The sequence below is a fragment of the Dendropsophus ebraccatus genome, chromosome 4 (assembly GCF_027789765.1).
Source record: "Dendropsophus ebraccatus isolate aDenEbr1 chromosome 4, aDenEbr1.pat, whole genome shotgun sequence".
NCBI lineage: Eukaryota > Metazoa > Chordata > Amphibia > Anura > Hylidae > Dendropsophus > Dendropsophus ebraccatus.
The window spans coordinates 99,107,412-99,231,540 of record NC_091457.1 but is presented as its reverse complement, the minus strand read 5'-3'; the positions used below and the strand labels follow the sequence as shown (position 1 = coordinate 99,231,540).

At 45.0% G+C, this 124,129-nt stretch overlaps 4 protein-coding genes and 1 long non-coding RNA gene across 10 annotated transcripts; 1 reads left to right on the top strand and 4 right to left on the bottom strand.

The window, feature by feature from the left end:
* Positions 1 to 5,298: 5,298 nt before the first annotated feature.
* Positions 5,299 to 26,617, bottom strand: RFWD3 (ring finger and WD repeat domain 3). 2 transcript variants are annotated; one of them, XR_011362609.1, is made up of 14 exons: positions 26,465 to 26,617; positions 23,824 to 24,181; positions 23,519 to 23,739; positions 21,584 to 21,699; positions 21,180 to 21,374; positions 20,656 to 20,747; positions 19,604 to 19,718; positions 18,995 to 19,223; positions 17,584 to 17,734; positions 17,322 to 17,498; positions 16,765 to 17,194; positions 15,292 to 15,452; positions 5,606 to 5,786; positions 5,299 to 5,347 (listed from the first exon to the last, which is right to left on the bottom strand). XR_011362609.1 is itself a non-coding variant. In XM_069966350.1 (12 exons), the coding sequence occupies exons 2-12, from the start codon at positions 24,171 to 24,173 to the stop codon at positions 15,309 to 15,311; spliced, it is 2,220 nt and encodes a 739-aa protein (XP_069822451.1). In that variant the 5' UTR covers positions 24,174 to 24,181; positions 26,465 to 26,617; the 3' UTR covers positions 15,003 to 15,308. The 2 variants fall into 2 exon arrangements, 1 of the variants encoding a protein (XP_069822451.1); XM_069966350.1 differs by lacking the exons at positions 5,299 to 5,347; positions 5,606 to 5,786 and having other exon boundaries at positions 15,003 to 15,452.
* A 123-nt stretch (positions 26,618 to 26,740) lies between these two features.
* On the top strand, positions 26,741 to 58,867 carry LOC138788472 (uncharacterized). The gene is made up of 3 exons (XR_011362610.1): positions 26,741 to 26,834; positions 39,277 to 39,457; positions 57,860 to 58,867. It is a non-coding gene; the product is annotated as an uncharacterized lncRNA (long non-coding RNA).
* LOC138788471 (mixed lineage kinase domain-like protein) lies at positions 37,858 to 70,332 on the bottom strand. Of its 2 annotated transcripts, XM_069966351.1 has the most exons (11): positions 70,228 to 70,332; positions 63,483 to 63,947; positions 62,042 to 62,098; positions 57,792 to 57,975; positions 56,984 to 57,081; positions 56,491 to 56,626; positions 56,292 to 56,376; positions 48,026 to 48,171; positions 46,503 to 46,552; positions 39,343 to 39,489; positions 37,858 to 38,209 (listed from the first exon to the last, which is right to left on the bottom strand). In XM_069966351.1, exons 2-11 carry the CDS (start codon positions 63,931 to 63,933, stop codon positions 38,148 to 38,150), a joined length of 1,416 nt encoding a protein of 471 aa, XP_069822452.1. In that variant the 5' UTR covers positions 63,934 to 63,947; positions 70,228 to 70,332; the 3' UTR covers positions 37,858 to 38,147. The 2 variants fall into 2 exon arrangements, with proteins under 2 accessions (XP_069822452.1, XP_069822453.1); XM_069966352.1 differs by lacking the exon at positions 37,858 to 38,209 and having other exon boundaries at positions 39,373 to 39,489; positions 46,503 to 46,547.
* An 8,641-nt stretch (positions 70,333 to 78,973) lies between these two features.
* MLKL (mixed lineage kinase domain like pseudokinase) lies at positions 78,974 to 95,519 on the bottom strand. Of its 2 annotated transcripts, XM_069968628.1 has the most exons (11): positions 95,506 to 95,519; positions 92,322 to 92,787; positions 90,862 to 90,930; positions 88,697 to 88,856; positions 88,194 to 88,291; positions 87,735 to 87,870; positions 87,463 to 87,547; positions 87,155 to 87,303; positions 86,698 to 86,747; positions 86,480 to 86,605; positions 78,974 to 79,277 (listed from the first exon to the last, which is right to left on the bottom strand). In XM_069968628.1, the coding sequence occupies exons 2-11, from the start codon at positions 92,782 to 92,784 to the stop codon at positions 79,231 to 79,233; spliced, it is 1,383 nt and encodes a 460-aa protein (XP_069824729.1). In that variant the 5' UTR covers positions 92,785 to 92,787; positions 95,506 to 95,519; the 3' UTR covers positions 78,974 to 79,230. The 2 variants fall into 2 exon arrangements, with proteins under 2 accessions (XP_069824729.1, XP_069824730.1); XM_069968629.1 differs by lacking the exon at positions 95,506 to 95,519 and having other exon boundaries at positions 92,334 to 92,971.
* Positions 95,520 to 102,502: 6,983 nt separating this feature from the next.
* On the bottom strand, positions 102,503 to 121,477 carry LOC138788469 (carboxylesterase 1D-like). 3 transcript variants are annotated; one of them, XM_069966345.1, is made up of 13 exons: positions 121,173 to 121,477; positions 120,686 to 120,887; positions 113,230 to 113,374; positions 112,934 to 113,067; positions 111,940 to 112,093; positions 111,197 to 111,310; positions 111,020 to 111,115; positions 108,435 to 108,575; positions 107,201 to 107,278; positions 106,974 to 107,121; positions 106,648 to 106,800; positions 105,284 to 105,356; positions 102,503 to 103,750 (listed from the first exon to the last, which is right to left on the bottom strand). In XM_069966345.1, exons 1-13 carry the CDS (start codon positions 121,222 to 121,224, stop codon positions 103,558 to 103,560), a joined length of 1,683 nt encoding a protein of 560 aa, XP_069822446.1. In that variant the 5' UTR covers positions 121,225 to 121,477; the 3' UTR covers positions 102,503 to 103,557. The 3 variants fall into 3 exon arrangements, with proteins under 3 accessions (XP_069822446.1, XP_069822449.1, XP_069822450.1); XM_069966348.1 differs by lacking the exon at positions 113,230 to 113,374 and having other exon boundaries at positions 120,823 to 120,887; XM_069966349.1 differs by lacking the exon at positions 121,173 to 121,477 and having other exon boundaries at positions 120,823 to 120,891.
* Between the last annotated feature and the right edge of the window lie 2,652 nt (positions 121,478 to 124,129).

Genomic DNA, 124,129 nt, shown 5'->3' with positions numbered 1-124,129 from the left:
TCAGTTACCATAAACTACATACTTGCTGCGGTCTAAACGACCGCAGCGAGTATGTAATTATACCGCGCTTAACCCCTTCTACTCCCGCCGGCTCCCCCGCTGTAAGCAGCATACATTACCTGTCCTTGCTGCACGGGTCCGGCGTCCTGCTCTCCCGCCCGGCCAATCAGTGGCTGGGGCTGGGCAACACACTAATTGGCCGGACGGGAGAGCAGGACGCCGGACCCGTGCAGCAAGGACAGGTAATGTATGCTGCTTACAGCGGGGGAGCCGGCGGGAGTAGAAGGGGTTAAGCGCGGTATAATTACATACTCGCTGCGGTCGTTTAGACCGCAGCAAGTATGTAGTTTATGGTAACTGACAGGACCTGCCGGGCTCGCAGCAAGAATCTCGCTGCGAGCCCGCCCGTGTGAATATACCCTAAAAGTAGGAAAAACTGCTAGCATTTATTTCTATGGTGTTTTATATGAATGTATCGAAGTAAAAAGTCACAAATATTGCGTAAGCATATTCACCTGATACTGACCAGACGTAGGCCTGCACCTGTTTGTGGGACTTTTTAAAAAGTAGCAAATGATAAATTGGGCGCTAATCCCGGAATTTCTGAACTTTTGGGTGAATACTCAGAACAGGCAGATTAAAAAAAGTCGCATCTAAAAAATATTAGACCAAAAAGGAGTAAAAAATCCAATTATTCAACAAAAAATAGGCGCAAAGCCCTTGATAAATTTCCCCCTAGGTGTTTTAAAGAAAAAAAAGCCAAAATTGGCAAATGAAATTTTTTGAGGAGGTCAGAAACGCGAAGGCTTAATAAAATGCTGGTAATTTCTGGTCGTATTTTGGGACGTTTTTTCAGCTGAAAAGATAACATGCAAACTTTTTGTTTGGTGGAAGCCTCACAGGTGAGATTTTCTGCTACATTTCTAATCTATCATTAGATACTATTGAGGCTAGGTTCACACATATTAATGTAACAGCCGAGTAAAAAAAAACTACTACGCATAAACAGAAAAAATGGCCATATTTTGCAAATGCAGGTTGTAAATAACAAACATGTTCATTATTTGGACAGTTGTAATCTATTACAGCCGTTACTCTATATGGTGTGTGCACTGCCGACCAAATTCCCAATGCCTTCAATAGAGCGAATTATTTTAAAAATACGTCTGTATTTTAACCTCAAATTTGCTGCTGTATTTTTTTTTTCTTTTTTTACAGCCTAAGGCTATGCTCCCACACAGTATTTTTGCTCAGCGTGTTGCAACCAAAACCAGGAGTGGATTAAAAACACAGAAAGGCTACGTTCACACACTGTTAAGATTGAGTGGATGGTCGTCATTTAATGGCAAATAATTACCGTTATTTTAACCCCTTGACGACCCATGACGTATCTGATACGTCATGGTGCCGCGGGGGGTGTTCAGAGAGGGGTCCCGACGGGACCCCGCTCTGAACGGCGCTGATCCCGGCTGATATGTGCAGCCGGGCAGTGCCTCTATTAGCCGGCACGGGTCCCGTTGCCACGCTGGCTAATTAAAGGGAAGCAATCACGCCGAAAATCCATCTTAAGATAAGGAAACGTGCTGGCACATCACCCAGCACGTTTCCTAAACATCCCCCTGTAACCTCCGTGCCCCCCTCCATCAGTCAGTAATCTTACTTTGAAGAAGTCCCGCACTGTATGTAAATTTCTGGCAAGTTGTCACGGTGGGCGTATTTAGTCAAGGTGGGCAGGATCAGTCACAGGTCCTGGGCGTCTGTAATGGCTGTAATCACGGCCAGAGGGGCGTGCTTGAGGTCTGCCTTCCATCCACGTAACCTGGGGGCTTGCGTTTCACGTCGGCGGCGCGCTGACATCATCCGCACGCAGCGCCGTCATCTTCCGGAGTCCGTGCATGCGCAGTACATCGACGGCGTCTCCCGCCGTGCTGCGCATGCGCGGACTACAAAAGACGTCTGCGCTGCGTGCGGATGATGGCAGCGCGCCGCCGACGTGAAACGCAAGCCGCCGGGTCACGTGGATGGAAGGCAGACCTCAAGCACGCCCCTCTGGCCGTGATTACAGCCATTACAGACGCCCAGGACCTGTGACTGATCCTGCCCACCTTGACTAAATCCGCCCACCGTGACTACTTGCCAGAAATTTACATACAGCGCGGGACTTCTTCAAAGTAAGATTACTGACTGATGGAGGGGGGCACGGAGGTTACAGGGGGATGTTTAGGAAACGTGCTGGGTGATGTGCCAGCACGTTTCCTTATCTTAAGATGGATTTTCGGCATGATTGGTTCCTTTTAAGCCTCTAAATGCAGCTGTCAAACCTGACAGCTGCATTTAGAGGCTTTACGCCGCAAGTCCCTGGTGTCTAGTGGGACGGATCTCCCCGTTGGCCGGAGCATACTTAACCTGCTCCATGCTTTGAAGATTCCCAGCTGGATGTCCCGCTCAGCCGATCAGTGCGCTACCCCAGCGCACTGATTGGCTGAGTGGGACGTCCAGATGCCAGGAGCCCCGAAGCCAAGCAGAGCGTGGAGCAGGTACAGCATGCTTTGGGCGAACTTACATACTCGCAGCGGGATGTTAATCCCGCTGCGAGTATGTCATCTCATAGAAACTACAGACAATGGATCCGCAGTGGATTTCGCTGCAAATGTGTGTTTGTACCCTTAAGGATAGACTGGAGAAGGGAAGGCCGATTTTAGTAAAATTTGGTAATTGGCATACAGATGGTGCTGAAAGCTAAACTTGCTGATAGTTTGTTTAATGGAGAAAGTGTAGGCTAAGGCTGCATTCCCACGTTCCGTGATCCGACGTGGAATGCATGTACCGGAGTCCCCCCGCGCCCGGACAGCATCTGTAATTAGATGCTGGGAGCGGGGGAGACTGTATTCATAAGCGCTGCGCTGTAGTAACAGCACCACGCGGCTGATTCATTACAGCGCGGCGCTTATGAATACAGTCTCCCCCGCTCCCAGCATCTAATTACAGATGCTGTCCGGGCGCGGGGGGACTCCGGTACATGCATTCCACGTCGGATCACGGAACGTGGGAATGCAGCCTAAGAAAAGTAGAGAACCCAGGACTGATCTCTGAGGAACTCCAATTAAAGACAACGAGGTGGAGCCAGCAAATGATACTCTAAAGCAGTGCTTCTCAAACTGTGAGGCGCCCCCTAGTTGTTGGTGAGGCCCAGCTGAGGAGCCAGTTTTCACAAAAGTGTCTATGATCTGCACAGTCCTTTTGCAGTTTCCAAAAATATCCATTTTAGCAACATTAATAACTTATTTTGTGCTTGCTTTATTAGTATATAGAGCTTGGGAGATGGGTGAAAGCTAGCCCTAGCATTATTTTTAGCTTTTTAATGGACTTTCACCACAGATAGTGAGGCCCAGGCACTCTCTTGGTCAGTCTGGTGAGGCCCAGGCATTGCCTTGGTCTGTTGGGTGAGGCTCCAGTAGAAAAAGTTTGAGAAGCACTGCTCTAGAGGACCTGTCAGAGAGGTAGGAGAAAAGCAGGAAAGAGTAGAGTCCTTGAGGTCCATAGAGGGGTGCATATTGAGGAGGAGCTGGTGGTTAGAGATGGACGAACTTTTCAAAAGTTTGTTCAGACCGGACTTCCGGATCGACTGAATTTTAGATTTCTTCGGATTTCATAGTTTAACCCCTTAGCGTCCCGTGACGTACCTGGTACGTCATGGTGACGCTAGGGGAGTTCAGAGAGGGGTCCCCCCGGGACCCCGCTCTGAACGGCACCGCTCCCGGCTGCAATCTGCAGCCGGGCAGTGCCCCTATTAGCCGTCGCGGGTCCAGTTGCCGTGCCGGCTAATTAAGCACTTCAATGCAGCTATCAAACATGTGCTTTACACTTCACATCCCTCGTGTCTAGTGGCTCGGATGCGATCGCGAGAGGGGGGGGGGGGGGGAGATCCGACCCACTAGACACAAGGGATGTAAAGTGTAAAGCACTGTGCACAAGTGCTTAATTAGCCGGCACGGCAACGGGACCCGCAACCGGTAATAGAGGCACTGCCCGGCTGAGCGGTGCCGTTCAGAGCGGGGTCCCGGAGGGACCCCTCTCTGAACTCCCCCAGCGTCAACATGACGTACCAGGTACGTCACGGGACGCTAAGGGGTTAAACTGTGAAATCTGAAGAAATCCAAAATTCAGTCGAACCGAACTTTCCGAAAAAATCTGCAAGTCCGGTCTGAACAAACTTTTGAAAAGTTCGCTCATCTCTAACCACCAGCTCCTCCTCAATATGCACCCCTCTATGGACCTCAAGGACTCTACTCTTTCCTGCTTTTCTCCTACCTCTCGGACAGGTCCTCTAGTGCAGTGCTTCTCAAACTTTTTCTACTGGAGCCTCACCCAACAGACCAAGGCAATGCCTGGGCCTCACCAGACTGACCAAGAGAGTACCTGTGCCTCACTATCTGTGGTGAAAGTCCACTTAAAAGCTAAAAATAATGCTAGGGCTACCTTACACCCGTCTCCCAAGCTCTATATACTAATAAAGCAAGCACAAAATAAGTTAATAATGTTGCTAAAATGGATATTTTTGGAAACTGCAAAAGGACTGTGCAGATCATAGTCACTTTTGTAAAAACTGGCTCCTCAGCTGGGCCTCACCAACAACTAGGGGGCGCCTCACAGTTTGAGAAGCACTGCTTTAGAGTATCATTTGCTGGCTCCACCTCGTTGTCTTTAAAGTTCCTCAGAGATCAGTCCTGGGTTCTCTACTTTTCTTAGCCTACACTTTCTCCATTAAACAAACTATCAGCAAGTTTAGCTTTCAGCACCATCTGTATGCTAATTAACAAATTTTACTAAAATCGGCCTTCCCTTCTCCAGTCTATCCTTAAGGGTACAAACACACATTTGCAGCTAAATCCACTGCGGATCCATTGTCTGTAGTTTCTATGAGATGACATACTCGCAGCGGGATTAACATCCTACTGCGAGTATGTAAGTTCGCCCCAAGCATGCTGTACCTGCTCCACGCTCTGCTTGGCTTCGGTTGGCTGATCGGCTGAGCGGGACATCCAGCTGGGAATCTCCAGAGCATGGAGCAGGTTAAGTATGCTCCGGCCAGCAGGGGGTTAACAGGGCGGCCTCCTTACATAACCGCAGCAGGATGTTAATGCCGCTGGGAGTATGTCTCATAGAAACTACAGGCAATGGATCTGCAGTGCCCTGTGTGTTTGTACCCTAAAGAGGTTTGTAAACTGCTTATCTATGATACTGCCGGGGCTGCTAGGCAGATCTGTATACTTACCCTCCCTGTTCGGCTGCAGCTGCCAATTCCCTGGCCACCTGCTGTTCGCCAATGTCCTCTTCTTCACAACTTCTATAATGCAATATCAAAAATGAGTTTACCCTGGACAGCCCTCTTAATGCAGCAGCCAGGCTTATTTCCCTGTCCAGCAATACTACACCAAATGCCTCCCCCTCCAGTGCCAGTCACTACACTGGCTCCCCATTGCGCACATATACCAAATGCCTCCCCCTCCAGTGCCAGTCACTACACTGGCTCCCCATTGCGCACATATATTTCTCCCTCACATCTATCACCCTACCTAAGCTTTATGCTCCACTAATTACTTACCATACATCCATGGGGAGAATCGAGATCTAGGGGACTACAGGTTAAGCATTTTGTCAGGAGGTTGACCTCTGCCCCACAGCTCCATCACCTTTTGCCAACATTTTAGAAGCTCTGCTGTCATTTGAAGGTGTAGATATAGCCTCTTGATACTCCAGCACTTAATGCTACACGTAATACAGTTCTGCAGAGGAAGGGGCAAGGTCATATGATTTACACAGGGAGCTGAACAACTTTACCATAAAGAAGCCAACTCCTTTAACTTAAAGCGTAACTGTCATTTCAGGGTCATTTTTCTGAAAACATTAAATAACAACAGTACAAGCGATTTTAACCCCTTAAGGACAGAGCCAATTTCGATTTTTGCGTTTTGTTTTTTCCTCCTTGTGCTTAAAAGGCCATAGCACTTGCATTTTTCCACCTAGAAACCCACCTGAACCCTTATTTTTGCGTCACTAATTGTACTTTGCAATGACAGGCTGAATTTTTGTATAAAGTACACTGCGAAACCAGAAAAAAATTCAAAGTGTGGTGAAACTGAAAAAAAAAAACGCATTTTGTTTATTTGGGGGAAATGTGTTTTTACGCCATTCGCCCTGGGGTAAAACTGACTTGTTATGCATGTTCAAGTCGTTACGATTAAAACGATATGTAACATGTATAACTTATATTGTATCTGATGGCCTGTAAAAAATTCAAACCATTGTCAACAAATATACGTCACTTAAAATCGCTCCATTCCCAGGCTTATAGCGCTTTTATCCTTTGGTCTATGGGGCTGTGTCAGGTGTCATTTTTTGCGCCATGATGTGTTCTTTCTATTGGTACCTTGATTGCGCATATACGACTTTTTGATCGCTTCTTATTACAATTTTTCTGGATTTGATGCGACCAAAAATGCGCAATTTTGCACTTTGGGATTTTTTTTGCGCTGACGCCGTTTACCGTGCGAGATCAGGAATGTGATTAATTAATAGTTCAGGCGATTACGCACGCGGCGATAGCAAACATGTTTATTTATTTATTTATTTGTTTACTTTTATTAATAACCTGGGAAAAGGGGGGTGATTCAGACTTTTATTAGGGGAGGGGGCTTTTTACTATTAACAACACTTTTTTTTTTACTTTTACACTTATACTAGAAGTCCCCTAGGGGGGCTTCTAGTATAATTGCTTTGATCTCTCATAGAGATCTCTGCAGCATAGATATGCTGCAGAGATCCATGAGATAGGCACTCGTTTACTTCCGGCTGCTGCAGCCGGAAGTAAACGAGTGCCGAGCCGGGGACGGCGCCATCTTGGAGCAGTCCCCGGCGGGCTTCAGTAACGGAGATCGCTCCTCTGGGATAACATCCCGGAGGAGCGATCTCCCCACTAGACACCAGGGATGACGCTGCGTTCGGTAATCGGATGCAGCTGTCAACTTTGACAGCTGCATCTGATTACTGTATTAGCGGGCATGGCGATCGGACCGTGCCCGCTAATACCTGCGGTCCCGGGCTACAAGCGGCCCCGCTCTGATCGTCCCTAACTGCATCAGGGCGTAAATATACGCCCTAAGTCGTTAAGGGGTTAAGAAACTCTGCAATAGGTTTTATGTACTAAAAGAGTTTCCTTCTGGACTGAAAAAGCAATCTCCCAGCCTCCCCTCTCCCTTCAAAAGAAGCAGGATTTCTGTCTCCATTATGTGGCTATGGAGAGGGGAGGGGCTGTTAGGAGTGACTGAGCGCGGAGCAGTCCTGCAAAGCACAACACCCTGCAATCTTCTCTCAGTAAATTCATAGATAAGCACTGACCTTTCTGACACCTGAATTTAGTGTTTTAGGTGCCCAGAGAGTCTACAAACAGCTGACCTTCATGTCACCTCTTCCTGCTCCCTCAGCCCCTCCCCCCTTCATAGGCTTACAATGGAGAGAGCAGAACCCGTCTTCACTGGCTTCTCTGTAATGAAGACATGTTTGCCTGATAATGCACAGATAAGAAGTCAGGGGGGGAGGCTGGGAGATTGCTTCTTGAGTACAGAAAGAGGCTTTTTTTGCTGATGAAACCTATTACAGAGTTTCTTAAAATCGCTTATACTACTGATTTCTGCAATAAAAAAAACATGACAGTTACACTTTAACCCCTTAAGGACAGAGCCAATTTCGATTTTTGCGTTTTGGTTTTTTCCTTAAAAGGCCATAGCACTTGCATTTTTCCACCTAGAAACCCGCATGAGCCCTTATTTTTTGCGTCACTAATTGTACTTTGCAATGACAGGCTGAATTTTTGCATAAAGTACACTACGAAACCAGAAAAAAAAATCAAAAGTGTGGTGAAATTGAAAAAAAACAACGCAGTTTGTTTATTTGGGGGAAATGTGTTTTTACGCCATTCACCCTGGGGTAAAACTGACTTGTTATGCATGTTCCTCAAGTCGTTACGATTAAAACGATATGTAACATGTATAACTTATATTGTATCTGATGGCCTGTAAAAAATTCAAACCATTGTCAACAAATATACGTCACTTAAAATTGCTCCATTCCCAGGATTATAGCGCTTTTATCCTTTGGTCTATGGGGCTGTGTAAGGTGTCATTTTTTGCGCCATGATGTGTTCTTTCTATCGGTACCTTGATTGCGCATATACGACTTTTTGATCGCTTATTAAATTTTTTCTGGATTTGATGCGACCAAAAATGCGCAATTTTGCACTTTGGTATTTTTTTGCGCTCACGCCGTTTACCGTGCGAGATCAGGAATATGATTAACCCCTTAACGACATCGGGCGTAAACTTACGCCCTGGTACTTAGCGCATCAGGGCGTAAATTTACGCCCGATGTTTCCCCGATCGCTGCGTGTTCACACACAGCGGTCGGGGAAGATGGCCTGCTATAAATCATAGCAGGCCATCATAGCTTCTCGGCACGTTCACGGCGATCGGGCCGGTGGCACGGCGATCAGAGTCCCACAAAATAGTAAATACCTGCCCTGGACCCCTCAGCTAGGTAGCCGAGGGGTCCAGAGCAGGTATTTGTACATTACTCACCTGTCCCGGGCTCCTGATCGGCGGCTTCCGGGTTCGCGGCGTCCTCCGTCATTCCGTTCGGTCTTCGGGTCTTTCCGGCGGTCCTCGTCGTCTTCTTTCGGCTATTTTCGGCTCCAGCCTCGTCATTTTCCGGATTTTGCGCTCTGCTGCCCCCTAGCGGCTGATATGTGTAATACACTTATCAGCAGCTACAGGGATATTCAGAATATAGAAAAAGTGTTTTTTTTTTTCCCCAATTTTTTTTTTTCTATTTTCCGCACCCTATCGCCGCTGAGTGTTGATTAGCATCGCACGAAAGTGCGCTGCTAATCAGCAACTCCTCCTTTTTGGCGTAGGGTGTTTTTTTTCTATATTCTACTGCCACGGTCTGCTTATAAGTGCCGCACATAAGTGCGGCATTTATCAGCAACTCCTTTGTTGGCGTAGATTTTTTTTTATACTTACTGTAAAAAAAACACGTAAAAAACACTACATTACACCACACTACATTGAATAAAGTTTGACACTACACCACTACATACCCCATATACTAGTCCCCATATAAAGATGGCCCCCAGGGTGTTTTCGGTGTCAGAGGGATACGTTATTATTGCCTCCGACACCGAAACAGCCAGTGAGGATGAATGGGGGGGATCGTTCTTTCCTCCATTCATCCTCATCATCCAGTGACGTGTCTGGGGGTAGCGTAGCGTACGCTGCCCCCCAGACACGTCTTTTCCGCCAGTACCGTCCCAATAAGAGATGACGGTATGGTGTGAAATTCTACAAACTCTGTGAGAGTACCTCAGGGTACACTTACAGATTTAGGGTACATGCACACTGCGGAATGGCGAAGGATAACCCTTTGTGCATTCCGCAGCTGGCACCCGCCGGCGGACTGATGGAGGCGCGCGTCTCCATCCGTGTCATAGACTCCATGTTATGCACGGGCGGATTCCGTCGTCCATCCAAAGAATGAACACGTTGGACGGAGAGCGGAATCCGCCCGTGCATAGAATGGAGTCTATGACACGGACGGAGACGTGCGCCTGCATCAGTCCGCCGGCGGGTGCCAACTGCGGAATGCACGAAGGGTTATCTGTCGCGATTCCGCAGTGTGCATGTACCCTTAGAGTGTATGTAGGAAGGAACACCCGAATCCAGCCCCAGATGCCCCCTCCCCCCCCATCCTCGGAACAAGTGGGAAGATCGTCCGGGAACTGATCTTCCCACTGCTGGATAAAGGTTACCACCACCTGTACGGGGATAACATTTATACCAGCACCCCCTCTTCCGGTCCCTCGCTGCCCGAGCTACTGTAGCTTGCGGCACGATCCGAACATATCAGAAGTAGTAATAGAGCCCTAATATTTAGCAGCCATGGAGCGGACCCAGCGCTTCTGGATATGAGGGACCCCGTATCGCACCAGGACAACATTTTCCAGGTGACGTCCCCCACACTGGAGAAAGGGAGACCCCAGAAGAAGTGCAGAGTGTGGCGTAACAGGGGGATCAGGAAGGACACCATTTCCAGTGTGACGCCTGTCCTGATCCCCCGGCCTCTGCATACTGGATCGCTCCAAGGCGCACCACACGTCACTGGGGTTCTACATTATCTAAATTCTGTCCCTTATTCCTATTTCAGGGGTCACGTTGGTCCGGGGATTATTCTGATCGCCATTATGGAGTCGGGAAGAAATTTTTCCCATTGATGAGGCTACTGTCGTCTGCCTCACGAGGGTTTTTTGCCTTCATCTGGATCAACACAGGTTGAATTTGATGGACACCTGTCATTTCCAACCTTATAAACTAATAATTGGCCTAATACCCCCAAATAAATTAGAATTGTCCCTTTTTCCCAGCTAAATAGGTATGGCCGCCATTCCCATTAGAGGATGCCATGATGCAATTACAAAGCCTCTGTGCGGCCAGGACAGTAGAAACCCCCCACAAGTGACCCCATTCTGGAAACTACACCCGATAAGGAATCTAACAAGGGGGGCAGCGGGAATATAGCCCCCAAGTGACGGCCACATTTGGGACGTGAAAATGAAAAAATGGTATTTTTTATTTTCTCGGCACATGTTCTACGTAAGTGCCTGTCACCAGTGGGGTCCATATGCTCACTGCACCCCTTGTTAGATTCCTTATGGGGTGTAGTTTCCAGAATGGGGTCACTTGTCGGGGGTATCTACTGACCTGGCAGCACAGGAGCTTTGTAATTGCGACATGGCCTCCATCCTCCATTCCAGCCTCTAAATGGCGCTCTGTCCCTTTGGTGGCTTGCCCTGTGCCCATATGGCACATTATGCCCACATATGGGGTATTTTCGTAATCAGGGGAAACTACCCTACACGTTTTGTGTTAATTTTCTTTTTTAACCCCTTGTGGAAATGGAAAAAATCAAGGCTAGACCAACATTTAGTGTAATTTTTGTAAAATTTTTACTCTAAATCATTAATCTTGTCATGATTTTTTCATTTTCACAAGGGGCTAAAAGATAAAAAAAACCACTAAATGTGTAGAGCAATTTCCCCTGAGTACGGAAATACCCCACTTGTGTACATAAAGCGCCATTCGGGTGCAGGGTAAGCCTCCGAAGGGAAGGAGCGCCATTTCGTTTTTGAAGGCTGGATTTGGATGGAATGGATTTTAAGGGGCCATGTTGCATTCAAAAGGCCTCTGTGTTGCCAAGACAGTTGAACCCCCCCACAAGTGACCCCATTATGGAAACTACACCCCTCAAGGAATGTAACAAGGGGTGTAGTGAGCATATGGACCCCACTGGTGACGGGCACAAATGTGGAACAATGTGGCGTGAAATGAAATATTACATTTTTTACACTATAATGTTGGTTTAGCCTTGAATTTATCATTTTCACAAGGGGTTAAAAGAGAAAAAAAACACACAATATGTGTAGAGCAATTTCCCCCGAGTCCGTAAATACCCCACATGTGGACATAAAGCACCATGTGGGCGCAGGGCAAGCCTCCAAAGGGAAGGAGCGCCATTTGGATTTTGGAGGTTGGATTTGGCTAGAATGGATGATGAACGCCATGTCGCATTTACAGAGCCCTCGTGCTGCCAAAACACTGGAAACCCCCCACAAGTGACCCCATTCTGGAAACTGCACCCCTTAAGGAATCTAACAAGGGGTGCAGTGAGGATATGGACCCCTTGATGACGGGCACATTTGTGCCATGAAAGTGAAAAAATGAAATTTTTTACTTTTACGTCACATTGTTCCACATTTGTGCCCGTCACCAGTGGGGTCCATATGCTCACTGTGCCCCTTGTTAGATTCCTTGAGGGGTGTAGTTTCCAGAATGGGGTCACTTGTGGGGGGTTTCCAGTGTCTTGGCAGCACGAGGGCTCTGTAAATGCGACATGGCCCTTGAAATCCTTTCCAGTGAAATTCAGCTTCCAAAAGCCAATTGGCGCTCCTTCCCTTTGGAGGCTCGTCCTGCGCCCCCTTGGCACTTTATCGCCACATGTGGGGTATTTCCGTACTCGGGAGAAACTGCGCTACACATTTTGTGTCTTTTTTTTCCTCTTATCCCTTTAAGAAAATGAAAAATTGAAGGCTAGAACAACGTTTTAGTGTAAAAAATAAATTTTTCTTTTTTCACGCCATATTGTTCGGAAAATCTGTGAAGCACCTGTGTGGTCCAAATGCTCACCGCACCCCTTGTTACATTCCTTGAGGGGTGTAGTTTTCTAAATGGTGTCCCTTTAGGGGTGTTTTTTAGGTTTTGGCACCCCAGAGCCTCTGCCAACCTGAAGTGGTACAGTCAGAAATGACCAAATATAACGGAGGCGTTGAAATTCACTAGGCGCTCCTTTGTATCTGAGGCTTGTGGTTGCGTCAAATAGCGCAATAGGGCCACATATGGGGTATTTCTATAAACTGCAGAAACGGGGCAATAATTATTTGGGTGCATTTCTCTGGTAATAGGTTTATAATTATGAAAAATATTGGATTACAATAAAATCTCTGCACAGAAAATTAAAATTTTCAAATTTCTTACACACTTAGCTTTTATTTCTGTGACTCCCCTAAAGGGTTAAAAGACTTTCTGGATATGCTTTTGCAGAGTGTGGGGGGTGCAGTTTCTGAAATGGGGTGCTTTGTGGGGCTTTCTAACATACAGGCCCCTCAAATACACTTTAAACCTGAACAGGTCCCTAAAAATATCTGATTTTGAAATTTTACTGAAAATTTGGAAATTTGCTGCTAATGTTTTAAGCTTCCTATTGTCTAAAAAAAATTAAAGATCGTTTAATAAATGCCGCCAACATAAAGTAGACATGTTGCTAATGCTATTTAATATATAATTTGTGGTATAACCACTTTCTGTATACGCAAAAAAGTTTCAAAGTTGGAAAAATGCAGTTTTTCACATTTTTTCACATTATTTGGGTTTTTTTCATAAAGATTTGTTTTGATTATCGACTCCAATTTACCAGAAATGTAAAGTACAATATGTCACGAGAAAACAATCTCAGAATCAGCCGGATAGGTAAAAGCATCCCAAAGTTATTAATGACTAAAGTGACACTGGTCATATTCATAAAATTTGTCTCTGTCATTAAGGCCATTTCAGGCTCTGTCCTTAAGGGGTTAATAGTTCAGGCGATTACGCACGCGGCGATAGCAAACATGTTTATTTATTTGTTTACTTTTATTAATAACCTGGGAAAAGGGGGGTGATTCAGACTTTTATTAGGGGAGGGGGCTTTTTACTATTAACAACACTTTTTTTTTTACTTTTACACTTATACTAGAAGCCCCCCCTAGGGGACTTCTAGTATAAGTGCTTTGATCTCTCATAGAGATCTCTGCAGCATAGATATGCTGCAGAGATCCATGAGATAGGCACTCGTTTACTTCCGGCTGCTGCAGCCAGAAGCAAACGAGTGCCGAGCCGGGGACGGCGCCATCTTGGAGCAGTCCTCGGCCGGCTTCAGTAACTGAGATCGCTCCTCCGGGATAACATCCCGGAGGAGCGATCTCCCCACTAGACACCAGGGATGACGCTGCGTCCGGTAATCGGATGCAGCTGTCAACTTTGACAGCTGCATCTGATTACTGTATTAGCGGGCAAGGCGATCGGACCGTGCCCGCTAATACCTGCGGTCCCGGGCTACAATCGGCACCCGGGACCGACGCGGCCCCGCTCTGAACGTCCCTAAAGGCATCAGGGCGTAAATATACGCCCTATGTCGTTAAGGGGTTAAAGCATGCCTGTCATTTCACAATATTTTTAAAAACCTGATTGTGTTAGATTATTCCTTAGGAGTGGGAACAAAGTGATATTCATGTCCTCATTGCTGTTATTGGGCTCCTCAGAGTCCCCTTCCATGGTACACAGCTTTTTCTCATTCTCTCCATTTCAGGGTGCAGGCCAAAGCTGTGCTGTTTGCTTGTAGTACTCACACAGGAACCTCCTTTCCTTTGTCTTGCCCATCCCTACACAGCACTTACTCCTATGCCATGACCGTGCTGGTAAAAGTGCACTGGACTGCACAGGCTGGCACTGTGCTGGGGGATGATTTAACAGTACACTACTATAGATGGCAAGGGGAGGGGAAAACGGGTTACTGATACACTGGTTTTGCAAGGTACTATGATGAGCAGAAGTGAAAGAAATAGCAGCAGCACAGCAAGAAAGGGGTCGCATTATCTACTGCTAAAACATACATATATATTTATTTTTTTTTACTGCAGTGTGGGGAAACAAGTCCCGCATTCCCACAGGAATAGTCTGAAATCAAATCCTGTAGATTTCTGGTATAAGTTATGATACATGTCATGCCCCAATGATACATTTGTCCTTTAGTGTTACAATTCCTTACAATTTTCAAGAACAGTTAACAGGATCTCTGCTTGTTACCAGTTCACTGCAAGAAAGCAGTTATGCAGGGAAGGATGGTGTTTAGTGGTTAACAGCACTGGGGTCCTGGGTTCAAATCCCACCAAGGACAACATCTGCAAAGATTTGCATATTCTCTTTGTATTCACGTGGGTTTCCTTCCAAACCCAAAACATACAGATAGGTGAATATAGATTGTGAGCCCTAATGGGGACAGGGACCATAATTGACAAACTATGCAAAGTGCTGCAGAATTAGTTGAAGTGCTGCTGATAATGATGACAAAAGGAAGGGAGGAGAGATTACATTCAGATGGCAGAGCATAAAATATTACTAACTGATATTTACACAAGGAAGACCTAAACCTAAATCAACTGTAAATTTGATATAAAGCAAGTTTTCAACTTACATTAATTTTTTTTAATTTTTTTTTTTATTTATCATGGAAAAAGCGGCACGGTGTTCTGACTTTTTACTCAAAGAACAGTGTTTCACAGGTCATTTGACCGCTAACAGAGAAGGCATTCATTTGATTTATGAACGCATTGGCACTCTGTACACGTCAGACTTCATGTGTTTAGTCTCTTATTTTCAACCAGCACAAGACTTCAGGAGAACGAACCTGGATTTATGGTAAGTCTAGCTTTTTTTTTTTTACAGTATGAACATTCATCAAACCATTAAAACAACCCTTTATTCTAAGAGGAAATGAAAAGATACAAGAGAAATCTGTACAGTAACAAAAAATATGTACAAGAACTTGACAATGTACATGAATAACAACACAGACAACGGTTCCGCTCACATGGTGGCATCAGTGGTTCACTCCCATTTGTAGATTTTCACCATCTTCTCTGTCAATGTGGCCAACAGGCTGCTCTGATTCACCTCCATTGGGCAGATGTCCAGTACAGCCTGGTCAGCCTGGAGTTTCTGGATGAGGGAGCCACTGCCCGAGTGCCAGAGCTGTGACAGGAGGAAAGCAAAATAAGAATGAGCTTATCCACAATAGTCACTGCTAATGCCATAAAAGAGGAACAATATACTGTACATACTCCATGCTGATTATTTCTTTATATACACTATCATACCTTACTGTACCAATATATAAGTATCTGCCAAACTGAAATTTGACTCTGGTTTACTGAAAGACCTGACACTAAATTGCATACTCTGAAAAAAATGTATGTCTTCGCTTTTAATGCCACAATCAAGTCAGAAAAACAACAAAAGCAGATGTGATCAGGTAAATTAAAGGGGTACACCAGAGACTGTTGAATTTTATTTACTTTGCCAGCATATTGATTAAATAAAGTTTTATATTACATAGTAATATAAAACTTTATTTAAATGAAAAAAAACTATAATTTTTTTTAATGTTCTTCCGGTGCCTGACAGCAGTAAGGGGCGACACAGCCCCTCTGCTGCCACCACCGTTTGTGTAGGGAGGTGTTGAGGCCTAAGCAGGACAGTTCCTGATCTCCATCTTTGTTCTAGTGCTGACGAGCAGCTCTATGCAGAGCAGGATGCCACCCGCCCCATGTACTGTATATTCTTAACAGAGGGGCCATGTTGCCCTATACTAATGGCAGGTACCAGAAGAACATATATAAATTAAAAAAAAAAAATGACTTTTTTTTTAAATTAAGTTATATTACAAAGTAATGTAACTTTATCAAAACAATGTGTTAACAAAACAAAAAAATATTTGTAAACAGTCTCGGGAGTACCTATTTAACAGTTACACAGTAAGCTCTTGGTCCAACCACCTAAATACCATGCTATAGAGGTGAATATGATAAATGCTAGACATGCACAGTAGCAATGGAGTAAATCAGATGAACTCCACAGAGCGCATCAGAGATTTGTTCAGCAGATTGACTCATTAGGTTTCTCCCAATAAAAAATGTGCTACCTCTTGTATTAGGGCCTTATTACACCAACAGATTATTTGACAGATTTTTTTTTTTTAGGCAAAGCCAGGAATGAATTTGAAAAGAGGAGAACTCTCAGTCTTTCCTTTATTACATGTTCTCTGTTTATAATCCATTCCTGGCTTTGGCTCAAGAAACCTGTCAGATGATCTGTTGGTGTAATAGGGTCCTTACACGCAGGAGCCAGAGGGCCAAAAAACTCTTGACACAAGAGGAAGGCTGGAATACCACATTATAGGGTAATTGTAGCAGATCTTTGCAGGGCACTAATCTTATGAGGACTTTTGCAGAAGTGTTTGCAGATGGTAAGATTTCCCTAGTATTTTGAAGGCACCAGACCTTACCATAGCAGAGTTGGATGACTCGTCTCCTGCACACACAAGGATGCTGCCATCTCGATCTGGGCTCTGGAATATGGCATTTTTGGTCAGCAGTTTACAAGTGGGCCCAGCGTTGAAGGTCTGGACTGGACAGCAGGAACAGGTGTATTCATCTTCTGGGTCAGTCAGACGTGAGCTGGTAAGCTCCATCATCACACAGCGCAGGTAATTGTGAGTCTTACCAGGGCGGTAAGTCACCAGGCAGTGTCGTGTACTGCTCTCTGTTTGGATGTCTGTGCAGCCTCCAGGCTCTAAGGGTAGAAGGTGAGGCTTATATTGCGCATCACTCATCTGCCAAAAGCATGCACCCTCCAAGGTGCCAGCCAGCACGCCTCCACAAGGGAAGACCTCAGAAGCAGCTCGGGGGACATAAGAGAGGGACACCACTGGACATCTGAAATACAGTAACAGCAGACTGATATTCATTATGTAGCCCTTTATTGCTTCCAGTCCCATTCCTGATACATTCCACAGACAAGTTTTTATTCTGCACCCACAACATGCACTGATATAACACGTACCGAGCGCCTAGTGGCACCAGCTCCTTCACATACTGGCTGGTATCTCTCAGGTCATAGACAAGCACAGATCCATTGATAAGACCAGCGTACACATAGTTGTTATCATCAGAACACCAGCAGCAGCTCCACACTGGACGGCCAGTGTTATAGGTTTGCACCACAGTGTTGGTCAGCAGGCTGGAGAGAGAAGAGTCACGTAGATTTAAGTAAAATCCAACATACAGGACCTAAGCATTTCTTGATGTACAGGCAGAAGTCTCACCTGGTCAGTTTTACCGTATTATCGAGGGCAGCAGAGAGCAGCAGCCCATCCGTGCGGTTACTGAAGGCCAGGCCCCTGATTTGCTTGGAATGAATGGGAACATACTGGCTGCTTTTCATATTGGCTGCACTCAGTTTCTTGATCCCACAACCTGCAAAGAGAAACAGTGAGATTCTGAGCTCTCCAACTCCAAGTTCTATTTGGCCAGAAAGCAAAGGAAACTTAAATTCTCAATATATACACCATCACTATCCAAAAACTTATAAGTGAATCTGTCAGCTGCAGTTCAGGTTCCAGACTGCTGACACTGTTACATAGCTGTTAGGGCAATGCTTTTATTCTTTGGTACAATGTGTCAAAGTGGCTTTGACACAATTGCTTCAAACTGGAATGTCTCCTCCCTCCCATCCCTGATCCTGCTCAGCTTCCAGATGATAGTGTGGGAGGAGAAGCGAGGAGGCATTTCAGCTTGCAGCAATTCCGGAGCTTGGAAAAGCCTGTGACATTCTGCAAAAGAGAATAAAAGCATTTTAATACATTATGGTAGCACAGTTGGATGTATGAAAGGTGCCATGTGTCTCCTTGACCTAACAGCTATCCAACAGTGTCAGCAGTTTGGAACATGACATGCAACTGACAGATTCACTCTACCTATTATAATATAAGCCGCCAGAAGATTAAAGGGGTAGTTCACCCAAAAACTTTTTCTTTCAAATCAACTGCCGCCATGAAGTGCCAGAGATTTGTAATTTACTTCTATTAAAAAATCTCAAGCCTTCCAGTACTTATCAGCTGCTGTATGCCCAGCAGGAAGTTGTATTATTTCCAGTTTGGAGAGCAGGAGAGGTTTTCTATAGGGATTTGCTGCTGCTCTGGACAGTTCCTGACATGGACAGAGGTGGAAGCAGAGAGAACTATGTCAGACAGGAAAGAAAACACCACTTCCTGCTGGACACACAGCAGCTGATAAGTACTGGAAGACTTAAGATTTTTTAATAGAAGTAAATTACAAATCTCTGACACTTTATGGCACCAGTTTATTTGAAAGAAATTTATTTTTGGTGCACTACCCCTTTAATAACTGATATTGTCATAGTGACCAGATACTTGTTCTACCTTTTTGCATTTCAAACCTTACATACAGCTGTGGACCTGCCATACACTTCAGTAACCCATTTGCATCCTGGTATTTACCTCTTAATTACCGCTAAAATGCAATTTTACGGCAATCATTAAGATTATAGGATTACGGTTATAAAGTTGAAAAAAAAATTAATGAAAAAGTCATATGTATTTCAAAACAGGACAAATAAAAAGTAAATGTCAGGCAAAGCAGAAGGTGGGGATTGCAGTGATCAGATGCTGCCATGACTATTTGTCCATGTCTGAAAGTGACTTAGAAATGCCTTACCTGGAACAAGTGTGGTATGAGATGAAGGCTGAGATACCACAAGACAGCTGAGCCGCTCGCAGTATGCCATCACACGGCAGTTCCCTCCTTGGTTGATCAGGATGGCTTTTTCAAAATTGTATTTGTGCTGTCCTTGACTGGAAGACAAGGAACTGGATGTGCCAGCCCGAGAGCTGGATGATGGCTGGGAAGAGCTAGTTCCATACTGGGTGATCAGCGTCTTTAACTCCTGCCACAGAGAAAGATGATTAGGAGTCAGAGACTTTATTGTTATTGCCCTCCTCTGGGCAAACTACAACCCCAAACATTCCCTAGATGATAAAGACATGTTGGGGACTGTAGTCCTCTTGGAAACTAGAAGCTGCTCATCAATGAGTCAGAAGACCAAGCTGAAGACCACTGCATCAGTAAGATATTGGGTAAGAGTCTACGATCGGCAGCTGTGGTTCACTTACAGTGGATAGGGTTCCAAAAGCCTAATAGTAACTAGCTGTGTTGTTCACAATAATAGTACATCTGAATGATGGAGGTAAAGTGTCCAAAACCCACACCACCAATAAATGTGAATACAGCCACACAGCAAACAACTTGTTACACCACTATTCTCACCTGAACTTGCTTGCGAAGCTTCCCGCACTCATCTGTTAAAACCTGGACCTGAAGCCGGCACTGCGCAGACTCCAGCTCTGCTTTTCTGCGCAGCGACTGCTCCATCTCTAGAGAGCTGCAAGGGAAATTTAAAGTATAAAAATCAAGTTGTTCCGGAGTGCTGATGCCAATAGTAATTTCTAATATTCAACACCCTGTAAAAATGACATGATTTGGGTCATAAAAACACTAACAACCCTGTTGTAACAGATCAATCAGCGTGATTTTACCATGTAAACTAAGCACATTATAAAAGAGCTCCTCATCCTGAATCTGTAGATACTGTCCTTATGTAAATTGGCCCCTCCTGGCAGCCTCATTTGCCCTTCTGTGACTGTGCTACTTTGAGTGTGCTTCTCTTTGCTCCAAAGATTGATCTGAAAACCCAAACCCCAAATGCTTGACAAAGACCCTAAGGGTACGATTACACGGAACAATGATCGATTCGGCCGATTATCGCTATGTGTAATAAATACAACGATCAGCCAATAACAACGATCATTGATATACGTTTGAACCTATAATTGTCGGGCACGCGTGCTGCAGCTTCAGAGCGGCCTGTCTCAGCTGACAGGCCGCTCTAAAGCTGGAGCGCGCGGGACCCTGGAAGAAGACCGCAAGAGAAGCCCTGCAGCATGGACAGGTAATGTATAAAGTTAGGCAAGGGCTGCAAGGACCAGCAGATCGGTGCTCGTTTACAGTTATTATCAGGCCTTCATTGCCCTGTGTAATAGTACCTTAAGTGGTTGAAACATTGCATATATGTACTTGGTCACCAATTAGGATTTAAACTTTTATACAACAGGTGTAGCAAGGTTTTTTTTTTTTAAGTTATTTTTTTTTTACCCAGGCAAAGTTTTGCATTGAATTGCATTGAAGGTAAACCAGTGTGAGCGCAGCTTTTGATGTGACAGAACTAAAAGACATAATATACCCCATTGTTTATGTAGAATACATACAACAGGCATTTGCCATCAGAGGACAATATTTACATATTGAACTGTGGTTTTTACCTTTTCATGCGTTCCTGCTCACTGGTGTCTAAAGCCTTCAGTGTGCGAGCATAAAGCACGACGATGTCAGAACGTTTTGCCTTTTTGTTGCACTAGGGGTTAGAAAACAGAAACAATCCATACATTTCTTTGCATATTGTCAGAGCTCATTCCAAGATACATGCACCGCAAAACCACAAGGAATTTCAAGTGAAAACACCAATAGTGAACAGGCATCCATGATGGATAACATCTAGTCCTTCTTGTCACAGGCAGTGCCAATCCAGAGATCTGCCCTTAATTGGTTGTCTCCTTACAGGCCCTTTTGATTTAGGGCTGCATAGAAACAGAAAGCTGCTGTAAAGACGACTTCTTCCTGGAGGACCTAGCATTTATACATATCCCCAGCTGATGTCAGTGAAAATCATATAATGTTTCCGGGACAGTCAAGGTTTCATGCTCAGGCAATATCAGTAATGTTCAGAAGTGCCAACAGAAGGACCCCCATGATGGAAGCTGATGACCCGGAACATACAAGCACTGACCTGTGGGCACTTTGCTGCTCCTCCTTTCAGCCAACGATCAATACAAGTAAAACCAAACAAATGTCCACAGCGCAAAGCCGAGAGACGGTGCTGACCAGCATTGGTCCAAGACTCAAAGCAGATGGCACAGGTGTCACCTTCATCTTCTTCTGCTGTAGGAGGGGTTGTGGATGTCACAGGCTTTACTGGGGATGGCTGTGAGGAAAGATGACATGATTATTAAGGGTTTTCTTAGTTTGCAGTGGTGCTAATGCAGGACAAAAGCTCTGGATGTGCTAGACAATGGTAAAAGTAGATTACTGCCGGTCTGGATGTGAGTGGCATACATGTAAACAAAGCATTTTCTAAGCACCTTGTTTTTTTCTGAGAATTAAAGAAGTCTGGCCGCTGCTACAGTTACTGACCTGTTTGCTCGGCTGTGCAGTCTCAGATGATGTAGTCTGATTTTCAGCAGTAGGGTCAGATCTCTCTGGGGTGTCTGATGTGGCCGCAACAAGGTTTATATGAAGTTCTTCAGGGGCTAAAGGAAACAAAATAAAAAAAATGATCCTCTAGAAGTGTGCATAGTATAGTTTGCTAAGCCTACATGCAAGATACCAGGACTTTGTGCTGCTGATCGCCAATGATTTTTTAACTTGTCAGAACTGAGCAGTCTGCTGTGGAGTAATTGTTAGCTCATTTGGCCAGCCATCTCTGCGGGGGTCCCAATCGGTAAGTGACAGGAGCTGCTTCTGTCACTTACACTTAAAAGCCGCGGTCGCGCCACGATCGCAGCGTTTAAAGCAACTCTGTACCCACAATTTGTCCCCCCTAAACCACTTGTGCCTTCGGATAGCTGCTTTTAATCCAAGATCTGTCCTCTGGTCCATTTGGCAGGTGATGCAGTTATTGTCCTAAAAAAATACTTTTAAATTTGAAGCCTGTGCCAAACTGGAGTATCTGTGCCCTAACTTTTTACCACCCCTCCGTCCCTCCTCCCCACCCTTTTCATCATTAGGAATGTCACTGGAACATTTTCTACATGCTGAACACTGCACAGGTCCTAAAAGGGGTTGGCCACTTTATAGTAAAATAGGTCAGTACAAAGTATTAGTAAGTGTACTCACTGTATATACACTGACAGCAGCTCCCTATTTACCTCATAAAGCTAAAATCACACTCCCCTTCGCCAGGCTGGGCTGCCCTGCTCTGTTTTGTTTCAGTCCATAAAATGGGCGACATGGAGAAGCATGTGACCATGCCCTGTCCACTGTGTCCTCCATAGACATATACAGGCTCAGTAGTGGACACTGGGGGGCGGGGCATGGTCACATGCTCCTCCATGTAGGCAATCCTATGGACCAAAACACCACAGTGCAGAGCAGCACAGCCTGGAGCAGGGGAGATTGATATTAGCTCTGTGAGGTACACAGGGAGCTGCTGTCAGTATATACAGTAAGTACACTTACTAATAATGTACACTGAGCAATTTTACTATAATGTGGCCAACCCCTTTAACGATCCAGCCCATGTGCCGGGCTGCCACAGGTGGGGAATAGGAGGCAATCTGCCTGGAGCATTCCTAATGATGAAGAGGGTGGGGAGAAGGGACGGAGGGGTGGTGCAAAGTTAGGGCACACATACTCCCGTTTGGCATGGGCTGCAAGTTTAAAAGTTTTTTTTTAGGACAATAACTGCATCACCTGCCAAACGGACCGCAGGACAGATCTTGGATTAAAAGCAGCTATCTGAAGGTACAAGTGGTTTTGGGGGGGGGTCAGCTTGTGGGTACAGAGTCGCTTTAAGGGGTTAATGACAGGCTGCAGCCTATCATTAACAGTGAGGCAGCCGGCCCCCACCCGCTATGAAGCTTGCTCCGCTCCGAAGCACGCTTCATTGCACCTTACCGACCCAGGACGTAAATGTCCGTCCTGGGTCGTCTGGTAACAGGTTTCCAGGACGTACATTTGTGTCCAGGGTCGTCTAGGGGTTAAATTTTAAAAGCAAAACAAGAAGAGTGAGCGTCTGAGTATTGAGACAGGAAACGATCATAAGAAAGAGCCGGGAAAAGTCCACACGCGGCACATTCACTCTTTGTGTCAGGTGACCTAAATGGACTTTCAATGTACGTTTATGGGGTCCTTCAAGGTCATGGGCACAGAAAGGGGAGAACACAGCGGCATGGTCATCTTCCCGCTCATTCTACTTATTGGTCAGAGTGTGATATGTGAAAAGTTTTGGGTTTTTTGTCAGACAGGTACTCTTTAAAAGACACATTTTCAAAAGTCTGCTGCATTCAGCTTTTTGTCTGGTAGCCCTTTGTACTCCATTGAAGAATGGGTGACACTGCTAGTAAGCACCTGGCTCAGCTGGCTGGGCTGCCCTTGTGCGATTTGCTCCCTCTTCTACTTCTGTAGAGCTGCCACCATCATCATCGTCACTCAGTTCCACAGTGTCATCAGAGCTGTCACCCTCATCCAATGGAGGTGCTGGCTGCCAAACCTCATTTCTTTCTTGTACAGGCATAGACGCTCTTATGTTTCCATTCAGTTGAAAGAGGTTCTCAAATGCTTGGTTTCGCCTGAAGACATAAAACAGCAGTAAGGGCCACATGGCTGATGAATAGAAACATGAACCACAGACAGCCAGCAGTACAGTGACCTACCGCATACCACTAGCACGCTGCGATGAGCCCCGCTGGCGGCTCCTGGCATTCACCCTGCGGCTCCGAATCTGCTGTGAGGATGATCGATGCTCTGCTGCCTGGCGGAGCTGATCCAACGCTCCCTGGAGCATGTGCAGTGCACTGGAGGTGTGAGACTGCACTGGAGAGTATATGGGGATAAAGCGTCCTGCTCCACTCTCTTGACTACTTGCCTCATTGCTTGGATTTGATGTTCTTTCTAATGGAATGTTGCCGAAAACTAGAGAAGGATTAAGGGCAATACGAGAAAACATCGGATGCTCTGGAAGGATGTTTGCACTAAGGTCCACATCCATTTCCTCCTGTGCCATTTTTAGGTCTAAAATAAAAATAGGAGTATAAAAACAAGATGAAAACAGACACGTAGCAGCAGTATAACTGATATATTCTGGGTAGGGGTCATAATGTTACTGCATCACATAGCTGTGCCACATTGCAATGGCACCTGTTAAGGGGTGCTGAGAAACTTTAACAAATTGTGATGTCTGGACAACTGGGTAAGGAGATTACTAACATTACAAAACTACAGGTCTTGTGGTTGTCCCTGGCTTGCAGCAGCCAATACCCCGCAGACTCTGAAGGACAACCTGAAAGTATCCGCAGCTCAAAACTAATAAAAAAAAAATATATGGTGCTCTGAGATGAGGCAGCAATGGCCTGAAGCTGCCACACACATCAATTTATTGGAGCCAGCACCTAAAATTGCCACTTTAGGAGAGATGACACATATACTGGTGATACACATCCCATAGGAGACATGACACATATACTGGTGATACACATCCCATAGGAGAGATGACACATATACTGGTGATACACATCCCATAGGAGAGATGACACATATACTGGTGATACACATCCCATAGGAGAGATGACACATATACTGGTGATACACATCCCATAGGAGAGATGACACATATACTGGTGATACACATCCCATAGGAGAGATGACACATATACTGGTGATACACATCCCATAGGAGAGATGACACATATACTGGTGATACACATCCCATAGGAGAGGTGACACATATACTGGTGATACACATCCCATAGGAGAGGTGACACATATACTGGTGATACACATCCCATAGGAGAGGTGACACATATACTGGTGATACACATCCCATAGGAGAGGTGACACATATACTGGTGATACACATCCCATAGGAGAGGTGACACATATACTGGTGATACACATCCCATAGGAGAGGTGACACATATACTGGTGATACACATCCCATAGGAGAGGTGACACATATACTGGTGATACACATCCCATAGGAGAGGTGACACATATACTGGTGATACACATCCCATAGGAGAGGTGACACATATACTGGTGATACACATCCCATAGGAGAGATGACACATATACTGGTGATACACATCCCATAGGAGAGATGACACATATACTGGTGATACACATCCCATAGGAGAGATGACACATATACTGGTGATACACATCCCATAGGAGAGGTGACACATATACTGGTGATACACATCCCATAGGAGAGGTGACACATATACTGGTGATACACATCCCATAGGAGAGGTGACACATATACTGGTGATACACATCCCATAGGAGAGGTGACACATATACTGGTGATACACATCCCATAGGAGAGATGACACATATACTGGTGATACACATCCCATAGGAGAGATGACACATATACTGGTGATACACATCCCATAGGAGAAATGACACATATACTGGTGATACACATCCCATAGGAGAGATGACACATATACTGGTGATACACATCCCATAGGAGAGATGACACACATACTGGTGATACACATCCCATAGGAGAGATGACACACATACTGGTGATACACATCCCATAGGAGAGATGACACATATACTGGTGATACACATCCCATAGGAGAGGTGACACATATACTGGTGATACACATCCCATAGGAGAGGTGACACATATACTGGTGATACACATCCCATAGGAGAGATGACATATACTGGTGATACACATCCCATAGGAGAGGTGACACATATACTGGTGATACACATCCCATAGGAGAGATGACATATATACTGGTGATACACATCCCATAGGAGAGATGACATATACTGGTAATATACACATCCCATAGGAGAGATGACATATACTGGTAATATACACATCCCATAGGAGAGATGACATATACTGGTAATATACACATCCTATAGGAGAGATGACATATACTGGTGATACATGACATAGGAGAGATGACATGCCGCCAGTAATACTCCATCAAGGTCTGGTATGGCTGGGACACGAGTGCTGCCACTACATAGGGGCATTTAGGAATTGGTCACGTGACATAACCTACTTATGTAAACCGGGATCTTCCCCTCTTCTCCTGCTGCTATGGTACAGTCCACACTTTTTTGCTTATTAATGGGAAACGAACATTATATACTACCACTCCCCCTCAGTAAAAAATGGAACACGCCGAATCAAAAGCTATAATCCAGGGGAGAGCCATACCACTGCGGCATTGGGGGGGGGGGGGGGGGGGGGGGTGTCAGTGGTTGATACCATTTCAAATGACTCGCTACTCATTGCAGCGGTCCATACCATCATCGGTAACCTACCGGAGGCCTGACTACAATGGAACCTAGGCCGGTAAGCCGTCCACTAAATCTCCCGATTCCTCAGATCATTCTCCCCGCCAACCGCCAGTGCTCCGCCTGCTCCTCCCGGTACAAAGCTATTGGAGAATCTCTCCACCACTCCTCGCTAGGAGGGCCTGTTACCATGACACCAGCAGGAAATGAGCTTTCAGCTTAGTAATTGGCTGGAAGATGCTGTCAATCAAACTGTAAAAGCGAATAGTAGCGCCTATCATGTGATTGCAGTCCATCCATTTGGGTGGCAGATGCCGTCAGGTGGCGGCGTTGTTGTCAGGGAGGCTGAGGGCTCCGGGTTCTTGTGCGGTGTAGACCGCTGCTTCACGCTTTGTAGGTAGGCTGCCATTGTATGACAGAGAACGCCTGCTGACCACACATGATAATAGAGTCTGGTGACACTCGGGAAATATTCTGCAGTAGTTCTCTTAGAGGGGTACTCCTATGGCCATATGGTTGTCATCACATCCTTATTGACAAGATTTTCTTTCATAGAGAAAATGATATTATATTTTAAAGGAGAACTCCAGTGAAAACAAATTCAGTGCAGGCAGGGGTGAGCAGAGAAAAAAGTGCAGAGAAAAAAAATCTATACTTACCTGTCCCTGCGGCCCCACCTTGCTGCATCATCTCTCCTGCACCCCTGCTGACCTCCTCAGCCTCCTGTTCCTGCAAGGTCATGACCTGGCTCAGGAATGCCCAATCAGCCAGTCACTTACTGTCTTGTCATGACGATACCAGAACCCGGGAACAAGACCCCCAAAACAAATGGGTGTTATGTGGTTTCAAAACTGTGGCAGCCGGGTAATGCTCGGTGCCATTTAAAGGAGAAGTCCGGTGAAAATTTTTATTAAAGTATTGCCCCCTAAAAGTTATACAAATCCCCAATATACACTTATAACGGGAAATGCCTATAAAGTGCTTTTTTCCCTGCACTTACTATTGCATCAAGGCTTCACTTCCTGGATAACATGGTGATGTCACGACCCGACTCCCAGAGCTGTGAGGGCTGTGGCTGCTGGAGAGAATGATGGCAGGGGGACACTGAGGGACACAGGGCACTGGAGGGGCACTGAGCATCCCTCTGCCATCATCCTCTCCAGCAGCCACAGCCCGCACAGCTCTGGGAGTCAGGTTGTGACATCACCATTTTATCCAGGAAGTAAAGCCTTGATGCAGTAGTAAGTGCAGGGAAAAAAGCACTTTATAAGCTTTTTCCATAATAAGTGTATATTGGTGATTTGTATAACTTTTGGGGGGCAATACAATAATAAAATTTTTTACTGGACTTCTCCTTTAATGGGGTCTGCTAGAGTATAGGGATCTCCAACCCCCTCTCCGAGTACATGTATAAAGTTATAAAACATCCAATAGACATTTCCCAGTTGGTTCCCAAGTAATAAAATATCTGGCAGACAAGTAAGATAAACTTTAGACCAAGGAGGGAGATAACAATGAAGAAACTTGGAGGATGTCCAGAAACTAACAAAGCGGCACAGTAAGAGCAAAGTTAACCCTTCCGTATACACTCCATCTATAGTTACTGTCTCGGATAAAACCATAGGATTTTATTCTACATCTACTACCTTCAGCTTCAGCGCTGTTTTTATCAAATCTTCATTCTTATGAAGATTTGCCTCCTCATGAATATTGAGGTGAAGCTTTGCAGTGGGTGGGGACAGATTGGTGCACTGAGGGCTGTAACATGACCCCCCCAGTGCACCAAGCCACCTAATTTACATATTAATAAAAATGAAGATTTAATGAATACAGCGCTGAGGATAAAGGTAAGAAAATTACCTTCACTCAGCTCCCCTGGTGTTATGGTGACATAGAGGGCGAGATTTATGAAACTGGCGTTCTGGGCCTATGCCAGGGATATGACTCAAATTTGCCCTTTCTCCCTTGCAAACTCCAGCCGTATCCCCTGCTCTCCCGATGGCCTCCTCCCGCGCCTGATTTACCATTTACGTTTGGCAGAAATCTAAACCTGCTCAGATTTCTGCGTGCAAATGGGGCGGGGCTTTATTTAAGACAGGTGTATGAGTACGTCGGTCTTCATAAATTTCCCCTAGTCTTTTTACCTGCTGTTTCCATTTAAAAACCTACTTGGTTTTGTTAGATTAAAGTGACTGTACCACCAGGCCCAGGCTGAAGCACTGGAGGCAGGCCGACCCACCCTTAGTAGGAGGAAACCCCAGCCCCTCTATTACATGACTCCATTAGAATTAATGGAAACCTATCATAGAGGGGCTAGGGTTTTCTCCCACTAAGGGTGGGTCAGCCCGCCTCCAGTGCTTCAGCCTGGGCCTGGTGGTACAGTCACTTTAAGGGTACAAACACACACGGCATATACGCTGCGTATTTACTGCTGCGATACGCAGCAGATACGCAGCAGATTAGATCTAAATAACTGAACACAGCATCAAATCTACTGCGTATCTGCTGCGTATCTGCTGCGTATACGCTGTGTGTGTTTGTACCCTTACTCTCCACAGTTCAGAAACAATGTGATTTTATTGCTGTCACTGCTGTCATTAAAGGGGTAGTGCGGCGTTTTTCTTTTTCTTAATTAACACACATTAGGGTCCGTTTACACAGAAAGATTATCTGACAGATTATCTGCCAAAATTTGAAGCCTAAAGGAAGCCTAAAGGAAAGCCTGAGATTTCTACTCTTTTCAAATCCATTCCTGGCTTTGGCTTCAAATATTAGGGCGCCGCACTACCTCTTTAAGCTTCTGTTTACAACAGGCATAATATTTGTAATTGCACAATTATAGGGGAACTCCAGGTAGAGGTAAAAAAAAAAAAAACCGGGGGGGGGCGGAGCGGGCAGGCAATGTGAGAAGGCGTGAAGGTTGGGAGCTCCGTCCACACAGCGGCTAAATAGGCCAGAATAGCACCCTCTTTGCCCGATAATTCTATGGGGAAGAAGTCCCGAGGTGGCCCCCACCCGCCCGAACCTCTCACCCGCTCCAGAAGTGTCACCCGGACTCTGGACCGGTACTTACAGCCGAGGTCTGGTGAGCCCTGCCACGCGGCGCAGCATAGTCGGCGGTCCGATCCTTCCCGTTCCTCCAGCCTCCCACCGGTCCTCAGCCTCTGGTCGGCACCCTCTCTGCCTGGTCTGCCGGTTCGGTGTCCGCCAGCTGCCGGTGAGGAGACAGGAGCCGCAACTTCCGGTCCAGCCGCATGGAACTGCGGCCGCCATCTTGCCCCGGCACGCCACCACTCCAGCTCACTTGTTAACAGGACCCCTCGCTGACCGGAGGGGCCCAAGCACTGATCAAGGTACTTACACCCCCTTGGGGGCGCCCTCACTGCCACCTGGCAAGCCCTCCGGTAGCTCCATCAGGTTCAGGCACAGAGCTGCCGACCGCCTCTGTGCTGTGCACAGCACCCAGCCAGGACTTCCCTGATACGCAGGACTCCCTGCCTCTAGAGCCTAAGACACCTGCTCTGGAGATGTCAGCAGCCCCTAAACCCCCCAGAGGGGACAAAGTAAAATCCTCCAAAGGGTCGGATACCCCCCATAAAAATAAGAACAAAAAAGCCCCTGATAATGCATCGGCTTCTCAGCTTGATTTGTGGGTACAGCAAGGGGAATCTGACTCAGACGCTTCCCTCCCAGATGCTCAAACCAAAGGTGGTTTTCAAAAGCTGCTCTCCCAACTTCCCACTAATAGCGACTTCAACTCTCTTGTTGCTAAAGTACAAAATGCTTGCAGAGTTGACATTGCGGCTGTACGGAAAGACTTGCAACACATAGCAGCGAGGGTGGATGAGCTAGAGGAAGATCATGATCATACTCGTTCTTACATCTCCCAGCTCCATGCTACCTCAGTCTCTCAATCCTCTGCTATGAATGACATGCAGCGTCATTTGGAAGACCTGGATAATCGGGGGAGACGCAATAACATAAGGCTTAGAGGGCTCCCTGAGGCTACACAGGAGGAGGACCTAATGGCTACCTTGGAAGCTATCTTTAACTCTATCCTGGACGAGCCTGCGTCTCATAAAATTAAGCTGGACAGAGCGCACCGGGCCTTGAAGCCCAAACCTGCAACAGGATCCTCCCGGGATGTTATTTGCTATGTTCATGACTTTGCCCTGAAAGAACGCATCATGGCCAGAGCTCGTGTCCTTAAGGACTTTGAATTTGATGGGGCCCCTCTCCAGCTATTCGCTGACCTGTCCTGGATCACTTTACAAAAACGGCGCTCCCTACGCCCCTTGCTCGCTATTCTCCGGGACCACCAGGCTACTTATCGCTGGAACATTCCATTCGCTCTAACAGCCCGTCGGAAAGGCCGGCCTTCCACCCTTAAAGATCCAGAGGACCTGGCTGCATTCTGCGACGCCCTAGGTGTCCCTACCCCGAGGCTTTCGGATTGGACTGTCGCCCCACCACCTCCTCCACCTCCAGCGGTCTGGACGACTGTCTCCCAGAAGCGACAACGTCCACGGTCCCATACTTCTTTACCTCCATCTCGAAGCTCCCCGGGTCGTGACTTTTGAATTATCCAAGGGAACTGGGGCCTTTGACTCTCTTCTCCTCCTTTTTTAGGGCATTTCACTGCAACACATGCTGGCCTTTAGTCATTTGTTGTATTGCATTTTTGCTGTGTGGACTTGTTCCATAGTTTTTGTTTACTATATGACCTTGTCTCCTGTCTGTCTCTTCCTTTCCCTCTGGGGCTATTTCTGCTTGGCACTTGGACTAGATTATCCTACACTGTACCCTATCTTCGAGTGCTGCCCCTGCCCGTTCACTTGGACCACGGGATTCCGGCCTAGTGCCATGTTCTATTGGGTTTTGAATGTTTTGCTAACTTTTTCACTGTGTATATGTTCGTCCTGTCTATGTCCTCTTGTCCACCCTACTCCCTTTCCTCTCCCTGCCCAGGCATTCCTACCTCCACCCCCGAAGCTTTTGTCTCCAGTGCCGAATGATACATCGAAGCTTCCTGATACCCTGGTTTACCTTCCTTCTCCTGGACCTGGTGAGTCACCTTATGCACAGAGGACCATGACTATAGCTCCCCATGGCTAGACTATTTTCCTTAAATGTCAAGGGCCTTAACTCTAACACAAAACGACGCCTGCTACTGCAGGAGCTGCGATCCTCCCATGCAAATATAGCATTTATACAAGAGACCCATTTTGACTCTACAGCTAGTTTTAATTTTGCCAGACACTCATACCCGACAGTTTACTCAGCTTCCTCTGGATGTAAAAAAGCCGGAATGGCAATCCTGATCTCTCGCCACTGCCCCTTATAGGTAACTACGCACTACTCGGACCCGGGGGGGAGATTTGTGATCATAGAGGGCTCCCTACAGGGTAAGACAGTTATGCTTTGCAACTTGTATGCCTTCAACAAACGCCAGATCCCTTTCCTCCGTGGGGTGCTCACTCGCCTGGCTAAATATCCTCCTGCCCCCCTGATTGTGGGTGGTGACTTTAATCTCCCCTTCTCAGAAAAAGCGGATAGACACTCGGTAATGGGACACCCTCCCTCGCCAGAACTGTCACGACTTTCGCGAGAATTTCGCAAACTAATTCGTTTGCATAATTTATATGACTTATGGCGCATTGGGCACCCTACCGAGGCCTCTTTCTCTTTCTTCTCTCACCCTCACACTACACACACCAGAATAGATTACTTCTTCAGAAATATCCCCACAGTGCGACTACTTCGCGATGCAGACATTGGACCTATTTTGTGGTCTGACCATGGCCCACTGCTGATGACCCTACTCTCTCCTACTGCCCCTACCCGTGCATGCCACTGGAGACTCAATGACTCCCTCCTAAAACATCAAATATTTAGGGACTCCATCAAAACCGCCCTCACCAATTACTACCGGGAAAATGAGGGCTCTGTCACTTCTCAAACTATTTTTTGGGAACCTCATAAAGCGGTCATCCGAGGCCACTGCATAGCCCTGGGGACCCGCCTGAAAAAAGATTGCCAAGCTCATATCTTAGAAACCCGGGGTAAAATTGGGGAATTGGAAAAAACCTTATTGACTCGCCCATCGGTTTCTATCCTGCGTCGATTGGTTGCAGCTCGTGCCCAGCTCAAAGACTTACTGATGTATAAAGTTGAACATCTGCTCCTATACTCACGGCAACGTTTCTATGAAAAGGGCAATAAGGCACACACTTTGTTGGCCCGTATGCTCTCAGAAAGGTCGGCTGCCCAATCACCGCAGGCCCTAAGAGACGAACAGGGTTCCATCCAATATCATCCCTCCAAAATTTCCTCCCTTCTAACTAAGTACTTTTCCGCCCTTTATTCTCTCCCCTCAGCCCTCCCATCAGACCCTGAGGCTCGCTCACGCAAATTAGGCGAATTCCTCTCCTCTTGTGACTTGCCTACCCTACCCGCGGACGCGCTGGCTGAACTTAACGCTCCTATCACTACCGAAGAGGTGGAGGAGGCACTCAAAAACCTTCCCCCTGGCAAATCACCTGGGCCAGATGGCTTCACCTATTTGTATTTTAAAACCTTCTCTGCTGAACTTGTCCCACGGTTGGTCCCACTCTTTAACGCATTCCTGGAAGGTACCACCATACCCCCCACTATGCTCCATTCTCTTATTACACTGATCCCCAAACCAGGCAAAGACCCTCTGGACTGTGGCAGCTATAGACCCATAGCCCTCTTGAACTCGGACCTAAAATTATTCACCAAGATATTGGCTAACCCCCTGGGCTGTTGGCTACCTTCCCTGGTGAATGCAGATCAGGTAGGCTTTGTATACAATAGGCAAGGTGCGGACAATACGCGGAGGGTAGTGGACCTGATAGACGCGTTCAACCTACAGATGAAGCAGGCTATGGTTCTAAGTCTGGATGCTGAAAAGGCGTTCGATCGCCTAGGCTGGCCCTTTTTATTTGAAACACTGAAACACTTTGGTTTCCAGGGTTCCTTTCTGACAGCCATCCATGGTCTATACTCTGGGCCGACCGCCTCTATCAAATCTACTTATGGCCAACCTGACACGTTTACTCTTTCCAATGGCACGCGTCAGGGGTGCCCCCTATTCCCATTGTTATTTGTTCTTTGCATTGAACCCCTGGCAGCGGCCATTAGAAATAATTCGGATATCCGGGGTGTGTCTATTAGAGGGAAGGAGTTCAAAATCATGCTGTTTGCAGATGATGTACTGCTGACTTTGACAAACTTGCCTACCACCCTGCCAATACTGCATGCTCTTTTGAACTCCTTCGGAACCCTATCCGGATACAAAATCAACACGTCTAAGACCGAAGCATTGCCCCTAAACCTCCCGAATGCCACCCTCCAACAGCTCACTGCTAACTTCAAGTATTAATGGTCCTCCACTTCTATACGTTATCTGGGCATTCGCTTAACCCCTACTTACAATTCTTTGTATTCTGCAAACTATGTTCCGTTATTAAGAGACGTTAGAGCCCTGCCAGAGAAGTGGAAAGATCACTATATCTCCCTCCTGGGCCGAGTGGCTGCTATAAAAATGTCTATCCTGCCGAAGCTACTTTACCATTTCGAAACCCTCCCGGTGAACGTCCCTAGATCAGCTCTCAAATCACTCCAGACGGCCCTATTTCGGTTCATCTGGAATTGGAAGAGACATAGAATTCCTAAAGCGGTCATGATGTCTGGCAAAACCCAGGGCGGGCTAGCTGCCCCAAATATTCTATACTACTACTGGGCTACCCACCTAAGGCATATAGCTTCCTGGTCTCAATATCATGCTTATAATAAGTGGACGGAGATAGAAAAACTAAGGTTGGCTCCGACGCACCCTAACTCTTTGCTGTGGCACCGATCCCCGCCTCTACCTCCTGCTGGGCCTCCCTCTCGCCTAGACCTGGTGACACGGATTAAAGAATTAAGATCGCTAGAATACCTCACTGCCTCGATAAACAACAAAGTAGAGAGGTTTGAGAAGGTTTGGGATCCTTGGGATGCATACTCTTCTTCGTAGACTAGTGTGGTTTAGGTGCCTGGGAATCTACCCCCCCTCCATTCCCCTCTGTTGTCCTGTTAAGTGTGTGTCTCGGTTTCGTGGTTTTGTCTGGTTTGTTATAGAACTCTTATGTAGCTGATATAGTCCCCGTTTGGGACTTTTACATTTTAAAGAGGAAATTGCCTCTTCTCTTATAGCCTCATTTCTGGCTGCTACTCCATCGCGAAGCTAGGATATTTCCCACACATCTAACCGTTTGATTTTACTTCAGAGTGTCTTATAATGGAAATGTTTCTAACTCCTCTTCTGAGATATGTAGCAAACCTGATTGTCTTGTCACTGTTCTGTTAAAAATGTATTTTGAAAAAAATAAAATAAAAATGACATTTAAAAAAAAATAAATAAAAAAAAATAAACCAGCTGCAGAAGCATATATTATTGCTTACTAACCCAGTTTTGAAACTACCAAAAATCCTTTTTTTTGGGGGAGTCTTCGTTCTAAATTTTGTGGCTGTTGTACACAGTACTACAGGGTCCAGAATGCTTTCCCTCAGCTGTTCATCACAGTCCCCAAACTGTTTCAGACCATCTAGGCTGTGTTCACACATTGCTATTTCATTGTGTTACTGAATTAATTGCAGTACTTTATCATTTCACTGTGGTCCCACCCACACAACACACTGTATTCTCTACCTGTAACACCTCACAGCTCTGTATTCTCTAGCTGTAACACCACACAGCACGCTGTATTCTCTACCTGTAACACTACACAGCACGCTGTATTCTCTACGTGTAACACCACACAGCACGCTGTATCCTCTACCTGTAACACCACACAACACACTGTATTCTCTACCTGTAACACCACACAGCACGCTGTGTTTTCTACCTGTAACACCACACAGCACTGTATTCTCAACCTGTAACACCACACAGCACACTGTATTCTCTACCTGTAACACCAAACAGCATGCTGTATTCTCTACCTGTAACACCACACAGCACTGTATTCTCTACCTGTAACACCACACAGCACGCTGTATTCTCTACCTGTAACAGCACACTGTATTCTCTACCTGTAACACAGCACAGCACTGTATTCTCTACCTGTAACACCACACAGCACGCTGTATTCTCTACCTGTAACAGCACACTGTATTCTCTACCTGTAACACAGCACAGCACGCTGTATCCCCTACCTCTAACATTACACAGCACGCTGTATTCTCTACCTGTAACACCACACAGCACGCTGTACTCTCTACCTATAACACCACACAGCACACTGTATTCTCTACCTGTAACACCACACAGCACACTGTATTCTCTACCTGTAACACCACACAGCACGCTGTATTCTCTACTTGTAACACCACACAGCAAGCTGTATTCTCTACCTGTAACACCACACAGCACGCTGTATTCTCTACCTGTAACACCAGACAGAACACTGTATTCTCTACCTGTAACACCGCACAGCACACTGTATTCTCTACTTGTAACACCACACAGCACACTGTATTCTCTACCTGTAACATCACACACAACACTGTATTCTCTGTCTGTAACACCACACAGCATGCTGTATTCTCTGACTGTAACACCACACAGCACGCTGTATTCTCTACCTGTAACACCATACAGCACCCTGTATTCTCTACCTGTAACACCACACAGCACGCTGTATTCTCTACCTGTAACACCACACAGCACGCTGTATTCTCTACCTTTAACACCACACAGCACGCTGTATTCTCTACCTGTAACACCACACAGCACACTCTTACTACTTGTAACGCTGATATTGGAATAAAGTAAAGAACTTTTAAAATTGAATGTAATTTATTTGTTCTCATCTTCACGCAGTATCATGATCAAGCATCTTTTATCTTTGAAGTTGAGCCCCACAAAAAGGACTCTGATATTATTTTACATGGGATATACTGTTTATGCCTTGTTTTTTCTCCAGGTGGGATTGGAAGTGCCGGCTCTGATCCTCTGAGCAGTTTAACATCATTTACTTGCGTTACTGCATCATTTTTGTGAAGACTCCATGAAACTCCAACACGTGTGAACAAAGCTCTAATTTCACAGCAGAGTTTTCCACAATCAGTGAAGTTGCAGCAGCTGCTTCTGTCACTCCTTGCCTGCTCAGATGCTGGCTAGAGGGGCTGGTCAGGGATGGTGAATCACTTAGGGGGGTGGGAGACAAGATCCAGCCAAGCCTCCTGTGGCATCACACCCTGCCACCTGTCTTCATCATCAGCCTGTGCTCAGCAAACACACACAATGTGAGACAGAGGCATGGACATCTATATAACTTTTAATGTATTTTTATTAGAAAAAAAATATCTGGAGTTCCCCTTTAAAGGGAACCAATCATGCTAAAAACACTGTTACAGCTCTAAATATAAGAAGGGTATAGGAAGGGAAGGATATATGGGTTTCCGGACATATAACTAAATGCTGTGAACGTTACTTATATGTCCTAAAAAAAACTCTTTTGTAAAACTCACCCATCTAGTCATGTGGGCTTTCTGGAGCCCCTAAGTAGTCATGATAGCTGAGATGAGTCCGATGGCCTTAGAATATCACTGCTCGAGTGATTCCCTATGGCCATCAGACTCATCTCAGCTCATCTGAATGTTGAGCGCGCAGATGAGCCGATGACCATATCTCCATGGCGGGACCAGGAGCAGGAGCGCAGGAGCTGGTAGGTATGCCGGGCCCTGTCCAGGGGTCGGGTGAGTTCGGGGGGGCTTACCCAGCTGACAGGTTCCCTTTAAGATTGACCTTTAATATGCTAGTCTAAATACAGTATGTCTGTTAGAGTAATTTTTTTTTATATTCTTACATTTCTTTTCTTATCTGTACATTTACTTGTAAAGGGCTTTTTGACATCGGCCAAGCTATGGGCGTTGCTAGTAATGGGGTAAGGTGAAGGGAGGTGTAGCAGGCCTAGGTCATAGGTTTGCATATGAGCTGTATACACAAAACAACAGATAATTTTTACTCAAGGCTATAGGAAAATTTTATTGAGTTTTAAGCTGGGTTCACACTATGTATATTTCAGGCTGTATTTGGTCCTCATGTCAGGTCCTCATAGCAACCAAAACCAGGAGTGGATTGAAAACCCAGAAAGGATCTGTTCACACAATGTTAAAATTGAGTGGATGGCCGTCATATAACGGTAAATAACTTCCATTATTTCAATATAACAGCCGTTGTTTTAAAATAACAGCAAATATTTGCCATTAAATGACGGCCATCCACTCAATTACAACATTATGTGAACATAGCCTTTCTGTGTTTTTAATCCACTCCTGGTTTTGGTTGCTATACAGCCTCAAACATACAGCCTCAAATATACGTAGTGTGAACGCAGCCTAAGTAAAGTGGACATTTTTTATACTGAAAGAATACAGCATTGGATGCAGATTCCCACTTTTACATGAAATCTTAGCTTATTCTAGATCACCTTCCTGTTAATGCACAGCTCACATTATAATTAATACAAATTGGGGTACACAGCAGCAGGACAGATGTCACATGATGCTCTTATATATCATGAAGGATCCTGGTGTCCCTGGAATAAGCAATGTTACCGCTGCAGGCTCAGCTCTGGGACACTGTCAGATCTGTGTGTTCTTCTGAGAGGTTTGAATATATTCACAGCACCCTGAGGCCTCAGACAGAAGCTTCTACTAGGTTTTCATCTAGCTCGAATGCGATCAACAAATCTGCAATCTCTACAAACAGAACAATTTATACAGTCAGTATAGTGTTACTAAGGCTATGTTTTCACATGGATACAAATGCCCACATTTGAAACCATGTCCCCTTTGCATTCTCCAATGGCCATGCGAGGTTGCCAGGACCTTCGGCAATGCTGCACAGCCATTGGAGAAAGTAAGGAGACATGGTTTCAGAAGCAAGAGTGGCCTCAGGCTAGGTTGATACAGCAATAAATCAGTGTCTGGTAGGTGCCATCTAACACAAGTGGCAGGTAGGACTTTTTAACTGTTTAATTTTGGCCTCTATTTGGGAGGTATATGTTGGGGTTTGCCAGAGGGAATATTGCTTATAACTGAAATATTCCATCTGCCTGGATCTTATCAAAAACATACACTGTGTTGTATATGTGTCTCTTTAACATAGTTCCCTATGTATAATAGATACCATTATAGACATATAGGGCTCAGTTGCCCCTAGCAGATTCCACCTTTCATTCCTCACAGACTCTTTGGAAAATGAAAGGTGGAATCTGATTGGTTGCTAGGGGCAACTGAGCCAGTTTCACTTTACACCATGTCTGATAAATCTCCCCCATACTAACCATTTACAGACATTTAAGTTGGGGACTCCACCTGATGTATATGTCTAACAGACACTGTTAAAGCAATGTGAATGTAGCCTAAGAGTTTTCAGAGTAAAGGCCATATATAATCTGGATACTTTGTGGCAGGTTGAGAAAATATCTGTTTACCCCCAAAGATCAGAGATCTTTTAGCACAGCCACAAGGCTATGTAGGTCAGCACTTCCATTACTTACTGAAGGCAATGAACTGTTATGCATTGAGTTTTATGTTCAATATTACTAGTGTGAATTTTATGTTCAATATTACTAGTAAAGCTAATGTTTTTTTTTTTGTTGTTGTTTTTATAGCCAGAATAAAATTGATGGACATGAACTTTTTGGGTAAATGTACTGCATTATCCTCTGTAACATTTTAGCGTAGACACAATGTAAACATTGAAAATTTGTAACAAATTGTATAAGGTCCATAGTGCCTAATGTCTGGTTTATTTATTACAGATACTATAGAGTGTTAGCATCCACATGAAGTTATAGGGAAATTTTCCTGTCAGCCATCATACAGACCTCCAGCTGAAGGACGAAGTGTTGGATCTTTTACTAGACACCTTTTGATGACATCATGAAGAACAGGAGGACATGAAGCAGAGAGGGCGACATCAACCTTTGCAGATAGGTTCAGGTACATGTCTTCAGGATTGTCTGCCGAAAAACCTAGAGGAGGATGAATGAAATGGAAATAATACTGAATACTGAACACTTTATAACACTGAGCATATACTTCACTGCACAGCTGCTCAATGGCCCCTAGTTTTGTAGTTCACTTTATTATATACACACTACACACTTTGTGGTTGGCTGATATCAGAGATTGTTGTTAATGGTGTATCTTCTGAGCAGAGACTGGTTACAAGTGGTAGCCACAAGGATTTGTTCTGGGTCCTATTCTTTTTAATATGTCTATAAGTGACATAGGAGGTGGTTTGGTGTAAGGTTTGTCTGTTTGCTGATGACACAAAAGTGTGCAACAGGGTTGATATTTCTGGAGGTGTCAGTAATATGGAAAAGGATTTAGCTATGCTAGATGGTGGTTCAAACAATGAAAACTGCAGTTCAGTGTTTCCAAATGTAAAATAATGCACTTGGAGAGGATGAATCCTCTGTCTAAGTATCATATCGGCAGTTCTGTTTTAGCAAAGACTTCAGAACAGAAGGATTTAGGGGTAGTGATTTCTGACAGCCTTAAAATGAGTCAACAATGCAGGACTTTCGGTTCCGGCGTGGCCATGTGAAGACGAGCGGCAGCGGAGCTCCCGGTCTGAAGCGGCACCGTACCTTACAAAACCGCCACAGACGGCGACAGACCAGCCCGGAGGGACGGAGCAGCAGGTGGCCATCAGGGGGACGTCCAGATGCAGCGATATCTGCTCCTCAGCACCCAGAAGCAGCCGCAGATGTCAGGCCTCATGGCAGCAGCGGGACCTAACATGGTGCCGGAGGAGGAGTGCACCGTACCACACAGCTTCCAGCAAGCAACCGTGCAAGGGTCGGACACAGATTCAGGGCAGCTGCACCTTGCCCAGGAGTAGCCCGTGGGACCGGAACATCCCCCCAACGGTACATGGGGAGAGAGCTGCCTGGAAGCCAGCCAGGAGCCACCGCAATTGGGCGCCAGCACGGCAGCAACAGACGCCAGAACTGGTAACCAACATCATGATCCCCCTGTGGGAGTTACACAGACTGTTCCGGTAACACTGGGGGTCCCATGCCAGCAGCAAGTCCCCACAGACAGGTCTGAATACCTACCCCAGACCCCAATACAGGGCAACATGATACAAAAAGGACTCCAGTGGCAGTTACTAGACCATGCTGGGGGAACAGGCAGAGATATAAGCACTGCTGTTTGCACATACTCACAGGGAAGTCAGTCTCCTGCAATTGACTATAAACTCTTGGCAGCTGCAGTTACACAGCATATAATCCCAGATATGCAAAGAATAATTGAGGAAGCTTTTAAGACCTCTCTATCTCAGATACGCAAAGAGGTTACTGACCATGCTACTAGACTAGAAGCGATAGAACATCGAGTTTCTGCCCTAGAAGATAAAAATTATTTTCTCCGCTCTCGCATATGCCAATTATACGACGAAACAGGTCATGGAGGATAAAATACACGATTTAGAAAATCGTTCCAGGAGGAACAACCTCCGCATAATAGGGATCTCTGAAAAAGTGGGCACAGCTGATCTACAACCGTTCTGCGAGCGTGACATACCAAGGGCTCTCCATCTACCGTGAGAATGTGCGGGCTCCGGTGAATGCAAGACCGCGTCCAGTTATCTTTCACCTGTTAGACTTTAATGATAAAACCGCCATCCTGAGAGCTTACAGGAAGAGAGCACAGCCTTTGGAGATAAAGGGTATGCGCCTTATGATTTTTGAGGACTTCTCTGCAGAAGTCACGAAACGACGCAGGGCTTTCAGCAATGTGTGCACAGCATTATTCAAGGCAAAAAAGAAGTTCAAGCTGCAATATCCGGACACCCTTCGCATTTTTTATACTGATGGCTCAGTGTCAACTTACAAATCACCCAAGTCAGCGGAGGAAGCCATCAGGAGAAATGAGCCTTCTTTCGGGTCACAGCCACCCGGTCAAGGGCCACAGGGCCAGATCACCCAGGCGCCTGCACTTCACCCGGAACAGTCCTCCCCCAAGGAACAGCGCAGACGTCCAAGACGTACCAGACGCAGCAGAAGCTGCTCCAGGTCCCCTTCTCCTGACTGAGCTCGCTGTGGGAGGGGTCAGGCCCCCGCCGTTTGAGGGACATTAGCAAGTAACCCCGCATGAATCTAGTCAGATTGTTTTTGTTATAATTCTACACTGTTTCTCCTCACATAGCTATGGAACTGCCGATGTGTTGACCCTTAGGGCATTAATTTTTCCCCATGTGATGGTGCCCCCACGGGAGTCCGTGACATGGCTGAAAAAAGAGAAGTCTCACACTCGGAGATGAAGGGACAGCCCCTAAACATCAGGCTCCCTTAAGAGTTGACAAAACAGTTTTTTGTTGTGATGTGTTATTGTTTTTATGTGTTTCTAGTTCTGCTCACAAGAGTTATGGTATATGATACTAGGGTCACATGCTCCTTTCATCTGCTTTTGGGGGGTGGGGGAGAGGGAAGGGGGGAAACCAGCTATAAGCAGAGTCAAATCTATGTACTCCATGTAAACGGTGACAGACTTATGGCCCTATTCCACGGAACGATTATCGTTCATAAACTCGCTCAAACGACCGCTCGTTAACGATCAATAAACGTCTATTTTTTGCGAACGATTACACATTCAATCTAGTGGTAATGTGAACGATAACGATTATTTTGCGGTCGTTACATGATCGTTAAAACGTTCGCCGGGATGATAATGTAGGCGGGGAATAGAAGTTGGAGGTGTGAGAGAGGTGTGACAAAACCTTAAAAAAACCTTGAGAATTTGATACTGTCCAGAACGATTTAACGATTTCTAATTCAACAAAACGATTAGCGAATTATCGTTGGAAGACAAACGATTTTTTTTCGACATGTTGAAAAACTTTTGAGAACGATTCAACGACCATTTTGCTCGAGTCGTTCGATCGTTTTCATCAATTCAACGGAACGATTATCGTTAACGAGCGGTCGTTTGAGCGAGTTTATGAACGATAATCGTTCCGTGGAATAGGGCCATAACTCTCTCTGTGGCTGTCTTCTTACTACAATTTATCTTTGCATTCTATCTCTGTCCTGGCCCATTATGGTAAGATGCGTGACATGGAATGTCAAGGGGTTGAGATCGCCTAATAAGCGTGTGCAGCTACTTTGCTTTCTAAAAAGATACCGCCCCGATATCGTAATGATGCAGGAAACCCACCTCTCGGCAGAAGACATTGGTAGAATGCAACGATTTGGGGTTGGTTATGTAAACGGTTCTCCATTGGCGGACGGTAAAGCGGGAGTCATCACGTTAATCCACAAATCTTTCCAATTTCAATTGATATCTCACACCCATGATGCTGAGGGCAGGGTCTCACACTTAATCATAGACCACCAGGGGGACCAATTTCGTGTCTTTAACATTTATGCCCCTAATGGGGAAAACAAGAGTTTCTTTGCGGGCCTGGCTGATAGGATTAATGCAGATGCCACCCAAAGGAAAATAGTGGGAGAGGACTTTAATACAGTCCTCCATCCAAGAGAGGATAGGAAGGGGCCCTCAGTAAAAACTATGCAACCACGCTCCAGGGACAAAGTGCTACCGGGTTTCCTGGAACAAACGGGTCTGGAGGACACTTGGCGCCTCACACATCCAGCCGAGAAGGACTACACTCATTTCTCCCACCCCCCCAATCCTGGTCCAGAATAGACTACATACTAACTAGCCCAATACTCAGTCGGAGGGTAGAATCGATAATGCACGGGGATCTTGTTATTACTGACCACTCACCAGTTATACTGAACCTATTTCCATCCTGCCCGGTAGGAACCGATTATATCTGGAAGTTTCCCTCCTTCATTATAGAGGACGAAGCGTTCATGGAGCTCCTGAGAGGGGGGTGGACAGAATTCGACTACTATAATGCAGAACATAAGTCCACTCCACAATTATTCTGGGAAAAGGATAAAGTCGTCCTTAGAGGCAAGCTGATAGTCCATATTACCTCAATGAAAAAAAAGACCGCCTCCCAGTACCAAAAAGGCGAGTGATAACCTCAGATGTGCCTCTACAGCCTTTCTGGGGGACCCGTCAGACTCCTCTAGGGAGGCCTGGCAAACAGCTAAGGACGATTATGAACTTTAGCTGGAAAGACGGGATAGGATGTACCGCTCCCAAGGCGAGGTAGAGTTTTTCCGCCACGGAAATAAAGCGGGCAGACTTTTGGCTAGATTAGCCAAGGGTAGATCCTGGCAGATTTATCACTCCCCTACCTCCCTGAGGAGCAGCAGGAGGTACTAAATTCTGAAATCACAGAGGACGAAGTTTGTAGAGCTATAAAGGCCTCCTCCAATGGCAAGGCTCCCGGAGCCTCCCAGGGGAATTTTTTAAAACGCTAATAGATCACATCGCCCCTAGCCTCACCAACCATTTTAATTCTATGTTCTCTACTGGCAATATCCCGGCTAGAGCGAAAATGGCATACATAAAAGTCCTCCCCAAGTCGGGTAAAGACCCCACGGACCCTGGGTCATACCGCCTGATATCACTGATAAACCATGATATCAAACTGCTGACAAAAATACTAGAGGATCGGCTAGCCAACTACATGCCTGACCTGGTAGGGGAGGCGCAGGTGGGTTTCATTAGGAACAGGTCGGCAGTTTCTAATATCAGAAAAGTACTAGTGGTTTTGGACAGGATCCGACACTGCCCGCAGCCAGACGACAACCCTGCTTTATTATCCCTAGATGCGGAGAAAGCATTTGATAATGTTCGTTGGGACTGGCTGTGAGCGGTGTTGGAAAAATTCTCCATTGGGGGGCGCTTTCGGACATTCTTAGGGCGCCTATACACTGATCCGGTGGCGAGGGTACATACCCTGTGGCTCCTCTCAGCTCCAATCCTGCTGGGAAGGGGCACCCGGCAGGCCTGCCCGCTTTCCCCACTATTATTTGACTTGACCATCGAACCTCTAACCAAATACCTAGAAACCTCAGACATATTTGAGGGCATTGTAGTGGGTAATAGATCAGTCAAAACGACAAAAAAAACAGTCAACAATCCCCAAGATAGCCTACCTACTCTATTTTCTTTCCTGACTGAATATGGTAAGCTTTCGGGTTACAAAATAAATTTCACGAAGAGTGAGCTCCTCTCTCCTCTCTTAAATTACCACTTAATGCCCTTTATGGATTCAATATACTTCCCTCTCCACAATTCCCTGACAGAATTACGGCCTGGTCGAAATGCGACTTACCCCTAACCAACTTATGGCACGGGGTATGGGTCTGCACACATACCCAAACTTACTGGAGGGCCATATCTAATTATATCCATACGCACTGGAAGATAGAGATAACAAACTCCCTGCAGGCCTTACTCTTCCATCAACTAAGACCCCCGGAGGAAGAGGCAGTAGTGAAGGTCCCAGGCATAGTCCACATAGTCATACATGTAGCATTAAGATGTCTCTTCCAGGAGTGGCTTTCGAGTAAGGTCCCGGATGTTCCTATGGTGGTCTCTCAGTTGAAAAGGCATAGACAGAGTATATGCTGAGCGACACAAACACACAGGGGTCAAGAAGTTTCTCCACCGATGGCGATCCTTCTTGGAAACCCACTACGGTGCTCAGGAAATACATGACATAATGTACCCATTTAGATATACTGAATGGTATTGTCAACATGATTTGGCAGGCACCCTGGGACGCTTACGTGTTTTACCGTCGACCATGGTAGCTCTTGACCGTAATGTAACTCCTTAAAGACCTCACGTCCCTGAGAATGATGGGAGGGTGGCAGGGGAGACAATGGGGGGGATTCCTTTTTTTATTTAGCTGTTGTCATACCAAGGTGGGAAATGGTTATGTACAAAAACTCTGATTTTTTCTTTTTCTTGCCTCAGCGTGCTGGCTCATAACCTGTTGGATGTATCTACGCTAATTGTTTCCAATTGTTTATTGTGTATGGTTTTCTATTTTATGTGGTTATTCCTTTTTCTTATAGAAGTTTGTATGAAAAACTGAATAAAATTTATAAAAAAAAAAAAAAAAATGAGTCACCAATGCAACCAGGCGGTAGGGAAAGCTAATAGTATGCTGGGCTGTGTAGCTAGAGGTTAACCAGTAGAAAGAGGAAGATTGTGATCCCGCTGTATAGAGCTCTGAGACCTCACCTAAAAAAGAATATTGATTAAATAGAACAGGTTGAAAGATGGGCTGCAAAAATGGTGGAGGGTGTGAGGCATAAACCATATCAGGAAAGACTTAAGGATTTGAAGCTGTATAGTCTGGAGGAAAGAAGAGAAAGGGGGACATGATCGAAAACCTTGTTAAAGGACTAAATAAGGTTCAGAAGGGAAGTGTGTTTAGTAAAAACTGAACTCAAGAACAAGAGGACACAGTGAGAGGTTAGTTGGGGGAAAGATGAGAAGCAACGTGAGAAAATATTACTTTAGTGAAAGAGTAGTAGATGCTTGGAACAAACTTCCAGCAGATGTGGTTGGTAAATCTACAATAACAGAATTTAAACATGCCTGGGATAAACATATATATATATATATATATATATATATATATATATATATATATATATATCCTAAGATAATAAGAAAATGCTAATAGGGCAAACTAGATGGACCCGGGGGGGGGGGGGGGGGGTTCTTTTTCTGCCCACAGTCTTCTATGTTTCTAAAGAAAATTTCTCACTTCTTCCACATTAGGTCGATCTATTCACCAGTTCCAGGTCCTTTAGTAGGTAACAGATAATGAGGGACAGCCACTGGTGACACATTATACAGAGGTTGTCATTTAGATTTTTAGAATAAAAAAACAAGATGAGCCTATGATGTAGAATAAACTCTATAATTTACCATCAGACATTGCTGCTTCTATGACTGTTGCCTATAAGAGCCCTGAGAATAGATATGTATAATAGAGTCCTTATAGTGGCTGCATTCATTGCAGTAATGGCATATCCACTTTCTGTAATGGGAGGGTGATGATACTGACCAGTGTTCTGCAGAGTTGAGCACTCACCCTGTAATGGGAATCCACCAACAGCAATCTCCAAAATGACTACTCCTAAACTGCAAAAGAAGGTACACTTAATCATAGATAATGCAGAAACAAACATCCTATGTTAAAGGGGTATTCTGGGCAGAAATTATTCATTTCCTTTAGAAAACCTGGTACCAGCTGTTCAGGAGAGCAGTGGTGAACCACACTACATAAAGGGGGGCAGAAGCCATGCACCTATCATTCTGTAGTGGTGGCACTGGGTTTACTGCAGCTCATCTTCCATTCACTTTATTGGGAGGTAAGCTGCAGTAACCATGTGCCACCACTACACTGAATGATGCCCAGTATTCAGTCCCATTAATGGTAAAGTGCAGTTGTCATGGCCCTCCTAAAAAGCTGAGCGTGGGGGTTGCCACCCTGTGCCACCCCTGTGATCGAAATAAAAAGATGGTTTAAAGTTAAAGTTAACCAATTAACACAAAAATCTATACGAAGCTTGAAAACATTGCTGATACTGCTAATCATACACTGCACAAACATCTAGCCATTCCTTGTATCCCTGCCCCCTGTGCCCTTCAATCCTACCTTTATTAACTCCCATGCTGTATGCAAATCGGTCTGAACTAGGAATCGGGACAGTCCTGAGGCCTAACTAGTCACGATCCTGGGGCTCTCCAGTGCTGTAATCACACCTCTCTCAATTTATGTGCTGATTGGTTCCCTTTAAATTATCTTTGGGATTTACCCTTAAATCTTGGATAGACTGATTCGTGACTCAGGATTCAGGATGCAGTACATGCTTAAAGGGGTATTCCCATCTGGGCATTTATGGCATGTCCATAGAATATGCCATAAATGTCTAATAGAGAACCCCCTGTTCCCTTATGACTTGCCTGCAGCTATTGTAGGTGATTGGAAAGCCATAAACAGCTGATTTATCCAGTTTATGGCTGATTTATCCAGTTTATGTAACACATTTTAAAGTCAATGGGTGTTATGTAAACTCCATAAAACAGCTGCCACTACTGTTTTCGGTTTCCAGATCACCTCTGTCAACCACATGGAGGCCTGAGGATGCCAGAGGGCCTTTGATCTTTAGATAAGTGCAAAAGCCATCAGCTGGACATGGTATATCTTGTGAATATGTTTTAGATGTCTAAACAGGAATAAATCATTAAAGGAGAACTCTGGTGAAATGTAAAATTTCAGGGCCGGGTGGGGATGGGGGTTGCAAACATAATGAAAAAGCTATATTTACCCGTCCCTGTGCCCCAGCAGTGCAGTCCTACTCCTCATGGACCCTCAGTGGCCTCCTGTAGTTCCTAGTCCTGCAAAGTCATGGCCAGTGTAGAAATGCCCACTCAACCGATAAGTAACTGAGGCAGGATATCTTTGCAGTCACTGACTGGCTGAGTGACTGGTTTCTACTGGGTCATGATGAAACGGGAACTGGGAGAAAACTCTAGACCTGGATTTTTACATTTTGCTAAGAACCCCTTTAATCCCCACTCTTGCTGTTGTCTGCCCTGCATGGCTCTTACCTGTAAATCTCACTGCGTTTGTTATAGGCATTGATGTCCTGCCAGGTCTCAGGTGCGACATATATCAGTTCACTGATCTCGCCACTACTTTTCACTGGATTCCTTCTCATAGACGATTCAGTCTTGGAGAGCTCAAACCCTGATAACTAAAAAATAAATAAAATTATGTCCCCTGTTATTTGGCCTGCACTTTGTGATATGGTACACAATTTCTCTTCTGTGTTCTGACAGGCAGCACCACAACTATTTAATTCCCCCAAAATAATAATCACCTAAAGGGGACTAGAATTATGACATATATTAACTCTTATAAGTGTTACTCCGAACCGAGAAAAATAGAAAAAAAGGCAATGTATGACCTAGATTTTTCTAAGCCAGGCGCTGAAACTTGTCTTTTTTTCTTATGCTTTTATTTTCTGATGGTAATGTATTTTTGTGCATTACTACGGAGTCGGCCATATTGCCTAAGCTTTTGCTCTGCTCTGCTCTGTTAAAGGGGTTATCCAGTGCTACAAAAACATGGCCACTTTTGCCCCACTCTTGTCTCCAGTTCTAGTGTGGTTTGCAATTAAGCTCCATTTACTTCAGTGGAGCTGAGTTTTAAACCCCACCCAAACTGGAGACAAGAGTGGTGCAAAAGTGGCCATGTTTTGTAGCACTAGGTAACCCCTGTCAGGAACTCACCTGACCTGGCTCCTGCGGCGTCTTCCCCGGCCTCTGCTCCGGCGGCCGGCTCGAGAACGCGCCGGAGCTCCGCCCGCCGGAGCAGAGTGACGTCACGGAGACCCGACGGCGTCCCTAGTAACCGGGGACGCCGCGGTCTCACGTGACAGTCAGTCAGCTGACTAGCCTTGCAGCTGATGCGGCTCGTGCGGGCTGAGTGGCAGATCGCTCTGCCACTTGGTCTGCAGCACCGCAGCTGCAGTAATTGCTGGATCAGGAGACCGGACCAATCAGTGTCTGGTCCGGGCTCCTGGTTCAGTATAAAGTAATGTGAAAGCCAGCTGGTAATTGCTGGCTATTAGTTCTTCTAGTCCCAGCTCCCCTGCTCCGTCCCAGCGTTCCCTGCCCTATATCCCATTCTGCTTGACTTCTCGTGTTCCTGACCCTCCGCCTGACCCGTGACTATTCTTTGCTTGCCGATTGTGTACTGCGTTGCCCGTGTGGTTTGACCTGGCTTGTCGACTTCTCTTTATTGTGTTTTGTCCGTCTGTCGTGTTTTGTGTTCCACGTGTTCAGTGCAGGGAACGTCTTCGTGGTTGTCCGCGACCGCCTAGGGTCGACTGAGGCAATTAGGCAGGGACAGTGGGTGGGATCAGATCAGGGCCCACTGTCTGGTTGTGTTGCCGTTGCTGACAGAATAGCCAGCCCGATTTTACCGCCATGGACAATCGGACGGCCATGTCTAATATCGTGGACCAAATGCAGCGGCTCAACACTATGGTTCAGGAGCTTGCTGTAAGGGTCCAAAACCAAGAGACGACACCCCGACAACTCACGGTGACTTCCCCAGCATCTCCTGAGCCACCCGTTCAGCTCCCAGATAAGTTCTCGGGGGACAGGAGCAGGTTCCGTGCATTCAGGGAGGGGTGTAAGTTATTTTTTAGATTGCGCCCCCGCTCTTCAGGAGACGAGTCTCAGAAGGTCGGGATCATCATATCCCTCCTTCAAGGGCCGCCGCTAGAGTGGGCAATCTCCCTGCCCCCTGACTCCCCTGACCTGCAGACTCCTGACCAATTTTTTTCGGCCTTGGGGTTACTTTATGATGACCCAGACAGTGCAGCCAATGCTGAGCGTCAGTTGACTGGGTTGAGACAGGGTCGACGTCCAGTGGAGGAGTACTGCTCAGAATTCAGGCAGTGGAGTGGTCTCTCCATGTGGAATGACTCGGCCCTCCGGTTTCAGTTTCGGGCAGGCCTTAGTGACCGACTGAAAGATATGTTGGTGGCATACCCCCCTCCTGACTCCTTAGAAGAGAGCATGACTTTAGCTATCAGAGTGGACCGGCGACTTAGGGACCGACAGAGAGAGAGAGGTACCCCCGACCGACCAAAAAACCCTGAGTCACTGTTTCCTAACCCCAAGCCTTCCCTTCCTGTCTTGTCCGCACCTGAAGAACCCATGCAGGTAGATACTACTGAGGCTAAAACTCGAAGAGCCCATCGCATACAGAATAATCTGTGTTTCTACTGCGGGAAGACTGGACACCAGATCCGACAATGTCCTTCTAGGCTGAGGTCACCGCCGGAAAACTCCAGCGCCTGAGAGATTATCGAGGGGGTCTCTCAGGCGCACAGGTACCCTCCAAAAATAAGCTACTGTTACCTATTTCTCTATCTGTGGGAGGTAAAAGTATCAATGGGTACGCCCAGATTGATTCTGGATCCTCCGCAAATTTTATTAATCCTGTGTTCTTTTCTGGTGTAGAGGTATGTCCCCTGCTGCTCCAGCGTCCTGTTAATGTCACTGGAGCAGACTCTGCTCCCTTTGCCCAGGGGGACGTACGATATGTGACCCCGTGCCTGGAAGTTAAGGTGGGGTCGGTCCATGTTGAAAGTCTTGATTTTCTTCTTATGCATAATTTGTCATCAGATGTAATTCTGGGGTTATCATGGTTGGAGACACATAATCCAGTGTTTGATTGGTCAAGCAGGGAACTGGTCCGGTGGGGGCCTGGATGTGATTCTCATTGTATTGCTGTGTCTCTCTCAGGATGTGCTCCTGAGGAAGGAGAAATTCCAGAATTCTTGTCAGACTATGCTGATGTCTTTGATGAGAAAGCGGTAGAGGTGTTGCCACCCCACAGACCATATGACTGCGCCATAGATTTAGTTCCTGGTGTCAAATACCCGCGAGGTCGCATTTTTAACTTGTCATGCCCTGAGAGGGAAGCTATGCGGGAATACGTTAAAGATAGTCTACGTAAGGGTCATATCCGTCCCTCCTCTTCCCCCATGGGGGCAGGGTTCTTTTTTGTGGGTAAAAAAGATGGGGGTCTCCGACCCTGTATTGACTATCGGGAACTAAATAAAATCACTGTTAAAAATCAACATCCGTTGCCTCTAATCCCCGATTTGTTCAATCAGATTGTGGGTGCTAAATGGTTTTCGAAGATCGACCTGAGGGGAGCGTATAATTTAATTCGTATCAGGGAAGGTGATGAATGGAAGACCGCATTTAACACCCCAGAGGGTCACTTCGAATATCTCGTCATGCCCTTTGGGTTGTGTAATGCCCCAGCGGTCTTCCAACACTTTGTTAACGACATTTTTCGGGAACACCTTGGTCGTTTCCTTGTTGTATATCTTGATGATATTCTGATTTTTTCCTCAGACTGGTCGACTCATTTGCAGCATGTTCGTATGGTAATGGAGCTTCTGAGACATAATAATCTCTGTGCCAAGTTGTCGAAGTGCCAGTTCGGTATTCAAAAGGTCTCGTTTCTGGGTTATAATATTACCCCCGATTCGTTTAGTATGGATCCCATCAAAGTAGCAGCCATTGAGAATTGGGAGCGACCTTGCAACCTGAAGGCCTTACAAAGGTTTTTAGGTTTTGCTAACTATTATAGAAAATTCATCAAGGGTTTTTCTATCATAGCCAAACCTCTCACTGATTTGACCAAAAAGGGGGCGGATCTGGCACAGTGGTCCACAGAGGCTATCAAGGCCTTCGACACACTTCGTCACTGTTTCTCAGAGGCTCCAGTGTTAATTCAGCCAGATTTTGAGCGCCCATTCATTGTTGAAGTGGACGCATCCGAGGTAGGGGTAGGAGCAGTTTTGTCGCAGGGATCGAACACCCTTACCAACCTCAGGCCAGTTGCGTACTTCTCGAGGAAATTCTCGCAAGCAGAACGCAACTACGATATTGGTAATCGGGAGTTACTAGCCATTAAGATGGCATTTGATGAGTGGAGGCACTTCTTAGAAGGTGCCAAGCATAAGGTTACTGTATTAACTGACCACAAAAACTTAGTATATCTCGATACTGCCAAACGTCTTTCTCCACGTCAGGCCCGGTGGGCCTTATTCTTTGCTAGATTCAACTTTGAGATCACCTATCGACCTGGTTCTCGCAACATCAAGGCTGACGCCCTCTCCCGCAGTTTTGATCCCGAAGACAGTTCCGAAAATCAGGTCGATACGATTTTACGGCCTGGGGTGGTGGTGTCTGTCCTGCAGCCAGACCTGGTGACACTAATCGCGCAGTCACAAGACCTTGCCCCCCATAACACACCTGAATCTCTCCTCTTTGTGCCGCCGAATCTTCGTCTCCGAGTGTTGGAGGAGATCCATAGTTCTGTGTTGGCAGGACATCCGGGGGTGGCAGGTACCAAGTACTTACTCTCGCGTCACCTTTGGTGGCCAACCTGGGCTCGTGATGTTAAATCTTTTGTTGAAGCCTGTGAAATCTGTGCTAGGTCCAAGGTTCCCCGTAGACCACCGGAGGGTCTATTACATCCCCTGCCGGTTCCTACGAGACCCTGGACGCATTTATCCATGGATTTCATTACAGATTTGCCGGTGTCTAGGGGTAAGACAGTCATTTGGGTGGTGGTGGACCGTTTCTCTAAAATGTGCCACCTCATCCCACTACGTAAACTCCCTAGTGCTCGTTTACTAGCCACGCTGTTTGTCAATCATGTTCTGCGCTTGCATGGGGTACCGGAGAACATTGTTTCCGACAGAGGGGTCCAGTTTGTTGCTAGGTTTTGGAGAGAGTTTTGTGGTAAATTGGGTACCTCGTTGTCCTTCTCTTCTGCCTTTCATCCCCAGACCAATGGACAGACTGAGAGGGTTAACCAGTCACTAGAACAATTTCTAAGGTGTTTTGTGTCAGATACTCAAGACAAATGGCGTGATTTCATTTCCCTCGCCGAATTTGCTATCAATAACCATGAGCAACATTCTATCAAAATGTCGCCATTTTTTTGTAATTATGGTTTTAACCCCAGATACTCATCCGTTCACTCTGCTGAGTCTGTAAACCCCTCTGCTGAGGCTATTTTTTCGAAACTGTGCACAGTTTGGGCCCAAGCTCATCAGAGCTTGGTTAAAGCCCAAGAATCTTACCGAAAGTATGCTAACAAAAGACGCATATCTGGCCACCAATATGTAGTGGGTGATAAAGTCTGGCTCTCTACCAAGAATCTTAAACTAAGAGTACAGTCCGGGAAACTAGCACCCAAATACATCGGGCCATATACCATTCTGGAAATCATTAATCCTGTTACTTTTAGACTTAAACTGCCTACATCTTTAAGAATTCATTCGGTTTTTCATAAAGCCTTGCTGAAAAAATATGTACCGCCAGTGTTTCCGTCACCTCCTCCTGCTCCGCTAGTCGTCCAGGGTGAACTGGAGTATGAGGTAGAGAGAATTCTAAACTCTCGGTGGGTGCAGGGTTCATTACAATACCTAGTCCACTGGAAGGGTTTTGGACCTGAGGAGCGTACATGGGTGGCAGTTAGAGATATACACGCTCCTCAGTTAATCCGACGATTTCATACCCAGAATCCGTCTAAACCCGGTCCAGTGGATAAGGGTCCTGAGGCCCCTCATAAGAGGGGGGGTAATGTCAGGAACTCACCTGACCTGGCTCCTGCGGCGTCTTCCCCGGCCTCTGCTCCGGCGGCCGGCTCGAGAACGCGCCGGAGCTCCGCCCGCCGGAGCAGAGTGACGTCACGGAGACCCGACGGCGTCCCTAGTAACCGGGGACGCCGCGGTCTCACGTGACAGTCAGTCAGCTGACTAGCCTTGCAGCTGATGCGGCTCGTGCGGGCTGAGTGGCAGATCGCTCTGCCACTTGGTCTGCAGCACCGCAGCTGCAGTAATTGCTGGATCAGGAGACCGGACCAATCAGTGTCTGGTCCGGGCTCCTGGTTCAGTATAAAGTAATGTGAAAGCCAGCTGGTAATTGCTGGCTATTAGTTCTTCTAGTCCCAGCTCCCCTGCTCCGTCCCAGCGTTCCCTGCCCTATATCCCATTCTGCTTGACTTCTCGTGTTCCTGACCCTCCGCCTGACCCGTGACTATTCTTTGCTTGCCGATTGTGTACTGCGTTGCCCGTGTGGTTTGACCTGGCTTGTCGACTTCTCTTTATTGTGTTTTGTCCGTCTGTCGTGTTTTGTGTTCCACGTGTTCAGTGCAGGGAACGTCTTCGTGGTTGTCCGCGACCGCCTAGGGTCGACTGAGGCAATTAGGCAGGGACAGTGGGTGGGATCAGATCAGGGCCCACTGTCTGGTTGTGTTGCCGTTGCTGACAACCCCCTTAACAACAAGTACAGATATGCTTAAACGCAGCTCCAAGGACAATAAACAGTAGACTGGAGCTGACTGTGCAGGGAGGGGGCATAGGGAAGGTGTGACCATCACCTACTGTGAATGGTCCAATCCCTTCTTGTCTATATGCTAGTGTCATCAGTCATTGTAATCCTGCCTGTGGTGATAAGAAGACTATTGATAGATCTTCTCTATAGAACACGAAGTGACAGTTTAGTGGACAGATTGAAAACAGCATATTTTAAAAAATACTGATAGGAAAATCGAAAATTAGAAAAAAAAAATCACTAAAATTAATAAAAAGAAATGTTTAACATAAAAATTTAATTTATACAATAGGTTATTTTCTGATGACACATTAACTTTAAGGTGGTCCACAGGTCATTTTAAGGGAACCACAGTTCATTATCCCTGGGATGCAGCAATAATAATAATACCATGTGAGTCAGGAAAAGCTCCATGTGTCTGGAGGAAAGTAACATGCATGGCTTGCATCAGCAACCTGCACAAGTGTCAAGGGCCTCCTGCTCCTGGGGGCCCACATGACAATTAGGTGGTTTACTCAGGCCCACTTGGAGTCTCAGGTGTCCCTCTGGGAATCTTTGACATCTTTAAGACACACACGGCTAAAAGAGAAATGTAACAAGGCAGACAGCACTTCTAGTACATGCGGTGTCTCTATACCATGCTGCCTGCACTGGATGCTTAGAGAGAAGAGGACATGTGGAGGAACAGAGTGTTGTGACAGGTCAGTGTCTTTTTTTTCTTTTTTCAAGGGGTTACAGAGGGTCCTAATAATACATGGGGGCATAGAGGGTCCCAGGCTTAATGCTACATGAGGCACAGAGGGGGCCAGTCTTAATACTATGTGGGGGACAGAGAGGGGCCTAATACTACATGGGGACATAGAGGTGCTCAGGTCTAATATTAAATGGGACACAGAGGGGCCCAATCCTAATACTATATGGGAGCACAGAGAGGCCAATCTACTTTAAGGGGGCACAGAGAGGCCTAACTACTATATATGGAAGCACAGATGGGCCTAACTACTGTATGAAGGCTTAGTGTGTGCTATTACTGTGTGGGGCAATACAGATGGGGAGATAGTACATAGAAGAGATAAAACTGGAGCAAGGAGCCTAAAATGTTAGGTTTTTTTTTTTTGGCAGATTCTACAGAGAGAGTTGTGGCCAGGAGAAGTCTTCACGATAGCCTGGATATAAGTGCAGTGTCATCATTTGTAAAATCTGTAGAGCCTGTGCCTAGTGTCTACCGCTATATGGTCACTGTATGGGGGTATAGTGGATTTTATCCAGTAACAGTATGGTAGTGGTCATGGTGTGATGGAATATTTGTCCGGTGTATTATTATTATTGGTTATATTATTATTGGTAATACTGGTCTTGGTATACTGGATTTACCAGCAACCAACCTTCAGCAATCTACAGTAGCAGGATGGGGGGCTTTCAACAAATCTCCTTCACATGCTGCGTCCAAGTGTTAACAATTAACGATCTCAAACAACTGCTATTGCGAAAGACCTGAAAACGTTCACTCATTTCCATGGAACGATAATCGTTACTTATGATCATATTTGGGATCGTTTTTTCTTCACTATTTCTTCGCTATTGCTTTCGTATCTACTGTAAACGACTGAATGACGTCTTATTCAATGCAAACAATTTGCGAACATTTTGCAAATGAGCAACGATAAAAATAGGTCCAGGTCTTATAAAGCAATCAACGATTTCTTGTTCGGTCGTTAATCGTTAACTGCATTTCAACTGAACGATTATCGTTTAGATTTGAACGATTTAACGATAATCTGAACGATAATTGTCCGGTGGAATAGGGCCCTAAGGCTCGGTTGCCCAAGGGCCCACATAAACCCAGAGCCAGAAACATGCTCAGTCTTTGTACTGGAATTACACTTTGTACAAGTTGTATGGCAGTGTTAAAATAATCACTGCAAGATAAATTTACCTTGACACTGTACATCCCATCCACCAAGAACTTAGAGCTGCTCAAACTCCCATGTAGAATGGCCTTCATCTCTGTCTGATGTAACCTTTAAGTAGAAGATTAAAATAACTAGCAAGATTGGAATTATTATGTCCAAAAGATATGCAGATAATCTCCTAGAACATCAGGGTAGGAGCCTCCGCATTATGAGATACAGCACCGGTATAAAGCTCTGGCCACATCTAGGGACATTTGGATGCGACGCTCCCATGATAAGTCTGGCTCCCGTCTCAGCAGCTCTCTCAGTGTCCCTTTCTCACAGTATTCCATCACAAGGGAGTAACGGGGGTCTCTACCTGGACCAGAGGAGATGAAACATTGAGCTCCAAAAACAGGAAAAGTTAGAAAGAGAGAAAAGGGAGCTCAGTTGATAGAGAAGATATAGTCGACCTACAAAGGAGTTACCGTTTTCAAATTGGTATAAAAAGACAGTTCAGCAGTGTCTAATGGTATGACAAATTTGTCAAACAGACTGTAGCTGTTTATTTAAAAAAAACTGCCTACAGGCAGGGGCCTCTGCATAAAAGAAAACTCTAAAGCAACCCTTAAAGTGTTAGATAACAATGATAAACATGAGCCAATGACCTGAAATAGAGGAGACAGAGCAGAAGGATAAGTGGATCACCATGTAGCATTAGAGTAGTTTTTCTTACTTGAGTTATCGATGCAGATGCCGTAAAGGCGTAAGATATTCTGGCTCTCATATTTCTTCATGGTCTCACTCTCAGACTGGAAGGTCTTCTTTATATAGCTGGAAATAGAAGATCAGCATGTGTGTAAAATCACCCTTAATGATTTGCGGATATAAGGCTGAATTCACATATTGTTGTAACAGTACAGGAACAGTACCGTGCAAAGGTTTTATACAGGTGTGGAGATAATGCTGCCATGTAAGACACCTCTGATTGGCTCCAAATTATCATCAGGGTGAGGAATAACAATGAGTCCTGGAAATAATGATATGGCCCCTCTATGGGTCCACCTCTACCTGACGAAGGACTACAACGGTAATTACCCCCAGAGAGGCATGATTACAGAGGAACGCTGCCCCTGGCCAATGACTGGTAGAGAAAACCACCCCCATGCCTAGCTGCAGAGAATTAGCATACCATATGGGAATTATTAAAAGTAAGTTTGTACCCGATAGCCTTCCCAGTCAAAGGGGACAAATATATGTTAGAAAGTTCTATTAGCAACAATTTTTAGCTTCATATGCATTTATTAAATGATTGATTCCCTTTAACATACATTTTTCAAAGCATTTGTAGCATTTTTCCCACCTGCCTAAAACATTTGCAAAGTGATGTATATGTTGCAAACCTGTCAAAAAGGTATGCTGACGTATATATACTGATGAGTTGGATGGGTCAAACATAGTCTACCAGTGACTATGTTGGGTCCATTTCCTACATCTATATGTTTATTATGTGGTGCTGAAAAGTATCCCTGCCCAGGACTTACTCATCGTTTCTGTTTAGCTCTCCTTTTAAGACTTTGATCAGAACTCTGCTCTTATGATATTCTCCTAGGTATAGGCGGTGGCTCTCGTTGATCATCACACCAGGGATGTCTATCAAGTCTCCAATCCTAAGATCTGTAGCACGAATCTCCTTTATATCCCATGGTCGGACTATTTCAGCTCGTACTGAAGAAAGCACCAAATATATTGTGATTAAAATCAATCAGGTATATCACTGTATATCTCTTAGAGAACTTTTACACTGGCTGGGTATGCTGTGCATTTGCTTCTGGAAAACCAGGAGCCTGTTACAGTACCAGAAATGTGAATCAGATTTTAAGAAATCTTTTATATAGCGCAATAACAATCTGTGCTAAAGTTGACATGTGATGTGGATTTCAAATCCATGGAGTGTTATGGATCCCCTATGGTTTTTTTATGGATTTTCCCCATTACCTACACAATCTACACTAAATCAGCAGTATAGTAGATTTTGCTTAGTTTGTGTATATTTGCTGTTGCAGATATACATGATGTGTTAAAGAGGCTGTACCTTCTCCCATTTTTAGATCGGCCCCACTGCTTCCTGCTCTTGCTTCCTGGTTTACTACAGTGGGAGCGAGGACGAATGAGTCTGGCACTGCTGTGTCTCCATCTGAAATTATATGTATTCCCAAGGACAATCTAAATCCTCGAGACATGTGGGATGTTAGAGGGAGTAAAAGTAAAAACATACTTACCAGCTCCAGACCACCCAAGTCCTGTCACTGCCTTGTCACCACTCTCAGCTAAAAAGCGGTGGTCGGGATCTTAGGCAAATGCTGTCAATGCTTACAGCCAGAGAAAGCGGACAAACTTCAAAACAAAGCAATTTTGCTTTGCAAAATTGCTTTTTTTTTTTCATTTCCCCTACCAAAAGTTTAAGTAACTAGAATACCCCTTTAAGGAACCCATGTCACTGATCACTGTCTGGTTCCAAACCTTCTGGTCTTTTTCTGGTTTAAGCAAGGGCCACAAGCTTTGCCTGCATGGCAGATAAGAAAGTTGCTTGTTAGACACCTATGCTTTAGAGCTGTACTGTTCTAAACTATTGGGGTATTTATGAAGCCAGTACTTCTGGTTTCATGCACCAAAAAACCCTGGTTAGTATGAAAATGGGTGACTTTTCTAACTGAATGCTGCTCTCTCCAAGCAGGTGAGCTTAGTTTAAAGTGTGCAGAAAGGGGTGTGGCTTCCAACGTGTGCCACATTGGCTAAAATTTACACTAGAAAGCTAGCATAAATCATACCTAAAATATATGTTTGTTCAGAGCGGGTGTACATCTCAAAACCATAGTGCAAAGGCATCCGCTGTGCTGCCTGATTTATTAGGAGGTATGCTTTAATATATCAAATGAACCAGAAGGCAGAGGGATTTTACTTAGGCTATTTTCACACAACGTGAGAGATTGGTCGTTTCGTGACCCGGACGGGTCAAGGAACGTCCGGTCTCTGAAAAAATCATCCCGGCTGGCACTGCAGTACCGGCCGGATGATCTTTGCACCGCAGAGTTCTGATGCGGGCACATCCGTGTGCGCCTGCGTCAGAACTCCCTCCTGCACACTATGGAGCAAGCGTCCGGAGCCGCCTGCTCCATAGTGTGCACTAACAAGAGTTTTCTGCGGACACTATTCAGTGAATCGTATAAAACACGGCCGTTGTTGCAGTCGGAAAACATAGATAGTGTGAACATAGCCCTTAAAGCGTAACTGTCATTTCAGGGTCATTTTTCTGAAAACATTAAATATCAACAGTACAAGCGATTTTAAGAAGCTCTGTAATAGGTTTTATGTACTAAAAGAGTTTCCTTCTGTACTGAAAAAGCAATCTCCCAGCCTCCCCCCTCACATCAAATGAAGCAGGATCTCTGTGTCCATTATGTGGCTATGGAGAGGGGAGGGGCTGTTAGGAGTGACTGAGCACGGAGCAGTCCTGCAAAGCACAACACCCTGCAATCTTCTCTCAGTAAGTACATAGATAAGCACTGACCTTTCTGACACCTGAATTTAGCGTTTTAGGTGCCCAGAGAGTCTACAAACAGCTGACCTTGATGTCACCTCTTCCTGCTCCCTCATCTCCCTCAGCCCCTCCCCCCTTCATAGGCTTACAATGGAGAGAGCAGAACCCGTCTTCACTGGCTTCTCTGTAATGAAGACGTGTTTGCCTGATAATGCACAGATAAGAAGTCAGGGGGGGGGGGGGAGGCTGGGAGATTGCTTCTTGAGTACAGAAGGAGGCTTTTTTGGCTGATGAAACCTATTACAGAGTTTTTTTTAAATCGCTTATACTACTGATTTCTGCAATAAAAAAAAAACATGACAGTTACTCTTTAAGTGTACCTGTCATTATAACTTTCAAAATCTAAATCAACAGTGGATGTGATATAAAGCAAGTTTGCAATATTCATTCATTATTTTTTTGTTGTTATCATGCTGTAAAACAAAGCTGAACTTACCAGAAATCCAGGTCCAGTCTCCTGAAGGCAGATTGAGTCATGGCTCAATGTGTCCATCAATCACATGACTGCCTTCTCTCTGTGAGTGCTCAAACGGCCTGGTATACACACAGGGCCGGCCTTAGGGGTGTGTGACCTGTGCAACCGGGCGCATCACCCCATCAATCAAAGGTGGCGCCGTTGGGTTCACCCTTTTAATATCGGACAGACCCACTGGAGGTTCGTAAGAGCCCCCAGTGGGCGCCGATAGCTCCTGGGACATCCCAGGAATCCAGGACACCTGTCCCGGATTCCCAGGTGAGCGCCGCATTGAGACGTGGACTTCAGGTACAGGCAGCATCTCCGACATGCTGTCTGTATCGGAGGAGAGGAGAAGAGAGAAGAGGAGCGTCGGCTGTCGGCAGAGGTGCTGCTGTGGTGGAGCCTTCCCTAGGTGAGCTCATTTGTTTGTTTGTTTTTGTTTGTTTCTGATGTTCTGTGAGGGGGATTACAATGGAGAGAACAGGGGGGGATATTACTATGGGGAGCACATGGGGGCATATTACTATGGGGAGCACAGGGGGAATATTACTATGGGGAGCACAGGGGGGATATTACTATGGGGAGCACAGGGGGGATATTACTATGGGGAGCACAGGGGAGCTATATACTATGGGGGAGCACAGGGGGGATATTACTATGAGGAACACAGGGGGGTTATTACTATGAGAGGATATTACTATGGAGAGCACGGGGGGGGGGGGTTACAATGGGGAGCACAGGGGGGATTACTATGGGGGAGCACAGGGGGGATATTACTATGGGGAGCACAGGGGGGGATTACTATGGAGGAGCACAGGGTGGATTACTATGGGGAACACAGGGGGATTACTACTATGGGGAGCACAGGGGGGTTATTATGGAGAAGCACAAGGGGATTACTATGGGGGAGCACAGGGGGGATTATTACTATGGAGCAGCTCAGGGGGGATTACTATGGGGGAGCACAGGAGGGGATTACTATGGAGGAGCACAGGGGTGATTACTATGGGAGAGCACGGGGGATTACTATGGGGAGGAGGCATTACTATTAGGAGAGCACATGGGGGATTACTATGGGGACAGCACAGGAGGCATTACTATGGGAAGAGCACAGGGGAGGGGGCATTACTATGGGGAGGAGCACAGGGGGGAATTACTATGGGGACAGCACAGGGGGGCATTACCATGGGGAGGGGGGCATTAATATAAGGGGAGCACAGGTGGCCATTACGATAGGGGATTGCACAGAGGGGGCCACTAACTATAGTGGCTGGGGGGGCATTACTATAGGGGATGGCACAGAAGGGGGCCACCGACTATATAAGGGCTTCACAGATGGGTCAGACTACTATATAGGGGCACAGGGGATCTAACTACTGTATGTGCTGGAGCAAGTAGCCTAAAATGTTTCTCTGGCAAATTCCGCACAGGGCGCCATCTACCCTGAGGCTGGCCCTGGATACACAGAACTTTTCTGTTTTCTGAAAAAAAATCAAAAACTGGAAGTGCCATTTTCTCAAAAATAATGAATGTAAATTTCTAAATTGCTTTATATCACATCTACTGTTGATATAGGTTTTGAAAGTATATATAACGACAGACACACTTTAAGATGGGCATGTAAAACACTGATATTCATAATTTTCCACCATATGCATGCTTGTGTGGGATTCCTACTCATAGTAAACTCTGCACCCACTCCAATAACAGCATCTATAGAAAGTAGTAATACTTACACTGTCGAATCTTTTCATCCATTGAATCGACCTTGTCACTTAGAGGTTTCATTTCTCCTGTATAAAATAAATGTTCAGCATTCAGACATAAAGATCTCACTGGATATCTATCCTATATTATGTTGAGGTTGTAGCTAAAGACTCATGGGCCCTGTGTGGCAATGTTTTATTTACAGCTACATGCATGGCCTGCCCATAATTTTCAGATGCATATAATGCAGATAGTGTTGTTTTCAAGCCTTTGTAACCAGTGAGGAACTTGAGCACGGTTTTCTCTAAGTAGGGCAATACAGAAGAGCATTAAATATATGTTAACATACAGCATGTTAATAATAAGGTATAAAGCAGCCAAATGTATAGGGGTACATAGCACACTTCTATATGCATAATGCATAATGAGAGTTGTAACTTTGCAACACTTGGGAGAGCCACAGGATAAGGACCACACAACCCTAAATAACCTGTCCCCTGCTATTCCTCACCTGTCCTGTCTCCTGTGCTGCTTTGTCAGGTCAGGATGCTGTGTATTGCTAATCCCAATGCCTACATGACACAGAAAGTGCTGAGTGGCAAAGTAGGGAGCTGAGTATTCTCCTGCACCAGTGCTCGGCCAATCAGTGACTGAGGCAGAACATGACTCTGCAATGTCACAGCCCCAAGGGAGGCATAGGGAGGTGAATGTACTTTATTATTTTTAAGCACCCCCTCCCCAGGCATATATCACAAAATTCTCTTGCATAGACATCCCTTTTAAAGGGTATGCTCTGGCATTGGGAAATTTTTAATATAGTGCTGCAGGTATATAAAAAAATAATAAAGATGTTAAGCTTATCTCTCCATGAGCTTCTCTGCAGCAGTGATAGCGGCTGCGGTCAGCAGGAGGCCCAAAAACATGGCAAGAGTACACCAGGGGAGTACAGAGAGGTAAGCATAACATCCTTTATATTTCCTGTATAGCTGCAGAAGTATATGAAAACTTTCCCAACACAGAAGTAGCCCCTTAAATAAGAAACTATTCTTTTAATAAAAAATGGGTATTAAAGTAGAAACGCAAGAGTAAGATATAAACAAAATACTTTGGTCCACTGATCCCACACTGACAACAAAGGAAAAGGGATGTGTAGCCTGACACAAAGTAAGCAGCCTGAGTGGTGTTTTCAAAGGGTTAAATGACTTTAGGCCACTGTGTGCCAACATACAGAGAGATGTCACACATTAGACTAGTATATATGGACTGTGCACGGAATGTGGGAATAAGGCCTTAGAGTATACAATGTAAAGAAGCCTAAGACACTGAAAAAAAATGGTGCCATTTTGACTGCCTAGTAGCCAGTTTCTATTGGCATCTGAAATCAATGTGAAGCCTGTGTAGCCTGCCCAGTGCCCTCAGACCAAACCCTGTGTTGTGAAATGTATTAGATGTAAATATTTTAGAGCTTACTCTCTATAAGAGACATCAGCTTGTTCAGATCCTCTTCAATATCTTTTAGATTCTGCTTCCTCAGGGTTTCATCATTAAAGTATTTAAGAAAATCTTCTCTGTGTTCCACCTGGATTAGAAACTGAAGATTCTGGGCTGTGTTGCCTAGCTGCTCATTGATATGACTAAACTTGTCCTGTATGCCTCCAGCCTGCAGGAAGTTCCTCCACCAACCGTGTTTGGAGTACTTCATCACCCAGCGTTCTGCATTCTCAAGGTTTGATAAAAGAACAGACAAAGTTGATTCCAGTTCTTTAGATTTTTCCAGGTCATTTTTTAGTTTCTCAGTTGGAACTAGAAGTAGCTCAATTCTCTTCTTCAGACGATAGCAACGCTTCTTATTAGACTGAGCCTGCTCACATTTATCATAGATCGCTTTAGCAACTGTGAAAATGCTCTTCACCACCTCCATTATTCTTCAGTTTACTACACACAGAAGAAACAGAACATAAGTTGTGAAACAGAAAAAGACAATATAAGCTGTTACTGCCTTGCATTATTGCACCATCGTCTGGAAGGGGTATTTGGCATTGACATTGCTTTATTCTTTCTCACAGTCTGCCTTTAGTTTATTGGTTGTCTAAGAACCAGAAGGTCTTATCAAGTAGAGGTATTGGTGAGAATATACATGGTACAGACTAAAATAATTAGGCTGACACGTGCAGTGTCCCAGTACCTGCACCCTAGCCTAAAGTTAGGTGTAGCTGAAGAATACATAGTTTACTGTCTGTTTCGGTATAGTATGTTTGCTGTATGTACTGCTGCCCTACGTGTCACACTGCTAAAAAGCATACACTAAGGTATATTGGCAGTACAAATGTTTTATATTGGTCATATGTAAAAAAGTGACGATTTGGTAACATAATGCTTTCTCAGACAGTTTCCCAGTGAACTGAGATCTGAGCGAACCAATCACTACAAAATGCTGCATGTTAAGCCCATCCCCCCTACTGTTTTAGCACTAGGTCTCACACCAGGCTAGTTTCCAGTTTCCTTCAAACCTTTTAAAGCAAGTAACTATTGTTCCTGTGTGAGAGCAGGTCAAGCCACAGCATAGGCCTCAGATCTCTGACGCCACAACAGGGCCAGGAGGTGTTTGTTTTTTTTACTTCAGACCTCTGAATCCAGTGTATTCAAGTGTTTAGTACCTACAAGAAAATCAAGTCCACGCTGTAGAGAAGATTTTGCCTCTTGGGGCCCCTGAACATGATCCAGTACCAGTCACCCTGCTGCTAGCAAGTTACTCTACAACCTGTTCCAGTTGCTGCCTTTGCCACAGGTCAGATCTGAATCACGGTTAATCATGGTTAATCACAACATTGTGTGAGGAAGTTAGCCCAAGACTGCCTACAGTTCACACTGAGAAGAAAGTTCTGCTCAAGCACCTACAGTATTCCTATTCTAAAGAGAAAAAATGTCTGCAAAAAAAGGTAACTGGACCTCAAGGACTCTCTTGCCTTTACCTTCACTGGCCGAGTTAGTACTTGTGGCTTCCATGTCACAGCCGTCTCATCTGTATACTGGTGTAGCCAGCGCCAACATAATCATTGCCATGTTACCATATGAAGTAAAATGTCTTATGCTATTTGCATAATGCATATTACAAGGAGTAGGAGCATCTGCAATTGTCAGCTATTAATGTAGAGTGTTATTGAAACTACAATGGGGACAGTAAACTAAGAAAGCTTCTTGTCCAGGGAACCATGCACCACGCAATGTGTATAGAACTGTGTACTGTGCCTGAACTGAGAGAGGTCACGCTGGCACAGTACATGATTTGTAGTGTCAGCATGATTTGTTTCACACTGCCTACATCTGTATGCCCTTTAGGTGGCCACAACCTAACTTCAACAGTGAGTAAAGTGATCTCCAATTTACTACACTGCATATTGATAATTCTGTGGGAACGCTGTTGGTGGTAAGGGTGTTTCTTATGCATTTGCTTAGATGGCAGCAGGAGCTACATCTAAAGTATTGTTTTTTCCCATAACTCACTTTGCTGCCCCATCAACACTGCTGCCCTAGGAAGAGGACCACGAGTGCCTAATAGTAAATACAGCCCTGTCTCTAACACTGAAAGACCAAAAATCATGTTTATGGCTTTCACGTTTGCACTTTGTTAAAAGGTCACTTCACAGAAGTGAATAGTGTATTAAAAAATATGTATAAAAATGTTAATATATGGTATATTCAATAAAGGAAACTATCCAGCGCTGCAAGGATCATCAAAGCACATGAATAGGTGTAGAATGAACTTACTTCTTACTAGGGGATAGACAACCTATATCTAATCTCCTCCAGGTAGGTATATCTCAAAATCCCGTTCAGTCATTACTCAAGTGGATAAAGTTTAATGAGACCATGTTTTTGCCAATCCCTTCGAATGCCACTGAAGTGCAGCATCTCTGGCCAAAGGAGCCATCATACAGTCCGTCAAAGATGTTTATTCTTCAGTAAGCGTTAGGTCCCGTTGCCCTCCATGAAGGAACACAAACGTGTGGACTTCTGGTGGGCAGGCCTTAGGGCCCTTGCACACTGGTAAAAGTGGTGGAATTTACAAGCGGACTCTGCATGGTGGATTCCGCTTGTCATTCTGCCTGCCCTATTGCTGCAATGGGATTTATCTTGCACATTTGCTCTCAGCTCAATGAATGAACATATTGATTCTTTGAGAGGAGAGCAGAGGCGCACAATAAATCTCATTGAAGCAATAGGACAGGCAAAATGACAAGCGGAATCAGATGCGTGGACTCCGCTTGTAAATTCAGCCACTTTTACTAGTGTGCAGGGGTCCTTAACGGCTAGTGGGACGATTGAACGCCTGATCTGGCTATCAGAACCTTAATCATGTAAGCTTAAGGTGGTCGCAATACCACCAAAACATGTTGCCATTCAACTTTATCCACTTGAGTGACGACTCTGCCTTGATGCTAGATGGGATTTTGAGATGCACCTGCCAGGAGGGCTATAAGATACAGGTTGTCTATCCCCCAGTTAAAAGTTAATTCTACACCTGTTCATGTGATTTGTTGATCCTTTTAGTACTGGATAGTTGATATATACAGTAATATTTTCCATTTCACTGGTGTTGGATTCCTGCATCTGAGTTTTGTACTCCGCTCCCTCCGCTAAGGGATGTCTGTAAAGACAAGGGATCTCAATACCTTATTGTGAGGCTTATGTGGCTTAGGGTGGTGTAGGTGTTTACCTAGGGTCCTATTCCACGGGCCAAGGAGGGCCCAATCAACTATGTAAACGAGCGGCGAAGTGCTAGATCGCCGCTCTTTTGCTGGGCGTATTCCACGGCCCGATGATCGTTGAGCGAGGGCTGCAGGGACATCGTTACCGATGTCCTTGCAGCCCTTGCGGCATCATACATCGCTCTATCTTCAGAATGGCCGGTCAGCTGACAGGCCACACTCAGCCAATCATAGGCAGCGGCGGTCCTGGCCTGTGATTGGCTGAGCGCTCTGTCAGCTGACCGGCCATTCTGAAGATAGAGCGTGCGGGACCCGGGGAGGAAGACAGCGCGGAGAAGAAGCCTGGACAGGTAATGTATGATGCTGCTTCTTCTCAAATCGTCAGTCGCCCGCAGCGCACCGCTATTCAACCGTAGAGATGCGCGGTGGGGGAACAATAATTTTAGGTCTGGCCCTAAATGAACGATCAGCTGATGACACGATCATCGACAGATTGTTCTCTCTATTTCACCGAACGATAATCGGCCGAATTGGGCCAAATGGGGCCGATCCGGCCGATTATCGTTACTGTGGAATAGGGCCCTTACACTCACAATCACCGGGTGAGTTCTCTCATTGTGAGCATTTGGACGCTGCCCTATATGTATTTCTTTTTCCTAATATAGGGTATATGATTGCTTTTTTCTCCACAGTCTATAGACAGCTGCTTCAGGGTCCCTGCCATTTATTAGTACAGGGCAGGATGCTAATTAGCTAGAGAAAAGTTGCCATTCTTTTTTTTCCTCTGGTCTGGCTTTTACAGGATAGTATTCTGGTCTTACTTTTAGAGAAGAGCTAATTTGTACTTTTTTCCTTATTGAGCATTTAGTGAAAATAAGTTTCCATGCAATCCTCAGGTTCCACTAGGCATCTCTCTAGCCGACTTGTACCCCACCCTAAGGCTACGTTCACACAGAGCAAAAGGGGCGGATTACGCGAGGAAATATTTCTGCCTGAAATCAACTGACACTGAATTCCGAGCAGAATGTAAGCGGAATCCCTGCGTATTTCAGCGCGGAATACTCGAGGAATCCGCGCTGATTCCGCATGCATTCAGTGCTGAAATTCAGCGAGTATTCAGTGAGTAATAATAGAGGGAGATGCCAACAACAATTTTGCAGACTTTGGAGACTAGACTATATGGTACCTGAATTTTCTAGAACAGATCACCTCAGAGCTGGCAGAGGAGAAGGAGCTGAGCAGAGCAGAGAGAGGCTGACCAGAAATGGCAAAACATCACTGCTTTGCAATTGTTGGAGATGCACTAATTTCAGAGGTATGTATGTATGTTTTTTGGGGAAACTTTTGCTGTGGTCATATGCTGTGTGCATGCTGACATTGTCATTGTCATTTGGCCCCTGGTAGTATATATAGGACTAGTGGGCACCGCTAAAAGTAAGGAGTGCTAAACCAATGCATATAAGTAACAGACAACTCCCCAAAAAGACAAAAGCATATGCACAAAAAGGTAGCACATCATAACAATACTTTATTTAGACAATAACAAAATTACAAAAAATACCATCAACTATGCAGGGGTAAAGCAATAAGGGAGACAAATCCCAAACACTACCCTACATTAAAAACACTTAAAATGTCAACATGAGGCCTGCCGGTGTACCAGCAAGGTCTAACAACCACTCTGACCCCGGACCATATGAGTTCTAACAAAGCTGCCTAAGCAGTATCCCTATGACATATAATATCAAGAGAAATAATTAACATGAACAAAGAGTAGAGAAATGAAACGATCACCATGTACAGTCCAAAAAAATTTAGGAGCGGGTCAGATAGGCAAGAATCACCACACGCGTTCCGCAGCCCAGCGGCTTCCTCAGGGATGTGGGTAATGAGACATAGGGACATATTATATATACATGTGGAACATGTGAAAACAATTCCCAACCTTGATGAGATCATGTGCAGGAGAATCCGGCGTCCTATAATGACGGGCGCCATCTTGGGGAGGCTGCGCATGCGCCGTAGGAACCAAAATAAATACAAGAGGCCAAACTTAAAAACTACAAAAACATGGCGACCGCAATTGAATACAGAGCGATCGCACATGCGCGATGGGAGAATGGGCAACCAATGACATGTACAGATAACTGAAGCATGATGACAATGGCGGGCGCCATCTTGGAGAGGCTGCGCACGCGCAGTGAGTATAGACATCTCACGATGGTGATGAGAAAACTGCGCATGCGCAGTAAAACAAGCACCTAACAATGATGGGCACTAACTTAGAAAAGCTGCGCGTGCGCAGTAGATGCAAGGATAGAGTAGGCATACGGAGGACTTCAATAGTGCAGCGAAATCGCACTTAAGTGCGGCATGCATATACATAATGCATATGTATACATAAGGCATGCATATACATAATATTGAGCTCTAGTGGGTTATCCCCAACACAAATCAAAGAAGAGATATCATAAAAGAAAGGACCTAAAAATACATAAATACATATATTAGTTAGAAGTAATAATATCAGTTGGTATATATAAAGATAACTTGCATTTTAAATGCTATCCATATGGGAGCTGCAGTATAATAGCCGCTGACACCCATCAGGCATAACCTGTGTAACCCTGTATATCGCTAAAGTATAACATAGCATATATACAAAAACAATAAATATATAGATGTATAAATGTGACCAAATAAAGAATAAAGTGCAAATAGTCCTATGGTCCGGGGTCAGAGTGGTTGTTAGACCTTGCTGGTACACCGGCAGGCCTCATGTTGACATTTTAAGTGTTTTCAATGTAGGGTAGTGTTTGGGATTTGTCTCCCTTATTGCTTTACCCCTGCATAGTTGATGGTATTTTTTTAATTTTGTTATTGTCTAAATAAAGTATTGTTATGATGTGCTACCTTTTTGTGCATATGCTTTTGTCTTTTTGGGGATTTGGCCCCTGGTATCACCTCCTTTGGGTTGTCTTGGGATTCCCCACTCTTTTTCCCCCCATTTCCGCGCTGATTAAGTGCGTAATTTCCGCTTGTATTACGCGCGTATTCCACGCTGAAACAGAAAATCAGAGCCCCATTGATTTGTACAGGCTTCCGCTAGCGATAGAATGAACATGTTCATTCTTCTGGCGGAAAGCAGATTAGTTCAGTGCGGAAATTCCACAGTGTGAACTGCAGAGCAGAATTTCCATTCAACACAGAATTAGCTCTGCACCTATTTTAACGGCTGAAATTTCAGCGCTGATTCAGCGCAGAAATTCAGCTGCTTTTGTTCTGTGTGAACGAGCCCTAATAAGTAGCAAATACGCTGAGTTGTATACACATGCGTGACTTTTCCTTCTGGAGGAGACTCTTGTCTTGTCTTAGCTAGAGAGGTTTTTTTTCTTGAGAGAATTAACTTGCATACGTGTCACATATCTCCAGTGCGGAAAACCCCCCAGGGACATTTACCTTTTCTTTAGATGTGTGTAGTCATGTATGATGTATGGGGAGCTCACCTTATCACAGGTAGTTACTTTATGGCAGAAGAGATATCGCTTCCCTTATTCCCTTATTTTCCAGTCCTCTCCGACTTCCTGTGGAAGTTTAGCAGCAGCACATGCCCCTTCTATCCAGGAACTGTGTCCTCCTCCCTCCTATTTCCTCCCTCATGCTGCTATTTGAGCTGTCATACTCTGGGTATACTCAGGAGGAGTCAATATATATCTCCTTTCACTTTCATTTTCACACCTATAGACTTCTGTGTTATCATTGGCCTTGTTATTGATCATAATGGCAGACAGCAGTTACCATAACTTGTCACTGCTTTCTTGGTACTGCTGTCCACAAGAAGTGCTCATGTGGCGTTTAAAGGATTTTTACTTCTTTCACATTCTCCTAATCAGACCAACTAAATAGTCAGGTGAACTACTGAGACTATTAGAGGAATGGTGTCAGTTAACATAAGATGCTGTTTGTGTGTGTGTGTGTGTGTGTGTGTGTGTTTTTGTTTTTTTAATTCTGGGTGGATTCACACATACCGAGTTTGCAGAGGATTTCATGCTGCGAGTTTCACAGTAAAATCCTCTGCTATACAGAGTACTATTAAAGTCTACAGCACACCGTTCTCACAGAGGATTTTGATTCTGCTGCAAGAATACAGAGCCATAGCCTTCTTTATGCTGTGAAGTTAAATATAATAAACAGCCCATCCTTACCTGTCTGCTCTCCCCCGATGTACTTCTACTTGAGTCTCTGGGTACCCTGCTGAGTGACGGCCCACTCTGCCAATCACTGTGCTGTCCTGCCTTGCCAGTGAGTGAGCCATCATTGAGCAGGGAACCAGGAGGGACCCGGGCTGTTTATTATTTTATCATGGTAGTTAAACCAGGCTATGGCACTGTGTAGTAGCACTATTTAAGTAGTGGGTGGAAGGGACAATGTGAAAAGGAAGAAACACACATAGGCTTGTTCCCTGCTCTCTTTCCTACCACCTGGAGGACAGAACACAAGGAACCTAGATTAGGCCAAGTGCTTATAGGCAGGACAATTAAATTGTCACAGTCGTTTGAGAAAACTTTCGACTCGTCATAGAGACATAAAACACAAAAATTGGCCAGCACTCCAAGACCTCACTATGCAGTTTGCACGCTGCCCTGACTAAAATACAGACAAAAACAGGAAAGTGCAACAGCAACCTGCAAGTGCCAGGACTTACCGCACATACTCCCTCCAGTGTACACTAATCTCTGTTTAAAACAGTGTGTGGGGTGGCTACCTCCTGTTGGCTTGCACTTCACCCATCTCCTGTGGGTGTTTTAAACAGAAATTAGTTGGATCTTTTATGTCAAGTTTGTAGGCTTAGGCTGGGTTCACACTACATATATTTTAGTCAGTATTGTGGTCCTCATATTGCAACCAAAACAGGAATGGATTAAAAACACAGAAAGGATCTGTTCACACAATGTTGAAATTGAGTGGATGGCCGCTTTATAACGGTAAATAACTGCCATTATTTCAATACAACAGCCGTTGTTTTATAATAACAGCAAATATTTGCCATTAAATGGCGGCCATCCACTCAATTTCACCATTGTGTGAACATAGCCTTTCTGTGTTTTTAATCCACTCCTGGTTTTGGTTGCAATATGAGGACCACAATACTGACTGAAATATACGTAGTGTGAACCCAGCCTTGATGTGATCCCAAGAGAGGCAATTGGTAGAGTAGGACTGTTAAGGTTAAATTTTGATGTTGACCTGACTCTATGGAGACAAGTCACAACCCAGGTATAGAATTGTTTCAGATTAGAGTTAGCAGCTGCAGTTCTGCTTACAACTTAAAATCACAGACACAAATGCGATGCCCGGGCCCCTAGGGGCCACTCCGCTGATAGGTGTAGTTACTGGCAGGAACCGGGGCAGCTGCTGAGCAGAGGATAATCACGGTTTTGGCACGAGGGCAACACAGCTGAGAACCGGGCTCCTGACCATGAGGATGGGCATGCAATTCTTCGTTGTCCTTAGTCAGGGCACCAATTATCACACCAATGCCAAGGTTCAGAAACAACGGTAGTTGTATATTTATTGTAACGCTGGTAACTAATAGCAACAGTCTCTCCGGATGCAACCGGGAATAAGGCAGACTTGGATAAGGCAGAGTAATGGGTGATGCTGCAATAGGCTGTACTGATAGCGTGCTGAATGATGGGAGTAGTAGTGATACTGAGGATAAGATGCTGGGTGGAATGAGACTGAGATGAATACTTGCTGTTGATGATTAGAGAAGATGATGAGAGGAATGACTGAAGAAAGGTACCCAGATCTGGAGAATAGATGACAATCTTGAGAACTTGAGAATAGCACACAGCCAGAAATACTTCTTGTGGAGCTGGAGCAGCAGAGCACACGTATCTCTCTCCTGACAGGGGAGAGAGAACACACACAGAACCTGTCCCCCTGATGGTGGAGGACAAGACTGAGGCAGAGAAGAAGTCACATGGTATCCTCAGCCAAAGCTCGATGGCCATTGGAGTTACCATGGAAGCAGGGGCAGTCACGTGACATCCAGCCATTGCATAATTAAGCATATACAGTGAAATATACATGAGAAGTACCATACTTGAACACTGGGGGGGGGGGGGGGGGGGGGGCGACATAATACCCTTAGGCACTGATACCTGAATATGCATACAAGAAATGAATGGAATAGCAGACCTGAACACTGAGAGGGGTGACACAATACACACAGCTTGCAGTGAACCATAGCTTTCCAGAACAGGAATGGTCATAATAAAAGTGTGAGGATAAGAGGGCCTGTTCTGGGACACTGCACAGACAACTCATGTACGTATCAGTAACGTAAGTTTGGGAAGCGCCCTCTTTATTGATTTGTGTTAACTTTTATAGACAGAATATGGAGCGGTACTACTAATGCGCCGTGTGTTAACATGAAATATATAAACATTCAATAAAGGAAGGGTTTCAAGTCACAAGACACATACATGTCACACTGTATTAGGTTAATCCATAGATGGTCAGCAGTTTCCTGTCCTGCGCTGTCAGGCTGGTACAACGTGTTTGTTTACCATATTTAGGTCAAAAGGTTAGAAAAATACATTCTGTGTAAAGCAGGGCTGTGGAGTCGGTAAGCCGCAGCTCTGACTCCAACTCCGACTCCTGAATTTTATCAGGACCGACTCCAACTCCGACTCCGATTCCTGAATTTTAGCAGGACCGACTCCGACTCTTGCTCCTTTATAAATGGCCAGTCTTATACCAGGGGAGTTATTTATCACACTGGCTCAGCAGCTTCTCCCTAATGTCCTACATGATCCTGGGGCAACTTCTGAGGGAATAAGGAAACATATAAAGCAGCTTCTCCTGTGTGTGCAGTGTCTCCAGCCTCCATGTCCTGAACAACTCAGAACTAGACTAGATGGAGCAGGTGATCTTTTCTTGCTGACAGTCTTCTATGTTTCTAACTAAATATTCACCAGACTTAAAGAAACACTGCTAACAATGCCAGATCCCTGTAATATAGAGGTTAGACATAGTGATATAGAGAGGGGTCACACATAGTGATATAGAGAGGGGTCAAACATAGTTATATAGAGGTCACATAGTGATATAGAAGGTCACTGTGGGGGCAAGCAATAGCACGCACACACACACACAGCCTGCTGCAACTATAGCACACATACACACAGCCTGCTGCAGCCATAGCAAATACACACACAGCCTGCTGTAGCCATAGCACACACTCACAGCCTGCTGCAGCCATAGTGTGCACACACACAGCTTGCTGCAGCCATAGCACACATACACACAGCCTGCTGCAGCCATAGCACACACACACACACACAGCCTGCTGCAGTCATAGCACACACAGAGCCTGCTGAAGCCATAGCACACATACACACAGCTTGTTGCAGCCATAGCGCGCGCACACACACACACACACACACACAGCCTGCTGTAGTCATAGCACACACACAGAGCCTGCTGCAGCCATAGCACACACACACAGCCTGCTGTAGTTATAGCACACACACAGCTTACTGCAGCCATAGCACGCGCACACACACAGCTGCAGCCATTAAACACTGAAAAAAACACACAATCTTCTCCCAGAAAGAAAACACTACACTGAGGACAGAGGTTACAGCTACACTACTTATGTCTTCTTTTCCTCCTCTATATTACACAGGATATCTTCATATTACACTGCTGCTCATATACAGTCATCCAGCATCCAGGAAGAGAACAGCACAGATCTCCCCCCACACAATGGACTCTTCCAGCTCAGGAACAAACTGCCAAATAGTGGCTGACAACTTTTCCATGACCCCCCTTATGTAATAGGGCCAGTGTCCTATTACTGATATATTCCCTGACCCCCCTTATGTAATAGGGCCAGTGTCCTATTAGAATGTTGCTCATAATATATATTCATGAGCAACACTTGTAAAATTCATATCAAAATTCAATTCTACATTTTTTAAAGATTTTTTTAAAGCTGGAGTCGGTACATTTTTTTCCGACTCCAACTCCGACTTCAGCCAAAACTAGGTCCGACACCGACTCCACGACTCCGACTCCACAGCCCTGGTGTAAAGACATGTTCTCATAACATGCTCTGTGTACCAGACAGTCAGCCATGAACTAATAAGGTGTCTCTGAGAAAAAGTTCATGATGTAAAAACACTTGTTGGGTCCTTGTATATAAGGATGACTAATATGCACAATATTAGAATCGTTAACCCTATCAAGGACCATATCTCTGAGGGCACCTTGGCGTGGTGAGATGGCACATTCTGTTTGATCAAATGGTTTGCTGAGAACCTCATGTTTTAAAATTTTTAGAACTGGTTTTTATCATGTGTATGCCGGGGGGAGTATGTGTGGTAAGTCCTGGCATTTGGAGGTTGCTGTTGCACCTTCCTGTTTTTGTCTGTAGTTTAGCCATGGCTGTGTGCAAACTGCATAGTGTCAACTGAAGTGTTGGCCAATTTTTTGGTTTATGTTACGTGTGGGGGAGTGGCTATCTCCTCTTGACTTGCACTCCACCAATCTCCTGTGGGTGTTTTAAACAGAGGTTAGTTGGATCCTTTATGTCCAGTTTGTAGGCTTAAAGGGGTTATCCAGCACTACAAAAACATGGCCACTTTTTTTTCCAGAGACAGCACCATTCTTGTCTCCAGTTGGTGTGGTTTGCAATTAAGCTCCATTCACTTCATTGGAACTGAGTTACAGAGCCTCACCAACACTGAAGACAAGAGTGATGCTGTCTGTGGAAGAAATTGGCCATGTTTTTGTGGCACTGGATAACCCCTTTAATGTGAGCCCAATAGTGCAATTGCTAGAGTAGGACCATCTTTCTAAGGACCTCATTTTTAAAAAATCTTTAGAACAGGTTGTTATTGTGTGTACAAAAGAGGTAGTATGTGTGATAAGTCCTGGCACTTGCAGGTTGCTGTTTCACATTCCTGTTTTTATATGTCATAGAGAAATGTCAAAAGTTTTGATCGGTCCAGATCTAAGTGTTCAGAACCGTCCTGTACCGGGAGAATGAGCGAGGAGAGGACACGCTGCAGCATGGTACACTAAGACCCGGACCTAACAAAACTTTTGACGTCTCGATGACATGTCAAAAGTTTTCCCAAATGACAGTGACACTTTAAGTCTTTAATTATTTTTCTACCATCTGTCCTATCATTGCAAGAAGTCATCATACATGTCAAATAAAGTATTTTATTTCACTGGAAAAAATTATAACAGGCCGATGCATTCTCTTTATATTCCTTAAATGTATCACTAGAATAATTTGTGAAAATAGAAGTTACTATCAGTTCCAGTCTGAATTCACTTAGACATAAAGAAGTGCACTGTTTATTATATATTAAACATTTTTTCATAGAATTTGGGAGTGTTAAAGGGGTACTCCAGCGAAATTTTTTTCTTTCAAATCAACTAGTATCAGAAAGTGCCAAAGATTTGTAATTTACTTTTTTTTTTTTTTTTTTTAAAGTCTCCACTTTTCTAGTTCTGACACAAAGCTCTCTGCTGCCACCTCTGTCCGTGACAGGAACTATCCAGAGCAGTAGAAAAATTAATCTGTCCAAGACAAAAATCAAACACATTCCATTCTGAGAAATTAATTGCAATGTTTTTGGTTTCCAAAAAGTGTTATTAAGTTTTAGTTTTTTTCTGCAAACAATTGCAAATATAAGAACATAGAATATACATATTAGCCCATAGTCGGCAATGTATGACCAAACATCAAATAAAGAACGTCCAACAGCATGAGTTTGTGTCTATCATTGTATCAATAAACGGCGTAACATACATCACTTCTTTACTAACCATAGCCCATTGGCAGAACTAAAGGGCAGACCTGAACGTCGTCTGCCTAATTCAACTAATCAGGGGCCCCAGATTCCAACGCCTAGTGGGACCGTGGCCGAGGTAGCAATAGGAAAGAAACAGAAGAGAGGAAGGGAGAAAAGCTAGAAAGAACAAACAAAGAGGAAAAGAAATGGGAATAGGGAAAGGGGGGAAGGGGAGTAGTATAAGACCCTCGCACCGCCCAAGCCCGTACAGCAGCAGGGGCGTCCAAGGCTGACAACCCTACGTAGAGGAGGATAGGTAAGAAATCCATGGCTGCCAGACCCTTTGAAATTTTTCTTCCCTGTCGTGGAGAAGAGCGTGCAGACGATCGTTGACCATAATCCAGTTGAGTTTAACTGTCACCAACTCCAGGGGGACAACCCTTTTTTTTCAGGAGGTGGCAATTGCTATTGTTGCAGCTAGGAACAGAAATGAGGCAAACTGTTGTACGGCCTTTGACACCCCCAGAACCTTACATTTAGCAGGGCATAAGAGGGAGACATTCGCACATTACACTGTGTCAAAGAGAATAATAAATTGAAAATTCTTCTCCAGAACCGTTTGACCTTCGGACAGTCCCACCAAATATGGCTCATGCTACCCACTTCTCCACATTGTCTAAAACAGAGTGAGTAGTTAGGAACCATTTTGGCAATACGACCAAATACCAACGGAGTAGAACTTTATAGTTGGCCTCCACCAAAGCCATATTAATGGAAACTTTAGCAGTATTGGATGCTATATCCTGCCATTCGAGAGTGGAGTAGGAAATAGTTAAATACCTTTCCCACTGCACCATGTAACTCAATTTATCAGGGGTGTGGTAAAGTGGGCATTACCAGTGACAGAACATGTTTCCCTAACGAGGAACTAATACATAAACCTTCAAAAAACGTATTCACAGTTACATCTGTCAATTGCAATGTTTTTGACTTTGGTCTCAGACAGACTGATAAATCGGAGCCTTTGTGCCTGTCATCCCATACTCTAACAGCTCTAACAACCACAGGGCAGAAGCTTCAAACAAGTGTAAGAATATACAGTGGTGCCTTACGAGCATAATTCGTTCCGGGACCGTGCTTGTAATCCAAATCCACTCTTAAACCAAAGCAAATTTTCCCATTAAAAATCATTGATATGCAGACAATTGGTTCCACACCCCAAATATAATGATTTATTATTCTGAATAACATGTAAAACAGATGAAACAAACATTCAGAAACAGCAGAATATGTGATATTATAAGTTACTGTACAGTAATGAAGAGGATGGGAAACACAAGGGTGGACAGAGACTGCAGGAAGCAGGAAGGAATGAGCAGGGCAGATGTGGGCACAGTATAGCAGCACTATCTGTCCGGGGAGAGAGGGGTTACAGCTATAAAGAGATTACCTCCACAGTCCTGTCCCCTGATGTGAGCCCCAGCCTGAAGTGGATCTGCTATGATTTGGAAGGTAAGGGAGACTTCCTGGGTCAGAGTACAGTGCTGTAGACCCAGCTATGCAGACCATGCCCCTACCCCACTCGCCCTCCAACCCAGTACAGGGAGCTCTTAAACCAAAGCAATGCTCTTAAACCAAGTCACAATTTTGAAAAACTCTGAGCTCTTAAACCATAACACTGTTAAACCAAGTTACTCTTAAACCAAGGTACCACTGTATATTACGCTTATATATGTTACGCCTGTATGTCCATCTGATGTTGTTTCTTACCCTACACCATATATGGATGGCACTTTTGATGAGATTCTTTCCTTAAAGGGGTAGTGCGGCGCTAAACAATTATTCACTAAATAACACACATTACAAAGTTATACAACTTTGTAATGTATGTTATGTTAGTGAATCGCCCCCTTAACCGTGTTTCCCCCCACCCACACTAGACCCGGAAGTGTAGTGCTCTATACATACCTGCCTCTTTCCGACCCCGTCCGCCATCTTGTGCCAATGATGTCATCTTTGGACGGACGGCCGAACCGCTCCGACCGTCCCTAGTGCCGGCCGCCCTCTGCCGCTTCATCAGCTACTCAGCCGCGATTGGCTGAGCATTACTGTGCTCAGCCAATCGCGTCATCAGCTGCTCAGATGTGATTGGCTGAGCATAACTGTGCTCAGCCAATCGCGGCTGAGCAGCTGATGACGCGGCCGGCACTAGGGACGGTCAGAGCGGTTCGGCCGTCTGTCCTAAGATTACATCATTGGCACAAGATGGCGGACGGGGTCGGAAAGAGGCAGGTATGTATAGAGCACTACACTTCCGGGTCTGGTGTGGGTGGGGGCAAACACGGGGAAGGGGGCGATTCACTAACATAACATACATTACAAAGTTGTATAACTTTGTAATGTGTGTTATTTAGTGAATAATTGTTTAGCGCCGCACTACCCCTTTAAATATAAAGGAAAACATGAAAAATGCAATCTATTAATAACCCTGCTGGAGCCTGGGCCACCTGCTTGGCTTTTCCTTTCAAAAACACTGAAGATTCAGCTTATGAGACCCGACAATGTTCTGTTGTGAGGTTTAAAAGTGCAGATCATTGCTGATTTTGTCAGTCTGTTCCTTGGCACAGTCTTCTTGGTGTCTTCTTCATTCCTGGCTCAATGAATTTCTCCAAGGAGTTTCCTATTCTGGCGTCAGGACTCGCTTTTATTCAGATGAGCGATGAGTAGATCTACAATTACTGTAGAGATGGGACAAGAGAATCATTACTGGGGACCTCCATGATTTTTTTTAGCCTTACCTAAATAATGAATTGCTGGAATTACCACTATATACGTTTTCATATGTACTGTATACATAAACATATAGAATGTTTATTAGAATACAGTGGTGCTTGTAATCCAAATCCACTCTTAAACCAAAGCAAAACTTCAAATAAGAAATCACTGAAATACAGACAATTGGTTCCACACCCCAACAATAATGATTTTTTTTTTTTTAATTCTGATTGAGAAACAGCTGAATATGTGATATTCTAAGTTACTGTACAGTATAGCAATCAGCATGTGGTGTATAATGGGTAGTAACTGCATTAACCTGAAAACACAGCAGCAGTTTGTAGAGACAGGATGGAACTGCATATCCCCATAATGGTGACGATGGGAAACACAAGGGATGACAGAGACTGCAGGGAGCATGAAGCAATGATCAGGGCAGATATGGGCACGGTATAGCAGCTCTCTCTGTCCGGGGAGAGGGGGGTTACAGCTATGGAGAGATTACTTTCACAGTCCTGTCCCCTGATGCAAGCCCCAGCCTGAAGTGGATCTGCTATGATTTGGAAGATGAGTGAGACTTCCTGGGTCAGTGTCCAGTGATGTAGACCCCGCTATGCAGACCATGCCCCTCCATCGCTCCACCTCTTACCAAGTACAGGGAGCTCTTAAACCAAAACGCTCTTAATCCAAGTTACTCTTAAACCAAGGTACCACTGTATAATAAATGTGACCACTGCAGCTAGTAGTTTTTTGCAGTGTCATTGTACATGGATGCTATCAGAGCGCTTCCAGTGTTTTTACTTATTTATACTTTCAGTGTTTTTAACTGTCTTTCCCGACACTCCTGTACATGGTCCATATGTACAGACCATGTGCTACAAAATAGATTTCTGAACTCCCAACATTCATGATGATGCAGAGAACTCCAAAGCTGTTTAATCTTCGTGGTACTGTACTCTCCTATATAAAGAGACTATGACCAGGACCAGGGCCGCCATCAGAAATTTCGGGGCCCCATACAGCCGGAGTGTCTGGGCCCCCCATTAACAAAAAAACATGGGACGTATTTTTGACTGATGTCTTTGAAGTAACTGGGTGGCTTTGGGATAATTCTGGAAAGCTGGGTCTCTTTGGATACATCCCACGCCAGCCAACTTCCGTGCACTATTAATTAAAATAAAAACTATGGAACCCAAGGGCCAGGGCCGGTTTTAGGTCAAATGTGGCCCTGGGCACAATTTAAAAGTGGGGCCCCAAGTGCTTAGACATTAAACCACTACACAGTCATAGTTAAATAAAGAAGGTGGTCTGAGAGGAGTGTTGCTGGGGTCTTAAAAGATCAGGAGCACAAGCCCCCTACACATGGCCACAAAATATTTCTACGCATCGGTACCAAATAATACTGCTGGGATGTGGGGGCAGACAGGGTGCAGGGATCAGGGATGGGGGGTTAGACAGGGTGCAGGGATCAGGGATGGGGGGTTAGACAGGGTGCAGGGATCAGGGATGTGGGGACAGACAGGGTGCAGGGATCAGGGATGGGGGGTCAGACAGGGTGCAGGGATCAGGGATGGGGGGTTAGACAGGGTGCAGGGATCAGGGATGGGGGGTTAGACAGGGTGCAGGGATCAGGGATGGGGGGTTAGACAGGGTGCAGGGATGGGGGGTTAGACAGGGTGCAGGGATCAGGGATGGGGGGTTAGACAGGGTGCAGGGATCAGGGATGGGGGGGCTAGACAGGGTGCAGGGATCAGGGATGTGGGGTTAGACAGGGTGCAGGGATCAGGGATGGGGGGTTAGACAGGGTGCAGGGATCAGGGATGGGGGGTTAGACAGGGTGCAGGGATGGGGGGTCAGACAGGGTGCAGGGATCAGGGATGGGGGGTCAGACAGGGTGCAGGGATCAGGGATGGGGGTCAGATAGGGTGCAGGGATGGGGGGTTAGACAGGGTGCAGGGATCAGGGATGGGGGGTTAGACAGGGTGCAGGGATCAGGGATGGGGGGGCTAGACAGGGTGCAGGGATCAGGGATGTGGGGTTAGACAGGGTGCAGGGATCAGGGATGGGGGGTTAGACAGGGTGCAGGGATCAGGGATGGGGGGTTAGACAGGCTGCAGGGATCAGGGATGGGGGGTCAGACAGGGTGCAGGGATCAGGGATGGGGGGTCAGACAGGGTGCAGGGATCAGGGATGGGGGGTCAGACAGGGTGCAGGGATCAGGGATGGGGGGTTAGACAGGGTGCAGGGATCAGGGATGAGGGGGCAGACAGGGTGCAGGGATCAGGGATGTGGGGGCAGACAGGGTGCAGGGATCAGGGATGGGGGGTCAGACAGGGTGCAGGAATCAGGGATGGGGGGTTAGACAGGGTGCAGGGATCAGGGATGGGGGGTTAGACAGGGTGCAGGGATCAGGGATGGGGGGGTTAGACAGGGTGCAGGGATCAGGGATGGGGGGTTAGACAGGGTGCAGGGATCAGGGATGAGGGGGCAGACAGGGTGCAGGGATCAGGGATGTGGGGGCAGACAGGGTGCAGGGATCAGGGATGTGGGGTCAGACAGGGTGCAGGGATCAGGGATGTGGGGTCAGACAGGGTGCAGGGATCAGGGATGTGGGGTCAGACAGGGTGCAGGGATGGGGGGTTAGACAGGGTGCAGGGATCAGGGATGGGGGGTCAGACAGGGTGCAGGGATCAGGGATGGGGGGGCTAGACAGGGTGCAGGGATCAGGGATGTGGGGTTAGACAGGGTGCAGGGATCAGGGATGGGGGGTTAGACAGGGTGCAGGGATCAGGGATGGGGGGTTAGACAGGGTGCAGGGATGTGGGGGCAAACAGAGCGCTGACAGAGTGCAAGGAGGTTGGGGCTGACAGGGTACAGGGATCAGGGATTGCATCCCCCCCAGCACACATCATCCCCCCCAGCACACATCATCCCCCCCCCCAGCACACATTCACACATCATCCCCCCAGCACACATTCACACATCATCCCCCCCAGCACACATGCACACATCATCCCCCCCAGCACACATCACCCCCCCAGCACACATGCACACATCATCCTGCCCCCCAGCACACATGCACACATCATCCCCCCAGCACACATGCACACATCATCCCCCCCAGCACACATCATCCCCCCAGCACACATGCACACATCATCCCCCCCAGCACACATGCACACATCATCCCCCCCAGCACACATGCACACATCATCCCCCCCAGCACACATCATCCCCCCAGCACACATGCACACATCATCCCCCCCAGCACACATCATCCCCCCCAGCATACATCACCCCCCCCAGCACACATGCACACATCATCCCCCCAGCACACATCATCCCCCCCAACACACATGCACACATCATCCCCCCCAGCACACATCATCCCCCCAGCACACATCATCCAGCACACATGCACACATCATCCCCCCAGCACACATCATCCCCCCAGCACACATCATCCCCCCCAGCACACATGCACACATCATTCCCCCCAGCACACATCATCCCCCCCCAGCACACATGCACACATCATCCCCCCCAGCACACATCATCCCCCCAGCACACATCATCCCCCCAGCACACATGCACACATCATCCCCCCCCAGCACACATGCACACATCATCCCCCCCAGCACACATCATCCCCCCCAGCACACATGCACACATCATCCCCCCCAGCACACATCATCCCCCCCAGCACACATCATCCCCCCCAGCACACATCATCCCCCCCAGCACACATGCACACATCATCCCCCCAGCACACATCATCCCCCCCAGCACACATCATCCCCCCAGCACACATGCACACATCATCCCCCCCAGCACACATCATCCCCCCCCAGCACACATCATCCCCCCAGCACACATCATCCCCCCAGCACACATCATCCCCCCCAGCACACATCATCCCCCCAGCATACATCATCCCCCCCAGCATACATCATCCCCCCAGCACACATGCACACATCATCCCCCCAGCACACATCATCCCCCCCAGCACACATGCACACATCATCCCCCCAAGCACACATCATCCCCCCCAGCACACATGCACACATCATCCCCCCCAGCACACATCCCCCCCCAGCACACATCATCCCCCCAGCACACATGCACACATCATTCCCCCAGCACACATCATCCCCCCAGCACACATCATCCTCCCCAGCACACATGCACACATCATCCACCCCAGCACACATGCACACATCATCCCCCCAGCACACATCATCCCCCCCAGCACACATCATCCCCCCAGCACACATGCACACATCATCCCTTCCAGCACACATCATCCCCCCCAGCATACATCATCCCCCCCAGCACACATCATCCCCCCCAGCACACATCATCCCCCCCAGCACACATCATCCCCCCCAGCACACATCATCCCCCCCAGCACACATGCACACATCATCCCCCCAGCACACATCATCCCCCCAGCACACATCATCCCCCCCAGCACACATCATCCCCCCCAGCACACATCATCCCCCCCAGCACACATGCACACATCATCCCCCCAGCACACATCATCCCTTCCAGCACACATCATCCCCCCCAGCACACATGCACACATCATCCCCCCAGCACACATCATCCCCCCCAGCACACATGCACACATCATCCCCCACAGCACACATCATCCCCCCCCAGCACACATGCACATATCATCCCCCCCAGCACACATGCACACATCATCCCCCCAGCACACATCATCCCCCCCAGCACACATGCACACATCATCCCCCCCAGCACACATCATCCCCCCCCAGCACACATGCACACATCATCCCCCCAGCACACATCATCCCCCCCAGCACACATGCACACATCATCCCCCCCAGCACACATCATCCCCCCCAGCACACATGCACATATCATCCCCCCAGCACACATCATCCCCCCCAGCACACATGCACACATCATCCCCCCAGCACACATCCCCCCCAGCACACATCATCCTCCCAGCACACATCATCCCCCCCAGCACACATCATCCCCCCCCCAGCACACATCATCCCCCCCCCCAGCACACATGCACACATCATCCCCCCCAGCACACATGCACACATCATCCCCCCCAGCACACATGCACACATCATCCCCAGCACACATGATTACACACACATCTACACTTACTTGCTGGGAAGCTCCAGGACCCACGTGCTTCCTGTTTTCCTCCTGGTCCTCACACAGCGGCTCCGGGCCCCTCCCCCTTCTCCTCGGACATCGCAGTACAGGAGAAAGCTGCCAGAGAAGGTTGTGTGGGGCGGGGGAGGGGCCCGGGGGAGTGAGGAAGAGGAGGGGGCCCTGGGAGAGTGAGGAGGAGGCCCTGTGTCTTCCTGCCTGTGCGGTACAGCTGTCAGGAGCTTACATACAGGTAGGCTGGACTGCCGGGCCCCCCTGGATGCTAGTTTTAGCCCGGGCCCCTTACAGCTGTACCACCAATACTGCCCTGATGGCGGCCCTGACCAGGACAGGTGAATGACCCCTTAGTGTCATTTAAAAAAAAAAAAGTAATAGGAGCGGCGGCATCAGACCACCACTGTCTTCTATGGGCCACCCAAACGTTCTAAAGATTGTCTGGGCAGCCCCTCCCGCTCCTTCCCATGGCCCCCGCCTGATGTGTGTGTGTTTAATAGCACAGACAGCAAACAGGGAATGAGGAGCAAGCAAGCAAGTTCTGACCTGACAGTTTGGTGCTCACTTGCTCCTCAATACCTGGCCGTGTAATAGGGCCTTAACAGTGTCAGCAGTTTAAAACGTGAATTGCACCTGAGAAGCCCCCATTAAGGGGAACCTATTACTGGGTGTCAGGAATGTGCAGTAGCCTGGTGTGAACTGCGCCTGGTTTGTTGTGACACACCTGATTGCTTTTCATCCAGCGATGCAGGAGTTAACCTGAGCTCTGCAGGATTTTAATGCTTCAGCTGAACTTGGTGCTGGGATCAGGGCTGGTCCAATCAGCTGCTGGACCTAGCCTCTGATCCTGGATAAATAACAGCTAGCTGCTCACTTCTACTCTGGCTATTTCGCTTCATACCTGGATCCCAGCTTCCCTGTATCTACTCCTGTAATTCCCTTCCTAATTCCCTCTGACTGCTCGACTTGTTATCCGACCTATCCCCTGACCTTTGTCTATCCGATTGTATTGCTGTTTTTGTACTGTGTTGTCCGTGTGGTTTTGACTTGGCTTGTTCACCATCCGCTATTGTGTTTGTTTGTCTGTCCTGTTGAGTGTTCCACTTATACACCGTAGGGAATGCCTTTGTGGTTGTCCACGGCCGCCTAGGGTCAACTGAGGCAAGTAGGTAGGGACAGTGGGGGGGTTCAGACTCAGGGCCCACTGTCTTGTTTTGTTCGTACCTCCCTGTCCTGACACTGAGACTTTACAGATAAAGATAACTGCAGTGCCCAAACGATTTGCTAATACTCTTTCCTATTATATATTATCTGTCTTCTTTAGTAACAGATTCAGGAAAGAAGTTGTTTATTCCAGCGTGCGGGGTATGCAAATCCCTGCTATCTAGGCATCAGGGCGAAACAAGTCATGGCTCTCTGTCTGTCAGCACGCTCTGTGTGGGTAATTGGAGGAGAGGCTATGTGACATGCTGCCAGTACATAGAAGCCTCCTTTTTTCTTGTGAACCACAGAGTGCACTGACAGACAGACAGCTATGACTAGTTCCACCTGATGCCTAGATAGCGTGGAGTTGCAGATAGGGACTTGTTTACATTAGCCATTTCAGAAGGGAGGAGGGAGAAGGAGGAGATGGTGAGAAAAGCTCACACAAAAAGCAGCAGCTCAGAACTGGGAGAAGGAGACTACATAGATAAAAACAAGTATGGAATGAACTGTCACACCATGGGCAGCAACATATGAAAAGCTGGTTTGATCAAATTATATACCAGCACCCTGGCATTGGTTTTTAAATGTAACCGAGAGGCATTAGTGTCAGCCATAGGTGTGAAGTGCAGCGCTCCTTTCTCTCTATGTCCATATATGAAAAGCTTTGTTTCAGTGGAACACCCCTTTAATTCTTTCTTTATATTCCCCATTTCTTTTAAACCCATTTCTGGCTTTGGCTAAAAACAGCACAGGTTTTACATGATTTTGATCATGAGCAGAGCACAGCGAGCCTGTCACTAGTTACCTCCTGCTGTTGGACGACCACACGGATTTCTCAGCAGGCAGCTTGTAATAAGTTCATGCAACACAGGAGGACAGGAACTAAGATGTTCACCATTTACTCTCTGGTTATTCTCTGTGACTGGCAGGCCTACAGGTGCAAAAGAAACAGCTTTATAGGCCTGGTGCCATCCAATAATTCCTGATGGGCTGGAGCAGGGAGGAGGAGAAGTTAGGACTTACCAGTTATTGGTAGTTTTCCAGTTGCAATCTCATAGAGCACTACTCCAAGACTGCAAGAGATTGCAACAAGGTTTACTATAACAGAACCCTTCACATACTCAGCAATAATGATGCATTAATGATGACATCTCTCGCTCTAGTGACCCATTTATAGGTAACAGCAAAAAACCCTGAAGCAATTGCACAATATGTCGTGTCACAAGGTCTGAAAAAGAAGTTTAAGGGAAGTTGTTGCAGAAGTGGTTTTTCAGAGAAATTTTCAGGTTTGAGAAGTTTCTCAGTTTCCATGTGTGATTTCCCTGCAAATACATCAGCGCTTCATTTCACCATTGTGAAATGTCCATAAAGATAGGCTGGGCTTTCAAGCTGAAACTGAACCAATGAGGCTACTGCTGTTTGTGGTGATATTGCACAGTCAATGTAATGTGTAGCAGTGATGGTGATAACAGTCACTGACCTGTAAATCTCGCTCCGTTTGTCATAGGCGTTGATGTCTTGCAAAGACTCTGGAGCGATATAAACCAGCTCACTGCTCTTCCTCCTCCTCTCTGCATTAGATGGTCGTCTAAGGGATGACTCTGTCTTTGAAAGCTCAAATCCAGAAAGCTACAGATGGGGAAGCAGGAGAACATGAATATATGACTGCCCAGTATAAAAAAAGATGTGTTGTAAGTAGAAATGGATGCTAATGGGCTTCATATTGTGTATGCATTCATGAGGAAAAGGGAAAATTTTACGCTCATGTAGCCACATGACATTAGTTACCTTTACACAGTAAGTTCCGTCAACAAGGAATTTGGTGCTGCTGAGACTCCCATGCAGAATAGCCTTCATGTCTGTCTGATGTAACCTGCATATATATATATATATATATATATATATATATATATATATATATATATATATGTGTATATAGATAGATAGATAGATATAGATATAATACCAAATGTAACATTAAAATGTTTTGGAGATGACTAGAATATCCTAGAGGCCTAGAGACCTTGGTCATCTTCAAAAGCAGGAAGCTAAATACATACCGGTAGATAGCTCTGGCCGCATCTAGAGCCATTTGTATACGACGCTCCCATGGAAGGTCTGGCTCTCTTTCCAACAGCTGCCGCAAAGTTCCTTTCTCACAGTATTCCATCACAAGGGAGTAGCAGGAGTCTGTCCCTGAATGGTAAGAGAAGGTACAATGAGCTCAGGAATCAGAAATAAGACCAGTGACCAAAATCAGTGGTGCACTGGGTGACACTGGAGGGAATTTAGTTATGGACACTAGAGGGAATTTAGCAATTCTTTCACCAGAAAACTGTTGTTAAACATTTACACTTTTTGTGCATCGCTCTCAATTTTTTTTTAGCAACGATTGCTCAAAAATTTGCCTTTTTTATGCCAAAACCAGCATACAAACCATTGGTAATACAACAATGAAGAGAAGAATTAGGTTAGGGACACGTCACTGCAGAATCCAACATATGTCACCTTGGTCTTACCTGAATTGTCAACACAAATTCCATAAAGGCGCAAAATATTGAGACACTCAAATTTCTTCATGGTTTCACTCTCAGACCGGAAGGTTTTTATTATAAAACTGGAAAAGCAAAATCTTATGTTAGTTTGGATAGCAGGCGGAAGTTATTAGAAAAAGACAAGCATACAAATGTTTTTTTTTCTCTATTTTCGTTAACGTCAGGTTGATTGTTGCTATAAATATGAAAAAAACATATCTTGAACATTGCATTTTTTATATCGACCACTAGAGATGTTAGCACAACTTGCTACATTTCAGTTTGGTAAATAGAACCATGTCACTTTACTGTTTGCTGCAAGGCTGGATGTCAGTCTTCAAATGATTAGTAGCTGTCACATTAGTAGCTAGACAGCTGTCACATTGATAACACAATAGACTGTGTTTGGAAATGCTATACACATAACATTCAGCATGAGTGCTATGTCTCTTTCATAACATAACCGTATTCATTTAATTTTTACTCACTCTTGAGTTATGAGCTGTTGACCCTTGAAAACTTTGATGGCCACTGGGCTCTTGTGGTATTCGCCTAGGTACAAGTTATGGCTGGGTTTCTCCAGTAATAGGGATCCACGCTTTAGATCTGTGGCTCGAATCTCGGTGATGTGCCAGGACGAGCGTTTACCTATAAGTGAATTATTAAAGCCCAGGAGATGAGCAGGTAACATAAGGGTTAAAGTGCTGAGTATCCGCCTGAGAAGGGGGAGCCAAGTCGGGGAGGAGCCCCTTGGGGTCCTTATGATAGTAAGAGGGATTAAGAGTGATGGGAGTTTCATGAGGGATAGGTGGCGTAATGAGAAATGACTGAATCCGCATGCGGTTGCCGCCCTCCTTGCTCTGGACAAGACCCCGAGGGGGAGTGGGTATAATAGGATAGGAGGGGGAGGAGGGCAATGAGCAGTATGGTTTGTTAGGGATTATAGCAGTGGGTAAGGCGGAGGGGGTCGGCGTCCCAAGGTGTTGAGAGAGGTTAATTAGGTGGGGGGCACTGGAGGGATAAACTAGTCTTCATAAACTAGGTTAATATGGGGTGCTAGGCCGTGCTGCGCCAGATCTGTCCTGCCCCAAGATTAAATTGTGGAACTAGTGTATATATGGGGTAGGGTATGGGGTAGGGTATGGGTTATTTGTTTATTATATTTTATGTAATGGGGTTCTCGTTGGGTTGGTCATTTTTGTTATGAGATGATTAGTGGAATAACACTAATTTTGGCTGGAATGGACTCACTGGGGAATAGTTAATATGTTATTAGCCCATCTCTGATGTTAAAAGTATATCCTCTTTTGAAAGGCTTGTTATGATGTTTTTAAGTTGTTTTGATATAAGTATAATAAAAGAAAGAAAATTTAAAAAAAAAAAAAAAAAGTGCTGAGTATATTACTGGAATTTAAGGTTTTCTTTGTAAATAAAATGTAATTATTGTGTAGACGTCTAATAGACTTTGAGCTTTAATTCCATAATTTTTTTACGATCTATGTTTGCCATCAAGTAGCACTGATACATTGTAGCACACTATGAGAATGGCAAACAGATCACAATAAGATATCTAAAGAGCTTTTTACACGGGCCAATTAACGGCAGCGGGTATTACTAGAACCGCTACAGCGGCCTATAATCGGCCCCTGTAAAAGTGACACCGATCAGTTGAGGACAAGGAAAACACAGATCCTCGAGTGATCGGGTCTTTAGAACAAGCTTTTAAATTAATTGTTGCCAGCCACACATTTTCCTGTGTAAACAGGGTAATGTGTAGCCAGCAACGATAAAAGAAACATGATAGCACAGATATGTATAAAGATCCTTGTATCATTCTCCTCCGCTCCAGCTGCTGGCTAAATCTTCAGGCCTCCTCCAGAATGATTTACAGCCAGAGGAGGCAGGGCCTGAAGATACAGCCGGACTGTAGGAGACGAGCCGGATCACAAGCAGAGTGGCTGGTATGTATACACTGCTGCTTGTGATCTTTAAACCAACAACACAGATATATACATATCTGGATGTATACATATCTGTGCTGTCAGTTTTCTGGGCTGCACGAACAATACAAGGATCGTACAGGCAGCCCAGGCCCCTTGATTTGTTGTCTTGTGTAAAGACAGAGCAAACGAGTGCTGGTTGGCGCTCTTTTGCGGTCCCTGAGGTCGACAAATAGACTGAGGATGAAGGTAAGTTTTTTACCATTATCCACTACAGAGGTTTGGACCACTGGGGCAGGACAACCATGCCTAGTGCACTGATCCAGCCTGCCCCTAGCTGGCTTGCTCTGCTGATATGCATGAGATGGGGCAGATCGGTGCACTGGGGGCAGTAGTCCCTAGCCTGGGTATTAAACTACAAACTTCTAGGAAATGGCACAGAGGATAAAGGTAAGAAAATTACTTTTATTCTCAGAAACAATAGGGATATATCAGCAGGTTAGATTCATCTACACTTTAAAGAGATTATTTCACAGGGAGGAGGCTGAACTGTGAGCTTTATGAATTGTATTCTTTATTTACTGGTGTCAGCGGTTACTGTAATTCTGTACAGATCACTTTACAGCAGCCTCCACCTAATCAATACAGGAAGTCCTGTATTTTGATGCCACATTCCCATTTGGTGAGTCCCTTTACTGATATAGAGTACTTACACACTGATTTTACTGCAGCTATTTCAGAGAGGATTTTATTCATTCCGTCCTCAACATTCTTCGCGTTCTCTGCATCAAATAAAATGCAATGATTTTAGAAAAAAAAATATATATCCTACTACCCTGAGGCAAAGGTTATGTGCACATATAGTATTTTGAAACTTATTGTGAGCCTAAAATTTTGTGTTTTTAAGTTCCAAACTTTTAGTTGGTTTTATCTGCCACTTCAATTTTTTTTCTAGATGTTTTTAGACAACAGAAAATCCTGCATCTGTCCTATGTATGTTTTGAATCTGTCAATAAAAGAACATTAAAGAAAAATAAAATGCAATTTGCAAACCAGATGTTTTTGGGACGTAACTACCCTAGAGAAGTGGCAAAATACACATGTAATGTTAAAAAAAACACCTTGGAGATTTCATCTTTCTTCGTGTGATAGTTGTAGAGTGGGGTGTAGTGTATAGGCACTAGCTTAGGCTTGGTAAACAGTGTTTAAGCAGTATTTAGAAACATACTAGCAAATAGGTATATCAATGTATACCGTGGTGTACCTAAAGCTGGCCCATTTAGTTAACATGTATAGTACATTTCCCAAATGTAGATGTTTATTTTGAGGCACATCCCACTTTTGAGTACTGCTAAATTTAAGCCTACATTTTGAAAATAGACTGAACATAGTAACTATTAGACTACATTCCTTCAAGTAAATTCCATGGTGTGCACCACATTATACAAAGGCATACCTTTTTCCCTGTATCCTGATATATACCTCCGACAACCTAGCCCTAACATGTTAATTCACTTCCTATTACAGCTTTTTATAGCTCATATTTTCTTTTACAGAAATCCCTTGTACAGGCATGATCCCACTTACATGCAGCCATCACTAGTGGGAACTTAGTATACTACTAAATGTGGTTGGTATTATACAGTGTATAAACAGCATACAGTAAGCTCCCCCTAATGGTGGCACACATATATATTATCATGTTATTATTACTGTCTGTGTCACTAGCACTGCTTATGTGGTACCCTGTGGCAATTGGTGACTGACCGTTATGCCCACTTGCTGTGCTGCAGGGTGCCATGGATGCAGTGCTAGTGATGTATTACTGTGTTGGGACCAGGGCTTGAGCAGCCCTGCAGTTCCCGACGCAGCCATTGGTAGCAGCAGAGGGGCTGTGTCATCCCTTACAGCCGCCCATCAATGTGAAAATAATAAAAGAAATAGTATAACTTGTATTTTATTATTTTACATCCTGTTCCTCCTATGCCTAGGAGTCCTGGGGGCAGTGCTACCCAGTGAATAGCAGCCCTTGTTCCTGTATGCACACAGGGACATCTGTCAATCATTGATTAATAAAAGCTGTCCTGTTACCCATAGCAACTTATCACAACACCTAGCACACTAGAGGAGTGCAGTGAAAGTGGAGGACACATCCTTACATCTCGGTAGGTACCTGTAAACTCACTGGTGAGGTAATTCTTTAGCTCCTTCAGGTCCTCGTCTATGTCCCTCTGGTTCTGGCGTTTTCTTGTATTCTCAGTGAAGAAATGGAAAAACTGTTTTCGATGTTCAACTGCTAGCAGTAGAGAAACCTGTTCAGCCGCATCCCCGAGCCGGTCATTGATGAGCTCAAACTCTTCTTTGATGCCGTTGGCCTGAAGTATCCGCTTCCACCAAGCCTGGTGTGAATACTTAATGACCCAGCACTTGGCATTGTCTAGGGTCACCTGCAACTCCTTCATTACCACCAAAAGCTGATCAGACTTATCCTTTTGCCTCTGCAAGGCCTCTGAGGCCACCAGGAGCATTTGTATCCTCTTCTTCAGCCGACAACATTGCTGCTTGTTGGAGCTGGCCTGGTCACACAGTCCATAGATGGTTTGGGCAATGTCCAGGACCTGACCTAGCACTTCCATCACCTACAGATACATGAAACAGGGAGGGAACATTTAGGATGTTGTCTTCATCATGGCATGTGGAAGCTTCATCACTTCCTATTCCGTTATCTCATGGGATCACATTGTAAATGGAAGGAGGAATATGGTCACTGATACTGGATGTGACACAGCAGCTTCTATACTTATCCAGACCACTAACTCCCTATGTGATATTCCCATGTTTATTCCTGAGACATCCTGATCCCAGTTAGTGTTTTTATATCTGTAACATATCTTCATTGGAGATGAGCAAGTATACTTCAAGCTCACTGTTAGCTTGAGAATTGCAGTACTCGAAAGTTCTCCATACTCAAGAGATTACAGAATTAAATTGATAGTCTCCTCCCTGCAGGTTTAGCAGCTTTACTCAGCCAATATACATGCGGGGATGGGACTGGGGGGTCCTGTTACTTAGCAGTTATGTTGGCTGCTGTCATAGCACAAATTGGACGGCTGAATCAGGTGACCTTGGTGTATATAGACCCTGGTCTTCAGAGCAGGTGTAGAGCTTAATTATATAGTTAGGCAGACGATTAGCTTACATACATACCCAACAGTCATTTTAAAGGAGAAGTCTGGCTATAACACATTTTTGTCAGGCGGCAGGGGCAGGATTGAAAATGAACATGATTGATTTTTTGCGTCTCCCTGTGCCCACAATGTGCCACTTGACCGACCCTGGGACTCCCCACCAAAAGGCATTTTTCGGTCTGTATAGTGACTTTGAAAACAATAATCACTCTGTGTAATAGGGCCTTTAGACTTATGTCAGTTCGTGGTGGATTCAACTGCTGGTGTAAGGTAAATGGGGCCGTCTAGAACAACTGCCGACAGTAAATTTAGGTGGTGATAGGGGTCAGCCTTAATGGAAAATCATGGCTGACCCCATTGTTCATAGAGAGAAAAGCCACAGCAAGAGTGCTCGCCTCCGCTCTCTATAGACACGCAGGAACACTTGGCTGTGCCGAACATTACTGTGTATGGGGAGGGCAGGCAGGAGACATAACTGATGGTCAGATGATCATTCGACTGTCAGTTATTGAAGGTGTATGGGGGCCTTTAGATAGAAAGACCCATGGGCAACATGAGCGCAAATCTAGCAGATCCACACTCCCTGTAGGGCTGTACGATCATAGCAATCAACCAGCAAACTAACTCTAAGGGCCCTATTACACGGGACGATTATCGTGCAAAAAATCGTTATATCGTTCGAATTTAAACGATAATCGTTCTGTGTAATTGAAGGCAACAATTGAAAAATCGTTCGTAAGTCGTTGATCGTTGATTTAGATCTGAACCTAAAATTATCGTTAATCTTTCGCTGTAATTCCACGTTCGTTCGCTCAAGTTCCGCATTTTTTCACTAATCGTTCAGTACATTGCCCATTGTTTTGTTAAGATCAGAAGGAATAAACGATCATAGTAATGATCGTAATAACGATCGTATGTAACGACCATCGTTCTGAGTGATATGGTGAACAATTTCAGGTTAACAATAAACAATCTCGTTTGCGATCGTTTATCGTTAGTCATTAAAAATTGCTTTGTGTAATAGGACCCTAAAAAACAACATGTCAGACATTATACAGGATGTGCCCCGGGGGGAACTAATATTGCCAACCCCTACTGTGTCGTCCCCTGGACCCTGTGTCAACCCACAAACTATGGGACAACCCTGTGGAAGGCCTCAGGGTATGGGTCTGGGCTGGCAAATACATGTTTAGTATAGGAATGGCAGATACAGTTCAGCAGGAATCAGTAAATGCTTCTGACGGATACCATAGGGCACACACATGTTTCAGACATAATATAAAGCACAGGAGGGGTTTTCTAGAAGCAAATCCTAGTCACTGAACAATTCCCACCAAGAAGTTTTGACATCAAACATTTCTCTGCTGAAAATTACTTCTACAACAAAATCTGCCTTGTATGAATTCACCCTTATTGACAGTTCCTTAAATTTTTTTACATCCAAAGGGTGGGTTCACATTGAGGAATTATCGCGGATAAACTCAGCGGAATTCCGCCGGCCGTACGGGCCCACGGACGTGCGCCTTTCCGCCGGCTCCATAGACACCATTCTATGGGCCAGCGGATTCCGCATTATGCTGAAAGAACTGACATGTCAATTCTTTCGGCGGAAAGCAGAATCAGCCGGCCCATAGAATGGTGTCTATGGAGCCGGAGGAAAGGCGCGTACAGCCGGTGGAATTCCACGGAGTTTATCTGCGAGAATTCCTCAATGTGAACCCACCCAAAGGCTGAAAAGTCCTTTGGACCTTTGCTGCAGTTGTATCTGGTCAGGAAATCCCCTATGACTGTTGTAACATACCCTCAGTTGTTTAGGTTCTCAGCGTTTCGCCTATTTTCAGGCTTTTACAAATTTGCACTTTACACTTAACAATAATGTAGAAACAAGAAAAAGAAAGATAATAAATATAAATTCTGCTAACCAGGTTTCTACTGCACAGCAACCATACGCAGAAGACTAGAGTCTTGTGTATTCCGCCATAAACAGAAAGACGATCTGACAAATATAATGACCATGAATATGAATGGTCCTGCAGTCACTTGTATATGATCTAAGTACAATAGTACAGGCTCTGTCCCAGCCACACAAGTACTAGACAAGCAGTACAGCTATCCACACTCCCCAGCTATATGCAGCTGGTGACACTGGACAATACACCATATACTCACTGATTGTGCAAGTCTCCCTCAGTCTGTCCTCTCCCTCCCTGCTGCTCAGTGTCTTATACCCAGCACTCCTGCCCTCCCCCACTTCCTCCCTCATTTTCAGTTTCAGCAATATGGGGTTTTTTTTCACAGCAACCAATCACAGCTCAGGTTTTATTCCAGAACAAGCTCTGGTAAAATGAAACCTGAGCTATGATTGGTTGCTGTAGGATAGAACAGACAGTATGAGCTTCAGGCAGCTTCATAAATCTGGGCCACTGTGTTTGTAGTTTCTGCACCTGACAGAGATGCCTAACTTACAATAACAAGCAAAGGATACACAGTTTCTGTTTATTTGCTAAATTTATAAAAGAAAGGAAAAAACCCCCACAACATTTGCAAATGTTTGGACGGCTGTTACTTAAAGGTGTAGTTCACCAAAACATTTTCAAATTAACTGGTGACAAAAAGTGCCAGAGATTTCCAATTTACTTTTATTAAAAAAAATCGCTAGTCTCTTCCTGTACTTATTAGCTGCTGTATGTCCTGCATGATGTGGTGTATTCTTTCCAGTCTGTCACCATGCCCCCTGCTACGACTCTTTCTGTCTATAGAAAACCTCTCCTGTTCTCTAGACTGGAAAGAATACCACTTCCTGCAGGACATAAAGCAGCTGATTAGTACTCCAAGACTTGGCATTTTTTACATATTTTCTTTTTACATATCTCTGACACTTTCTGGCACCAGTTGATTTAAAAGAAGTTTCAAATGTAATACTTTGTAACACAGAACATAATATAGGCTCTTATGGCTGCTAACAGGTTCTGGACTGTCCGTTTAGGATACATGTAGCATGCTTTTTGTGCAGAGCCCTACATAAACTAACATCATCATCAACAAATATCAGCCGAACCTTTTGTTGGTGCCTTGAAAAGTACTGCTCTATGACGTTTGCTAATGTGACTCATACTGCTTTTCTCTAAAGAGGTCATAGGTCAAGAGGAGGAAATTCTGAAGCTGCCTAAAGTTAGGCATTCATGATGCAGCCCTTTGTGTTTTGCAACTGAGAATTTCCCAGACACTGGTGACTCATTTATTACAGGCTGGAGGTCACTAGTAGCCTGTAGTGCCTGTCGAGGTGCCTTCCCAAAGAAGGCCTACTGTTGTTGGCTGTTTCCTAATTGAGTTGGAGAATGGGTCCGGATCCCCTCTCCCACACCATGCACTTAGAATGAGGACACAGACTACGTATCTTGCAAACAAGTCTGGTGTGTTCCTCATCTCTGAGAACCCACCTTTATTTATACAGGAAAAACCAATGGATATGAATGTAAAATGCAAAGTCATACACTATACACGTCATCAACTTCAAAAAACGAATAACTACGGATATATTTTGACAGATATGGATATACAATAAGATTAAATGTTCAATTAAAATTGTTTACATAAGGATGTTGATACATACATAAGGATGCTAAAAAACATTTGTTATCTGCTTACGAGAATGTGAATTCTAAAATAACATTTATTATCTGCTGGGAACAGACGGTGGACCAGCTGTATGTCCTTGAACAGGATTCAGTCATGTAGGAAAGTTCATGAGAAAAGAATTTATTTTTCTTCTATTTTATCCTGTTATATCTTCCTTCAAACTTTGGATGGATTAACTCATTCCTCTCAGTGTCCCCCCTTTTTGGCGATGATGAAGAAATCTGGGTCCTGGACAGGATTAAATCCCAGTATGTACCCTAAACACTCTCTGACCGCGGGTTGTCAGGGTGCGGATGCTTCTGGGTCCAACACCATCACCTAGAGCCACATGGGCATATCCTCCTCCAAGAGATTTCCTCATCATAACGCCAATCTAGAAGGAAAAGAAACAAACATCATTACTTATAGAGTATAAGATTTAGTCTTTGTAACTTGTTGACAACAACAGCATAATCCTTTGATTACACAGTAGACCAATAAAAGAAACAACATGATCTGAAAAACTGTTTGTAGTATTCCCATGAACCATCCTCCCATACCATTGAACCAATTTGCAGGATTTAAGCTAGCTAATGCCCCTGACCACCATTTATCCTGGTCTGCCAAAATCATCTCATCATGTTTTTTCCTTAGTTGTGCAATTTTATCCAGTCCTGCTGTGATTTGCACTATTCCCTGATCATTTACATAATGACAACATGTAGGGCCAACTACCTGACACATCCCCCCTTGAGCAGCAGTCAGAAAATCAAGCACCACAGTGTGCTGGTTAGTAACTACCATAAGTTGCCTCTGCACTGCTACTGAGGTGTTGAGTATATCCAGTATGAAATTTGCCATGCTCATCAGCAAACCTGCTGCCATCAATGAAAAATTCATGCACAGGATTTGGCAATGGGATTCTTGAAATATTGTGAATAGGTTGTGACTCTGCTTCTATTAGTTCAGCACAATCGTGTTCCATGATTATAAGTGTTTCTTCACCATTGTCACTGTCATTTTCCCCCCTGTCCAAATCTGTGAATATGAGAAGTTCAGCCAGATTTAGACTTGTGAGTTTTTGAAAGATGAAATTAGGAGGAAGGAGAAGTGCACATTGCATACGGACTTGTCTAGCCATTGACAGATGCTTAGTTTGGACCTGTGTTAGTATGGCATAGACGTCATGAGTAGTTAGAATGGTGGTAGGATAATCTAGAGATACATCTGATGCTTTATCCACAATGACTTGTACTGATATAACAGTCCTTAGGCAAGTGGGAGTTGCTTTGACCACTGAGTCCAATTTGATTGAATAGTACCCCAGAGGTCTATGTTTGCCATCATGTTTCTGAGTAAGGACTCCCAAAGCGTACCCATCTATTTCTCTGATAAAGAGAAAGAAAGGATACTCGTAATTTGGCAAACTCAAGGCAGGGGCTCTCAACAATTCTTGCTTGAGAGTTTGAAATGCAGCTGCCGCTTCTGCTGGAAATTTGAAAGGAATTTCTTTTGTGCAGTCATACAATGGTTGCATTAGTTTTGCAGCATTTGGTATCCACTGCCTACAGTAAGATACGAGTCCCAGAAAAGCACGAAGCTTCTTCACATTGGTTGGAGGTTTGGCTTGCTGTACAGTTTGTATGCGACTTGGACTCAGATGTTTCTGGCCAGCTGATAGACAATGTCCTAGAAAAATGACCTTCTCTTGGACAAATTGTAATTTGTCTCTGGACACTTTGCAGTGTATTGTAACAAGGAAATTCAGTAATTCCATGCTTGTTTTTTCACAAACTTCTTTTGTTGGACAGCAAAGAAGTAAGTCATCAACATACTGTAAGAGCACAGTCTCTGGTGGCAACTGAAAGGCTTCTAGGACAGATGCCATTGCTGCAGAGTACAAAGTTGGTGAATGAACCATTCCCTGTGGCAATCTTGTCCATGCATATTGGACACCCTTGTGTGTGAATGTGAACAGGTGGTAGCAATCAGGGTGCAATGACACTGACCAGTAGGCATTGACCAAGTCAATGACAGTATAGTACTGTGTTCCAGATGGTATTTGATTGAGCAGCGTATGGGGATTTGGGACTACTGGAGTGAGGAGTTCCAGTATTGCATTTATGGCTCTGAGATCATGAACCATTCGGTAAACAGTTGGTTGTCCCTTGATGGTCTTCTTTTTAACAGGGAATAATGGAGTATTGGCTGCAGATTTTAATCTAATCAGTACCCCCCTTTGCAACAATGGTTCTATTTGCTCAGATAATGACTTTTCTTGAGCAGAGTTAAGAGGGTACTGTTGAAGTTGAGGCAGTGTGATATTTTCTTTCCATTTCACTTTTACTGGTGCTACTGGCATGTCTCCTACATCAATTTTATCCTTAGCCCATAAAATGGGAGGTAAGGAATCAAGGAGTGTAGACTGAGAAGTAGCAGGAATGCTGTCATTCTGCTCTTCAAGGCTGAGTATTTGACACAGTGCCTCAGATTGTAGGTCTGAGGGAATTTTCAACATAACATTCCCATCTTCCATATATTGTATGTTCCCCTGCAGGCGGGACAAAAGATCAGCACCCAAAAGTGCCATTGTCCCAGATCCACCCACAAGAAATCTGGATACCAATATATGTGGACCTATTTTTGTTTTTAGTGGGTGGGTAAGAGAAATTTGTTGTAGTTGACCATCAAAGCCAGATACACTTACTGCATCATTTGATATATCATTGGGAGACAACTTATCAGAGGGTATCATTGATCTTGAGGCTCCTGAATCTACTAGAGCTTGGGTTTGAACTCCAGAGACTTGTATGGGTATTTTGACAAATGGTCCTCTAGTGTCTTTATCCTCTGCTGCATATAGTCATTGTTGTCTCTTTGGCTCTGACTCCTCCTTTTCTTCTTCTTTATTGTCCCGTTTTCTTTTCCTGCATTCCTTGATCACATGTCCTATCTTACCACAATAGTAGCAAGTGGGACCTCTCCGTGGTTTCTGGCCAGGTTGCTGTTCATTGGCCACAGCTACCACGACTCTTTTTTGTTTTCCTTCTTGCAAATCCAATTGGATTCCACATGCTTTTGTAACCATATCATCCACATTATCTGCCTGTCTCCACTCTGGGCAACATAATTTCAGTTTATCTGCAATTGGGTGTCTTAAACCATCTATGAAAGCTCTTGCTAGCAATCTTCTGACTGCTGCATCTTGTATATCCAGTCCCTCATCTTGATATGACTGGTTTAGTCTGAAAGAATAGTCAGTCACTGATTCCTGAGGACCTTGTATTACTGGTCCTGCGGATCCCTTTTGTCTCTGTTGCATTTGGCAAAAAGCATTTAAATGTGCCATAAACTGTTGTCCTGATGCCATTGACCTTATGTCATGAGGTACACGATTGCCAATATGTGCCTGGAGTTGGGAAAATTGAACTGGGCTCATTTTCATTCTACAAAGATCCATCATGTCTATCCAAGCGGCTCTATATGTACCTTGAATTTGATTTAGGTACCTCCAAAAACTAACAGGAGCTATTCCAGGATTTGGTGCATTCTGTAACAGGGACATTTGATCCCCAGGTTGCCAGGGTTTATATTCATCAAATGTCCTTAGTTGGTAATCTCGTGGAGCATCAGGATTGTCAGGATCTACTGGTGCCTTAATAAATGCCCTTCTCTCAATCACAGGGTGCAAAGAATCAGGATGAGGCTTGTGTGCCCCACATGCCAGGTAAGTGTCCTCCCAGTCTGGGTTTTGTTGACCACAGTTGAAACATACCCATCCAGGTTGTCCATTTACTGTTTTTGTGTAAGAAGGGGGGGATTTGGAGCTGAAGTAAGGCTCGGTCCCTTTTTGTTATCTCCCCTCTGGGTTATATCCCAGGTTCCCTCTGTCCAGTCATACATCCATTGTTGGTCTTTTGCCTGTTGAGATAGATCTTTCATATGGGTAACTGTGATTTCCCATCCATTATCAATTATTAATCCTCCCCTTGTTTCTTGGACTTTAGTCCAAGTATTGGGGTTAAAAACAGCATCGTGTTGGATGTTAAAATATTTCAACATTGCTTTTGCCCTTTTTGCTTGTTCTTTGCCATATCGGCAGGTCACTATGTGGGTTGCAGAAACCCCTTTTGATTCTGTTTGTCCCATTTTATATTACTTCGTGATCATATAACAGGAGGCACCCAGAATAATCAACTGATGATTTTCTTTCTTGTGTCCTGTACACTTATGACCACGGATCACTACCAAAAGCTGGGACTTAGAATATTCCACGGTTCAGGGCTTCCTTTTCTTATGTTGAAATACACTCTTGCTGCTATGTAGATTGCAAAACAAGTTACCCCAAGTATACAGAGGACAGTAGTTAGCATATTACAGATCTTTCCCTTGGAAACAACCAGACTACTGTCCAGCGTCCTTGTATAGTTAGGCTACTAGGCTCATTCCAAAGTGGTTTTAGCACTGGCACTGTTCCCACCGCACAACGCTCCGTGTCTATGAGGACCTGTGACAACCACGGCCGGGCTCTGGGTAACAGTTTTAGCCTGAATGAGCAATTCTTCGCCTACTATATACTATCCCTCACAGGTTAGGACAAACAGACATAGAACAGCCAACAAGAGGAGAACAAAGTTCAAATTGACACGCCTATCGTGAGTTCACTTTGATAACTTACTCTGCAGAGGTAGGTAAGAAAAGATGTGAAGGAGGAGAGCACAGAAAAGAGCAAACAAATTTTTTACTCTTACCTGGCCAGGTTTTGTGGTCTCCTTGTTCACCCCTCTCTCCCCTGGTACAGCAGTGCAGGTCATCCGATCTCCCGATGTAATGGGCGTGTCCCTGTTCGGGCGCCAATAATGTCGAGGTGCCTTCCCAAAGAAGGCCTGCTGTTGTTGGCTGTTTCCTAATTGAGTTGGAGAATGGGTCCGGATCCCCTCTCCCACACCATGCACTTAGAATGAGGACACAGACTACGTATCTTGCAAACAAGTCTGGTGTGTTCTGCTATCTCTGAGAACCCACCTTTATTTATACAGGAAAAACCAATGGATATGAATGTAAAATGCAAAGTCATACACTATACACGTCATCAACTTCAAAAAACGAATAACTACGGATATATTTTGACAGATATGGATATACAATAAGATTAAATGTTCAATTAAAATTGTTTACATAAGGATGTTGATACATACATAAGGATGCTAAAAAACATTTGTTATCTGCTTACGAGAATGTGAATTCTAAAATAACATTTATTATCTGCTGGGAACAGACGGTGGACCAGCTGTATGTCCTTGAACAGGATTCAGTCATGTAGGAAAGTTCATGAGAAAAGAATTTATTTTTCTTCTATTTTATCCTGTTATATCTTCCTTCAAACTTTGGATGGATTAACTCATTCCTCTCAGTGCCACAAAAAATTATTATATTTTTTTTGTTCTGTATCTAATGGTTTCACTTTTCAAATCACATTTGCGGTCAGTGAAAAACTGAAGGGTGGTAGGCCTTTAAGGCTGACTTGCCAACAATCAGTGTGGTTGGCACATTTCTTCACGTCTCCATTTTATATAGAACAAGGTTGACCAGTGCTTTGACCTTGCCCCATCTAGAAAAGAATTTTTGTCCTTGTATCTTTTTTATTTATTATTATGTCGTCGGGCATGGGTTAATATATATGTTTTGGGAGGCGGCAATCATGAATGGGTGAGTCCTGTGGCAGACAGTGGTCGTACTACTTCAAATACAATCTTCATCTGTACCTGCTCAGTAATCTTATCATATAATGAATACACATTACAGGATTATGAGCATAATTCGTTCCAAATCCATTCTTAAACTAAAGCAAATTTTCTCATAAGAAATCATTGAAATGCAGACAATTGGTTCCACACCCCAAAAATAATGATTTATTATTCTGAATAACAGGTAAAACAAATGAAACAAAAAATGAGAAACAGCTAAATATGTGATATTATAGGTGACTGTACAGTATAGTATCAGCATGTGGTGTATAATGTATAGTAAGTCCATGAACCTGAAAAAACAGCAGCAGTTTGTAGATACAGGATGGAACTGCAGATCCCCAGAATGCAGGAGCGTAGTACAACAGGCTAGAATAGAGAAGCAGGGCTGCTGTTTGAGGTCTGTGTGGTCACATGACAGCAATGGGGAAGGGTTCAGCATGGACCAATGAGGACTAACAGAGACTGCAGGGAGCATGAATAAATGAGCAGGGCAGATGTGGGCACATACATGCAGCACTCTCTGTCCGGGGAGAGAGGGGTTACAGCTATGGAGAGATTACCTCCACAGTCCTGTCCCCTGATGCAAGCCCCAGCCTGAGGTGGATCTGACATGATTTGGAAGGCGAGGGAGACATCCTGGGTCAAAGTACAGGGCTTTAGACCCCGCTGTTCAGGCCATTCCCCTCCCCACTCTCCTTTTCACCCGGTACAGGGAGCTCTTAAACCAAAGCAATGCTCTTAAACCAAGTCACAATTTTGAAAAACTGTGATCTCTTCTTGCAAAACGCTCTTAATCCAAGTTACTCTTAAACCAAGGTACCACTGCATTATGTTAAAATCATTGGAAACTCATCTATAGCTCTGTATGTTGCCCTTTATCCCTTTCTCCTTTTTTCTTCTGGATCTTTTCTGGGAGTACTTTAGTCCAGAACTCAGCTTTTCTTGCCCTTAGATTTTTAGCTGATTGCTGCTTTAAATTAATTTTCAAGTAACTGTCTTCATGGTCAAACTGTGGCCAGTGAACCAGGCCTGGCCCATTGGGATCCCTGCAGAAAATAACATTATTATTATTATTATTATTATTATTATTATTATGTAATTCCAGTGAGGATGTGAGAAACAAGGGATGTAGAATGTATCAAGGTTCTGGCTACTCTCTTGATTGTCCAGTCATAAATACAACCAGTTGTAACATGTGTCCTGCAGCAAAAAATAAACAAAAAAACACCACCACACCCCAGCCACTATAGGTCGAATTGCTATACATTCTATTTTTCAAAATTTTTCCTCCTGGTCTCCAAGCAATCTAATTATCTAAGGAAGGTTACTTTGACTGAAAGTTTTGTTTTTATGACAATGGAGTGGGATCATCGTTGGGCACTCAGATCTTCTTCTAAAGTGCCATATTGTTGATCCAGTGAAATCCCTACTAGTGCAAAGTAAATACCACACTACAACACACAAGACTTCTTTATCAACAACAAATACAACAGTGCAGCACAAAGGTGGGTTCATACTGAGGAATCCGTGTGGAGAACTTACGACTGATTCTGTCGCTCGCCCCTGCTTGTGGCCTCAGGCATCTCTGCCTATGATTCTATTCTATGCACAGGCAGATTCCACCATCCACCAAAAGAATTGACATGCCAATTCTTTTGGCAGACTGCGGAATTGGCCCAACCATAGAATTAAGTCTATGGGATGGGAGGATGTGCGCACGGGTGAGCAACGGAATCCACTGGAACTTCTCTGCGTGGATCCCTCAGTGTGAACCCACCCTAAGGCTATGTTCACACTACATAAGAGACCGGCCGTTCCATCATCTCTGGCCGGATGCGGACGTATCAGCACGCGCCCGCATTAGAGCTTCCTATAGCGCACAGTGAAGCAAGCGGCCGGAGCCGCTCGCTTCACTGTGTGAACTGACAGGTCTTTCTGTGGGCGGAATTCACTGAATTCCGGCCGCAGAAAACTGACATGTCAGTTGTTTGCGGCGGCGTATGGGATCCCGTAGAACAACAGGCATTGTTCCACCGCAGTAAAAGTACGGCCGTACTTTTACGTAGTGTGAAGGTAGCCTAAGGGTACGTTAACACTGCGGAATGGCGGCGGATAACTCGTTGCGCAACGGGTTATCCGTCACCATTCTGCAGTGTGCACGTATCCTTACATCACAATGGAGTACAAGTGGCAGAAGTATTATTCCCATTCTCACCCCTATCCTCCCCCATCAGTGGCAACATGGACCTCCTAACAATCTCTTCCTATGGCAGCTACACTGTTCCCTTCTCCACTGTCCTGTCCCTCATTGGCAGGAGCATTGTACCCTGCCATTTTCTCCTAGCCACCCATCTCAGACTGGCAGCATTGGAAGTACTGGAGACAGCAGAAAGAGGCCGAGGAGGTGTAACCTCTTACAGCGCTCCTGCAGTCTCCAGCCAGTAAGCTGAATTTCACAGTTTGAGAAGTGTTGCTCTATAAAATACACTGAGATCTGTCTGCTTCAGTCCTAACTAGAACCATATATGTTACCCTCTGTGTGCGCAGAGACATTAGGGGACACTACAATTACAGCTTACCCATGGCGGGCAAAGTTGGCCCAGTACTTCATGACTGTTTGACTGAGGGCTTTCTCCTCATTGGGAATTTCACCTTGTAAAGAAAACAACATTGATTATGGCAGTCTATTCTAGGTTTACTGCTTAATGTAGAAATGTTCCCAGAAAAGAAGTACACAGAATCAAACATGGGTAACCCTATTGTATCCATCGGACAATCAATAGTAGGGTTTGTGAGTGTCCTTTGCATTAGTGGTACTCAGGCTTCACTCCTTTTCTGGGGGTACAACAAGGTCTTGTATCCTCATATTGGGCTATTGGCCTGAGGAGGTAATATATCTCCTTAAAGGAGTACTCCAGAGAATAAAAAAAAGTTTCAAAGTCAACTGGTTGTACAGATTTGTATTCCAGTACTTATCAGCTGCTGTATGTCCTACAGGAAGTGGAGTTTTCTTTCCAGTCTGACACAGTGCAAATTTACTATTGCACGGGACGATTCCTGTCAAAAACAGAGCTGGCAGCAGAGAGTACTGTGTCAGACTGGAAAGAATACACCACTTCCTGCAGTACATACAGCAGTTTATTAGGACTGTAAGGCTTGATTTTTTTTTTAATACAAGTACAGTATTTTCCTGCGTATAAGACTACTTTTTAACCCAGGAAAATCTTCTCAAAAGTCAGGGGTTGTCTTATACGCCAGGTGTCATCTTATAGGGCAGGTGCTGAAAAACTTTGGACTGAAGAATGTGCGTTCACTGCATATGGTGGGGAGCTCAAAAACAGCCACATCTCTGCCATATGGGGCGACTGTATGAATGACAGAGCAAGCTGTAGGCGTCCGGGATATGGAAAAAAGATATAATAGAGTGCCCAGAAAAACACAACTCTTCCATCCATCTGGCCCGCCCTTGTATCCTACTAGTATTCTTGTACCTCCTTCTCTGCCTCTCAGATCTCGCTGCTGTCTGATGTTTTTTATTATTATTATTATTATTATTATTATTATTATTATTATTATTATTATTATTTAAATTTTATTTGGTGTGTGTTGGAAGAGGGATAGTCTTATACAGTGAGTATATCCCAAACTCTATATTTTAACTGGAAAAGTTGGGAGTCGTCTTATACACCCAGTTGTCTTATGCGCTGGAAAATAGTAAAATAGCTGGTAATTAGAAAACCTGTATAACTTTCTAACACCAGTTGATTTAAAAAATTTTTTTTTCTCTGGAGTTCCCCTTTAAAAAGACTGCCAAGATGGAATAGAGTAGTAGCACTAGAGAGCAAGCTCTTTTCTTTCTGGAGAGAGAATATTGTATACTAATCGAGCCATCATCCACTAAGTTCCTTAACCATTACAGTTAACATAGAGGCCATTCGTTTACCCAAGGAGAAGAATGTGCCATCTCTCAGGAATGGTCCTCCAAACACAAACATCAGCTCATCTCCATGGTCACATTTGACAAAGTCAGGTCTCAAATCCTTCAGTACTGATGGGCAATGCTGGAATTCATAGAAGAAGACAGGAAATCCTGAATCTGTGGAGTAAAAAAGTTGAGGTCTCCAATATGTACTGCTTATTAGCCTCAGTGAGACATTGAGGAATCTTTTTCACCCAGTTATCAGCACTGACATTTCCAGTCTGAGGGCACAGTAATCCAACTACTGGACAATGATATGTATTATAATTATTCATCAACACAGCCTGTACCTCGGTGATATCTTGCTGCTCTGATAGATGGCATAACCAGAGATATATCTCCACATAGATCCAGGAATCGGTTTCTGAGCTCTGCAGGGTCATTTGTGTCCCCAAAATATTCATCAAGTAATGAGGGGATCATGTGGGAAGTGATACCCTGCAATAACACAGCATCAAACCGTTAGTCCTACATTATAAATACTAGATAACAGATTCTATAAGAAGTAAGGTCCTACCAGGTGTGGAGAGTTCTTTAGTGTTGCTTGCACAGTTTCTTTATCCATCTCCTCCAATATGTCTGAGGCATTAAGGAGCTGAAGACAAGGACAACATTTATCTCAAGCCCAGGAGTTCTTATGGTAGAAAAGCATTTAATGTCCTAGGAGGACATTTATTAAGACCAGGGTACTCATACACCAGTCTTAAATTAAGCCCCGCCCCGTTTACCCTTGCACATGCCTCTTAGAAAATCCTGTGGGACATGTGCATTCCGCCCAGCTTCTTCGGGCATGACAAGCGGGTGCTCCTCCGGCATGCTGCCACAATGACAAATCTGCAGAGTGGCATGCTTTTTTTACCTTGTGCAGTTCCAGTTCTGACCATTAGAGGGGGTGTGCACACACCCTTTCCTAATTTAAAGGCACTGTGCCCTAATTGTTCTCCACCCCTTTCTAGGCTTCCAGCGCATTTGCCCTCCCTGACCTTTTGGTCCTCCAAAGGTGCTTTCCTGTAATTTCACAACTGTATATATTCTACTTGCTGTACTTTCCATCCTGGTTTCTGTGTCCCAGTTGTCCTGTTATCCGTCCTGTTCCTCTTATCTGGTCCTGCACTCTCAGACTATTTCTGTATCCCCATGTGTACCTGACCCAACCCATATTTGTACCAGCACCGAGTAAGCTTTACTGTGTGACCTCCTTCTGTGTCTTTGCCTCCAGCATCCCGACCTGGTGTATCTCCTGGTAAATTCTGCACCATCTGGGGTATCTTGTAAAGAACAGAGGATACACTTAGATAACGCCCCCTGGGGGGCACGTGACACAGTGTGCTCACATACACTGATCCTGACAGAAATCAACACCTTCTCGCAGCAGGGGTAGATTTTTGCCATTGTTTACTCCCGTTTTCAGGGTTAAACCATGATAACTTAAGCACAGGAGAAGGCCATCTCAAATCCTTGACTTGCCACACCCACCCTCTCAGTAGGTGAGTGTAGCTTACGCCTGGCATACACCACAGAGTAGTCAAGAATCTGCACCTTCTTGGCGTGTGCCCCGGGGGGCACATTGATAAATGTGCCCCCTGGTCTTTAGGCCTAGCCTTTACTATAAAGGTTTTGCTTGAATATATTCACATAAACAGAGGAGTCACCCTTTACATATCTGACATTACTTGCTGATCTTGATTTACAGTTTGCATTATACCTCAGAGCTTCACAATTCAAAAGCAGAACAAAAGTGTATTTCTCACCTTTGGGAGCAACCAGCCACATTCCTGCTCATTCACTCCAATAATTATGGGGACATTGTACATTTGTTTGGTATAGAGCATCTCTTTAGGAGACTTGGTTAAGAAGACCCCATCAACACTCACTGGTAGATTTGGAATATTCTGCATAGAGAGGAAATGAACTTTTATTGCAAAGAGACAGGTTAAAAGCAGAATGAAATATGGATGTGTGATGTGATGGAAATCGATATATCACCAGTAACATTTGTAATTTCCTTGTCTACTGTTACTAAAGTATTTCTCTGCAAAGTATCATACACCTGCACTACTATTTTATAGGTTTCTATAACTAATTTCCTAATCAGCCATCACTAGTCCAGTTTTTTGACATATAAATACCAGTGGATGAAGAAGTTAGATGCAGTCCTAGGGAGTCTGGGAGAACATGTATACAGCCATAGGCCATAAGCTGTATCCATGTTTTCCCAGACGTCCTAGGGCAGCATTCAACTTCTTCAGCCACCGGTATTTAAATGTCAAGCGACTGCCAAGTGCACGAGAAAATAGAAACAAATGACAAATGGATTTAGCAATTCTTGAGGGAAAAGCTTCCAGTTTATTTTTCAAGTAAAACCAACAACGTGTACAGTGCATAGTAATTCTCAAACGCCATGCGTTTCAGGTGTGATCATGGCCTGCCAGACACACAGTATAATCATATTTTATATCCCTTCACCTCACACACACCTGATACAAAGTTTCATGATGTGATGTCAGGGAATCAACATCTTAAAGGCATGGTGTCCTAAATCATGTATATAAAACAAAATACATAGCAAAAATGTGTCAAAAACACACAGATGAAATAATAGTAATGTATAACAAATTCAGGAACTCACTATAAGAACATGCATGCCTAATATGACTTTGTAACAGAATCATTACAGTTGCTGTAACCAAGCTAATTATAGTGCAGCTAGAATCCACTGGTTTAATCTAATAAGACAGTAATATCTCAATGTGTAGATTCAATCTATTGGGATAAGTGTTCAGTTGAAACATCCAAAATGCCTCTCTGCCATGAGGTTTTTGCTGCATACTTCCACCTCTTGCTGGCAAGTTGTCATCTAGGCTGCCACAGGATGACCAGAAAGAGCACGGGGAGGACACCGGCTGTGAGCCCTGGACTTGCCCAACCCAGCTGTCTCTGCCTACTTGCCTCAAGATCGGGGCGTAGCTAGAATTCATGGGGCCCCATAGCAAAAAATGCTTGGGACCCATGGATCCTGTACCCCCCCTCCCTTCCCCCCATACACATACTCACCTGGCCCAAGCCCCCCTGCATTCCTTCATTCTCCCACCACCCCAGTGCACAAGTGATGCCACTGTCCATGCTGGTTACCAACAAACAGACGCAATAACACACATATACACTCACACTGATGCATATATATATATATATATATATATATATATATATATATATATACACACACACAAACTCGCACCCTGATGTACATATATACACACATTGACATACACAAACACACACATACACATACATATATCCTGTATATCTGTCCTCCTAGTACTCTTCCTGGTTGTCCCGTGGCAGCCTAGCTGACAACATGTCAGCAAGAGGTGGAAGTATGCAGTGAAAACCTCATGGCAGAGAGCCATTTTTGATGTTTCAACTTAACACTTATGCCAATAGGCCATGTTCACATGGCGTAAGATACTGGCCGTTCTGTGACCCGGTACTGCAGTACCGGACGGATGATCTTTAGCGCCGCAGAGTTCTGATGCAGGGCACATCCGTGCGCTCGCATCAAAACTCCCCACAGCATACTATGAAGCTTGCGGACGGAGCTGCTCGCTTCATAGTTTGCACTGACAGGGCTTTCTGCGGGCACTATTCACTGAATAGCGGCCGCAGAAAACTGACATGTCAGTTGTTTGCAGCGCCGCTAGGGGTCCCGGCCGGAGCGTATACTATGTGTGTACGCTCTGGCTGGGATCCCATAGACACCCGGCTAACATATTTTCTCATTGCAATCGGCAACAACGGCCGTAGAAATATGGAAAAATATGTTGTGTGAACATAGCCATAGATTGAATCGATTGATAGATTGAGATATTACTGTCTTATTAGTTCAAACCAGTGGATTCTAGCTGGGCTGTAATTAGCTTGGTTACAACAACTGTAATGATTCTGTTACATAGTCAAATTAGGCATGCATGTTCTTATAGTGAGTTCCTGAATTTGGTATACATTACTATTATTTTATCTGTGTTTTTTGACACATTTTTGCTATGTATTTTTTTACATACATGTTACAGGACACTATGCCTTTAAGATATTGGAGTTTGTCTGAGGATTACTATGCACTGTAACATGTTGGTGGTTTTACTTATAATTTAACCTAAATAAATTGGAAGTTTTCCTTTCAAGAATCGTTGGATTCATTAGTCGTTTACTCACCATTTAATGCCTGCCACCTATCTGCTGTCACTCACCATTCATTACCTGTCACTTATGAGCTGTCACTCAATGATGGCATGCCAATCTAGAAAGAAATAAGTAAGATAGCCCCATTATAGCATACCATATGTGACATAATAGAAAGTATTTCATCTGTGGTCTTCTTCTTAAGACAATCCACCAAGGAGGTGGGATCACAGCCAGAGATAGTGGCCACCAGCTGGAACAGAAAAAGACAATTGTATGTGCTGCTATTGTGTTTCTAAGAGGCTGCGAGAGGAGTAGATATTGATGTCCTTACATCTCTGAAGTGAAGCAGGTCTTCAGTTTTGTTCACTATCACTCCAGGGATGAGGGTGACACCGCTTTCCATGATGGCGTGGTGGAACAAGCCTTTACATAAGGGAGAGGCCATCTGAAAACACCCCAAACATATGGTGAAATAATATAAGAAGCTGTGTCTTTCTTATAATGTTCTACAACCACTGAATATACAAATATATTATTCCCTTCGCCTTCGTCTTTCTTATAATGTTCTACAACCACTGAATATACAAATATATTATTCCCTTCGCCTTTGTCTTTCTTATAATGTTCTACAACCACTGAATATACAAATGTATTATTCCCTTCGCCAGTATAAAGTGGCAAAATTAAACAAAAACACAATTTTTTTGTGCACAACTATTATACAAACTGCCACTTTTTTTGCACAATACTAGAGCTTGGAAAAACATTGGGCAATATTGCCGATCTGTGCTGATGCAAGGAACCATAAGTTCCCCACCTTTTATTTAGTTCCTCCTCTACATAATTCTCTTGAGCTAAACATGACAGCAGCAATGGTTTCTCTCCTGTCTGGAGCCCTGGATGGTTATCGCACACAACTGAATTCAGATTGTCTAGTGTCAAACCTGCGGCCCTTTAGCTGTTGCAAAAGTGATGCAAAATTCCCATCATGTTTCAAATACTGCCCCAAATACTCTGTGAATCCAATGGTTTTAGAATAATTGTCCTAAAATGAATGAAACAGCTGATACTCACCAGGGCTGAGACGCTCACTGCACCGGCCGATTCACCAAATATAGTCACAGAGTTGGGGTCACCTCCAAAATCCGCAATATTCTCCTGAATCCACTGGAGAGCCATAACCTGATCCAAGAAGCCATAATTCCCAGACGCCTGCCCATCACCAGTGCTGGGGAAGCGAGGGCACTTTTAGTTCTATGAAGGTAACTATGAACTCTGGTAAAAATCTATGGAATCATTTGCTTTTTTTTTTTTTTTTTTTACTTTATAGCAAATATATGCTGTGGCATGACACAAAACATTGTTTATTTAAAAGCTGAACATTTTGGATTCACAATATGACAGAAATTGTACAGAAAATCTCTGATTATATCCATACTCTAAGTAAAAAAAGAAATGTGCTTTCATTTGTTTAATGTGTGTTCAGCTACTAAACAGTATGGGGGAGATTTATCGAACATGGTGAAACTGGCTCAGTTGCCACTAGTAACCAATCAGATTCCACCTTTCATTTTCCAAAGAGTCTGTGAGGAATACAAATGTGGAATCCGATTGGTTACTAGGGGCAACTGAGCCATTTCCACTTTACACCATGTTTCATAAATCTTTCCCTATCCATGTCATATCTGTGATTTATGTATTTATTCTTAATGGAGAAGTCCTGTGAAAGTAAAAAAAGCAGAATGGAAAGGGGGTGTGGGAACATAATAAACATGGTATACTTACCAGTCCCTGTGACCCCATAGTGCCGCTCCTGCTGCCAGCTGTCATTTTCAGGTGTGTGATAATGCAGCTGGAAGTGCTGCAAGCTTCAGGTGGCTGTCAGCTAGACCCAGGAGGGGCGCTATGGGGCACAAGGATAGGCAAGTAAACTTTGTTATGTTCCCGCACCCCCCTTTCATTCTATTTTTTTTTTTTTTTTTTTTTTTTTTTACTTCTACCAGACTTCACCTTTAATTAAAAATGGTACAAGGTACAGAAAAATCATTTTTTTCCACTTGTTACTTGCCTTAGAAAACCCAGGATTCCCAGTCGGTACTGCATGGCCACAAAAACAATGTTCTCATAGGTGCTCAGAGCAGAACCATCATAAAAAGCTGCTCCGCCCATTAACAGTGCTCCACCATGTATAAAGACCATCACCTGCACAGAACAGACAGAGGCGCAGATATCAACTAAACATGAACCATGCCAGCCATAGTCCATTATGTGTCTACTGGACCTATACACGACTAACGTGTCTATATCATAGGAAGATACAGAATGGACCGATTACACCAGAGCTGCATTAAGAAGAGCTCTCACCGGTAGCCTAGTCCTCTCTCCCTTATCCGATGGAGTATAAATGTTGAGGTACAAGCAATCTTCTGAAAATGGTGGCAAACTCATCTCAGCTCCTGACCCAAACAACTTGTGTGTCTTCACTAATAACTTGAAAGACTGGAGACACCTATACAAGAGAGAGGAGGATGACCACACTGATAACTGGGAACACCTCACGCAGCAAGATCAGTGTGTAATGCCATATACAGTATGAACAGTGTATTATGGTATATTTATATTTTTGTATGATAGGGTTACATCACTGTATGATATATCCTTTTGGTGTAGCAGCAGCTAGTTTATGTAGCCTTTTTTACTTTTTCATCCTCACCTTCCAGGAGCGAAATGTTTTTTTTTTTTATCCTTACATCAGTATAGCCATGGAGTTTTTTTTGTAGGGAAAGTTTTACTATTAACGACATTATTTAGTATAATGTTCAATGTAGTGGGGAAAAAAACATCATCCATTTTGCAATTTTTGGGGTTTAGTTTCACAGTGTTCACTGTGCTGCAAATAATGTTTTTTTTTTAAATTTACAAAGTAAAGGATAACCAACATATCCATTCCAAGTGACATGAATGTAAAAACACATTGAGGGACATTTACTAAGGAGTCTAATGTGTGTGTCTAAAGCAGGGAAAGAGTTGTTACCTAACGCAATACCTCTTTCATAAATGTATGTGGTGTTTATTGCCGTTAACAATTCCAGTAGAGGAGGGGTGGTTGCCGATTTCCAATATCTGGTTAATACAGTTTTAGGCTGTGTGAACAGATCCTTTCTGTGTTTTTAATTGTGAGGACCACAATACTGTCTGAAATATATGTAGTGTGAACCCAGCCTTAAAAATAAAAAACATCTTACATGTCAACACTCTCATTGATGGATGAATGTTTTTGAGCCCAAAATGAACAGCAGGACCAATTGGGGAGACCACAAGGACGGTATCAATAATACTTTAACTAACAGCTGCCTGCAGTCCTCCCAATATCTGGTGAGCAATGGACAGTTCCATAAGATATAGGGAAGGGACCCCACGCAGCCACAACCTCTCCAACATCTATCTGAGGCCATAGTAGTATATATGATTGCTAAGCAATCCGGATTGTAATACCACAGCAAGATAGTTTTACAAGCTGATTCAACCTGTGAGCTACAAGGCAAGGCCTTATATATAATTGGAAAAGAATAGGACCATTCAGTAATAGGAAACAGTTGCTTACAATCCCTCTCCCAAGTTCACATAAGGTGTGATTTAATACATAGGGTTATATTATCCATTACGTAGTAGAAAGACTTAATGCCTCTCTGTCGTCTGGAATAAAGGGACAACAAAGACCTACCTGCTAATAAATCAAATGGGGAAATCAATTGAATTATGTGCCTGAGATAAATACAACAGTCACCTCTGGGAAAAGAGTATTAGTTCTGGAGGTCTGAAATGGTTGCAGGATCCCATCCAACATTAACTGGTTAACAGTGATAACCCCCTTCGCAATCCACCCTGAAAAGGTCCAAATCAGATAATATTCATTTAATAAACGACAGGGGCAGGGCTGCTATCCAAACTAAATTTGTAAAAAAAAAGACCAGGCTTGCATTAAAGCCTTAACCACTACTATATGAACCAGAAGATAGTGAGTAGTAAGTCATGTAACGACCAAGGAGATACCAAGAATGACTCTATCTGGATCCCGGGCACCTCTATCTCTGAATTTCACCACTTGCGAAGTAGCCACACAAGCTTTGCTATGTAATAGTATTGGGTATACTGAGTCCCCCAGCTGATCTGCGCTTAATCAAAAAAGAAAGAGCTAATCATGGTTTCCTATAATTCCAAATAAACAATAATGATGTTTTCCCTTTATTTTGCAGGACAGTGTTTAATTTTAATTTTCCAAATTAAATTTTTTATTTTTTTTTAAATGTTTTGCTATATTTTTATTTTCCTATTGACAGACCTATGTGAGACAAACTGTACTAGGGCTTGGAGGCCTTCATTAGAAGCCAGCAGCCATGATATCCTATCCAAAGCCCAATATCCATCCCATTGAGGAGGGCTCTAAACTCTAAGGTCTGCGGCTTGTGCCCCAGATAAAATGTTTGCTGCTCTAAACCTTATCTTGAGAGGGAGTGCAGAGATAAAGAGGAGGTGCTTCTCTCTCCCTTAGAATATATTCACACATCTGTTGCTCTATCCGCAATTGTGGGCACACAATCGTGGATAGAACATGGGACCAATGTTATTTAAAGGGGTTGGCCACTTTATAGTAAAACAGTTCAGCATACAGTATTAGTAAGTGTACTCACTGTATATACTAACAGCAGCTCCCTGTGTACCTCATAGAGCTAAAATCAGACTCCCCTCCTCCAGGCTGTGCTGCCCTGCTCTTTGGTGTTTTTGTGCATAAGATGGCCGACATGGAGGAGCATGTGACCGTGTCCACCGCTGAGCCTGTATATGTCTATGGAAGACACAGGGGGTGTGGCATGGTCACATGCTCCTCCATGTCGACCATCTTATGGACAGAAACAAAACAGAGCAAGAAAGCACAGCCTGGAGGAGGGGAGACTGATATTAGCTCTATGAGGTACACAGGGCGCTGCTGTCAATATATACAGTGAGTACACTTAGTAATACTGTACACTGAACTATATTACTACAAAGTGGCCAACCCCTTTAATGGCCCCGATCACATGTCCGTATGTGTGTACAGGCAACAATCCGTGCCACAAAAAATAGGACCTACTGTAATGCGGAAAGCATTTTGCGGCACGGATCACTATTTTATTGAAGCGGCAATGTGGTGGTCCATGAAGTGTGGCGCGCTACAGATGCACATTCGTAGTGTGGGCCGCAGCCGCAGGTTGTACTACAGATGTGTGAATGTAGCCTTACTTGCAAGTGCTATATTGATTTCCATCCAGGATCTCACACCAGACAGTCAGCAGCTAGTCTCCTCCCACCACTGGTGACACTCCTCACATTGTCTCTTTGTATGAAGGGAGCCCTAGACTAGCATCCCTCACTCCAGCCCATATGTTCCACACTACATTTCCCCCCTAGTAAGCAAGGAGCCATCAGCAGCTCTTCCAGTGCACTGGATCTCTTGTCTGTCTGTCCAGAGGATAACTCATCCGTCACCCGCCCAGATCATCTGTTCAGCGCCGTTCTACACAGTGAAGGGAGTTTGTCTTCACTCATTGTGTAGCTTTGGCTACGTGTAACTGCAGCCTAATTTCCCATTCAGTTGAAAAGTACCTGATGAAGCTCTGGGTAGCGAAATACGTGTCGAGCGATCCACAGGCCCCAATGGTGCGGTGGAGCAAGGCATCAGAGGCTTGGTTTGTTCCTTTAGGGTACAAACCCACTTGACGTATTTGCTGCGTGAATCAGTCTTAAAAATAAGCAGGCAAAACGCAGGTTGGCTTTATACAATTGTTCTGCGTTAAAATACGCAATTGCGTATTTTTGAAGCGTGAAGCTTGTTGTTAGCAAAGCATCAGTTGTTAACAACCTGTGCGAAAAACGCATGTAGCTTCACGCTTCAAAAATACGCGATTGCGTATTTTAACAACTGATGCTTTGCTAACAACAAGCTTCTCGCTTCAAAAATACGCAATTGCGTATTTTTATGCAGAACAATCGTATAAAGCCAACCTGCGTTTTGCCTGCTTATTTTTAAGACTGATTCACGCAGCAAATACGTCAAGTGGGTTTGTACCCTTAATATAATTTTGGACTCTGTTCTAATTTCATTGCTTATTATCAGTAAGCTTTTTACCTATTATCATTACTATATATGTGTTGGCTACTGAATTTATTTATATATATTTATTTATATATAGGGCCTGTATTGCATACCCTAGTGTAAATAAAAGATTCCCCCATATATGACCAGTTTACCTTTGTGATTACCAGTAGCCTCAATTTTTGTGATATTTACACTACCGTTCAAAAGTTTGGGGTCACCCAAACAATTTTGTGTTTTCCATGAAAAGTCACACTTGTCCACCACCATACGTTGTGAAATGAATAGAAAATAGAGTCAAGACATTGACAAGGTTAGAAATAATGATTTGTATTTGAAATAACATTGTTTTTACATCAAACTTTGCTTTCGTCAAAGAATCCACGTTTTGCAGCAATTCCAGCATTGCACACCTTTGGCATTCTAGCTATTAATCTGTTGAGGTAAGCTGGAGACATTGCACCCCACACTTCTAGAAGCAGCTCCCACAAGTTAGATTGGTTGGATGGGCACATCTGGCGTACCATACGGTCAAGCTGCTCCCACAACAGCTCAATGGGGTTCAGATCTGGTGACTGCGCTGGCCACTCCATTACCGATAGAATACCAGCTGTCTGCTTCTGCTGTAAATAGTTCTTGAACAATTTGGAGGTGTGTTTAGGGTCATTGTCCTGTTGTAGGATGAAATTGGCTCCAATCAAGCGCTGTCCACTGGGTATGGCATGGCGATGCAAAATTGAGTGATAGCCTTAGTTATTCAGAATCCCTTTTACCCTGTACAAATCTCCCACCTTACCAGCACCAAAGCAACCCCAGACCATCACATTACCTCCACCATGCTTAACAGATGGCGTCAGGCATTCTTCCAGCATCTTTTCATTTGTTCTGCGTCTCACAAACGTTCTTCTTTGTGATCCAAACACCTCAAACTTGGATTCATCAGTCACCAAAACACTTTTTTCCAGTCTTTCTCTGTCCAATGTCTGTGTTCTTTTGCCCATCTTAATCTTTTTCTTTTATTGGCCAGTCTCAGATATGGCTCTTTCTTTGCCACTCTGACCTGAAGCCCAAAATCCCGCAGCCGCCTCTTCACTGTAGATGTTGACACTGGTGTTTCGCGGGTACTATTTAATGAAGATGCCAGTTGGGGACCTGTGAGGCGTCTGTTTCTCAAACTAGAGACTCTAATGTGCTTATCTTCTTGTTTAGTTGTGCAACGCGGCCTCCCACTTCTTTTTCTACTCTGGTTAGAGCCTGATTGTGCTGTCCTCTGAAGGGAGTAGTACACACCGTTGTAGGAAATCTTCAATTTCTTAGCAATTTCTCGCATGGAATAGCCTTCATTTCTAAGAACAAGAATAGACTGTCGAGTTTCAGATGAAAGTTCTCTTTTTCTGCCCATTTTGAGCGTTTAATTGACCCCACAATGTGATGCTCCAGAAACACAATCTGCTCAAAGGAAGGTCAGTTTTGTAGCTTCTGTAACGAGCTAGACTGTTTTCAAATGTGTGAATCATCAATTAGCCTTCTGAGCCAATGAGCAAACACATTGTACCATTAGAACACTGGAGTGATAGTTGCTGGAAATGGGCCTCTATACACCTATGTAGATATTGCACCAAAAACCAGACATTTGCAGCTAGAATAGTCATTTACCACATTAGCAATGTATAGAGTGTATTTGTTTAAAGTTAGGACTAGTTTAAAGTTATCTTCATTGAAAAGTACAGTGCTTTTCCTTAAAAAATAAGGACATTTCAATGTGACACCAAACTTTTGAACAGTAGTGTATATACATACTTTTTGCAATAACATTGATGCTAAGCCCCTGCAACCAAGTGTGTGCCCTGGCTATTTTTCTATCTACCTGTCCTAGTGAAGTGTATTGTGTATTTTATGGTAGTGTTGCACGATGCACCGAAATATCGATACTACTATCGATATTCCGGGCCGAAAAACAGTTCGATACCAGGATTTCCTGGTATCGAAACTTTATGTTAAACTGCGCTATTATGCAGTTTAACATAAAGTATAGCGCAGAGAACACGGCCGGCAGCTATGTGAGCGCCCGCCGTGTTCTCTGTGTGCCGCCCCCTGCTCCCACCTGTCACCTCCTCAGCGCGCACCCTCTTCCCCCGTCGGCGCCAAATTCAAATAGCCGGCACATAGCTATTGCTAGTGCCGGCTATGTAACTATATAGATGCCGCTGTCACACTGACAGCGGCATTACCCCCCTCCTGAGCCCGCTCCATATACAGCAGGGGTCGGCTACTGTGTGTAGTAGACCCCCGCTGCTAATGACTGCGGGCAGAGCAGGGTCACGGGCTGGAGAGGGAGAGCGGTGTCCGGGAGAGGAGAAGGCTGGAGCAGGGATCGGCAGGAGATGCAGCCACTATATCTGCACCGGACTATGAGGTGGTGGGGGCGGCAGGAGTGTGAGGAGGCGGGAGGCCGGGGCCGGCAGGAGACTCCGGAGCAGACACAATGTGGGGGGTTTACAGTCGGCCTGACTCTGACTGGGAGGGAGAGGGGGGCTGTAACCTGCAGATCACAGACAAATCCAGGTCACCGGTAAGCATGCCCTGACACCAGGAATAGTAAAACTACAGCCCCCATCATCCCCCCTGCTGGCTGGTGTGTGTTATATGGCTACAACCCCCATCATCCCCCCTGCTGGCTGGTGTGTGTTATATGGCTACAACCCCCATCTTCCCCCCTGCTGGCTGGTGTGTGTTATATGGCTACAACCCCCATCATCCCCACTGCTAGCTGGTGTCTGTTATATGGCTACAACCCCCATCACCCTCTGATTGTTAAAGTGTTACATGACTACAACCCCCATCCTCCCCGATAGCAGTTGTGTTACATGACTACAACCCCCATCCTCCCACCTGATAGCAGTTGTGTGTTACATGACTACAATCCCCATCCCTGGCAGCTGAAGTGTTATTGTCCATACTACCTGTCACTTTCCTGATCACGCACGGTAAACCGAGCAAGTGCAGAAACCACCTAATTCAGTACCCCATAAAAAGATGGTACTAAATAAAACTACAGATCACAGCGCAAAAAATGCCCCTCACCCCCCAGCCAGACAGGCGGAGAGCTAAAAAAAGTGAGGCAGAGTTGGGCAAGTTTTTATTTATTTTAAATAATGGGGACTTTATTTTTAAAGTAATAAAATTAGGGAACATAAATTGGTTCGTACTGACCTGAACCTGGGGGAGGGGTCATTTCTATTCTTATGTTTTTTTTTTCTTAAATATAATTTTTTAAGTATCGAATTGGTATCGAGCATTGAAAAAAAAAAGTTGGTATCGGTATCGAACTCAAAATTCTGGTTACGTGACATCACTATTTTATGGATTTTACTAATTGAGTTGATTTATAATTAAAGACATATTTTTGTACAATATTCTTTTGTAATTTTGTAATTGTAATTAACAATTGTTAATCATTATGTTGGTTATGAACAGTACGTGAGCTGCAGTTACACATTGCCACCACTACACAGTGAACAGAGATAAACTCCATTTACTGTGTAGTGTGGGTGCTAAACAGCTGATTGGCATGGTTGGCAGTATCCTGCCTTTCAAGAGCTGAGGAGCTATCCTGTGGCATACCCCTATAAGTAAACTTATTAAAATTGAAGGGGTAGGGGTCACCTTTGATAAACCCCTACTTACATGGGGGGGTGGTCTGTGGCCTCCCTTACTGAGCTCCAGGCCTCAGGGAGTTCTGGAGCTGCAAATCGTAACAATCCCACTGGGGGTTTTGCGTATGGAACTCCATAAAAGACGTGGACAGTTCTGTCTTTCTTTACCGGCAGTGTTATCCCACGAAGGGTCCCGTACGAAGTGGTCACTAATAGATTTTTGCTCTCTGCACCTGCAGATACAAGAGGGCACTTCTTATTGACCATTCTTATTTATTTTTTATTTTTTTTAATTCATGCACAGTTTTTTTAATCAATTCACAGTCAGCACAGACAATTTATACATTCTATTAATTTAGAGCTCCCGTCTGGAAAATATATTTTTTTTCTTTTCATTGAACTGCCTAGTAGTGTCAGATCTGAAATCAGTAGAGATAGATAGTGGAAGAGCTCCTAACTTTAATATTATATGAAAATACAGGATCTGATATGTATGCATAGTCATATGCCTTCCTCACCTGCCCCCACGGTCACACAGCACAGCATAAGAGTCCAGCAGCAGGGCCTCATGCTTCAGGGGTGACGCTCTGGCCCGTCTTGTACAGGAGAAGCTTATTCTGTGGCCTTTCCTCTTAGCTCTGTTATTAAACTCTGCCAGACTCTGAACCTACATAAGTACAAAACACTGGCAGAGAACCAGAACTCCCTGGCCCATCATAAAACACTGATTGTGTAATCTGAATATGTGCCAGTCAGAACAAGGCCCGTGGAGAGAAGATGGCGACATAAACCCTCTGAATGCCCTGGAACTGTTTCTATGGAGACAGCAGGGACATTAATGCAGGCTTAAGGCATGAAGGAAGAATTCTAAAATAAATTCTTAACCAGAGCATGCTGCAGTCAGAAAATAGAGAGTTGTACTGTAATACATAGAGAAAAAAAATCATCAACAGGAGATTGTAGTGGGAGAAGGGGTTTTATGGGGTATGTCAGCAGGGTATAAACCATAGTCAGGGGTCATCCTAGTAGAAGCTAATGACTAGGATATGCCAGCAATGTCTCATCAGGTGTCTGACTTCTGAGACCCCCGCTGTTAAATAGAACCAAGGAAAGTGATCCACAAGTGTAGGGTTACTCTCATATATTTTGCAGTCCACATGGCTCTTGAAAGCCCTTGAGGCCCACAGATTTTCCACTGTACTCCTATGAAGTCATACTCTCCACCCCTTACAAGAGATATCAAAATCAAAATACATCAAAGATATAAAAAGTTATTACATCTAAACAGTTGGAGATGCAGTGCATAAAGGGATATACCCAGTACTCTCCCATTTAGACTGCAGGTAATGCACCACCTCCCATAAACCTTGGCCCTTCTATAACATACACAAATAAGGAGGCGTAAAGCATGTCCATGGTGGGCATCAGGGGCGGGCTGGGCCGGGGGGCAGGAGGGCATGTGCCCCCCGGGCCGGTCTTCCCCACCAATGAGTCTCCAGACTCTTCCCCACCAATGAGTCACCAGACTCTCTGCAGTAGAGACTGAAAGAATAGCGCGGCCGGCCGCCGCGCTATTCCCTCAGTCTCTTCCGGGCCGCCTGATCCCCCAGGAGCCGCAGACGTGCTGTACGCAGGCACGTCTGCAGGCACCTACATCAGGTCCCCAGCGGTGACGTCACTTCCCTGACGCGCACCGCTGAGGACCTGATAGGAAAGGGAGAGGAGAGGAGCCGCCGCGCTGCAGCAGCAGGGAGAAGCTGCTGCACACTGAAGATCCGGCCTGAGGAGAGGTGAGTTGTTTTTCTTTTTTTTTTTAAACCCATTAACATGTGGCCACACCGGGGGGGGGGGGGCTATTCTATGAGGGGGGGGGTGCACAAGGGGGCTATTCTATATTGGGGGGATGCACAGGGGGGCTATTCTATGAAGGGGGATGCGCAGGGGGGCTATTCTATAAGGGGGGATGCACAGGGGGGCTATTCTATGAGGGGGGATGCACAGGGGGATATTCTATGAGGGGGGGATGCACAGGGGGAGCTATTCTATGAAGGGGGATGCGCAGGGGGGCTATTCTATAAGGGGGGATGCACAGGGGGGCTATTCTATAAGGGGGGGTGCACAGGGGGGCTATTCTATGAGGGGGGATGCACAGGGGGATATTCTATTAGGGGGGGATGCACAGGGGGGCTATTCTATGAAGGGGGATGCGCAGGGGGGCTATTCTATAAGGGGGGATGCACAGGGGGGCTATTCTATAAGGGGGGGTGCACAAGGGGGCTATTCTATGAGGGGGGATGCACAGGGGGATATTCTATTAGGGGGGGATGCACAGGGGGGCTATTCTATGAAGGGGGATGCGCAGGGGGGCTATTCTATAAGGGGGGATGCACAGGGGGGCTATTCTATAAGGGGGGGTGCACAGGGGGGCTATTCTATGAGGGGGGATGCACAGGGGGATATTCTATTAGGGGGGGATGCACAGGGGGGCTATTCTATGAGGGGGGATGCACAGGGGGATATTCTATTAGGGGGGGATGCACAGGGGGGCTATTCTATGAAGGGGGATGCGCAGGGGGGCTATTCTATAAGGGGGGATGCACAGGGGGGATATTCTATAAGGGGGGGTGCACAGGGGGGCTATTCTATGAGGGGGGATGCACAGGGGGATATTCTATTAGGGGGGGATGCACAGGGGGGCTATTCTATGAAGGGGGATGCGCAGGGGGGCTATTCTATAAGGGGGGATGCACAGGGGGGCTATTCTATAAGGGGGGGTGCACAGGGGGGCTATTCTATGAGGGGGGATGCACAGGGGGATATTCTATTAGGGGGGGATGCACAGGGGGGCTATTCTATGAAGGGGGATGCGCAGGGGGGCTATTCTATAAGGGGGGATGCACAGGGGGGCTATTCTATAAGGGGGGGTGCACTGGGGGGCTATTCTATGAGGGGGGATGCACAGGGGGATATTCTATTAGGGGGGGATGCACAGGGGGGCTATTCTATGAAGGGGGATGCGCAGGGGGGCTATTCTATAAGGGGGGATGCACAGGGGGGCTATTCTATAAGGGGGGGTGCACAGGGGGGCTATTCTATGAGGGGGGATGCACAGGGGGATATTCTATTAGGGGGGGATGCACAGGGGGGCTATTCTATGAAGGGGGATGCGCAGGGGGGCTATTCTATAAGGGGGGATGCACAGGGGGGCTATTCTATAAGGGGGGGTGCACAGGGGGGCTATTCTATGAGGGGGGATGCACAGGGGGATATTCTATTAGGGGGGGATGCACAGGGGGGCTATTCTATGAGGGGGGATGCACAGGGGGGCTATTCTATAAGGGGGGGGTGCACAGGGGGGCTATTCTATTAGGGGGGGATGCACAGGGGGCTATTCTATGAGGGGGGATGCACAGGGGGAGCTATTCTATAAGGGGGGTGCACAGGGGGGCTATTCTATGAGGGGGGGATGCACAGG

Coding starts and splice junctions, on each gene's coding strand:
- RFWD3 (XM_069966350.1), bottom strand. CDS start 24,173: ATGGCACAGGAGGAAATGGATGTGGACCTTAGTGCAAACATCCTTCCA. Junction 21,700..23,518: donor AGCCCAGCCAGCTGAGCCAG/GTGCTTACTAGC, acceptor TGTTTCCTTTAG/CCCCTGAAGAACTTCATATA. Junction 21,375..21,583: donor CTGCACAGCCGAGCAAACAG/GTCAGTAACTGT, acceptor CTTTCCTCACAG/CCATCCCCAGTAAAGCCTGT.
- LOC138788471 (XM_069966351.1), bottom strand. CDS start 63,933: ATGGAGGTGGTGAAGAGCATTTTCACAGTTGCTAAAGCGATCTATGAT. Junction 57,082..57,791: donor GAGCTAAACAGAAACGATGA/GTAAGTCCTGGG, acceptor TTCTATTTCCAG/CTATATAAAGAAGACCTTCC. Junction 56,377..56,490: donor GTGGCCAGAGCTTTATACCG/GTGCTGTATCTC, acceptor TTCTACTTAAAG/GTTACATCAGACAGAGATGA.
- MLKL (XM_069968628.1), bottom strand. CDS start 92,784: ATGGAAGTGCTAGGTCAGGTCCTGGACATTGCCCAAACCATCTATGGA. Junction 90,931..92,321: donor CCTCACCAGTGAGTTTACAG/GTACCTACCGAG, acceptor TATTTGATGCAG/AGAACGCGAAGAATGTTGAG. Junction 88,857..90,861: donor AGCTGCAGTAAAATCAGTGT/GTAAGTACTCTA, acceptor ATTCACTTATAG/GTAAACGCTCGTCCTGGCAC.
- LOC138788469 (XM_069966345.1), bottom strand. CDS start 121,224: ATGAGGCCCTGCTGCTGGACTCTTATGCTGTGCTGTGTGACCGTGGGG. Junction 111,311..111,939: donor CAGTGAGCGTCTCAGCCCTG/GTGAGTATCAGC, acceptor GGGTGTTTTCAG/ATGGCCTCTCCCTTATGTAA. Junction 107,279..108,434: donor GTGGCTGGTTGCTCCCAAAG/GTGAGAAATACA, acceptor CCTTGTCTTCAG/CTCCTTAATGCCTCAGACAT.